We start from the raw sequence: 144,179 nt of genomic DNA, 5'->3' as shown, positions 1-144,179 counted from the left end.
GGAAACTGAGAACTCAAATATATACCCCAAACCACTGGTGGTTGCAGATGAAGCATCACTGAAATCATAATGCTGATCAGTGGGAAAATACAACTCGATTTGAAATGTTTGATCTACACCCAGCTTTTAGCAAGCTCATTTATACCATAAATTAAAATAGATCAGCAACAAGGGCAGAGAAGCAGGGGGGTGTATTGAAAAGAGGAGGGGTTTTGGAGTCAGACCATCCTGGACCCCAAATCTGAATGCCCTCTGCTACTTCTAAGCTGTGTGACCTTAGGCAAACTGCTTAAGCTCTCTGAGTTTCAGTGTCCTCATTTATGCACTGAAGGTAATAACACTCACTTCAGCAGGGTTATGGTGAAGTTTAAGTAGGAAAAAGTATACAAAGCACCCATCCCACTGGGGATAATCAATAAATATTCATTTCCTTCTCTTCTCCATTCACTAGATATAAAATTGTAACAAGTGTCTGAGGCGATTTCTAAGGCTAGATTGAGAATAGTATTAATAGACTATTAAGGAATTAGGAAATAATTATAGTGGGAAATTTATTTGAGGCAGAAAAAATTGCTATCTATCTTTAGGATCCAAATGTATGCATCTATGGCCCACATACATGTACTTGTGACACAAATGTGGAGATGTGTCCATTTCTGGGTTGGTGCCACAAAGATGCTAACACACATAGTCCTGCTTGCCAAGTCAGAGAATTTGTTCAACACAATCCTTCCCAAAGCATGTTCCTTAAAGCTCCAGTCTCATAAATATTTCCTAAATGGAAAACCAAAATGAGCATTCAACCTCTAAGTTTGGAAATCACAACATACTGTATCTCTCCCTCAGAAATTTTAATACACTTTAATGGCAAACCTATTTGACCACAGAACCCTTTTTCACTTAACATCTATTATTCATCTTATGAAACTCGTGTCCCAATAACACATGCTGGAAAATGCTGTTTTTAGACTAGTTGAAACCTACTTCATTTCAACAGTATTAAAAGAATTTCTAGTCACTTCTGACTTGACCTCTGTTCCCACTGGCTTTCTCTTTCAAAGTCATTTCTGCTTTCACATGGGCTCACTGTGGTTTATTTACTTAATACAATAAGAGGCAATTTTTTCCCGTTTCAGAATGTGAGAGGTAGACTCTCATACAGGGGAGGGAAGTGACATTGCTGAGGATGAGGAGCGTTTCCTAAATCTAATGTCCACCTTAATAAACATAAAGTGGTACTTGCATCAATATGGGCCAATACTAATTTTTTGGGCTTAAAATTCCTTAAAAGTTCAACTGTCCATATTTGGCACATCAAAGAGGATTTTATTGGGCACATCAGAAGGGTATTCCTTTCAAAAGAGCCACAGAATCAAACAAGGACATAAAAGTGCGATTTATCACTTTCTCAAGGTTCAGCAAGGTCCCAGTCCACATGTTAAGAGTCCCTGAAGCCAACAGGAGCCATCAATTCAACAACAAGCCATCAGTAATCAACAACAAGAGTCAGTAGAGACAATATCAACGAATTTGCAGAATACTGTCATACTTTAAACGGTTGTTGGCCAATATCCGCTGTAAAGCTGGAACTTCTTGCATGGCTGGTGCATTAAAACATTTCGAAGCTGTGGTCAACAAAAGACCTATTTTAGTGTTTGTGTCAAAAGCCTGTGGGAAGCAGAATTCTAAAGTGGCCCCCAAGATGCCCAGCTCTTGCTGTATATACACCTTTCCCAGTTCTTCAAACACTAATCTAGGTACTGCTAAGAAGGAATTCTGCAGAAGTAATTAAGGTTGCAAATCAGTTGACCTTAAGAGACAGAGATTTTCCAGGTGGGCCTCACCTACTCACATGAGCCCTATAAAGCTGAATCTAAATGTCAGAGATTTGAAGAATGAGGATTCTATATGCCATTGTTGGCTTAATGATGGAGGGGGCCACGTGCCAAGGAATGTGGAGAGCCTCTAGGAACTGAGAGTGGCTCCCAGTTGACAGTCAGCAAATTCTAGAGTCATGAGAAACTGAATTCCACCACCAACCAGAACAATCTTGGAAACTGAATTTTCCCCAGAGCCTCCAGTTGAGAACTCAGCCCAGATGACACCTGATTTCAGCCTGGTGATACCCTGAGCAGAGACCCCAGCTCCCCCATGCTGGACCTCCACCCTTACAGAACTGTGAGATGGTAACACTTTGGGTGTTATTTTAAGCCACTGAGCTTGTGGTAACTTGTTAGACAGCAACAGAAAAACTAATACAAGATTCAATCAACTCAGGGGTAGTCTGTAGAGCATGAGGAGATGATTCTAAGTAAGGGCAGAATGCAATTGCTGTTAGGATCCCCTATTGCTTTTCTCGGTCCGGTTTCTCAGCTAGAAGTCAGCCATCAGAATTAAAACAAAAAAGAGAAGTGGTGGAAATCAAAACCACCAAGTCAAAACCACAATGAGATATCACTTCACACTCAATAGGATGGCTATTAAAAAAAGAAAAAGGACAATAACAAGTGTTGGTGACGATGTGGGGAAACTGGAGCCCTCATACACTGCTGGTGGGAATGTCAAATGGTGCAGTGCTTTGGAAGACAATCTGGCAGGTCCTAGAAGGTAAAATATAGAGTTATCATATGACCCAGCAATTATGCTCCTAGGTATATATCCAAGAGAATTAAAGACGTATGTCCACACAAAAACTTGAACATGAACATTCATAGCAGCATCACTCATAATGGCCAAAAAGTAGAATCGACCCCAATTTCCATCAATGGATGAATGGGTAAATAAAATGTTATATATCCATACAATGGAATATTATCCAGACACAAAAAGGTGGATGAAACTTGGAAACATTATGCTAAGTGAAAGAAGCCAGACACAAAGGGCCATATACTGTATCAACACATTTATATGAAATGTCCAGAATAGGCAAATCAGTTGAGACAGAAAGTAGTATATTAGTGGTTGCCAGGGGATAGGGGAGGGGCAAATAGAGACTAATTGCTCGTAAGTACGGGGTTCCTCTTTGGAGTGATGGAAATGTTCTGGAATTAGATCGTGGTAATTATTGTATAACATAGCGAATACACAGAAAAAACCCACTGAAATATATACTTTAAAGGGGTGAATTTTATGTTATGTGTTAATTATATTTCAATAAAAATTAAAAAAATAAAAACAGAAGTGACAAAAAGCTCATAAATGAAGAGGGTTTTTTTTTCCAAATACATCTTTCTCTGTATTTTATTCCATCCCCAACTTTTCTTTTTTTTTTTTTTTTTTTTTTTTTTTTTGTGGTACGCGGGCCTCTCACTGTTGTGGCCTCTCCCATTGCGGAGCACAGGCTCCGGACACGCAGACTCAGCGGCCATGGCTCACGGGCCCAGCCGCTCCGCGGTATATGGGATCCTCCCAGACCGGGGCACGAACCCGTATCCCCTGCATCGGCAGGCGGACTCTCAACCACTGCGCCACCAGGGAGGCCCCATCCCCAACTTTTTATTGTGAAAAGTTCCAAACATAAAGTTGAAAGAATGAATTCCTGAATATCTTCCACCCACATTCAACAACTGCCAACATCTTGTCATATTTGCTTCAATGCCCTCTCACTTTCTTTCCACACATGCACACATGGTTTGGTTTTTGATTTTCCTTAACTGGATCACACCATAAGTTTTTTGAGGGTAAACAACACCTTTTGCATTCCCAAAGCCATCTGACAATAAACACTGGAGAATAAATGCAGAGCAATGTCTCACTCATCTCCAGAAACACTACTCTCTAGAGCAGTAATCTTCAGATACTGTGTGAGCAACAGAACCCTTCCTTTGATTGATCTCATATTCAGATGAGCTTTGGTTACCTAGAAAACACTTGTAAGGATTAAATGTAGCATGCTTGGTACACAGTGAGTGATGAGTAGCTGGTATTATTGGGTCGCAAGGAAACCAGGTTTTACTAAAATAGTAAACGAGCAGCTTAAGCTTGGGTATAACAACAGGTTAAAGACTTCTGAATTAGGGAAGTTAAAGCAGTAAAATTTGTGTCGTAGGCTTATCATCTAGTACAGAGGTAAAAGCTAGGGTTCATTGACTGGTAGGGGCCTTCTGGAATGCTGGTTTGCTGTGATTGATTAGCATGGTCTGCCATGGCACTGGACGTGCTCTATCTATTCTAAGGGGACATGTTTTCCACATCTGATCTAGATTTATACATACAGCATGGATGCAGAGTAGAGGTCTGACCAGTCAAAGATCAATTTTGATAAAGACGTCTAGGTTCTTACTAAATGTTCTTCACCGTGCCTGACTTTTTCTTGCGGGTGTCATTTTACTGCTTACCTATGCAACCTCCCACCCACACTTTCCTCCCACCATCCTTTCTCTATTACCCAGATGACAGAACCACAGAGAGTTAACAGAAAAAAACAGCATGTGGTACGATTGCAACCAAATCCTAACACACTGGTTTATGAATGCCTGGAAGCATGAAGAGACAAATAAGCGTCAGAAGGAGTAAAACTTCCCTTCCCTTCCCCCCTCAACTTGAAATAATTCAGCATTTCTTCCTGTCCTTCTCCAGGTATAATTCCTCAAACAGGGAAGTTTTGGGTTTTTTTTTTTGCAGTATGCGGGACTCTCACTGTTGTGGCCTCTCCCATTGTGGAGCACAGGCTCCGGACGCTCAGGCTCAGCAGCCATGGCTCACGGGCCCAGCCACTCCGTGGCATGTGGGATCTTCCCGGACCGGGGCACGAACCCATGTCCCCTGCATCGGCAGGCGGACTCTCAACCACTGCGCCACCAGGGAAGCCCAGGAAGATTTTTAAATGTATCTACATCAGAACCTTATTCACTATCTTAAGTGAAGACTCAGCACTCCAAGCCAGGGTGATGACAACTATGAATGTTTTGGCATTTCATTCATGGTACTCAGTTAAGTCATCTCTTTTCTCTTATATGAAGACTTTCTTTTGACCCACTCTAGATAATAATAACCCCTTGCATCTAAATAACATAATATTTTTCAAAGAATTTTCCCCCCCAAATTATCTAATTGATTCTCATTTTACCGATGAAAATTCAGATACTGAAGTATCTAAGAAACTAAGTGAACTCCCTGAAGTCACATAGGATGGTATAGCATGATCCAGTATCTCTCCCATGAACATTCTTTGGGGGTAGCGGGAAGAGGCTGGCCCACTTACCAGCTGCATGACAAATACTGGTAAGATAGTAAACCTCACTGAGCCTTGATTTCCTCATCTGTAAAACTTCAAAAGTTATAGCTACCTTTTAGGCTTGATATGAGAGGTAAAGATGTATAAAGTGCCTATCCCCTTGTGGTACGCTGAAAAATGGCCCTCCAAAGATACATATTTACTTCCTAATTCCCAGAACCTGTGAATATTAAGTCATATGGCAAAAGATGTGATTAAGTTGAGGATATTGAGATGGGAAGATCATCCTGGATTAACCTGGACAAGCCCTAAATACAATCACATGTATCTAGAAGAGACAGGCAGGGGGAGGTTTGACACTGAAACAGAGGAGAGAACTCAAAATGAAGGCAGAGGCAGAGATTGGAGTGATGTGGACACAAGCCAAGGAAAGCCAGCAGCCACTAGAAGCCGGAAGAGGCTTAGTGGATTCCCCTTAGAACCTCCGGAGGGAATGTGGTCCTGCCGACACCTTGATTCTGGGCCCACACTTATGCACACATATATACTGTATAAATATGCAGGCGCACGTATGTGCATACACACACAATCACACACACACACACACAAAATAAGGTAATGATGGTGCCTGTCTAGTAGTGTCACTGGGACGATGAAAGGGGATGACATCTGTTCCAAGTCTGGCACAGTTCCTGGCACATCACTCACACAGCAGTTGTGAGATATTATCTCAATAAGGAAAAGCCGTCGTCTCAAAGTAAAACCCAAACTGAAGGTAGAAATCTAGATGAGTTTCCTATTGCTGCTGTAGCAAATTACCACACACTGAGTGGCTTAAAACACCAATTATCGTCTCACCATCCTGGAGGTCAGAAGTCTGAAATGCGTCGTGAGGGCTGCCTTCCTTCTGGAGAAACTGCTTCCTCGCCTTTTCCGGCTTCTAGAGGCCACTTGTGTTCCATGACTCTCGGCCCTGCCTCACTCCCACCTCCACTTCCATGGCCACATCATCTGTCACTCTGACCCTCCTGCCTCCCTCTGATAAGAACCCTTATGATGACACTGAGCCCACCTGGATAATCCACGCTAACCCCGCCATCTCCAGGTTCTTAACCACATCTGTGAAGTCCCCTTGGCCACACGAGGCAGCATATTCACAGGGTCCTGGCATTAGGCTGTAGACGTTTGCGGGGGGCATTAGTCTGCCTCCCAAGGAAACCCTCAGTACTCTGCTTCACCCATTAGAGCGGGAAGAAGTCCTCTAAACTGACATGTTAGTTTCTTTTTCTTTTTTACTGAACATAGTGGGAAAAAATGGAAATTTGCATTTCAATACAATATTTATACTCAGACATGTTTACATGTTCAGGAGCCTATTAAATGAGGAGATTTAGAATCCAAAAGGCAGATCACTTACCTCATACACATAACAATGGGGGATGGAAAGAGGATCTTGGATAATGTTCGTCACTTTCTTTTAAAATGTTGCACACGGATCACACAGCAGCATTTCTGCTGCAGCTCCTCAGCAGCTCATGTAATCAGTGGGAACATTCATCCCAACAATATTCCCAGCCACCTAATTTCCATGACATCACTGTTTCTTTCGATAGAAAAGAACTCTGCCCTTTCCCAAAGGAATAAGATTTGGCTCTCTCTCTATTTACTTCTCTGCATCTTCTATTGGGTTGGCCAAAAAGTTCATTCGGTTCTAAGTAAAAATAAATGACATTTTTCATTTTCACTAAGAACTTTATTGAACAACATATTCACTAACAGAACGAACTTTTTGGCCAACCCAATACTTTCTTTCCTACGAATCTTCTAAGCCAGATGGTCCCAGTTTCATATATATCTGCTGCCTCTGTGCCCCAGAGTGTCTGTCCCCTCCTTCCTTCTTCTCTCTGACAACCCTTCCTCTCTCTCAGCCTCCGACTAGAAAGATTTTCTCACTAACTCGGACGTTCAAACCTGACATACAAAGGGGAGGGAGGGTGTCTAACGCTCAGAGTATTTAAGACAGTCTGAGAAAGGAGAGAAGCGGCTGCCTAGGGCGGGGTGGGGGACGAGGGGCACGGGAAGAGACTGCCAATGGATATGCAATTCTTATCGTGAGAGTTGCGCAACTTCGTGAATATATTAAAAACCACGGATCTGCACGCTTTACATGGGTAAATTATATCTCAATAAAGCTATTTTTTTAAAAAATAGATTCAATCTAACTGGCTCAATAAATAAGAGTAGGTCTTCTTTCCTTAGGAAGTGTGCCTATTTTCAGTACAGGTAGTAGGCTATGTGTCCACTAGAGGAGACCGTCAGATTAACAGACTGTGACACAATGACAAGATGAGAGCTGTGACAGAGAGAAGCAGAGAGAGCTTCAGGAACACAACAGGAACCAGCAGACCTGGGATGCATTTAGCCCATCCGTCCCATCGAAGCCAGAAAACCACCCCTAGTAAAACTGTCCCTGACACCCCAACACCTTTCACAATGCCCCCTTGCCTCACTGCACCATACCCTCCACCGCCCTACTAGTTCACCAGTGCCTGCGTTCCTGGGTCCATTCCTGGTCTCTGCCTCGCTACTCTGCCTAAGCCGGCAAGGTATGCTGGGCTAGGGAACTCTTCCCAGCAAAGGTGACACTTCATCCCAGCCTTGAAGGACGCTTAAGAGAGAGGTACCCAGGTGGAGAAGGTACAGGAGATGCGTTCCAAGCCAAGGATGTGCCTGTACAAAGACACAGGAGTTGGAAGCATATTTAGCCAAACTCCAGGAATCGTAAGTAGTTCGTGTGGCCAGGCCATAAGGAGGGTGCACGCCAGGAAAGGGGAATAAAAGGGGCCTCACGATGGGTGTCATGCTGAGGAGTTAGGACATTATGCTAAGGGTTATGGGCACTCTTCAAATGCCTGTGAGAGACATGACTATTCACAGCAGCACTATGCACAACAGCCAAAAGGGAAAGCAACACAAATGTCCATCAACAGCTGAATGGATAAACAAAATGTGGTGTGTCCTTGCAATGGGGTATTTATCCAGCCACAAAAAGGAATAAAGCGCTAACACATGCTACAATGTGGATGAACTTTGAAGACATTATGCTAAGTGAAAGAAGCCAGAAGCAACAAACAAATATTGCATTATTCCATTTGTATGAATTATCTTGACTAGGCAAATTCACAGAGATGGAAAGTACATTAGTGATTACCAGAGGCTAGGGTTGAGGTGGGGGGTTAGGGAGTTACTGCTTCCTGGGTAAGGGGTCTCCTTCAGTGGTGATGGAAAAGATCGGGAAGCAGACTATGGTGATGGTTGCACAACATTATGAACATAATTAGTATCACTGGACTGTACACTTTAAAATGGTTAAAACGGCATATTTTATGTATGTATATTTTACCACAATTTCAAAAAAAATTTGGGACTTCCCTGGTGGCGCAGTGGTTAAGAATCTGCCTGCCAATGCAAGGGACACAGGTTCGAGCCCTGGTTGGGGAAGATCCCATATGCCGTGGAGCAACTAAGCCCGTGAGCCACAACTACTGAGCCCGCGTGCCACAAGTACTGAAGGCTGCGCACCTAGAGCCCATGATCCGCAACAAGAGAAGCCACCGCAATGAGAAGCCCTAGCACCGCAACGAAGAGTAGCCCCCACTCACCACAACTAGAGAAAGCCTGGGTGCAGCAAAGACCCAACACAGCCAAAAGTAAATAAAATTTAAAAATAAAAATAAAATTTTTTTTAAATTTAAGTATGAAAATGTTTGTATAGCATTATTCACAATAGCCAAAATGTGGAAGCAACCCAAATGTCCATCAGTAGATGGGTAGATAAACAAAATGTGGCATATCTATACAATGGAATATTATTCAGCCCTTAAAAGGAATGAAGGGCTGACACCTGCTACAACATGGATGAACCTCCAAAACATACGTTAGGTGTAAGAAGCCAGATACAAAAAGTCACATGCTGTATGATTTCATTTATATGGAATGTCCAGAATAGGTAAATCCATAGAGACAGAAAGTAGATTCATAGCTGTAAGGCTGGGGAAGGAGGAATGGGGAGTTACTGCCTAATGGGTATGAGGTGTCCTTTGGGGGTGATGAAAATATTTTGGACCTAGATAGAGGTGATGGTTGTACAACACTGTGAATGTACTAAATATAAGTGAAATATAATATACTCTAAAAAAAATGGTTAATTTTATGTGACGTGAATTTTACCTCATTTTTTTTTTTTTTAAAGCATGAGTGGAACAGCTTTCTCGTTCAGTAAAAATCTGTCCCACAATTTGAAGGGTTTATATTACTGAGCAGAGCCCCACACCCAAGGCGGGGTCTCCACTCTGATGAAACATTCTCCTAATTCCTCGGGAACACCTGCCAGCCAGTCAAAAGAGGGGGGCCTTTGCACCCCACCCTGCAATGCAGCAGCTTCCAAACTGAAACCAAAGTGTTGAGAAAAGTGGGCAGATTCAAGGTCATTTCCGAACAGTAAGCCCTGCCCTCTCCCTCTGAACCACAAAACAGAAATTACACTTAAAAGGGTCACGATCTGGCCTGCCTGGGAATGAGGGCGGCCAGGTCGGTGTTTGGAAACCGCTGCAGGAAATACCTCTAGTTCTGGACAGCTCGGGGCCACTGACAGAATTCTTTTCCCAGTCCTCCTGTCCACGTATACACTATTTTTAAAAATTTCCTCCAGATGATTTCCATCCCTGGTTTTTGGTCTTTCTTCTAAAACCACAATCTTACTCCTTCTAGTTCAATAAGTTGAGGAGGAACTCAGCGAGTGCTTTAGAAGATTCTGAGGTGAGAGGGAAGTTAACAGGTTTGGCGCACTGACTTGGTTACTTATGTTCCTTGAGTCCTTGAGTCTTTATGATAAGCAGGGGCATTAATTTTTCCCTCTGTGTGAATGAGGCCACCCACGGGCCCCAGATGTACAGAGGCAGCAGCAAGGAAAAGCCGAGCCATGCAATTTACTCACAACGCCAGTGGCCTCAGTGCAGAGCAGCTTTACAGGCCGAGGAGAGTATTAACAGGAAAGCAGAATGATGAGAAATTTGCCTTATGATTCTCTACAGTGGCTCTCAACTGGGGGATTCTTGGCTATGTGACATTTGTGGTTGTCACAACTAGGAAAGAAGGTGCTACTGGCATCTATTAGATAGAGGTTGGGATGCTGCTCAATATCCTACAATGCACAGGACAGCCCCTTACAATAAAGAATAATCCAACCCAGAATATCGATAGTGCCAAGGTTGAGAAACTCAGTTATATTGCATTTACATTACAAGACTATTTTTATTTTATATTTTGAACATACAGTAGTCAATAAGAAAAGGGAATTTTACATATGAAGACATATAAATAGGACCTCAAATGTTTATCCAGAGTATTTCCCAATGATAAAATTCCTAAAATAAAAAATTAAATAACACAGAATCTTGAAAGCCTCCTCATTTTTCTTCCTTAATCTACAAATCTACAGACTAGGGATTGTTTGAATATGCACCTGAAATGCCCACATTAGGAACAGCTACGCCATAGAGGAAGTCTAAACGGGATTCTGGGACTTCGAGCTCTATTTCCAGATGAATAAGACGGTTTCTGTTCCCAGGTGGCACACAATGTGAGAAATTTTCTAATAGTCATTCAGAAATGCTTATAAAGATAGGCAAAGAGGCGATTCACTTCTCCTGGGGTATTCAGGAAAAATAACCAAGAAGGTGGATTTTGAACTAGGTCCTCTAGTAATTCTTCAAGAGAAAAAATGAGGAAGAACATTTGAGACAAAAAGAGCTAAGACATTGTTGTGTATTGAACTGTATTCCCTCAAAGGAGATGTTAAAGTCCTAATCTCCATATCTAAGGATGTAACCTTATTTGGAAATAGGGTCATTACAGATGTAATGATTAGGTCGTACTGGAGTATGCAGACCCTTAATCCAATATGACTGGTGTCTTTATAAGAAGAGAAGAAGAAACACAGTCACACACAGGGAGAATGCCATGTGAAGATGGAAGTGGAAATTGAGGTATGCAGGTGCAAGCCAGGTAATGCCAAGGACTGCTGAGAACCACCAGAAGCTGGAAGAGGCAAGAAAGGATTCTCCCCTACAGATGTCAGAGGGAGTATAGCCCTGCCAACTCCTTGATTTTAGACTGCAGCCTCCAGAACGGCGAGAAAATAAATTTCTATTGGTTTAAGCCACTCAGTTTGTGGTACCTTGTTACAGCACCCCAAAGAAACTAACACAGGCATACAAGAGTTAAATAACATAAAATTCCTTCATTTTGAACAACTGGATAATTGTTTCAATCAATGTGGTGGTGAGTAACGGAAGATTCAATGTTGAAAAGATACCAGAGAACCTGTCACATTTTTCTTGAAGGCTATATGGAGGAGGTGTGACTGTGGGAGCTGTGAAAAAGAATGAAAGTGATAAAAGGGAGATGGTTTGATAAGCTGAGAATTATGCTAAGAAAAGCTGTAAATTCTAAGATGTAGGGTGGCATCAATGCCAATTTTTAACTAAACCATCAACTGGGAAATTTTCGAACCCTGGATATCAGTAGTGTCAATGATAAGAAGATATATTTAAGGCTTTAATGTCAGGTTAGAATCAAAAAGGAAGAGATAACTGAAAAAGAAGAAGGAAGGAGAGGAGGAGGAGGTAATGAACAAATGGAAACAAAGAAATACAACTCCATATTTGTAACACCAAAAATATGAAATAAATGTAAAAAAGTATGTACACAACCTGTACAATGAAAACTACAAAACATTGCTGAAAGAAATTTTAAAAGACTAAAATAAATGGGATGATATACCATGTTCATGGATGGGTAGAGTCAAATTGTTAAGATGCTGATTCTCCCCAAATAGATTCAACATGACTCCGACCAAAATTCCAGCAGTGTTTAATAGAAACAAGCTGATCCTAAAATTTATGTGGAAATGCAAATAACCTAGAATAGACAAAGCAACTTTTTAAAAAGCGAAACAACGTTGGAGTACTAACCTAACTAACTATGTGGTATTGGTTGAAAAGATAAGACATATAGATCAATGGAACAGAACAGAGAGTTCAGAAATATACCCACAGGTATACGGCCAATTGATTTTTGATACAGACATCAAGGTAATTCAGTGAGAAAAAAAAAGTTTTACAACAAATGGTGAAGGGACAACTGAATATCTGCATGGAAAAAATAAAATTCAAATCCTACTACATATGGATCATAAATGTAAGTGTTAAAGCTAAAACTATAAAACTTCTAGAAGAAAACACAGGAGAAAAACTATGTGATCTTGGGATGGGTAGAGGTTTCTAAGATAAGACACAAAAAACAAAGACCATAAAAAAATTGATGAATTAAACTTTGTCAAAATTTAAAACTTGGCTCTGCGAAAGACAGTTAAGAAAATGAAAGAAAAAAAAATGCCAGGCAACAGACTGGGAGAAAATATATATATTTGACAAAGGACTTGTAGAGAGAATCTAAAAAGAATGCTTACAATTTATTCATAATTCAAACAATCTCATTTTTTTATGTTTAATTAATTAATTAATTATTTATTTATTTTTGGCTGCATCGGGTCTTAGTTGCGGCACGTGAGCTCTTCACTGTAGCGCACAGGCTTCTCTCTAGTTGTGGCACGTGGGTTTTCTCTCTCTAGTTGCAGTGCACAGGCTCCAGAGCACATGGGCTCTGTAGTTTGTGGCATGCGGGCTCTCTATTTGAGGCGCTTGGGCTCAGTAGTTGTGGCATGCAGGCTTAGTTGCCCTGCGGCATGTAGGATCTTAGTTCCCTGACCAGGGATCAAACCCACGTCCTCTGAATTGGAAGGCAGATTCTCTACCACTGGACCACCAGGGAAGTCCCAATCTCATTTTTTTTAATGAACAAAAGATTTAAAAAGAGAGTACTAAAAGAAGGTATATAATGTCCAATAAACACATAAAAAAGTGCCCGACACTAGTCATCAAGGAAACGCAAATAATAACCACAGTGAGACACCACCACACCCATTAGAATGGATAACATTAAAAAGACTGACAATATCAATTGTTGGTGAGGATGTGGAGCACCTGGAACTCAGATATTGTTGGTGAGAATGTGAAAATGGCACATTTACTTTGGATAAAAGGTCTGGCAGTTTCTTAAGAAATAAATATATACCTACTATACAACCCAGCTACTCTTAGGTAATTTATCTTATCCAAGAGAAATGAAAACACATGTCCACACAATCTTATACACAAATGTTTATAAGACCTTTATTCATAATATCCCAAACCTGGAAACAACCCAAATGCCCATCAACCAGGTAAATCTACAAACAGTGAAATGCTACTCAACAGTAAAAGGAAATGAACTACTGATATATGTAACAATGTGGCTGAATCTCATAAACCAGTAAAAGAAGCCAGACACAAGAGTACATACTGTCTGATTCCATTACATGAAATTATACAAATTGTAAAAGTGGAGTGACAGAGAGCAGATCAGTAGTTGCCTGAGGGCAGAGGTGGAAGGGGGACTGACTTCTTCTAAGAGGCTGGAAGGAATCTGCAGGGATGGGGGGTGTTGGAAATATTCTATACTTCGACTGAAGTGATCGTTATCCGGGTGTAGACATTTGTCAAAACATCAACCCATACACTTAAAACGGGTTTAGTGTGTGTAAATTATACCTCAATAAAGTTGATTAAAAGAATAATGAAGGCAGCTCGAAGATCTCTTTGATACTTTGGGAACCTAAGGAGGCTTGGCTGGGTCGTGGTTTGATTCTGCTTTGTGTTGCAGCAGGCGATGTTATTCAGGCGTTCTGTTGACATGCAGCTAGAGACCAGGACTCTTGAGTTTTTCTCTGCTGACTTATGTGTGTGTCTTTCCAGTACTCAGTAAATGATGACAGTAAAAGTTTTGAGTCAATTCTCATCTTGTGTGCTCTGTGGCAGGGAACTCTGATTGTGATTTGCAACGTTCCCTCTCTGTCAGCTTCTCTTTGAAAACGCAGAGAGAGTGAAAACTGTGTCCTTTACTTGAAAGATGGAGGCCAGTTTGGGTAAGCACCAGCCTGAATCAAAAGTCACTTAGCACAGGCTCTGATTGGGAAGAGTTGTGACCCTCGGCTCCTTCTTGCCCATCGGCAAACCAGGAGCCCTGGTGGTGTCTCCTGGACCCCTATGAGGAGCCTGACCTATTGGAGGTGGCAGTCTCATTGATGCCCTACCACCTAAGCTCATGTCACAGACTTGTAGGGCCCGTCAGCACAGAGAGAATGCCTGAAAGGTTCACCCTGTTCTCAGGCCTGATGTTACCTAAGCCATCCTGGACAGGTGAGAGGGTAGTTTGCCCTATACCTTGGATAACCAACTGCTGTGTTGACAGCGAGAGACTGTGTGAGACGTTAAAGGAGAAAGGGACGATCTGAGGCCCAAGATGTGGACAATCCAAGGGTCAGTGTCAATCCACCTGTCATTCTGGGGTCCAGGCGGCCACCACATGAGGGCCTAGATGACCAGGGAGAATTCAGGAGGTGCCACAGGACCGGTTAATAAGGTAAGGAGTTAGTCTACCCGGTGCTGCTGGCAGGGAAGCAAAGGACGAGGAAGCAGTGTGGACTTCTGCCTCGGCTGCCCAGGTGTTCTGTCCACCTCCCCACCCCCACAATCCCACTCCACTCAATACCTACCCAAGAGGCAGAACAACATCTTTAAGATGAACTGCATCATTTTTCTTTTCCAAACCCTTCAGTGGCCTCCCTTTTCATTTGGGATAAAATCCAGAAAGCCTTCCTGTGGACCATGAACCCCTGTGCATAGAACAATGTCCCAGTGCACTTGCTTATAAAGCAGATTCCAGATTCCTTGTCCAGAGATGCTGATTCCAGAAGTCTGAGATGGGCCCAAGCATCTCAACTGGCAGCAAGCCCCTGAGGAAATCCTGATGTGGGTGACCCATGGATTCCCCTTCAGAAATTCTGTTCTCCAGATCTGGCTTCCCCAACCTCTCCTCTCATTCCGTGTTGCTCACTCTCCCCGGCTAATGATCCCCAAGTGCACGAGTCCCCTTCCTTTCCTCTGAAGGCAGCGAGTCCTTTCCCAATGGCGGGGTCCAGGAGGGCCCTCGCCTAGGCTTTAGCCATGGGCACCAGTCTCCATCAGCTCTTCCCACATGCATTCTTTGATTTAGACAATTCTCATTGCCTCAAAGGCATGTAAAGTGCTATTTCTTTGAGTTAAATGTCTAGCTCCCTACAAGTCTGAAAGCCCTCTGAGGGCAAGAGCTTTCTCTCTCTTCTTTGCTGTACACCAGAGCTGAGCACACTGCCTGGTATATAATCAATACTCAGTGGCCTGCCCTCCACCATATTCCCTGCTGGGGGGCAGTGCCAAGTCCTCCCCATGCTATTTGGGGAAGCAAGCACCTTGGGTACCAGCAGCAGAGAAGGGCTCAGTCCTTAATAGCAATTAACACTTGCAAATGGCCCCAGGACTCTTCCCAACCTTTTAAATCCTATGCCAGCTGTCATAGCTCAGTTCTGACTCAGGAACCACCTGCATCCGTGGGACCCTGGGCACCCTTGCTCACCCCACTCCCCAGGGACAGCAGTGACACAACCTCAGAGTCCCATGACCTCCACCACCCTCACTCCACCTCCGAGCCCTCGGAGAGCAGATTCAACTCACCTGAAATCAAAGTTTCCTTACATGTCTTTGCGGGGGTAAGGCAGAATCCTAAAGGAGATGCTCTAATGAAATTATTTTCCTTCATTTAAGGGTAGGGAGGCTTTAGGTCATTCTAAAGATTCCTTCTCCATTTTACTAAAGCTTTGTTTATTTGTTTGTCTGTTTTCCCAGCAGGTCTACTATGATATTAAGCAAGATCCCTAGACTCCTCATGGGAGGGGCATGGTTTTAGTAGGTCATATACCCCTTGTGGATATTCATGGCTTTTGATCCTTTTTTAAAAGATTGAAAACCATTGATACAGAAGCAGCAGCCGCATCTTTGTAAGCAAAATGCTTGTGTTCAAATCCCAGCTCCACACCTTCAAAATGAAGTAACTCTAGGCAGACCATTGTCATGTATAAGTTCTGCAGAGGGCTGTCAAGGGGTCTTTCTACATGGAAGCCCTCCTGGGCTACCAGGTCAGTGTGCACGCGTGTTCTCTGAGAACCCCAGCCAGGCACCCTTAGGCAATGACATCAGCTTTCTTCACCCACACCGTGCAGGTGATTCCCGTCCTACAGACGAGGAAACAGGCCAAGGGAGGTTACTGAAGGTCCCTGATAATGACTGAAAGGAGCTGAATCTTGCAAGCAGAAGGGAAGAGAAAAAGAAAAAAGAAAAAAACCCAAACCCAAAACCAAAATCATGCTTCTTTGTTCGCCTTCTGGAACTCAGACTCCCGACTTGCCAGAACGAGCATTACGTTGAGTCCTGGAATGTTTTTCAAGACGAAGATAGCTTTCCCATCCTGTCGTGTTTTTCGCTCTCCCCTGATTCCCACCTGCTTGTTGCTGTCTGCTGGTGTCACACCTTCTGCACACTCGGAGCTCAGAGCAGAGTCGGGCTGGGTGAAACCGGGGCTCCATCTGCCCGCGTGCCTGCTGGGGGGTGTCTGAAGGTAACTTTGTGCCGGCACCCTTTGCCAGGAGGCTGAGAAGCCTTCTGCAGTGCCACCCGGCTCCCATCCACTCTCGGCAGAAGAAGCCGGTACCAAATCCAGCCGCTGGTGCCACTCAGCCAGATGGCAGGGGAAGCAAAACAAAAGTGACCTTGTTAGCAGACTGTGTCTTCCCCAGGAGAAGCTATTTTTGTTGTGGTTCTGAACTGAAGTTGTCTCGGCTGAGTTCTCCTTCCCTGCGAGGGCTGTGGAATGTTAATTTGTTCCAAAGTTCAGTATTTTGATTAGAACCAGGAGTGCCAGATTCTGTTAGAAGCATTTTGGAATCGGGTAGGCTCATGCGCACTTACTCTTGCTGGCTCGCCTGCTCGCTCTCTCTCTCTCTCTCTCTCTCACTCACTCAATCTTGGCCGCTGTACAAAGTAAATGTTGCTGCAGCAGCTGCTCTGGGGGAACAGCCCATCACAAATCGAAGCTGAGGGGTAAACCGGTTCCTCCCTGTATATGGCCATGACCTCATCGCCACAGAGGCATCCAGACTGGGGACGGACGTGAGACAGTACCACCAGGACACACCCTGGGTTTGCGTGGAAAGAGCTGAGAGCCCAACCCAGAGCCTGGAATATAGGGGTCCTCAGTAAATAAAGGTGTGCTGAGAAAAGCACAAGCTCCCCCAAGGCTCAAAGCCATCAGAGTTTCTGCAGCCAAGAGGTCACATTCAAAGGCAGTTCTAGATTCTGAAAACCCTCCATCTATCTTTGGCTCTCGTCTCCTGACCATCCTCACTTTTCTCTCTCTCTCTCTCTCTCTCTCTCTCTCTCTCTCTCTCTCTCTCTAATGAGTTATGAACCCAAGCCATGTGCAACTATATTCTGCATTGCAAAATAAACACAGATAAGATGAAAGTGCCCACCAACCTCAAGCCCCAATCCTAGCCCTCCAGGCCTTCCTGGACGTAATTAGGTGCAGGCCCTTCACCACTGCCTCATCGCGACTGATTGTATCAAACCTATTATTTGTCGTCAGTCTGGTGGGTGAAAAATGGCTTTTGGTCTTTGGTTTGTTTTTGTTTGTTTGTTTTGTAGCATAGAACAGTGGTTAAAAACATGGACTTTACACCCAGCTTCCCTGAAATCTGACGCTGGCCCAGTAGTAGTAGTAGTAGCAGCAGCTGTGTGGACGGGTTAATCCTGGCTGAGAGTCCGTTTCCTCATGTGTGGAATAGGAAAGGTCTCGGGGGTTAGTTCCACGGTGATTGGGGGCATTGAATGAACTTACACGTGCAGAGTGTTCAGATCAGGCTGGCCCGTGCAGGCGCGCTGAGTGGGGCTTTTATCATCTCCCTGGTCGCTCATAATGCTGGACACACATACCCCTGCCTCATCCCTTCCCTTTCAATTTAGTGTAGATGATTTCCCACATTTCCCAGGTTCCACACCACACAGAACTCGGGAGCAGGGATTTCTGGGCTTCTGTTCCAGCCGCCGTGCAAAGAGAACAAATACTTGGGGTGGAGTAACTTTCCTGTTTCTTCCAGCTGGGACAATTAAGGTCTCCCGGGTGTAGGGACTCCTCCAGAGGCACAGAGGCCACTGAGGCAGAACCAGGATCAGTAGCCTACAAGACAGGTCTCCCTCTCCCTCTCCAGGGCCAATGCCAACTGGCCAGTGGTAGCTTCCTGAAGAGTTGTGTTGAGGAGGATTCTGAAGACAGTAGAGATGCTGATGGGGAAGCTATGCTTTCCCGTGAACACAGAGTGGTGGTGCCTGCTTTTCCCTGCTGCCCCCACTCATCTCCTGCCCATTCCTCCTCCCACCCACCACTGGGTTGCCTGCCAGAGAATAATGCCTTCACTGAGAGTAAGGGATATAAGCTCTGCTGCACCCAGGCTGCTCAGGCTTTGTTTCTGGACTTCTTTCTTCCTCCGCCTGATCTAGAGTTACAGGGTTCTGAAGGGCTGAGCAGCCTGTGAATGGCCTTCTCCAGCAGGAAAAGCTGGATGCCCTGGGCCGCTCCCTCATCCACTTAGTGGCCAAAGTGGAGGTGTTCAGAAATGCAGCAGCACAGCCACTGGGCTACAATCGTTTAGAAGCACTAGTAAGCCTACAGCTAAGACTTGGCTCTCTGAGATGCCTGTGTACTCCTGGCCTTGGATCGATACTCAGAGGGGGGAAGCAGATGTACATGCTATATCCACTGAGGTGGGCGTTGCCGCTCCAGGCTGCAGCTCGAGAAGAGCCTGGCTGGCCTCCCCTCCCTCTCATTTCCCCTTGCGGGGACAGGGGCTCCAAGGAGGGCTCTGCTGCAGGCTGCCATCTGCTGCTGCAAACACCTGTGCTCGCTGCCTTCCATGCAGACGAACTGTCTGTCCTTCTTCCCCTCTTCCCTCCAGCTGCTCCTCCTTCCCTTTCTCCCAAGGAGACCTTTCAAATGCATGTGCAGACTGCAGGCAGATGCTCGGGATGCTTCCCGGACTGTCCAGGTACAGGGCAGCCAGCACTTCTTCCTCAGTACCTGGGCAGCCAGATCCACAAGCCTCTGGAGAGCTCATAGGTGCACCTTGCTTTGAGAAAACCCAGCAGGAACAAAGTCCACATTTGCAAAGCAGACTCCTATGGGGCAAAGTGCCTCTACCCTGCACAGAGACCCTTCTAGCCAATTTAATGATTTCTTTCCTCTGTTGGTTCTAGGCTCTTAACCAGAAGAAGAGGGGCACATGTACTGGATCACCTGGAGCTTTTTCAACATTCACCTGGCCAGTCCCCATGCTTCCCACTCCCAGGCAAATTGGGGAGGGGAGTTAGTTGAAAGACGTCCCTAGGGCCCAGGTAATGCTAATAGACCCTCCTCTACCACTACCACTGCTATCCTGGTCCATTTAAGCTCTGATTTAAAAATCAGCAGTTACTGACACAGTGGGCAAAAGGACAGTCTCTTCAACAAATGGTGTTGGGAAAACAGGATATCCACATGCAAAAGAACGAAGCTGTACCCTTAGCTTACACCAGACACAAAAGCTAACTCAAAATGGATTAAAGACCTAAATGTAAGACCTTAAACTATAGAACTTCTAGAAGAAAACATAGGGGAAGAGCTCCAGGACACTGCAGTTGGCGATGATTTCATGGATATGACAGCAAAAGCATAGACGACAAGTGCAAATATAGACAAATGAGACTATATCAAACGTAAAAACTTCTGTGCTTCAAGGGAAACAATCAACAGAGTGAAAAGGAAATCTATAGAATGAGAGAAAATATTTACAAACCATATATCTGATAAGGGTTTAATATCTGGTGTATGTAAGGAACTTCTACAACTCAACAACAAAAAGACACATAACCTAATTAAAAAATGGGCAAAGGACTTGAATAGACAATTCCTCAAAGAAGATATACAGATGGGCAACAAGCATATGTAAAGATGCTCAACATCACGAGAAATGCAAATAAAAACCACAATGAAATATCACCTCACACCTGTCAGGATGCTACTATCAAAAGAACAGAAAGTAACAAGTGTTGGTGAGGATGGAGGAGCTGGACCCCTTGTGTGCTGTCGGTGGAAACGTAAAATGGTGCAGCCATTATGGCAAACGGTATGGAAGTTCCTCAAAAATTTAAAAATGGAACTACCATATGATCTGGCAATCCCACTTCTGGGCCTATATCCAAAAGAATTCAAAGCAGGATCTTGAAGAGATATTTGCACATCCATGTTCATTGCAGCATTATTCACCATAGCCAAGAGGTGGAAGCAACCCAAGTATCCATCAACACATGAATGGATAAAGGAAATGTGCTATATCCATACAAAGGAATATTATGCAGCCTTAAAAAAGAAGGAAATCCTGTCACATGCTTCGACATGGATGAGCCTGGATGACATTATGCTTAGTGAAATAAGCCAGACACAAAAGGGCAAATAATGTATGACTTCACTCATATGAAGTACCTATCTAAAATAGTCAAAATCAAAGAAAGAGAAAGGAGAAAGGTGGTTATCAAGGGCTGGGGGGAAGGGGGCAAGAGGAATAAGTGTTTAGTGAGTACAGAGTTTCCATTTTGCAGAGTCAAAAATTCTAGAGAGTTGTTGCACACAATGTAAATATAGTAAACACTACGTACATTTTAAAATGGTTAAGATGGTAAATTTAATGTTATGTGCTTTTGTTTTACCACAATAAAAAAATTAGCAATTACCTATGGTGGAGGAGGGTAGACTTCAATACTGAACTGTTCCCGTATCACTGTGATCATTAGCTCAATTAGAAATGAGGTTTAAACATCTCAGAAAGAATATGTACATTTATTAGATAATGGGATTATACTTTTAACAAATTTTTATTTATACAAATTAAATCCAGAACACATTGTTTATATAAAATGGGCATCTGAGGCACACTCCTGCCTTCACAGAACTCATCGTATTCTACAGAACAATCTATTTGTGAGCAGGAAGGGATCTTTAAAGATTCCAACAGTCTCCTTTAATTGAAGGATAAGGACTCTCGGGGGGAAGGCCTGCTTCTCCCAATACCTGTTGGGAGGCACAGTTTCATCAGTTCATTTCTTTATATCCACATCCGCTGCTCAGGGACTATGTCTGCTTTGCTCACTATTACATCCCCAGCGGCCAGAGTAGTGCCTGTCCCCAAATGGGCTTTCATTAAGTGTCTGTTGAATGAATAAGCGAGCATGGGAACGGATATACCAGTGAATGTTGCGTCATGGGGATCCATGAGAATGCATCACTACGTACATATGTGTCATTTCAATACGTTCACTTCTGTGCATGTCTGCATTGCTAATGCGTGTTTCTGTGGACTGACCATTTATTCTTAGAAATGACCTAAACAGACAATCAGGGGCTGCCAGTGAAGATAATTCTATTGAGGCATCAGGCATTGTATTATTGTATTCTATAAATAAGAATACCAGGTGTACAAATTAACCTCTTAACTTATGGAAGACTAGTTGTGGGAGATTCTCTGAGAACAAGAGATCCAGGGTCAAATTACTTTGGGAAATTTGGGATTAAACAGAGCTAAGGAGGTGTCTAAATGTGGGATGTCTCTGAGGCTTTAAATGCCAAAGTGCAAGGTCAGTCTTGAAATCTGGAAAGAGGAGGTAGCAGCGCTCAAATTCATTTGATGCTGGGCCCCTTCTGGATCCCTCCTTTGAGGAGGATTTTGCAGTATGTGCTGGTAGACTCTGAATCAGAAGATTTTGCTTGGAGTCAGAAGAATTCCTCCTGGCTGGGATTAGAGCGAGCTGGAGGCAGGCAGAGGCGTGCAGAGTCAAAGAGGTTCCTCCTTTTCATTCATTCATTCATTCACTCATGCACTCAGCACACACTGTTAAATGTGCACTAAGAGCTGGGCTTTGTGACAGACAATGAAGATATGAAGATGGATGAGAGATGGGCCCCCTTCACCCTCACACAGTCCAGGAAAATCTGAATATCCGGGCTCCCTGCTGTCCCACCAAACAGACTTAGGCCAAAAAGTGGAAGTTATAGGCTCAAATATTTGAACCATCCAGAGAATGGGGCAGAGCAGGGAGGTGAAACAAGAAATTATTATAAAAGCCCAAGAAACAGAGGTGGCAGAGGGAGGGTGGGATCCAAGAAAGAGTCCACCTGTGGAATATTAGACTTGTCCCGCCAACCAATAGGTGACCCTAGAAGGCTGTTTTATTCCAGGCAATGCAGGGATACAGGAAAATAAACACAAGACATGATCCTGAGCCTGCAGGAGTTTATATCTAATTGATCCACTAACTAGCCATTAACTATTCTCAACAAGGCTAAATATCCACTAACTATCCATTAACTATTCTCAACAAGGCTAAATATTTCTTCTTTGTCAGAAGAAAACACATCCCAGGACTAAAGGGACAGAAATGAAAACGGCACTCGGACCCAGGCATACAGAACGCAGAAAGGGAACAGAAAGACTGGCCAGCTCCTTCAGCGCCAGTTGTCACAGATGTGCTGCCTTTGAGGACCCAGACAACCACTGGGTGACAGATGGAAACGCTGTACCTTTTTCCTTCCATGAGAACCAGAATAATTCCAGAGTAAGAGAGGAAGGAAATCGAACAGAACAAGAACAAGGGTGGGGTGCAAGTGAACAAGCTAAATGAGACAACAAATGACAAGGCGCAGTAGCAGCAGCCAAGTCGTGCTGTGCCGGAAGCAGAGAACTGGCCGCAGCGTCAGGTGTGACTGCAGACACTCAGAAGGGCCGATGACTTCTGCACCACGTTTTGGGAGCTGCGGCTCCTCACGCGGCCTCTGCTCCCTCCCAATCACTTCCTGACCCCTAAATCAAACAGCAGCCGACAGTGATGTGAACTATGAGTGCAGGTTGAGGGGCACACGCACCTGTAGAGGAAAGAGGCCGAGACGGGGTGAAATTCAAGGTTGATGTTCTGTTAGTTTCTTCTTGCTATCTGTGGGTCTTAGGGTCACTAACCCAGACCAAATCCTCCCTCAGAGCCTTCTGGGCTGTGTACTGGTTATCTGCGCTCACTTGTGTGGGGCTGGGGAGAGGAGGCTGCCGGAGAGACTGTGTCCTTTCATCTGTAAGCGGAGGCCTCCTGCAGGCAGCTTTGGAAACCCAGTCCCACGGACTGCAGCCTATGTTAGGACACTCACAAGGGCTGCTAACGCACAGGAGTGTGAAAGGGTGAGAAGTGAAGGTAGGGGAGGGAGGGGGGTGGTGAGAGTGGATTGCTGATCCCTCCAGAAAGTGAAACAGGAAAGGAAATCGTCTGGTTTGGGTTTGGGCCCCAAGTGACTTTCACGCTGGGAAAAACTCCCCCAAATCCTCAACCAGCCATGACTCTGTTTCCCTCTTGTACACTTTTAGGATGTCACCAGGTTCCTTATCAGACATACTCACCTTCTTTAGACTCATGCATGGCTCGGGCCTGAGGGGCGGTACTGATGGCAAAATGCACCCACGGTACTTAATATTCTGAATGTGATTCACGACTGCTTTAACAGAATCTGCTCCCGCCCCCAGCCCCACTCGACCACAATCTCGGGAGCTTGGGTTTCAGAGTTACTCCTATTTTACTGACAGGAAAGCTGAAGGTAGAAGGGAAAAGTCCCCTGTCAACCAGCCTACAGATGACAACTCAAACACCAAAGATTCCAACTCCTGTATCTCCTAAATCCCTCTAGGCCAGGGGTTGTCAAACTACAGCCCGCAGGCCAAACCTGGTCCAAGGCCTGCAAGCTAAGAATGGTTTTTACACTTTTAAATGGTTGGGGAAAAAAGCAAAAGAAGAATATTTTGTGAGACATGAAAATCATATGAAATTTAAATTTTCTGTCCATAAAAAGTTTTATTGGCCAACAGCCATGCCAACTCATGACGTAGCGTCTACGGCTGCTTTTGTGCCTTAACCGCAGAGCTGAGTAGTTGCAACAGAGATTGTATGGCCCAAAAAGCTGAAAATATTTACTATCAGGCCCTTTATAGAAAAAGTGCATTCCCCAGGGACCAGTGGTGTTGGCTGCTGGACACTGAGACCCTCCACGGGAACTGCCCTCAGAGCTGCTCGCCCGAGATTCTCCGCTGCCCCTGTGGCAGCCCTCATCCGGCAGCTGCAAAGGCCCTGCTCCCTGGCCTCCGTTGGTGATGTTTCTCCAGGGAGCCCCATGGGAATGCCTGACACATCTGCTCGGTCCTGCCCTCACTTCCTTACAGATGCTTTTCCCCAGAGCACACCCCCATAAATCTACACGCAATCTCTGTCTCAGAATCTATTTCCTGAGGACCCGATCCAGGATGGGGGAGCATAACAAAGTTTGGGGGCAAATATTGTCTTTTCTTCTCCACTAACCACAGACCAGCAGCCATGTCTCAATTTCTTCTTAATATGAGTATCATTGATGCCTGACCAATTCCAGACTGGTTCTCATTCTGTTGATTAGATTTAATAGAGGGGGGGGGGCTTCCCTGGTGGCACAGTGGTTGAGGGTCCGCCTGCCGATGCAGGGGACACGGGTTCGTGCCCCGGTCCGGGAGGATCCCGCATGCCGCGGAGCGGCTGGGCCCGTGAGCCATGGCCGCTGAGCCTGCGCGTCCGGAGCCTGTGCTCCGCAACGGGAGAGGCCACAATAGTGGGAGGCCTGCGTACCACAAAAAAAAAAAAATAGAGAGAATTTGGGGGTGGGGAGCATTACGGTTTCCTAGTCAGCTTTTCCTATTGATATCTTCAGAAGTCATTCAAACCCCCCTGCTTGAAAGTTTTTTTTTTAAATATTTATTTGGCTGCACCAGGTCTTAGTTGCAGCATGTGGGATCTTCCTTGAGGCACGCAAGATCTTCGTTGCGGCATACGGGATCTTTAGTTGCGGCATGTGAGATCTTTTTTTAGTTGTGGCATGAGGGATCTTTTTTCAGTTGTGGCATGCCAGGGATCGAACCCGGGCCCCCTGCATTGGGAGTTCGGAGTCTTAACCACTGGACCACCAGGGAAGTTCCCCCCTGCTTGAAACTTATCGATGATTTCCCACTGTCCTGGGGTAAAGATCACAATGACATTCATGGCCCACATGGTCCTGCCTTCTCTCTAGCTTCACTTTATCCCTGCGTCCCCTTGTTCTCTGCACTACACATCACTGACACTCTCCAAGGGTTAGTTCCTCAGCCACAGGGCCTTTGCATATGCTGTCTCCATTGCCTGGTTCACTGAATTAACTCCTGTTTATTCCTCGGATCTCAATTCAGTTGTCTCTTCCTCAGGGCAGCTTTTCCTGGGCTAATTTCTCCATCAGACACACTGAGGACCCACAATACCATTAGGGGCCCGTGAGAAAAATGCTTAATTTCTTTTAAAATCAGAAGAACAAAGTGATTATAAATAACAACTATATATTGATGAATCTAGCCTGGGTTTATACTAACTCCATTGTAAAATGTAATTTTTTAAATGAGAATGGGGTCCACCAAGGCCTGAATAATGCAGCGTGGGCCTTTTCTGACCTCCTCAACCTCCCAGTACCACTAGGTCAGGTCTCCCCATTAAATGCTTGCAAGGTGCCCTGAACTCTTCCATCAGAGCTCTTACTGCAGTTCTCATCTTGCCTCTGTCCCGGTAAACTGCAAGCTTGACGAGGGCAGGAACCACATCAGACATGCTCCGACAGCATCGTGTCTGACACGGCACCTGGCTCATCTTATAAGTTCAAGAGATACACGCTGCAGGTGTGAGGGAAGGCAATCCACCTGCACAACTCAGACTACTTTTTAAGCAAGAACACTCACTCGATCTGCTTTTAACTGCCCGCCTTGCTGGCGGGTCCGAGGGGAGGGGACAGGACGGAAACCAAGAGGAAAGACTCACAATGGACCTGGGGGAATGGGCCTTGCCAAACTTCTCCCCTTGCGGGGGCTGCGGGGAGGGATGACAGAGATGGAGTGTAAACAAACATTTCCTTGTCTGGTAGGTCATTCTGTAATTATGTGCAGGTCAAGCACTTTAGACTCCCGGAAGTCAGACAATATCTGCTTCCAGAGGCCATTAATGCTTAAGGGCCCCCCGGAGTGAAGGGGGACTTTCATTAGCAGGTCTTGGCCTATTCGGGCAGGAAGCGTGCTAAGTGACAGTCCGGAGTGGAACACCGGAGCAAGCAAAAAAGCAATAGGAAGGGGCACTGACCTCAGAGTTCAGAGAAGAGGAGGGGGAACAACACAAATATATTATGAACTCGGGGAACTGGCCAAGCCAGCTTGAATCACTGGGCAAGGTGCTCTGGGGGAAAGTGGTGAGACTTGGCAAGAGGACTGGAGAGTGGTGCCTGGACCCCCGGGACAGTCTGCATGGCCACTGGTGCTCTCTGCTGATGGGAAATGCGTGGAGCTGGTTGGAGGACAACAGGAGACCGTTAAGAGAAAGCAGATGAGGCTGTTGCCAGGCGTGGCACTTGGTTCTCGCCACCTGGCTGCCCTCATTCATTTCCACTCAGCAAGGGTGGAGGGGACTGCCCAGTTCACCTTCACTGGTGGGGTTACATGGATGGGGTTGGAGGGTGAAGAGGATAAAGGGGAGGCCTGACTGGCAGCCAAAAGGAAAACACAACCACAGCCCCCCCCACACACAACCCCCAAGTGGTAGCAAACGGGATGGACCGGTGGCCACGAGCCAAGACCTCTGGGTTCACACTTGACTCTGGGTTGGTGGCAAAGCAGTCAGGCTTCCCTTTGCCGGAACGAGGCAGATCATGGGAAGAGGCACCAGCATTCTTAAAATTCCCCTGTCCTCACAGACCTAAAATTAGCAAGACTATTTACACTGCTGGATATGGATTCTGAACTTCATATTAGTAAATAATATAATAATGATCCAGTGCTCCAATATCTGAACTGCAGTTATCTTTGCCTATGGCAACTGACTGCCAATGCATTTAATAGGCTGTAATTATCACTAATTATGTCACTGTCCTTTGTATTCAGGGATGACTGATATTGTACCTGTACCTGGCAAAGAGCACCAAAGAATGAATCATATAATCTTTTTCTTTAAACAACGTTTTGAGATATCATTCGCATACCATACAACTCAGTGGTTTTTGGTACATTCACAGGGTTGTGCAACCATCACCACGATCTAATATTAGAACATTTTTGTCTCCCCTAAAAGAAACCCTGTACCAAGAGCAGTTAGTCCCGAGTTCCCCTTCCCTCCACCCCCTGGAAACCACGAATCTCCTTTCTGTTTCTACAGCTTGCTTATTCTATACCTTTCATATAAATAGAATCATACAATGTTGTCTTTGGGGACTGGCTTTCACTTGGCATCATATTTTCAAGGTTCATCCATGTTGGAGCATCTACCTGTGCCACGTCATTCATTTTCATTGCCAAATATTATTCCAGTGATGGATATGTCGCATTTTGTTTATTGATTCATCAGCTGACATTTGAGCTGTTTCCACCTTTGAGCTATTATGAATAATGCTGCTGTGAATGTTGGCATGCTCAACCAAGTAACATCTAAAATTGCAATTGCACTGATTATCCCACAACTCCAAACCCTGCATATCTTTCTTCTAACCTAACAGTGTATGAAAACACACTATGCTTTCCATCTTATCTTTTCCTAAAAGGCAGTTTTGTGTGAAGGGATCGTGGCAGCCTATGAGTTGGAATAGTGGAATTTGTGAAGAGACAACGCCTGAATGATTTGGGAAAACAAAATTGCTTAGCTAGGCAATGCTTCTTATGTGACAACTTTGCGATGTGCGTGAATTTGCACATCTGTACGCTTATGAGACAGGCCATATGCAAAAGGTGCAAACCTGGGGCCCACAGGCCAAATTCATCCCCACAGGCATGCTGTGTTGGATAAAATTATTGTATCCAACATTTAAAAAATATGATAAAAATCTTGATTTCTGCTTTCTCTTGAAAATGTAGGACCTCTAGCCTCACAAGTACTTGCCCTTTCAGATGGGGTCACCCTATTGCAGTTTGCCAAGACCCCACGGTTCCCTTTCATCTCCCTGGCTCTGAGGCCAGGCTCAGATGTCATGGATCATTTACATGCACTGTTGTTTTTATGATGCTAGAGAACCATCTCTTTGCAGCCAGGCCTCCACCAAACATGAGAAAATCTAGCTGAGCAAACTTCATGACAAATGGAGAAAGCATATTTCTTTTCTTTTTTTTTTTTTTGTGGTATGCAGGCCTCTCACCATTGTGGCCTCTCCCGTTGCAGAGCACAGGCTCCAGACGTGCAGGCCCAGCGGCCATGGCTCATGGGCCCAGCCGCTCCGCGGCACGTGGGATCCTCCCGGACCGGGGCACGAGCCCACGCCCCCTGCATCGGCAGGCGGACTCTCAACCACTGTGCCACCAGGGAAGCCCAAAAGCATATTTCTTTTTTTTTTTTTTTTTGCGGTACGCGGGCCTCTCACTGCTGTGGCCCCTCCCCCCGCGGAGCACAGGCTCCGGACGCGCAGGCTCAGCTGCCGTGGCTCACGGGCCCAGCCGCTCCGCGGCATGTGGGATCCTCCCAGACCGGGGCACGAACCCGTGTCCCCTGCATCGGCAGGCGGACTCTAAACCACTGCGCCACCAGGGAAGCCCAAAAGCATATTTCTTTATGGAGAAAAAGATTATTCCTTTGTGATTTAATGTGCACAATCATATATGTATGATTTATATAAGTAGTATGTATCACTCCTGTCTGATGCCTGGCTGTCCTCTATAGGCGCTAGAGTCTGCAACCCTAAGCCTGCACTTTTCTTTTTTTTTTTTTTTTTCAATTTATTTTTCGCTGTGCTGGGTCTTCATTGCTGCACACGGGCTTTCTCTAGTTGCGGTGAGCAGGGGCTACTCATCGTTGCAGTGTGCAGGCTTCTCATTGTGGTGGCTTCTCTTGTTGCAGAGCACGGGCTCTAGGCACGTGGGCTTCAGTAGTTGTAGCACACGGGCTCAGTAGTTGTGGCTCACGGGCTCTAGAGCGCAGGCTCAGTAGTTGTGGCGCACGGGCTTAGCTGCTCCGTGGCATGTGGGATCTTCCCGGACCAGGGCTTGAACCCTTGTCTCCTGCATTGGCCAGCGGATTCTTAACCACTGCGCCACCAGGGAAGTCCCAAGCCTACAGTCTTTTCATATGTGTTTGTGGCATCTGAGCGTATCTCCTAGGTTCTCTGAGGACCATCCCTCTAATTTCTTTTTGTATCCACCGCCCCTGAGACTATCAACCTCCTATGGGACTATCAACCAAAGATGACTTGATATATAACAGGCTGCCAATTCCAATGAAATCTTTGAAGATGACAATAGGTGCATTCATTAAGCACTTCCTGTATGCCTGGCTCTGTTCTAAGCTCCTTAGGTACTCAGGTACTCAGGTTTTCACCTACCCCATGACAAACAAGGTAAGTGAGTTGTCCAAAGTCACCCAGTAAATGGTGGAGCTGGGATTTGAAGTTAGGCAGTCAGATTCTGGAACCTACCCTCTTGACTACTAGTCTAGATGGCTATTCTAGATTGATTTTTCTTGGGTGTGAGGTCTCTTTTTTAACCAAGTGAGAGAAACTGAAGCACGGAAGTGGCCCAAGTCTCACCCGGGATCAAATCAAGCCTGAGTGCCCAGGACTTTCTTCCATGTGAACCATAAGTGAATTCCCTGGTCAGTTCCTTGTAGGTACCTGATTCTGCTTTATACAGACCTTCCCATTCTGAGCCCATCATTACTTTCTCAAATGCCAGAGGTTTGGGGATAGTGGTAGACAACTTTTTGGCAGGTGTAAGAACGCATTCAGAAAAAATAAGTTTAGAAGCTGCCTTTTCTCATTAAGAGTTAAAAAATAAAAAAGCCAGGGCTTCCCTGGTGGCGCAGTGGTTGAGAGTCTGCCTGCCGATGCAGGGGATTCGGGTTCGTGCCCCGGTCCGGGAAGATCGCGGCTGGGCCCGTGAGCCATGGCCGTTGAGCCTGCGCGTCCGGAGCCTGTGCTCCGCAACGGGAGAGACCACAACAGGAGAGGCCCGGGTACCGGAAAATAAATAAATAAATAAATAAATAAATAATAAAAATAAAGAAGCCATGTCCCACAGGAGATGAATTGTAATTTTTACAACTTCAACTGATTACAGGCTAAGACATATGAATAGCAGCAGAGAGTGGCTAAGAGTTTCAACTTTCCATCCACAGAGCTCGTTGGGGTTCATCAAGTGCAATCATACCCATTTCTCCCTTTACTCTAGAAACCTCTTGAAATAGCTCCTGGGTTAAGTATTGTGATCACCCATCTTCTCTTCACAGATGGGGACAGTGTGGCTCAGAGACGTGGAGGGATGCACTCAACAACCCAAGGTCACAATGCACCAAACGAGCAGCAGCTTGGGGGTCAGAATTAGTTGATTCCATACAACGTGGCAATTACCAAGCTTGTGCCAGGGCCTGAGAACAGCACTGAGAATATACGGAGACAGATAAGATGCACTTCTCTCCCTATGACGATAAGGCCTCTGTGTTTGGTTCAGATATGCACCCCAAAGGAGTCCCTGTTCCTCCAGGTGCCCAGAGGGCTGGCCACTCTGAGTTTCCGGAAGCCCCTGGGGGCTGAGGCCCCAGCGTGCTGTGGTGCTGGCCCGCCCTTTGGAAATTCTCCCACCCGTTCCAGCCTTCTGCTAGTGGTCCCCCCCAATCTGGTGAAGCCTTGTCACCAAGGAGTCCAAACAGGTTCCCCTCAAAGCCAAAAACTGAGCCAGACCCCTATATCACTCCTTACACCAAAATAAATTCCAAACACACTAGCGTTCAATTTAAAAATTAAAGCCATAAAAAGGCTAAGGAGAAAAAAATTGGTCATTAAAGAAATATATAATTGTGGAGAGGAAAAGGCAAACATAAAACCCAAAAGCCATAAAGAAAAGATTAATATATCTAACTACATAAAAATTAAAATCTCCTCCATGGTGGAAAAATAATACGAATGCAAACAATAAACTAGAAAAATATTCGTAACACATTTCTTTAGTATTCAAAGAGCTCTTATATATCTCTATTATAAAAGACAAAGCCAAAACACAAAATGTGCAAAGGACACGGAAAACCAGTTCATAAAAGAAATATAAATGGCCAAATAAACACATGAAAAAATGCACTCATAATGTATGCACGTTACAATGAGCCAATTTTTCAGCAGGAAGATTGTCAAAGATGAAACAGGTTGATAATGCCCAGGGAGGGTGAGGATGTGGGGCTGGTACTTTCACACATTCTTGGGGAGGGTAAACTGGTGCAGACATTTGGAGCACAATTTAACAGTATCTCTGAAATGTAAAGTGTGCATGCCTGGTGACTAGCAAGCCCACTTTAGTAATTTGTTCTACAGTACATTGGCTCTAGCACTGCAAGGCGTACATACAAGGAAGTTCCAGCAGCAGCACTATTTGTAGGCGAACATTAGACAAAACCCAAACATCTATCAACAGGCAGATGATGAAGTAACTGAAGTTAAGTATCCAGCCATGTAAAATAATTAAGTCTATGTGTGTTGATCTGGAAAGATCTCCAAGGTATGCTGATATCTCCAAAAAAGCAAGACTCGAACACCTTCAGACTGGCCCTGACTACCAGTGGTATCTCCTCTCTTGCATTATTTCAATTCCAGCCCAACAGTCAGGGCTAATTTACTAACTAAATGACCCTGGGTGAGTCACTCAATCTCTCTGTGCCCCAGTTTCCTCCAAGTGAATGGGGACTGTAAGCACTTGCCCCTGTCAAAGGATTCAGTGGGATAATACAAGAAGCACTTAGATGAATTTGGGGCAGTTGGTAAGCACTATCTACATATTGGAATTTTTTAAATTACCATGAAGCGAAAGAGCAAGAGATAGAACGGTGTAGACAGCGCTCTTCGCAGCTTTTGTACTTAAGGGAAAAGTAGACATCACATGTGCAAAGTATGAGCTTGCACGTGCATAAACACAAGAAGATGGTGACATTGGAAGAAAACAGAGAAACTGGGGACAGCAGTGGGAGAGGGACTTTTCGCAGTAAAACCCTTTTTAATGTTGAACCATGTACACGTATTAGCTGTTCAGAAATAGACAAAATTAAAAATTAAAAAAGGTTACACGTAAATACATATCCTTGTACCTGAATAGAAAATTTCAGGAAAGCTATACAAGAAATTGTTAACAGTGCTTACATCTGGGGAATGAAATGAGCTGGAAGACAACTTTTACTTTCATTTCTCTTTTTATACCACATTATTATATTTTTTAATCTCAGATGCCTATGTAAGCTTTATAGCAAAGAACAAAAAGGCATACCCAAGCCAAAAAAGATAAAGAACAGAAGAAGGCTTTCTTTTCACATCATTTATGAGACTCGTCCTCCCTAATGGTCTAGTTCTTTCAGCTGAGCAGCCAGCCATCCCGGAGGCTGGGCAAGAAGCTGGATGGGCAGGACTTGAATCTGATGGCCGGTCAAGGTTCTGGGCACAGTCTGGTATAGGGTATTTCTCCCATCCCATCTCCCATTGGTAACGGAATCAATATCTACTTAAAAACCCGTGCTGGCTTCCCACTGCCTACAGGAAAAAGTCCAAACTCTAAAGCACAGCATGAAAAGTCCTTTGCAATCTGTCCCCCTAACCTCTCCAGCTTCGTCCTCCACGTTCGAGTCATACCACGCAGTGCGGCACTGGGGGAAAGCATGGCGGGCATGAGGGACAGGCAGGGCTGGGGAGTAATCTTAGTTCTCCACACATTAGCCTTAACCTCTGCTGAGCAATACAGTCTCCCCCCAGCATCATCTGAAAAACAGGGATAATACCACCTACTCCGTGCAGGATGTTGGAGGATTTAACGAGAAAGCAGTTAGCATACTGTTCGGTATATAATCGAATGATGCTATTTGATGGCTTTAGCACTTTTTTTGTTACCGCTTCTGGTTTTGGTAGAAGCTCTTCCTTCTATCCCCTGATCTCCCTCCTCCTCTTCTGCCTGGCAAACTTCTCATGAAGCCTTTCCTGACTCCCTCTCTGACTTCCCTTGGTATTAATTCACTTGCCCATGGTGATACTCACCACTTTGTATTATAATTATGTTACCTAAGGCATGAGCGGTGTCTTATGTATCACTTAGTAGAGATCCGGGCAGAGTAGGTGCTCAGTAAATATTTTCTGAACGAATACATTTCATCACCTACCCTCAGTGAACCTCTGGACACCACCTTTACCATGTTCATCTTAAGAAGGGGATTAACTGAGAAAAGGAAAATAGGCTTCCAATTCAAGAAAGCAGACAAGGGCTGCAGTCATCTCCCCATGGCCGGTCTTTTGTCTCAAAGAAAGTTGCACAGACCTTTGCCATGGGTTTCTTAAAGCTTCGCCATTTCTCACTTCTCAGACTTCTTTAATGTTTACCTGTTTGCATACAATGTGACCCCTGGGCACCATAATACTGCCTTCTCTTTCAAATGAAATGCTTATGACAAATGGAGAAGCAACCCAACCATTTTGCTTTCCAATTACAGATGCACTAGGGCACCAGCACCTGAGAAATATCAACCTTGTTCTCTTCCTGTCTTCGACCCCGGAAAATGTCAGAACAGATGTTTCTAAACTGTGTATAAAAATAAACAAAGCCACAATGAAGGGGGTCCCTGGCTGGCTCCCACATGCCCAGCGTCAGCCTGGAGTGCGGCTCAATGGCTGTGGTAGAAATGCAAGAAAGGAAAAGAGAGCTGGGTGGAGAGAGAGGGGTCTCAGCGACCTGAGCTGAGGGGTGGGCACTCTCTGATGGGGGGGCGGGGGCATGGGGGGAGGCTTGGCAGGATTTGGATCCTTGCATGACTCTGGGATCTGAGTTCCCTCTGTCAAATCGAGCACTTTGTAGCATAGATTCTAGGGCTGGTGAAAGGAATGAGAGAATGGGGGAGTGGAGGAAGGAGGGTGCAGGTGAGGACAAAGAAGCTGCATTTATCCAGCAGCTCCTATGTGCCTAGTGCCGTGCTGGGGACGTTTGTATATACGATCTCATCTCATCCTGCTGTCCCTTCTGGGAGATGGGCATTCCCATTCTTCAGATAAGGAAAGTGAGTCCAGAGAGGGGGCACTCAGTCAGAATTCCACCCAGCTCCATGGGGCTCCAATCCCAGCCCTTGCACTACCCCCAGCAACAGACTGGGGCAGGCCCTCGCCCTCTACAGGGAGGGAGCACTTGCCCTTTGGGCGCCCAAGTGCTTCAGTTGGTGGAAGCCAGTGACTCCCTCTTTCTCTCCTCTGCCCAGGCAGCCCTGGCCTTCCTTCAGGCAAGAGGAAAGCCGCCTAGAGAAGCCACATCCTAGGGTAGGGGAGAAGCTTGTACTGCCCTCTAGCATTCGACGGACCACACACACCTCCGCATCTCTTATGGCAGCTCTTTCCCTGTAAAGCTGCCCCAGATATCCATTTTAATCAGATTTTGACTTAATAATAGAGAAGCACCCTTGTCATTCACCCTGTCACCCATGCAGAATTGTAGGGGTGGCCCTGGCCCAGCAGTGATAATGCACATAAGAGGTCACATGTGGAGGTACCCAGGGAAGTCCTTAACGGCCCTGGGCACTCAGAGTTACTGGAATTAGATTCCAGGGCTCTCTTTCTTTTAAAAGGCACATCCATCAGCTTTAGTACAGCAGAGGCTCTGATCCCAAGCACATCTTTGCTGAAACACAGTGTTCTGAGCAGGTGAGCACTGCCCCTAACCTTTAAAGACACAATGACTCACCCACAACACATGGGCAGTAATTCCACGTTTGCTTGGTGGGGGGGGGTGGGGGGGTGGGGGGGGGGTGGAGGAAGGGGAGTCCTCTGATGGGGCAAAACCAAGGTTTATGCATAATTGATGCACGATGTCAGTTTTTGGATCAGATGAAAGGTTTTCTGGTCTTTATCCTGCTTAAGAGAATTTATAACTTGCTTTTTATCGAGTACGTCCTCAGCACTCAGAAAAGAATCCACTCCCAGATAAGCTCATATGCTGTAAAACAGAGTCCTAGGCCCCCCCTCCCCCCACCCCAACAAGGGATGGAGCCCAGTTCCAGAACACTCATATTGGCTCTGCAACTTTCCGGAAATTTCCCTGACCCTTGTTTTCCTCGGTTTCTCCTACTGTAAAATGGAGCCATGTGAGCTCCTGTTAGTGAAGAGGTTTGAGATTTAAGGCTCTTAAAGGTTTCAAGAATCCTGGGCTTAGATTTCTCATTACAAAAGCTCGTTCCACCTCAAAGCACTAGAGCATTAACTAGATCTGCCTAATTACATTGCAGAGAAATGCCTTGCATGTATTTCGCCTGGATGTGACAGAAATTGGGGTGGTCACCTGTCAAAAATGTTCCTGTGACCGAGAGATAGATACATAAACTTTCAATCTTATCTGATTATCAATGAAGGTTTTGTGTGGGTTTTTTTTTTTAAGGTCTAAATACTGGGTGCATGATAAAAGAACAGTTCCTTTTTGCAATATGCCAGCTGTCAAGGGTTTCCAGGAAAGATATTATTTCTTATAAATAGATATGGACAATAGATAATGTCTCTATTAATATCACTGAAATGTGGTCCTCTCCTGCAGCTCACCCGAGACGGGACAACAGTGTATTAAGAGGCAGATGCCAGACGAGAGACTTTTTTCTTGTGACAGTTTGAGCTCCCGTGCCGCAATTAACTTTTTCTCCCCCTCCTTCCTTCATCTCATGCAATGCGGTTCAGTAAAAGAGGGCCTGTATTCTCCTCTTGCTGATGGAAGTTGATTAGCAGTCAGGTGGAGTGATGCTCAGGGGACAACACAGCGGATTAATTAAATCACTTCTACTGGCTAAGTGGTGACACTTTGATTTATAGCAGAGCTCACTCAACCAGACAGCAGCTTTTCTTGCATGCCGAAGGAGAGAAGGGCCACACTGGCCACTGGTTGGAGGCCGAGGGCTTTGCAAACTTTAAAGACAAGCATCCTAGTCATCAAAGCAGAGGCCCCCCGCTGGGCTCTTTTCTCCAGGGCAGGGGGACCTGCAGGCTCAGGAGAGGAGCTGGAAAGAATGGAGCTGCCGAGGCAGGCCAGCAATCTAACAAAAAGCCAGGGGATCCGTTTTAGAACACGAAGAACTCTATCACACCCCTGCAGAAAGCAGGTTTGAAATGGCTCAGTGCAGTCTTCTCTAGGTCTGTCTCTACCAGAAGGGTTCGTTAGCATCACACCTCAGTTTGCCCTAAAGACACAGCCCTACGACAGTCCTGTCAAACTGATTCGGGGCGTTTGTGACTATTTTCCATCACAGCACGGGGTCTTCTCAGTGAGGAGCCCTCAGACCAAATGCACACAATAGCTGTGCTCCTGGTGGTATGTTTTGTGTTATGAGCTGGATACATCTTGTGGCTAATCTTGTTTCACCCCTTGCTTGGGCTGCTAGGAAGCTCAGAGGTGACCAAGCAGCCCAAACCGCAGCCCCTCACACATGCCCCTGTGTATGAACGCCTTATGGACTGCATGCAGAAGTCTCTCCCAACTCTCCCTTCACGCAGAACACTTCTGTTTATCTTAAAATGTCTGGGGGAAAGCTGCCTCCAATTCCCTTAGGAACAAGGTCATATAGGATAGTTGTCAAAACCCTAGACTTCACACATATTAAGCAGACTCTGGTTCTCTGATAACCTGTATTGGAGAAGGGTGCTTGTTAAGACACAAATTCCTGGGTCCTACTGCAGACTTTCTGAACCGGAATAGGTCAAGACAGGGCCCAGGAACCTCCTAAGCAACCCTGGAATGTTTGAGAACTATAGTTTTAGAGTGAGACATTCCCAAAACCAAATCTCAGCCCCACCAATTAACAGCAAGTCACCTCAAGCAAGCCCCTTCATCTCGCCAGGCTCCCTTTCCTCAACTATAAAATGGCATTGGTGAGAATTAAATTCGATGTCTGTAGGTAGGCAAACACCTCACGTGGCCGGCTGGAAACTGTAAGATTCAATAAATGGGAGGCGACCCAAGTGGCCATCAACTGATGAATGGATAAGCAAATGTAGTATGTACAGAAATGAAATATTATTCAGTTATGGAAAGAAAGTTCTGACACCTGCCACAACAGGGATGAATCTTGAGGACATTATGCTCAGTGAAAGAAATCAGACACTAAGGAATAAATATTGCATGATTCCACTTACATGAGGTACCCAGAGAAGTCAAAGCCATAGAGACAGGAAGTAGAAAGGTGGTTGCCAAGGGCTGGGGGGGAGGGGAGTGTTTAATGGGTACAGTTTCAGTTCGGGAAAATGAAAAGAGTTCAGGAGCTGGATGGTGGTGAAAACTGCACAACGATATGAATGTACTTCATGGCACTGAACTGTGCACTGAGAAATGGTTAAAATGGTAAATTCTATATTAGGTATATTTTATCACAATAGAAAAATAAAATAAATGATAGATATTGTTACCACTCCCACCACCAACAAACCAAATTTATCTTGGAACCCCCCCATTTCCTGCCTTGCTCCCTCGGATCCTCTACAGTCAATTTAGCAACAAAGCATCTGGTTGAGGGGTAGGAGGAAGGACAGCCAATGAGGAATGGGAAAGAAATGACAGTATCCAGCCTCTCATTGCTTTTTCTTTAACCCAGGAGTCCCAAAAGTCTCCAAGATGCCAGAGAACGCTTATCTCAACTGTGAAGGAAGCTGATGCAACATCAAATATTAAAAGGGTAGAGGAACTGGCATAGCTTTCCATATAAATGAATCTACTAACATATATGAAGATTGCTTTTAAAATTCAAATATAATTATTTTTTAAAAGGCATCCTGTGAGCTCTGTCTCTCTCCCAACACTGACACTTCTGGGCCCCTGTCATGCTTCAGTGAGGCGCCTGTTGGCAGCCATCCCAAAGCACTTTGTAACATGCCCTCCAGATCCTAAGTGAAAACTGATCAAAGAATTGGCACCGGCAAAGACAAGACTGAAATCAGCTCTCAAAGGGGTGGGGCTGAGCTATTGTCCCTCTTTGTGGGAACAGCTGCTTAACGGGGAATTGGAGCGGCGTGATTATAATATGCAGACGGGCCCCTCTGTTAACAGAAGCCGGCTTAAAGTACTCCGGGGGCCTCCACCTTGCGTTTTGGCAAAGGGCTCTGCGAGGATGCTGTGTCAAACCTTTTTGAAAATGTCTCCTTGACACGGAGAGTGAGTGAGGGCGCCGGTGAATCTCATTACAGCCCCACGCCTCCCTCTGCTGTTCCCCTGCTCCCTTTTCTTGGCTGCTGCCGAGGGGGAGCTGCACGGCGGGGGCGGGGGGAGTCATCCTGGCCCCAGTTTTAATCAGCACAGAGGAAATGCGGGAAAGGAGAGGACCTAGGAGCCCAGCTCCTGAGCCCTATGAGGGAGGGTGTTTGTCAGTCTGTGGATTTGCAGATTCCCCGGGGCAGGGGGCAGGAAGATGGAGTGAGTTTCACCCAAGTTCTCATAAATAATAATAAGTCACTGAGAAATTCATCTTCATCGTGCTCAGCACCATCCCAAGACTGGGGACCTCAAGGAGCCCCGTGGACACCCCTGACCTCTGGTTTCGCAGGCCAGGGGAGGGGAGGGAAGCGATCCTTGTAGGCTCTTCCACATTCCTCATCTGACATAATCCTCCCCTTCACCAGAGGAGGAAACTGCACTTCAGAAAGGTTAAACCAATTTTACAGAGGTCGCCTAGGAGAAAGTGGCAAGGCTAGGACACACCCCCAGTCTGTTTCACTCTAAGGCCTTTTGTTTGTGGGTTGGTTTTGTTTTTAATTGCACCCACCCTAAAAAAACGAATGCATTTCTTTTCTAGGGGGAAAAGTTGGCTGCTCCCAAAATCCTGCCAGCCCCAGTTCGGAAGGATTTCACTGCCTCCTCCACCCATTGGCAGCTAAAAGGCCCCCTGGCCTCCGTCTCTGCAGTGACTGAGGAGATGTGGAGGGAGGGGGTGGAGCCGGCGAACAGTTTTAAAATGAATATATGCATGTGTCTCTCCTGCTAATCACTGGAATGCATTTTCAGGAGAGGTGAGCAGAGGGATTAGCTGCAGGACTCCCATTAATGTTAACTTTATTTCAGTAATGAGGTGCCAAGGCATGGAACAATCACGGTGGCTAATACGGTGTAATCACAGTGATGAGATACGCATGCTGGGAAGGGAGGGAGAGGGGCTGAGAGTCAGGAGGGGGAAGCTGCTTGCTAGTGGGGACGATGACACCAAAGAGGCAACAGGAGCCAAATTCGAGAGGAAAAGGGAAGAGGCAGGTGAACCCTGCTGAGGGCTGAGCTGGCTGAAGGAAGGCGCCGCTGGTAGGCAGGAAATAACAACAGCAACTCCTCAGTGAGGACTTACATTGGCCAGGCCAGGTGAGGAACCCTGCTCATTTCATGGCATCCTCAGGAGGAAACGGAGAGCTGGGTGTTATCCCCATTGTAGAGATGGGCAAACCGAGTTTTTAAAACGTTAAGTCATTTGCCAAAGTCACGTGGCCAGTGGAAGAGTCTCAGTTTGAAGTCAGATTTCTCATAATTGCTACACTTTACAGTATGTCCTCTCCACTATGAATAGAGGGTGGGAGAAATAACATGCAAACACCAGAAGCTAGAAGAGTAGCACCAGAAGGAGGAAGAAGTGGCTTTGCACATGGCCAACCCCCGCATGACGCTGATGCATGGCTGTGTTCGTAGGGCTCACCACACCCAACCAGAGCCATCCATCTGGATGTCTTGGTGATGCTGAGAGAGGGGGGGTGAAGAAAAGGAGGAGAATCGCCCTCATCAGCCAAGTTCCAGGTACCACCTGTAGCCAGGAATGAACTCCTCAACGCACCCACGAACAGAAGCTAGAATGTTCGCTGGCTCTCCAGACCACACAAACCCTTCAGTTCAAGAAAGGTCTGCTGGCCCGAGACCATTTACTCTCAACAGAGCCTAGTGTCTCTTGAGGTGTGGTCTGCAGGCTCATCTGGGCGCCCCTGGAAAATGCACCTTAGCCCCGGAATAAGCGCTTCCAGGGAGGGGCTCTGTAGCTGCCCTTCCACCAGAGCCCTGGCTTAGGGTTCCCAAAGATTTCTCTGTGCTTTAAAGAGCTTGCAGGTGTCCAAGGCACAGCATTTCGATGTCTATAACCAGTAAGACACACTCTGCCGGTCAGTCCTGCCCCTATCCATGACCCCATCACCTCACGGGTTGCTTAGAAGCATGAAGTTCATAACATTCAACACAACAATTACGGAGCACCTACTATGTCCCCAGCTCTATTCTATGCCCTGAGAATATAGCAGGGGAAAAATCTAAGTCCTGCCTTCCTAAAGCTTGCATTCCAGTGAAGAAGACAAACAGGATGTCCTGTCGGAGAGTACCGTGAAGAAAAACACTTGCAGGACAGCAGTGATTCTCAACCAGGGCGATGCTGCCTCTCAGGGGACAGTGGGCAATGTCTGGAGACATTGTTGGTTGTCACAATTGGGTGGGGGGGGTCCATTGTCATCTGGTGGGGAAGGGAGAGGGATGCTGTTCAACATCTTATAATGCCCATGACAGCCCCCACTGCCAAGAATCGTCTGGCCCCAAATGTCACTAGTGCCGAGGCTGAGGACCCCTGGCACAGAGAAGGCAGAGATGTGCTCTTCAGGATAGGGGTGCAGGAAGGCCCCTGGAGAGGGACATTTGAGCAGAGACCCAGGGGAGTGAAGGACGTCTATGGGCAGAGGGGAGGCGCACACAGGGCACAGCACCTGGTTGGACTGGGGATTTCAGTGCAAGTGCGAGGGAGCCTGGGGGTTCCTGGCAAGATGGTGAGATGTTCTCGCTTACCTTTCCGGAGAGTCCCTCTGCCTATGGGGAGCAAAGGGGAGCAGGAGGACCAGCTGGGAGGCTGCTAGCATCATCTAGACCAGAAACGTAGGGGCTTGAACAAGAGCAGGAGAGGTAAGGTGGCAAGAAGTGGTCTGATACAGAACATGCTGTCAAGGTAGAGCCTTTGGGACTTGCTCATGGAGTGGATGAGGGTGTGACAGAGGAGTCAAGAGTGATGCTTGGAGCCCACTTTCCACTAGGTCCCTGGTCCAAGTGCATCCCTGAAAAACGTGACTCCGTGCCCCCCTCCTCCCCTTAACCCAGTGTTTCTCAACTAGGACGACTGTCCCCTCCAGGGAACATTAGGCCGTGTCTGGAGACATTGTGGGTTGTCACCACTGGGAATGAGGGCTGCTACTGGCACCTAGTGGGTAGAGACCAGGGATGCTACTCAACATCCTACAGTGCACAGCAAAGCCTCCACCTCTCCCACCTCAAAGAATCGTCTGGCCCCAAATGTCAACAGTGGTGAGGCTGAGGAATCCCTCCCCACCCCTGCCCCCTGCCACATCCTCTCACACAGGGCCCGGCCCCACCAATTTAGCAGGACTTCATCAGAGCCTGGAGAATCTGAATCAATGCATGTCAGTGGCTAAGGTCCATATTAACTACATCTCACTTGCTTCTGATGGTGACACAGATCAGATGCTGCTGCCGTCACCGCTGCCACCACATGAAACAAGAGTGTTGGAGAGCAAATTCATTATCCAGCTGTTAAGAGCGACAGCATATACACGTCTCTCTCAGACTGGGGGACCTGGGAGCCAGCCCTGCTGTATGACTAAGTGGCTGCCAGCCTCCTCCTCCCTGTAACCTTGACATGCCGGGCAGGGCCTCCAACGCACAAGCTAAAAATCCAAAAGGCAACATCGGCGGCAACAAATGGATGGGTTAATTTGTTTCATGCCCCTGTCGCTAGCAGACTTTCATGGTTTAATATCCCAGCTGCTAGGAAGCAGATTCGGCAGAAGGAAGAAAATGTGACGACGATGTAGAGATCCGATTGTATTCAGTTGTGTTTGCTTAAAAACCGGTTTGGGGTCTGCAGGTTATTCTTGCTGGCTTGGACCTCTAGCAACAAGCTATCACACTTCCAGGTGGTATCTTTAAGGAAAGCTAATTAGGATTCTTGGCACTTGTAGCACGAACGTTTTACAATCTTCTTCAAAGCAATTTGCCAACATTAGCTAATTAAAACACCCAGCCTTCCGTTGAGGGACAATGGGAAGAAAGTAGAATCTTCATTTCTGAGCGTCTGCTGGAGGGTAAAAGCTCCGAATTCCTGTTGCTTTCACTTGGTGGAGGTCTTTCTCTGAAGGTGGCCTTTCATGGTTGTTAGCAACCTTCTAGGGATAACTGAAAAGACTCCATCTTTTCTAGCACTTTGTCTCTAAAATAAAGGACAACACTAAGAAGGGAGTTTGACCAATTAACATTGGTTCGCTAAGCCAGAGGTCAGTACACTATAGCCTGCAGACTGAATCTGGCCCCCAACCTGTGTAAATAAAGTTTTATTGCAACACAGCCAAGCCCATTTGTGTACATAGTGTCTTTGGTCGCACTCAAGCTATGACAGCAAAGGTAAACATTTAAAACAGAGCCTGTATAACTTCAAAACTGGAAATACTTACCTTCAGGCCCTTTACAGAGAAAGTCTGTTGACTCCTGCACTTCACATCTGCCTTGACCGTGATCTTCCACCTGGGAGGGTCAAACTGCCCCTGGCCCTGACCAGGCTTATCTCATGCATCCATCTCCAGGTGTCTATGTCATCAATAGGGCTTCTGAGATTCTGCACTCTAGGCCCAAACAAGAACCAGCACACCCACGTGGGGAGAAAACCTTCTTCGTACAGGACAAGGGGCTCAGCCTGGACATGTGCATGCTGTTGGCAGAAGGGCAGAGAGGGCCCGGGCAAGGGCACAGATGGCCTTCATTTTAAGTCACTTCTTGCCTAAGGCCCTTGCATCGCATCAAAATGCAGGGCTGGGTCTGAGCCCCACTTCCTGGCTCCTCGTGCCTGGTAAACTGCATCCCCTCTCATGGATCGTTTCCTCCTGTGTAAAGTGGGAAACATTACCTGCTTTGCAGGGATGCTGTGCTGTTTCACTACGTCTTTCGAGACCCCGTTGTCAGTGCTGCCACACAACGCTCCCTCTACTGAGGGCCAGAAGGGAGGACCAACCCCCGTTAACCAGTGTTCCCCCTATTCAAACCCCCCCATTCCGGTCCTGGCCCCACAGCTCTCCTCTCAGAGTCTCATTACGGTTATTAGCACAAGACCCCAAATGAAGGCCTCTGAATAAGTGTCCTTGGACAGGAGAAGGGTTATGTAATTTTAAAAAGAGGGCAATTTGAATTTACTCCCCCAGTGTAAAAGTGACAATTAGGAAATGTCAAAACCCAATAGACTCTTTCTCCCTTTTATTTCATTTTCATAAGAATCGCAGGACCAGCCTTCCCCTGCAATTCATCCCCCACATCCCTCCCTCCCCAGGCCCCACCACCCAATCTGAAAATTCCGTGTTCAGAATTCACTCCCCTGTGTTGCGCACCGCCCACCGGGTGAGACCTCTAGTTCAAGGAAGAGCACAGGGATGGAGCTCGCCAGGTCCCGGGGTTGCCTAGGATTGTTGGGAGGGGTCAGGGGTCACCATTGGGGTCAATTCCTCTGGTCCAGAGGTGTCCGACAGCAGGACTGATGTGACTTGTCGGCTTGGGGGTGGCAGAGACATTCTAGACACCCCCTTCCATTTTTCCCCCAGCCTCACTGGTACATGCTTATCTGCCTTTGTGTGGAGTAGCTTGAAGGGTCCTTATTCATCCAGGACAAAACTGCTTTACGAGGGTAAAGAAAAACTCTGCTGTTGGAAACACTCCCAGCATCCCCCTTATAACAAGGCCCCTCTGCCAATCGGCCCCTTGAAGAAGGAACTGGGGAGGCAGAGCTGGGAGTGACCGGCAGACAGGAGAAGGGCCCTGCCTACAGATGCCGCACAGGCCTTTCAGAATCAGAGAACAATGTGTGTGTGTCCCACAGACTCGCAAACCGCCATGGGCAGGACTGGGGTCCTGCAGTGTAGACCACAGAGGGCTCAAGCAGACCGCTAACTTAGGGCATCTAAACAAGGAAACCACAGACTCCTGCAAATGGCCAGGCTTTTAGCTTAGTCCAAACCCCTCATTTCACATTTTGGATCCACTCAGCTGCACTGCCCACTAGAAGCTTCTGAAGGCAAAGGGGCTTAACAGCCCGTTCACCAGCCTGAAAGTCACAGAATCATAGCAACTCAGGGTTGGAAGATGGAAATGAATATTTGCTGAACGTGGCATGTGCAAGAAACATTACATACATAATCTATTTAAGCCAAAAAGAGCCTGTGAGGAGGGTACTGTCATGCCTGTCTTACAAATAAGAAAACCAAACTCCAGAGCAACTAAGTATTAGGGTAAAATGACACTACGTGTCAGGGGCACAATTGGAGTTTAAGCTCAGGTCCTTCTGGCTGAGCCTGGCTCTCCACTCTGGGTTCCACTTCCTCTGTGGGGGTCCCAAGCACAACACCTCTCCCCAACACACACACCAGCCCTTTGCAAAGCTTCTTGTACACATTTTAAAAACAGCTTTATTGGGACATAATATAAATATAAAATGCACACCTATTTCAAGTGTATTCTTGGTATATTCAGAGTTGTGCAGCCACCCCAACATGTGTTGTAATGGAATTATACAACATGTCGTCTTTGGGGACTGGCTTCTTTCACTCAGCGTCATGTTTTCAAGGGTCGTCCATGCTGTAGCTTGTGTCAGTACCTCATTCCTTTCTATGGCTGAATCATATTCCATCTTTTGGATAGTCCACATTTTTGTTTACCCATTCATCTTTTGACAGGCATTTGGATTGTTTCCACTTTTTGGCTGTTGTGAACAACACTGGTATGAACATCTGTGTGTTTTTCTGCACATTTTTTTAAAAATCACATTTTTACTCCTTTTATTAAAGGTTGAAAGTTATAAACACCTGTTCTCTCACTGAACAACACTGAAAGTATTTGTTGAAATGACGAGGCATTTATGACAGGAGAAGCAGCTGGATGTGGTGAAAAGAAAGTAGGTCAGGAGTCAGGTCACAGAATTTATTTTTTTCATTCATTCAATAAAGACCTATTAAAATAAAGTATAAGGCATTATACTGGATACTAATGATTTCACATCCTGACCGTTCTATCATTCATTAAAAGAAAAGTTTTTGCCCATTCTGTCCTAGAAAACAAAGGTCATCTATCTTTCCAAGGCCTCACTCTCATCAGCAAAGTAGGGACAATACATACACCTGGGTATACCTGGGAGGGCTGGGAGAACGTATAATGATACACCTGAGAGTCCTAGACTATCAGGGACTCAACAAATATGATAATATGACCCATATGACAAGAGAAATGACTTGCATTCATTTTCCTTTCCTCACCTAAGGTAAAGTATTGCTTTCTACTCAATGATGAAATGTTTCACATACCAGGAACTGCCTGTAGAATGAGAAACACAAGCTTCCCTGCCTTACAGAAAACAGATTTGGTTTTCATAAGTGGTTGAACCTTTAAACGCTACCTCCAAAGGTGGAAGAACCTTTTAAAGCAACAGAAGTAGGTCAGAATGAAAACAATTAGTTGGTACCTGACAATCTACCACAGAGAAGGGAAAAAAGGAAAAGACCTTCCACAGAACGTTCAAGTTCCTGGCATTGCACTTTCCCATCTTTGCCAGAAGATGGCGACGTGGTCCCACAAGGTTGCATTAGTGCAATGTTGGCAATGGAATCACAGGGACAAAGGGCACCTGAAGTTGTGCTGCTTGGAGACTTGTGCACTTTGTCAATTGCACTGCAGAGGTCTGGGCATCGCTAAGCACATTCCAGGGGAGAAAAAGAGACAGGAGGAACAATGATGTGTTTACAAAGGCTACAGGGATCTGACGAAATCTGCAAATGGCTTGAGGTCTAACTCCAGATATCACCAGAATAAAGTTATTGGGGATGGAGGTAGGGATAAGGGCACTAAAACATTATGCAAGCTAGTATCAAATAATTATCCCTTTATGTTACATCTATTCCAAGGAATATTATCATTCATTAAAAATCAAGTGGTATTAGACATGACACCAAAAGCACAAGCAACCAAAGAAAAATCAGTTAAATTGAACTTCATCAAAATTACAACTTTTATGCTTTAAAGAACACCATCAAGAAAGTGAAATGTCAACCCACAGAATGGGAGAAATGTTTGCAAATCATGAACCCGATAAGGGGCTCATACCCAAAGAACTCAAACAATTCAAGAATAAAAAGACAACCCAGTTTTAAAATGGGCAAAGAATTAGGATAGACATCTCTCTAAAGAAGATGTCCACGTGGCCACTAAGTACACGAAGAGATGTTCAACATCATTAGCCATCAGGGATATGCTAAGTCAAAAGCCACAATGAGATACCACTTCATCATCACTAGGATGGCTGCAATCAAAAGGACAGACAATGACAAGTCTTAGCAAGGACATGGAGTAACTGGAATCCTCATACACTGCTGGTGGGAATGTGAAATGGTACAACTGCTTTGGAAAACAGTTTGGCAGTTCCTCAAAAGATGAAACATAGAGTTACCATATAACCCAGTAGTGCCACTTCTAGGTATATGCCTAGAACAGAAAGTGTATGTCCGCACAAAACTTACACACAAATGTTCACAGCAACGTTATCCACAATAACCAAAAAGTGGAAACAACCCAAATGCCCATCCACTGATGAATGGATAAGCAAATGTGGTCTATTCATATGATGGTATACTATTTAGCCATAAAAAGGAATGAAGTACTGAGACATGCTATAACATGAGTGAACTTTGAAAACATGCTAAGTGAAAGAAGTTAGTAACAAGAGACTACATACTGTATGATTCTACTTATATGAGATATCCATAACAGGTCAATCCGTAGAGACAGAAGGTAAATTAATTGTTGCCACAGGCTGGCAGGGAGGAAGAGTGAGGAGTGACTGCCAACAGGTATGGGGTTTCTTTTGGGAGATGAAAATGTTCTGGAATTAGTGGTAGTGTCTGCATAACTTTGTGAATAGGAAAAATTACTGAACTGTATACTTAAAAAGGGTGAACTGTATGGTGTATGAATATCTCAAAAAATAAATTTTTAAAAAAGAACCAAGTACTGATACATGCTATAATTGGACAAACCATGAAAACATGGTGCTTTCATGTTTGTGAAAGGAGCCAGTCCCAAAAGATCACATATTGTATGATTATATTTATATGAAATGTCCAGAATAGGCAAACCTACAGACAGAAAGTAGATTAGTGGTCATCTAGGGCTGGAAGGATTGGGGGGGAAATGGGAAGGCGATAGCTAACGGGTATGGGACTTCCTTCTGGGGTGATGAAAATGTTCTAAAGTTGATTGTGGTGATGGTTGCACAATTCTGTGAATATACTAAAATCACTGAATTGTACACTTTAAATGGGTGAACTAAATGGTAAGTGAATTGTATTCTCCACAAAGCTGCTACAAAACATAGAGTTCTAGGGCTGCTGGGTCACACGACGGGAGAGGGGCAAGGGGTGGCGTGGAACGCACCAGTCTCTTCGTTACCAAATGAACGATGCCCCCTGAAGTTGTGAAATGAAATGTGGGCCTCCACCCACCTCCCTGCATCAATGCATTCTTGGTGGGCAGTGACCTTGGTTCTGTAACTCCACAGCCAGCCTGGCATGCAGGCCACTTTCTCTGCCTTGTGATCACCAAATCAGATGTCAAAGCCCCATTCGAGGGTCATTCATTGGGTTACAAAATGGTAAAATAGGATCACAATTTTCTTTTTTGTTAAATATATTAATATATGTGCATGTGTATGAAAAGAGATACACACCAAATAGTGGTTATCTACAAATGGAAAGATTATGAAAGCTTTTATTCTCTTCTCTAATTTTCTATAATGCAACATGTCACTTTATAATTCAGAAAAATTAGAAAAATGCATGTATGTGTACATGCATCAACTGTGTTGCTGTCTCACAACTGAATGTTGGCATTCTCTTTTAAACTGGTTCTAATTTAATTTGTTTTATTAATCAGCACTACATACAAATACATAGTTTCCTCAAATCCTTTTTGAAAAGAAACAAGCTATACTAGTGTAGGTCTATGAATGAGGTGGGACTAAATAAATGGTTCCTGGATGTCCAAGCATAAAAGACTTTCTCTGGAAACCCAAAGTGACAGTTTATCCTAAGGGGGACGGTAGCATCGACACCTAAGAATGTTTAGGTACTATGTTCCCAAAACCAGAGGCTCAGGATCAACTCGATTTTAAATTCCAGAAGACTGTCTTCCAGCTCTCTGTACTCCCTAGCACAGAGCTAAGCACACAGTAAATGCCAAGTAAATACGTGCGGAATGAATGATGGGCTGGCAATTCCACGTCATCACCATTCAAGGGGCAAAAAAGTTTAACCCAGGGTTTCTCCACCTCAACACCGTGGACAGTGGGGGCTGTGCCTCAATTAGAGGCCCACAGTACTTCTATACACACACTTCGTGACAATCAAAACTGTCTTCACACATTGGCTTATGTCCCCTGGGGGGCAAAATCTCCCTGCAGTTAAACACCACAGGTTCAAAGCAGCACTCTCCAGGTCTTGAAGCTACCAACTAGAATCCTGGAATGCCAGGGCTGGAAGGACCCTCATACGTGCTCCCATGTACACTTTCACAGATGGGCAAACAGGCCCAGAAAAGAAGAGACACACTGGAGCCAAGATGACTCCGGCAAGGCAGCTCAGTGCTGCTCCCTACCCCGTGCTGTCCTTCGGGTTTGCGTAGTAACTCAGCATCATTTCCTTCAAGGATTTTATCAGTCAGTGAGGGCTGTCATAACAAAATACCACAGACTGAGGAGCTTAAACGGCAGGAATTTATTCTCTCACAGTTCTGGAGGCTGGAAGTCCGAGATCAAGGTGTCAGTAGGTTTGTTTCTCCTGAGGCCCTCCTTGGCTTGCAGTCGGCTGCCTTCTTGAAGCCCTGGTGTCTCTCCCTCTTCTTAGAAGGACACAGTCCTATTAGATTAGAAGCCACCCTCACAGCTTCACTTTAACTTAATCACCTCTTCAAAGGCCTTTTCTCTAAATAGGTTACATTCTGATGCACTGGGGTTGGGAATTCAGCATACGGATTTTGGAAGGAGACAATTCAGCCCATTATAAGGACTCTGCTCAGTGGGAAAAAGAATGTTAAGATAGAGCCCTCTCACCTGGGTTGTGCTGAAAGGCTAAGATCCCCTTTCAATGCATTATTCAAAAACCCTTCCTGGCAGGACTAGCAGCGAGGTGAAACATTCTGCTTAAATCAAGGATGATCCAAACCCAAGGTCAAACAGCAAGCTTCAGAGCAAATAACCCCTCCTTCATCTAGGACCTCCTGCTCAGCGCTCAGAGCCCAGTATGGCACTTACTGGGCTAAAAGTTCAGGGGCTAAAAGTCCAGGTCCAAGAGCAAAAAAAAGATCTGGGTTCCGTCACTATCCTGGTTTAAACCACTAAGACAGTGTTCCCCTACGCGAAGAAATTAATCTGAGTTCGTTTCTTTAGAATGAGGATAAAAAGACCTACTATCTCATAGGCGTGGTTGTTAGGATTAAATAAGAGGCCTTTAGCGCCAGAAATGACAGGAAGACAGTCGCTGCTATCACAGTGTTCCTAGGCTGGGCCCGCATGCACCTTCCAGGGCTCTGAAGTTGGCATCTAACAGTATAACCTGAGGCAAAATTTAACCTGAGCATCGGAGCCTTGTTCTTAAAATGAAGATGAGAAAGAATACCGGCCTCAGAAGACAGTGCCGTGTGAAAGTGATGGTGCAAATGTTTTTTGTCTGGGTAGGAATGGTCAAGAGACTATTGTACATTTTGCCTCGGTGAACGGGAGAGGAGGAAGAAGGGGGCAGTCACGGGCACTGAGTTAAGCCTGGGGGCTTCGAGGGCACCAGCAGCAGATCAATTTCGTTCTCCTTGCAATGGATACTCCCCTGAATCCCGGTGCACAAAATCGACAGGCCCCGGGAAAGAGTCTTGGTTTGTTGTCACTACCAGATGGTCCTTCATTGTCTTAGGGAGAGGGAATCCACTCAGGCACAGGTCCCACAGTCTCCCGACAAGGACTATGCTGAGGACAGAAAACCTAAGGAATTGGTGCCACCAAGTGGCACAGAAAGCAACTGCTCTTTGTGCCCCTGGCACCTCCTTCTTCTCTCCTCTCCCCTTCCTCTTCCTCCTATCTCTCTCTCTTCCTCCTTCTTTCCTTGAAAGAGTGCCCACGACCATGGTTTAATTCAGTGGCCATCCTTGAAGGTCTGAAAAGGCTGCGGTGAAAAGACAGGGCTTTAAGATCATATTGGACTTGACTCCGTAGTTCCTCCCTGCACTAAATCAGGTCAATGAGCTTATTTGTGTCAGATAAATGAGCCCGGCTGACAGCTAAGCAGCTGCAAGACTATTTATCTCAGGCCTCCAAGCTGGCACTCAGCAGGCTGCAGGAAAAGCTCAGGAGGGGCACGGGTGTCAGGGCCTGAGCTCTCGGAGCACGCCCTGGATTGCTGCCCAGACAAAAACCTCCCGAGAGAAACTGAGTCCAGCACGTGCCGGAGGGTGGGGGGGGACTCTAGGCCTCTGAGACTATGGAGATGAGCAGAGAAGATTCCAGCTCCAAATAGCAGCCCACGGAGCATCTGGGAACATCTTTAGAAAATGACATCTTCCTGCCCTCAAAAACCATCATATGGGCCACAAACTTGACAAAGCAGAGTTGGCTTTTGGGGAAACTTGGCTGCTTTGAGCTCAGCTCATCCTTTCCCCAAACTAGACATCCAGAAAGACGGTCCCCATGTGTCCTTCCCGGCCATTTTATATATTTTTTAATTTTTTAAATTCTGCAGTTAGTGATTCACTGAAATGAATGACATACTTCAGAGATTCGGAGTGGGCCCCCCCCATCTTATTCTCTTAGCTCTCTCAGGAAAGTGGGATTCTGCCGTGACAGGCTTTGACCTCAGCACATTTCCTGCAAGTCAACTCTGGCTGAAATAGAATGTCTGTAACTTATTTGTGAAGAACACAAAGACTTGTCTCCCCACTACGTAAAAATCAGACAGAAAAGGGATGCAGAAATGCAATGACAAACTTGTATGCATTTTTAAAGGGGCTTTCAATCCTACCCTGGCTTTATTTTAGAGGCCAGATGACTCAATTAAAATGTGTACTTTAAAAAAAATAAATTAATTAAAATTAAAAAGTAAATAAAAATTTAAAAAATAAAATAAAATGTGTACCCTTCCTGCTCTGTAAATTAATTAGCTATAGTTGGGTTAAGCCAACACAACAAGAATTGTTTTAAAATATTATGTACAGCAGGATCCTACCTTTATTTATGTACTAACACAAAATACACAGTCATGTACGAAAAAAAGGTAACTTTACATAAAAACTTTAATTAGTGGTTATCTTTGGGGGCTGGGGATCTGACTATTGTGGCACAATTTAGTATCTTTGTAATTTTCTATATTTTAAAATGTAATTCCCTACATTTTCAGGTTTCTGCCTAGTAATCACGAAAGAAATGAAAGGGAAACCTTTTACTGAGCGATGACTACAGAAGCCCTTAATAGGAATTCCAAGATGCTCTGAGCATCTCAGGTTAAGCATGCCTAAATAATTTAGCACTGTATTAAGGTATAGCTACATAGCACATTCTGGGCTTCCCTGCCAAAAGGCAGCTGCTTTTGTGATGGAAAACACAGCAGCTGTCTTCACAGGTGCAGAGCAGCAATACATAATAAGTTGGTCCCAGCAGAGAAGAATATGGTCTCTATTTAAAATCTGAGGAGAAAAAGGCAAAAAATGGTGAGCCCCAGTTGAAATCTTCAAGAGAGAAGGGGAAGCCCTGATTTGAAGAAAACGCTCCAGATGACTGGTCTCCACTTACCCAGTGAAAATCAAAGCCAAGGACCAAGTTGCTGGGCTCTGGTCTTACTTTAACACGTGGCAGGATCTTTGGCACAAAAATCAGAATTTTGGATCTGCAAGACACCTTAGCAATCACCCTCCTTTGACAAATGAGGAAACCAAAGCCAGAAGAGGTTAATTTACTCAAGGTCATTAATGCCTGTGCTCTCATCAGTAAAATTAGGATGCTACTCACAGACTTCTGCTGTTACACTTATAAACACACACACACTCCTCCCAATAGTGATATGTGACCAACAGTCTGAAATCTTGAATTTAACTGATAGCCAACTCCACTTTTTCTGATTTAGCAAACACTTCTGATTTTGATAACCGGATGTAAGCTGACCAGAGCTTGCCTACTCTATGCTGCATAAAAAAAACGTACGAATTTAGAAAGTCCAAAGACCTGAGGGACTACTGACCCTACCAAAAACTTGGAAAGTACCCACTTAGAAATAAAATGCATTTCTAGCAGTGATATGTTTTGGTTCCTCCGAGCCCACAGACTGTGCAGTCCTGAGAAACAATACAGCTGGACCCCTGTCCAAACATCTGACTGACTGCAGGGCCCGCTGGTTGTAACTGGCCAGTTGTTTTGTTTATTATAATATTAAAGGCTGTACTTCTATTTTTAAAAAGTCCAGCAGTTCAGCTCTAACAGCAAACATGAATCGAGTTGTACAACTGAAGGTACGTGGCGAGGGGCTGCCGGGACACGGAGTCGGCCGCACAAACACAACCCCTGTTGTTCCCCACTCAGGCCCTCGGGGGCCACCTGTTCCTCTTCGTGTCTGTGTAAGCTGACTGGACGCTGAATGTTGCAGACATGTGACTGAGCGAAAACGGGGATCTCGGTACCCAAAACTGTCCTCACACCATGACAACACACTACGCAACAAGAGTCCACACAGGCAAAGGGCCCGGAAGGCAATACACTGATGCCACAGAGTCCGGAAAAGTGCTGTGTAGGAAAGAACTCACAATCCCACTGGATTCTTTTTTAATTATTACTACTTACTTATGTGGTACCTTTTTAGAGTAGAATGACCAGTTTTCCGAATGGAATCTGTAGTGACTCATTTCCCCTTGCCCCACCCCCAAAGGCCCTCCTTGCAAAGAGCTACTGTAGGGGGATGGGGAGGGCAGATCTGCCAGGAGGGGAGGGGGCTCTGTAAACCTGGTCATTCTGCCCACGGGAGGTGTCTGCACTTGGATTGTGTCAGCGCGCGAGGGATGCCACCGCAGAGTAACAATGCCATTCCTGGAGGCAGCACTGGGCTGGTAGAGACCAGGGAGGAAGCAGCACGTCCTATGGGATTCCACGGTAATTTAATCAGCAGCACTTGCGCACGGCAGAAGGCAAGGGCAGCGAAATAATCAAGTCCGCTCTCAGCTCCTGGTAGTTTTTCTGTTTAACCGAAGGGGGTAAAATGTGACCCGAGAGTAGGACCTCTCTGCCTCGGCCGGCACTGCTGAAGCGTGGAGCTGGATGACTCTGTGTCGTGGGGGCAGTGGTGGGCTCCACCCACTACACATACCGCCTGCCCTCAGTTGTGATAAGAATGTCTCAGACGTTGCCAACTGTTCCCTGGGGGCAAAACTGCCCCCATTTGCTGGCCTAGATCAACTGGAAAAGTTAGTTAACAAGTGAGCCACTTGATTCTGAGTAATGCAGGGTCCAGAAAAACAAGAAAGGGGTTTAAGGCCTCCTTCAGTGAAGAACGCTCTGTAAGAAAAAGACCAACAAAAGAAAAACTGGCCAAGGTCAAGAAGAGCAGTTTACCACATGTGAAAGATAAACACCCAATCAAAATATGGGAAGAAATTAAATATCAATTAGAACATAGAGGTCCATTAGCAAAAAGAGTTAAAAAATGATACCAAGGGGTTCTTAGGTATATGACGAAAGACACTCCCCGCATACTTTATTTATTTTATTTATTTTTGGCTGTGTCAGGTCTTAGTTGTGGCACATGGGATCTTTCGTTGTGGTGCGTGGGCTTCTCTCTAGTAGTGGCGTGCAGGTTTTCACTTCTCTAGTTGTGGCACATGGGATCTTTTGTTGTGGTGCGCAGGCTTCTCTCTAGTAGTGGCGTGTGGGTTTTCTCTTCTCTAGTTGTGGTGTCAGGCTCCAGGGCGTGTGGGCTCTGTAGTTTGTGGCACGCAGGCTCTTTAGTTGAGGCTTGCGAGCTCAGTAGTTGTGGCACGCAGGCTTAGGTGCCCCACAGCATGTGGGATCTTAGTTCCCTGACCAGGGATCAAGCCTGCGTCCCCTGCATTGTAAGGCGGATGCTTTACCACTGACCACTGGGGAAATCCCACTCCCCACATAGTTTAGGTGGGAGTATAAATTGGTAAAAATCATTCTCAAATAAACATACAAACATGTATGTGAAAGCATATCATCAGTGCATTATTTGTAGCAGCCAAAAAAGAAAAAAAAAAAACAGTAATAAGCTAAATGACCTCAGCAGGGATTAATAACATTACGGTATATCCATGAAACTGACACCAGGTGGTCACTAAAAATTATTAGATAGGCCTATATGTCACATAGAAGGATGTCCATCAGAGGATTGCTTTCAAGAAGAAAAAGTATTCTCATATCTGCCTAGAAAGTCATGAGGGAAAGAGAAAAAAAATGGGCTGATCTCTAGGTTGCATGATTTTAGGTCATTATTACTTTCATCTTGACATTACCTGCATTTTAAAAATTATCTTTAGCAAGAGTTCTTCTAAAAGTAGTAGTAAAAATAATACCTAGAACTCTGTAGTTGTCACCCTTCCACCCAAGCGGCCCACCCATCCCCGCCTTGCCAACTACGTGATGTCAGACCCCCACTGGACTGCAGATGTGGACGTCATGCCCAGCACTGGGCCTTTACTCACTCCAACACCTCACAACAACCCCACGAGGAGCAGATGCAATCCCATATCACAGAGCAGGGCCTGGGACTCAAGAGGAAAGACTACCCAAGGCCATGCCTTAATAAGAAGGAGTTACTGACTGTGAGGCCGAATTCTCTCCAGCCTGTGAAGAGTAGACTAAATAACAGTAGAAACTAACACAACAGAGTAAAGCAACTACACTCCAATAACCATTAAAAAAAAAAAAAAAGAGTAGACTAAATAAGCAACATCTCTGTTCATTTACAATCTACCTGCAAATCCCAACGATGGGAACAGCTTGCTCGGAACCTTGCACACAGCTCCCACAGCGCCTTTGCAGCCTCACCAACTGAGGCACTCCCTGGACAGCCTCCAAGTCAGCTCCGGGAGCAGGCCAAAAACTGCAAACCCTGCTCTAAAATCTTATCCCCCGCTTTTCCAAGAGCTGCTGAGCTCGCCCTTCGATGCCAGCCCCAGCGTCGCCAGATCCAGGGCCACCCCAAGTCCCAGGCCCTATGGAGGCAGTGCCTTTTTCTACAGAATGCTTCTTTCCCTGTTAGAATGTATCTTATCTTTATTGCTCCAGCAAGCAGCATGGCAATTAAGATTCAGAACTGAGGGAAATGCTTTGAATTACCCAATTACCTTTCACCCCAAACATAACAAAAAAATTTTCTTCTAAACTAAAGGTGTTTTCATTCCTTCTCTGATCTTCTCTTAAAATCCGATGTGTATCATGCACTTTGCTAAGCTCTGGGCATACAAAACTACGACAAGGTCCCTAATTCTGAAAACCTTCAGTCGAAGGAACCAGAAACAAACCAGAGAGGGGAGCAGGGAGGGGTCCAGGCTAGAAGCCTGGGGAGGCCCATGATGTTCCACATCCTTGGGTGGCTTCATTACAGAGTCTGCAGTACCGTGACTTTCCAAAACAGCGAACATGCCTCTTAGGAGTACAGAAAAACATACTCCAGGGCTGAATGAAAATGACCTTTGGATTATTGACCCAATTTGGTTACTTATACCACCTCTCCCCTCTGCTGGCCTGGACAACCGAGATCTGTATGCTCTCAGAGCAGTGTTTACAGATGAGTCAGCGTTGGAGATGGCGAGGGGTGGTGGGAAGGACAGTGGACCCGGCGCCGGAGATGAAGGTCCTGTTTTGGTTCCGTCATGGGGCCCAGGGAAGTCACTTCACTCCATTTCCTCATCTACGAGGTGGGAACAAACGAGCTTAATTCTCTACCTAAGTTGCAGAGGCTGTGAAAGCTGTGAAAATGCAAAACGTGCTCGCCAATATTCAAATACAGAATAAACAGGTATGGCTGACCTTTGATATAAACTGTTTTCACAGTAAATCTACGTTATTGCCCAAGGGTTCAAATAAGCTCAAAGGAGACGCTGGTCAGTGACAACTACCAGGAGACAGACTGAGTTACCACAAGTAATGAGCTGGTGAAACAGGCAGACGTGTCCATTACTTTCACACACAGTCTGATTTAGCACCAGTGAACACACACAGAATCTGAAAAACCTGACGCAAAATGAATAATTTCCTGGGATCTAACATTAAAAACAACTGCCAGACAGTTCACCCTCTAAGAAAGTTGACTTAGGGGGACAAACTACTTTGGAAAGGTAAGTGTAAGTAACAGGAGGGAGTTAAGGGAAATTATTCCATTGAATAGACTGCAGAAACATACAGGAGGGCAAACATGGCCCAAGGAAAAAGCTCCACTGAAATAAAAATGCTGAAAGCGGGCTGTAAAGCTCATGCTCTGCTCTGAGGGCAACCGCTGAACAACCGAAAAAGAACAAGGAAGACCTTGCCCAATACCAGGGTTAGTGAGGGGCTCTGGGAAAGAACAGTGTGCGGTAATGTGACTCCAGAGAGCAAAGAGGGGCACGACGTCTTGATCTGAGGACCAAATACTCTCAGCCTTGACCAGAGAGGGTTAGTGTCATATTAGAAACACAGGACGCCTCCAGCATGTGGACCAGCAGCCTGCACATCCAATGTCCACGGAGGGTAGATGTGAGTCTCTTAGGGCACCCTGACAGAAACTTGAGTTTTGTTCTTCTTTGTAAATCACAGGGAAACCAAATGTCTGTACCTATTACATCTCCCGAAGCCGAAAGCGATAAAGAACGACCACTTACAGTCAGTTGCGAGATGTATCTCCACTGAGGAATCGCCTTAAGATGGGGTTTTCATGACAGAAGAGGAGGCGGCCGCCCAGCAGATGACTTTCCTGAGGCTCCCACTGTCCCACGGCTGAGCAGACCAGTCATTTCAACAGGGGCAGTGGAAACAAGAACAGAACCCTCCAGGACAACAAGGCAGAATTTCTGGTTAAAACGGTGCATGCACATAGTTAAACAAGCATATCCAAATACCACTAGGAAAAAACCTGAGAGCACATGGTGCCAGCTGCTAGAAAGTTGGCACAGGATGAGAAGGGAACAGCATCTGAGTTTCTAGACAATTTTAGATGTCAGGACATGGTGTTCAGGGCCCACTCTTGAAGATGCTGTTAAAACAAAACCAAGAACAAACCACCTCGAGAGAACATGCATGTTCTAAGAGACCAAACATTTTATCTGGGTGAAGGGTTGATCTCACTCTTGAAACTCAAGAACACAAGAAAACAACAAGAACAATCTCCTTGAATATACTCAACTATCAAGGAATTTTCCTATAGGAAACATGAGAATTTTCCCACTACTCTGAAGAAGTCCAATAAATAACTTTACAGTGAAGGGCCCGGGGAGAACACACACAGATGCCCACAGGTCCCTGAGCAGCCGCAGAGCAGAGGCGCTCAGAGTGCTGATGCCTTCACCAGGTCGCCCACAGTCTTGTCTTTCTTGAATGTAACCCGCTGGCTGGCATTTCCAACTGCTTTACGGAACAAGTCCATCTGGTAAGCCCGGGGGCGAGTGAGGCCAAAGAGCACAACACAAGAAGTGGTCAAGGTCAAGTCTTCTCCTGAAGACCAGAGAAGGGCTTCAGGCTACAAGTTCTTCAGCAGCACATCCTCCCAGTGGGTTGAGTCTCCCTCACCGTCACGCGGGGAAGAGCTCGGGAGGGCTCTCTCCGTAGCAGTACTTTGCTATGGGATCCCTATAGGTGTTCTCATGCTGCACGCTCTGTTGGCAAAAGGGAAGAGAAGAGCGCTGTGAGAGAGAGCAGGACGGCGTCCGGCAGACGCTCCCTGCAGGAGCCCGGGTGAGTCCATCTCCAAATGTCACCAAAAGGGTCCAGGGCACTTTCTGGAGCAAAGGCAGATGCTCAGCACAGAATGCCAATGAAGGGCATGAAAATGGACATAGTGTCACCACAGGACTGTTTCTTTTATGCACACTAGTGAGTTTTTTTTTTTTTTTTAACAACCTAGCTGTGACTAGGATAACTTGAGACAAAAAATTTTCCTCAAAGTATTTTAAGTCAGATTAAGATCCGATGGGTGTTTTGCACCCCGTGCTTCAAAGGAATTCAGTCCCCGGCACTGAACCCTGCAGAGATGAAGGAGATGCACTTCAAATTGCTTTCATCAAGTTTTATGTACCTAAGGGCTGGTACACAAGCCGAATCCCACAGTACCACACAAGCTTCATCTGGCCAAGCAAAGTGTGATTTAACATAGACAATCATCCTTGGTGGCTAATTTTTCATCAATTTGTTTTCACACAAGCAACTTGAGTTTTTGGCTAGTCTAGAATTCATTAATTAGCCTAAAACCAAGGCTAAACATCTAAATTGTAAGTATTAATCCAATTTACAGACATGCAGCCAAATCTTTTCTTTCTTGGGACACTTATAAAGGCAAATCGCCAACTGGTAAATGTCTCTTTACAATGAAAATGCAAAGTCTGAAACTTTAGCATCTTCACTCAAGTTTGGAAATAACTCCTGGGTTTTATCAGTTAAAGAAAGAAAATACTTGGCCTTTTCTAACATTTCTCAGAACGAGAGTATGAATCAAAGTAAGTCATGGGTTCAGCCGTCCTCCACATTTCCTTTAAAGCCCACTCAAATGGAAAGCTCTTCCAGCAAAACAAGGACATCAGGAATTTCTTCATGTTTCAAATGCTCATTATAATCCCTGAAACACTTACCCAGTGATGCTGAATGCTCTAAGAGCAGACCAGAGACATAAAGAGTGGCGTAAAACCCAAAGGCAGACTACAGAAATCTGGCAAAGGGTACAAGAGTTCCAGAGAATGACAAATGAGTCATTTATCTCAGACGGAGCTAGGACAGTCTTGCAGACACCATGAATGGAAGCCAGAGGAAGAGCGCCTGTATGACAAACACGTCTGGTGATTTTACAAAGAGAGCTCCAACAACCACCCGATCACAAAGGCTGAGAGCAGAGGATGCGGAATGATGGAAAGGCAAAGACGTTCAGACGCTTTCAGCAGCTGGTGCCGTGTTTAGTGCCCAAGAGCAAAGCATTTAATGACAACATGCTGAAAAGTACTGAGAGCTTGGCAACCTACAGATTTACCTGTGTATTTTTCAACACCCACCTGCCCCATCCCCTTGAATCCTAAAATAAACCACAACTTTGTCCCAGAATAAATTAGTACCCACTCTAAACGAGTGGTTGCTGGAAAGCCTTAAAGTTCAGTCAAAGACGGAGGAGAGAACTTCTCTCAGGAATTGGACTATTAGGACTCCACCCAGACTTAAAAATAATTTTAAGCTTCCACTTAAAATACAGACAAGCTAATCAGATAGGGAAGATGCAAGTTAGTCAGACCTTGATTTGATATAAATATTTTAGATCCCTAACTTGTATAAATCTCATGTTCACATTCTAAATACAGTTAGCCCTCCATACCACGGGTTCCGCATCCGTGGATTCGACCAACCATGGGTCAGAAGTATTTGAAAAAACTCCAAGAAGTTCCAAAAAGCAAAACATGGTATTTACATTGTATTAGTTATTGTAAGTAATCTAGAGATGATTTAAAGCATACGGGAGGATGTAAGTAGGTAATAGGCAAATATTATGCCATTTTATATGAACATTTAGGGATTTGGGGTCCTGGAACCAATCACCCTCGGATACCAAGGGATGATGTACTATCAATCCACCAAAGCTCCACACAACTTTGTTTAAATCTCTTATCCATTATAACCCGACCAAAAGCCCCCAGTGCATATTTTCGAGTTTTCCTGCAGACCCTGACTCCCACCAGCAAATACCCCAGCTAGAGGCATCACAGTTTCTGACCTGGGATGAGGTCCTGCATTTAGCCAAACACAATTCAAAGTGATCTTCGACTGCCATGAAGAGGTTCTGGAATGCCACAGCTGCCCGGTTGAGGAAGCGCTCCAGGAGAAGTTGCTATGGAAACAAAAGTCAGTACCTGTAATAAATTCCAAACTCAGAAGCACAAGGTAACCTTGGAAATTTCTCCTAAACTAACAGACTGCTGATACGGGGAAGAGGAGGGCAAGGAGAGAGAGAGGGGAGCTCAAGTGAGCAGGAGGGCTGATGTTTTATTCTTTAGATATCTGATTAGGAATACAATGGCCCATTCTGCCAAAGAACCACTGGAGGAACTGGGAACCACCTCCTTTCCTTGTAGACAAAGGCTACCTCACAACAGCCATTTCTGACACTGACAAGGTTCCCTTCTAAGTTCTATTTCCAGAAGAATCTCAAAAGAAGATTCTAATGCTCCTCGTGAAATGCAGGCGGAAAGAATAAAGGAGATGCAGCACAAGGAGCAACTCTCCATACCTTGTTGGGCTGCAGGCAGCAGGAGACACAGTACTCATAGGCGCTACAGCAGCCATTGGACAAGCAGCCATCACAGCAGTACTGCTTTGCGCCAGGGACGTTGACATTACAGCAGCCATTTACCAGCAAATCTTTCCTCTCACAAACGTAACCTGAAAGTCAGAGACTAACCTGAGTATAAACCCAGCAGTCCCCCCACCTGCCCACCAGGGGCGATCACGAGGCAGCAATGAAAGTCCTGCATGCAAAGAACATAAAGATGGAGTCTGGAGTCAGGGGCATCCTAAGGACCACAGAACCTGGAATCAGAGTGTCTAATCAGAGCGTGCTTCCTGCATGCGGCAGTTTACAAGAAACACGGACTCCCATTTTATAAGTAGGCTATATATATCCTAATCTACCTAAAATTACCTTTTAGTCTGCTGTCACGTATTTGATGCAATCATCACATCACCTATGCTTTCCTGTGCTAACCTATGCAAGCCAATTTTTCATCTATGCCTGGGGGAAAATGTCATTATTTTTCAAAGAAAAATCTGAAAAGAGGAAAAAACCAAGGTTTTCACTCCTGAAAGTGAGATCCTTTTAGATTTAATACAAACAAAAAACCTCTACATATACTTTTTACATTTAAATACTTACCATTTATTTAGTAGTTTGAAGGATTTTTTAAAAATAGTAGTCACACCTAACCTTTATAAACTGATTTAGGCTCCTTTTAAGTATACATTGCAGGGATTCAACTACCCCTCAGAATTAGGGAATGAGAGTACTCTAATAGCCAAGGAAGAAAAATCCTCCCAATTCCCTCCATTCATCACCTAAACACACCCCCTCCAACCTAGTTCATTCATTCATACTCAACTTTAAGAAAAGAATCTCCTCACAAAAGCTAATTTATTGTTCATAGCTGCTAAATACACATTTCTTTATATCCTTCTGGGAGTGGGACAGAAAAATGTAAGAATAAGTCCATTAGGGACACCATGTGGCCCATGGGAAACTCCCAGGTGCAGGCCCAGGCCCATAGGTACGCACACGGGCCCACAGGTGCACACAGGTGCAAAGCAGCTGTTCCTCACATCATTCCATTCTAAATGCCCCAGCTTCTTAATCCTCAGAGAATGAGACGTCGTGAAGCATGAGGTTGTTTTCAGAAACTACTCCAGAAAACAAAGTCTGTGCAAAAGCAGGAGGCACCATTAAAATAAGAGTGGAAGGGACCAGAAGGGCCCTCACGTCACACTGGGGAAAGTGAGGCCTATGAGAACCAGATCGCTGCTGTTGTGGTTTTAACTATGCCTTTTGTCTTCTAAATTAAGACAGGATGATTTTAATGCCACATTAAATGTTTCTGGGATTCTTCCTAACTATTCTTACTTTCTTCAGAAGGGTTATAAATTAAAAATCTGAATAAGCCAGCATGTTCCTCAAAATTCTGCCCCAAATGATAAATACAGAGCATCTTATCACATGATCTGTGTCAGAAAGATGTAAAACATTACACTTGTTGAAATGATCTTTCTGCCCTTTTCTCTTTTCCATGTTATACGTGTTAGCATCTCAGGCCTTCTGCTTTTCCCCAGTACAAACTGCAAGTATTTAGCTTTGAAACCAGGCAGGTCTTTCTAACTTCTGGTGAAAGTCCATCAAGATTTTTCCTTTTGGGCTTCCCTGGTGGCGCAGTGGTTGAGAGTCCGCCTGCCGATGCAGGGGACACGGGTTCGTGCCCCGGTCCGGGAAGATCCCACATGCCGCGGAGCGGCTGGGCCCGTGAGTCATGGCCGCTGAGCCTGCGCATCCGGAGCCTGTGCTCCGCAACGGGAGAGGCCACAACAGTGAGAAGCCCGCGTACCACAAAAAAAAAAAAAAAAAAAAAAAAGAAGATTTTTCCTTTTGCATCAGAAATGTACTCCTGCAAACATTATTTCCAATGAGGAGTCCTGTGAGATCACAACCTCAGTGTGCTGCTACTGACTGGGAAACCAACTTCTAACCTTTGAAAAGTTTGTAACTCTGCTGGTTGTCTTACTGAATAAGGTGTCACCCTGGCAACACTCGTGGGGGTGGCATCTGCTTGCTAAAAGGCAAAAATTCCTGCAAGTTTTATTTATTACACTGCTTATCTCCTCTCCTGCATTCATGGAGGTAAAATAAAACCTATGGTTCTTGGATTTTTTTTGATTGGTTCTTGGAACTTAAGAAATCTGAGAGTCTTTGTCTCACTTGAATTAAGCAGAGGGAAATCATTCTTTTGCTAGCTATGACAAAAGAAAAGGACAAACTGTCATTCATAACTAATATTAAATATTAAAGTCAAGTCATAAGATTTCACACTTTCTCACTGAGTATCATACAAACAAAAGCCTATAAGAAAAAAGCACTGAACTCCAAGTTCAGTCCTGGTCTTAGTCCTAGGTCTGCCCCTGACTGACTAACTGGGTCATCTTATGGAAGTAACTTTCCTTCGCTAAACTTTACTCTGTTAAAACAAAGCAAAACAAATGTTACTTCCAATTTAATCTGCTTTTTCAATGTGATCTTAAAAACAGAGCTGGGCACTGTTGAGTCATCAGTGCATTTTTGTGCAAAATTTTCCAGCTCCTCTAATCTAGGTGGGAGGTTTTCCTGATTCCTTCCTTCAATCCCAAATAATCTCATCTGCTCTGATTCCTTTGAGATCTTTTTGGAAAAGTTTTTTCTTTTTTAATTATTTTGCTGGGGTTGCCAACTTTAAATATAGATATATAAAAAGCACTACAGTTTCATTTTGAAGATAGCACGTGTCTTCCTTTTGTTGGGCTTCATCAGGTATCGATGAAAATTCTAATTCAAGGTTACCTGTATCAATTTCAGTACTGTGACATTCATAACCCATTTGTTCTGAGACTCTCTAAGAGAGAGCCAATTTTAGTCTTGCAGACTAACCAGATTATTGCAAACCACCAGGTGAAAAGGGACTAAACAATCTGTAAATCAATTGGGGAACTCCGACCACTGTTTGGCTAGCTGACATTAGGGAAAAGTGGTACTCTCTTGGCGTGATAATGGTATCCTGTTTATGGTTTGTAAAAGAGCCCCTGCCACCTTGGGCAGGTTCCTGAACCGCTTGGTGCCTCTATCTTCAACTACAAAGTGAAGACAGAAACACCTACACCTCACAGGACTGCTACAACAATCAAATGAGATGTTATTCAAGGAGAGCTTTTAGCGCAGTGCCCAGCATGTAGTAAGGGCTAAATTAATGCAGGCAGAGCATTACCAGGAGTCTCTCCTTGGGGGACCGGGCCAGTCTTAGAGTGGTTAGAGCTCTAGCAGCTGTCTAATCCAAACGCCTCGCCAGCACAGGAGTCGCCTTTCTTATACACTAAAACTCTGGGAGAAGGCACCAAAACAGACAGATTGTTTTTTTTAATTGAGATATCATTGATTTACAATATTACATAAGTTTCAGGTGATAACTTAGTGATTCACAATTTTTAAAAGTTATACTCCGTTTATAGTTATTATAAAATATTGGCTATATTCCCTGTGCTGTTTGATATACCTCGGTAGCTTATATTTTATACACAGTAGTTTGCACCTCTTAATCCCCTAGCTCTATCTTGCCGCTATAAAACGAATGAAATTTTGCCATTCGCAACAACGTGGATGGATTTGGAGGGTATTACACTTAGTGCAGTAAGTCAGACAGAGGAAGACAAATACTTTGATATTGTATGATTATCACTTATACGTGGAACCTAAAAATAAAACTAGTGAATATAACAAAAAAGAAACAAACTGATGTTTTAATAGTAACAGCAAAACATTTTGGAAGTGTTTATAATTCATTTGAGATTATGCAGTCAACAAGTGCATTCATTCTCTTCCTAAATGCCAACACTATGTATATACGATTCACGTCACCAAGAGGGAAAACTGTTTATCTTGTAGGGTTCACCATCAAAATGAGAAAAAAAAAGACTGTTAAAATCTGAAAGTACTGGGGCTGGGAAGAGACTGGCAGGAAGTAGTCAAGGGGCTGACACATGATAAAATGCTAAAACCGTAATTCTAACTCTGGAGAGTGTCTCTTATCAAACCAAGCTTCTCTGATGTTGAGGGGAACCTTGAATGATGAGTCAGATATAAAAGACAAAGACATGAGAAGTGTTGGAAATGGGCAAGAGAGGGGGAAAGACAGCATATAAAATCCCTATTTAAAAACCTAGAATGGCCCAGGGACTGCAGGAGAGGAAGGGAGCCAGACTAACCAAGTTCATCCGTGATGAGGTGCTTCCCTTGAATGGAGTTCCGGCACTGGTTGCTGGGCCGACTGCTGTTGCCCAAGTTAAACTGCACTTTCCATGGGATGGGCTGATCGTGGTCTTGAACCTGGAGGAGATTCCGATCTCTCACTGCCCTCTCCTCCTACAAAGACACCATAAATGAGAAGGTTAAAGTATCACTTCTTGCATTTTCACCAATTTTTTCATAGAAACTACAGTAATAGGAAAGAAACAATATAAAACAGCTTGCACAACAGGAATCTGAACTCCCCTGGTACGAGCAAAGTCTGAGCCAAAGTCATGAAAAAAAATGCAGGGCTTCCCTGGTGGCACAGTGGTTAAGAATCCACCCACCGGGACTTCCCTGGTGGCACAGTGGTTAAGAATCCACCCACCAGGACTTCCCTGGTGGCACAGTGGTTGAGAATCTGCCTGCCAATGCAGGGGACACGGGTTCGAGCCCTGGTCCGGGAAGACCCCATATGCTGCGGAGCAACTAAGCCCATGTGCTACAACTACTGAGCCTGCACTCTAGAGCCTGTGAGCCACGACTACTGAGCCTGCGTGCCATAACTACTGAAGTCCGCACGCCTAGAGCCCGTGCTCAGCAACAAGAGAAGCCACTGCAATGAGAAGCCTGCGCACAGCAACGAAGACCCAACGCAGCCAAGAATAAATAAATAAATAAATAAAATTTTTTAAATGCAAAATAAACCTGTAGGAAGAAGTAATAAATTAGGGCTATGCTTCAAAACTGGCAGACTTACATAAATGCCCCTGGACTACGTGCGCGTTATAAATGTGTACAAAAGCATTAATTTTGTCAAAAAAATTTGGAGGGAAAAAGTTTTGAACTTTTTCTGATGGCAAATCATTTAAAATATTTTTTATATTAAAACAAATACATGGGCTTCCCTGGTGGTGCAGTGGTTGAGAGTCCGCCTACCGATGCAGGGGACACGGGTTCGTGCCCCGGTCCGGGAAGATCCCACGTGCCGCGGAGGGGCTGGGCCCGTGAGCCATGTCCGCTGAGCCTGCGCGTCCGGAGCCTGTGCTCCGCAACGGGAGAGGCCACAGAGGTGAGAGGCCCGCGTACCGCAAAAAAAAAAACAAAAAAAACAAATACATTGTGGAATAGAATGTAAAATCTGAATACACTTTTAAAATAGAAGAGGAAACTTCAAAGAAACTTTCCAACTGTCATTTCAGACAATACCTGGACAGGTCTAGGGCACAAGGTTACTTTCATTTGCAGTGAGGAGTTTAGTGGTAAACTAAGGGGAACGCTGAATTGGGAGGTTGATTTCAGGGGCAAGAAGAAGCATGTCAACTTGCAAATTTCTTCTATGAAAAAATACTAAGTATGTGACCCTTAGAACATACCTTTCTTTATAAAAGACACCCATGCCGGCCAGCCCTTTACCTAGACATGCAAAGTGAGGAGTTGCTCTACAGGCAAGAGCTTAGATCTTTTCTCCTAGCCCCCAAGGCACCGTTGGGCTTTCCAAATTGCCTTTGTTATACTATTAAACTAAGTAAGGTGCCTGAGTGCCAAAAAAACAAGCCATCCAAGAAACAGCCATCTTCTTGATTCTTCAACCTATCTATCACTGGAAAACAAAACAATGATAAGACTCCCTCCAAGAGGATTTTTATACATAATAGTTTAACCATTCTACCATTTTAATAGAGCTCTGTGGCTTTTGCCATTAAGAATGATCTGTCATGTGTCACTGTTTGAGAAAAAGGGACTAACCTTGAAAGTTGATGGCAAAGGTTACACTTTAAGACAATGGGAAAGAGCTATACAGTTACTAAGATATCTCTAGGAAAGCTATGTTGGAAGAGCTATTAATATTTAAAACATGCATATCCACATCTACTTTGGCACAGCAAACACGTTTGAGGCCTAGCCTCTGGAAAGTACAGATGTGTAAGGGTGCACTAGGATGTCTACTACAGCACCGTTTATGTGGTAGAAAAAACCTGGAACCCCAACCACAGAGAAATGAGTGAATAAACACTGGATAGCCATAGCTATTACCTAAAAATTACGTATGACTGGTGTGTATTTATCTAGAGCAGGAGTCCTTAAACCTGACTTGCACATCAGATTATGTAAGGACTTCAAATTCTGATTCCTGAGCCCAACTCCAGACTGAGTAAAAAGCTCTGTGGATGGGACCTGGGAATCAGTATTTTTAAAGCACTCGGATGATTTTAATACAGAGGGCTGCAGATCCCTGGTGGATGTCCATAGTATATTAAGGAAAAAAACAAGTTACAAAATAATGTGCATATTATCACACATTGTATTATGATAATTGTATTAATACATACATATGGGTTTGCAAGAGCTGAGATAAAGGCATGCAAAGATACTACAGACCATTAACATGGAAAGGACATAGGTGATTAACATTTTTCATCATCATTGGAACAGTTTCATTTTTAATTTAAAATAAAATGATAAAAAATTATTAAAAACATGATGATCATTAACAACAGGAGACACTAAATGAGGAATCTACAGGAACTCTGTACTATCCTTGAAACTTTTCTGTAAATCCATACTTAGTCCAAAATTAAAAGTTTATTTTAAAAAAATGACTGCCAGGGCTTCCCTGGTGGTGCAGTGGTTGAGAGTCCACCTGCCCATGAAGGGGACACGGGTTCGTGCCCCGGTCCGGGAAGATCCCACATGCCGCGGAGCGGCTGGGCCCGTGAGCCATGGCCGCTGAGCCTGCGCGTCCGGAGCCTGTGCTCCGCAACGGGAGAGGCCACAACAGTGAGAGGCCCGCGTACCGGGAAAAAAAAAAAAAAAGACTGCCAACATGAAAGACATAAATTGCCCACAATCCCATCACTTGAATAAAGCTGTATCTATTTCTGCATATTAACTTCTAGCCTTTGACCCCAGCATTTATACTACAAATTAGGATGCTTCACATTCAGCTCCTCTTGACACTAATTGGATGGTAAACCATTCAAGTACCTACATTATCTTGATAATCACATTTTCAAGGCTATATAATAATCCATCACCTTGATGTGCTGTAATCTAGTAAAAACATCCTCTACAGATCAACGTTTAAGCCCACCCCAGGTGTTTGTTTTCATAAATAGCACTGCAATAAAAATGTAGACCCGGGCTTCCCTGGTGGCGCAGTGGTTGGGAGTCCGCCTGCCGATGCAGGGGACACGGGTTCATGCGCCGATCCGGGAGGATCCCACATGCCGTGGAGCGGCTGGGCCGTGGGCCATGGCCGCTGGGCCTGCGCGTCCGGAGCCTGTGCTCCGCAGCGGGAGAGGCCACAGCGGTGAGAGGCCCGCGTACTGCAAAAAAAAAAAAAAAGTAGACCTTTTGCTTATTCTCTTGAGTAATTTGTGATAAGAATTATTACTAGTAGAGTCAATGCTAAATAGTGCCAAATATTGATAATTTCCCAAAAGTTATATATGCCATTTGTAACATTACCAGCATTTAAATAACAGTGTGCCACTCCACTATTGAATTTTGTTCCTTAATTTACTAAAGGTAAAACAGTCCTTCAAGGTGGCTTTCATTTCTATCCTGCGCCCTCTCTTTTGTTTCTTTCATAGGAAAGAACTGGCACTAGCAGGAACAGGATGGGTTATATCAATACAAAAACAACATCTGTATTCCTTGGTTGGGGCAAGAAGAGGACTTAAATGCAGAAATCTTAAGAATATGGGAAAAATCACTTAGGTGCACAATGCTTAACCACCTGTAAATTCATGAGTTCTGCTGGGACCGTGTCAGTTAACGGCATAATCAACCTATGTGCAAACTAAAGTGCACTTCAAATGCTACCCTAGATAAATTAATAGCCATAAAGACTTAAGAAGCTGGTCAAAGTACAGTAAACTGGATCTCACAACAAGGTTGAAAGTGCTCTTGACATCACTCTCAAACTTTCCTGTTATTCCTTCTGAAAGAAAATGAGAGTTCATGGACAAGGGCATCCCAGAAGGACCTCTTTCACATTACTGTGTTCCTGGTAAATAGGATGGCAATTCTCCCAGCACTTGCACTTGTTTTCAAACATGAATATTCAAGACCTTTCCAAAAGAACTGGTAAGAGTTGTACAACCAGAAAAGACCGTACAAGAGATTGTGTAAGACATAATGGCAAATGTAATGAATTAGCACATGGTCACTTTCCTGAAGGTCCAGTCTTGCAAGGGTGTGGTGAAGGGGCACTGAGGGGATTCCTTCATTGGACAGGTGGCTGTAAACCTTTCCCAAACTACCCTGCTAGGCTGTCTCAATTTTAAGCACGTGTGTGTGTGTGTGTGTGTGTGTGTGTGTGTGTGTGTGTGTGTGTGTGTGTGTGTGTGTGTGTGTGTGTGTGTGTGTGTGTGTGTATTTTTAAATTCAAGATTCATTCAAAGGTATCAAGTTCTTACAATGTGTTAAAGATACAGAGACAAAGATAGGCAGGTTCTCTATTCTCATAGAGCCTCCAGGGCCTTCCCTGGTGGCGCAGTGGTTAAGAATCCACCTGCCAATGCAGGACACACGGGTTCGAGCCCTGGTCTGGGAAGATCCCACATGCTGGCGGAGCAACTAAGCTCATGCACCACAACTACTGAGCCTGCACTCTAGAGTCCGCAAGCCACAACTACTGAGCCCGCGTGCCACAACTACTGAAGTCCATGCGCCTAGAGGCCGTGCTCTGCAGCAAAAGAAGTCACCGCACTGAGAAGCCGGCGCACCACAACAAAGAGTAGCCTCCGCTCACGGCAACTAGAAGAAGCCTGCACGCAGCAACGAAGACCCAATGCAGCCATAAATAAATAGATAAATTTATTTTTAAAAAAAAGGAGCCTCAGAATTTTCTTCATAAACTACAAGGCGCTAGAGAAATGTTTTTATTACTAATGTATATTACTTAACCTCTGGTTTAAAAAGGGGTATTTTAATAACTGTCCTGTCTCTTTTTCGGGGGTTATCATAAGGGTCAAATGAGATGTGTTCCATGTAAGCAGTAAAGCACTTAAACATAAGGCACTGTCATTAAAAGCATCGCTTACGATTCTCAAAAGTAAAAGAAAAAAGAGGATAAAGGCCAGAGGGAATCCCAATGTCTAATATTTGGGGAATAGCTAATAAATATAGCCTGATCATGGAAATTTTTGGTTATAAAAACTTACACCTAGAAAGAGCTTTTAAAGATGGGGAAAATGCATATATGTTAAGTGAAGAAACAGTAGGCCCTAATTATATTTTTAAAATATGAAGAAAGAAAATATGCCCAAATATCATCAGTGAATCCCTCTGGTTGGTGAGATTAAAGATAATTGCTTTCCTCCTCTACCCTGTGCAGCACTTTACAGACTCTGAAAGGTATATGTACCTTGGTGATACGGTGAAAAACAGAGCAGAAAAACAGATTAGCAACTCTCTCTTATGATTTATTGCACTTTATACAGTGTCTAACTTGAAACCAATTTACATACTTAATTACATTAAAGCTAAAGATGTTCATATATTTTCAAGGAGTTATGCAAATAGCCCTGACACTTTCTGGAACTGCACCACTTGAACAACTATGAGAACAGTTATTTCCATGAGAAGACCTCTAAGGACCCTTCTGACTCCAAGACTGGGATTTCTCTAATCTCAGCTCAAATGCCCCATAAGAGTTAGGCCCACCTTGCCACTCTATCACAGTACCTTGTTTTGTATTCTTCGTATCACATATTATTATCTGAAATAATTTTGCTCATTTGCCATTTCTACCCCTCACCCCCTACAGAATATAGGCTCTGGGAGAGTAAGACTGTATCTGCTTTGCCCCCCACTGTATCTCCATCATCTAGCAGACAGTGCCTGGTGCAGCTGGTGTTCACTAAACATTTCTTAAATCAATGTGCCCAAGTCACCTAGCACCCAGTCCTCACCCCCAACGGCATCCCCACCAAGGTCACTCATTTCTCCTGTGCTCCCATCCCTACAATTTAAACTATCCCCCAAAGCATTAATTAACATGAAAATCAAAACAGGACTTCAAAGCTGTAGAGAATCATCAACTATTCTCTAGGCAAAACGTGGCCACATCTGCTCCACGAGTTCACAGTCTCACTGAAGCAGAGCTAAGGATCAATATGAAAAACTCCAAAGCTTTGGAGTTTTTCCGCAGCCTCTTCTCAATTAATTCTAACCACACCCACCCCGCCTTCCTGTCCAATAGACGGAGCCTGAGCTAGGCAAAATGGAGCAGGCTCCCTCAAGCCACACAGCTCAGGAGTGCTGGAAGACCGGAACTGCAGCAGAGAATAGAGAAGACGAGCAAACCCACAGGCGTGCAGGAGGGGCATCGGTCAGAACAGGCTCCAAGGATCCTTTACAGTTTTAAAAAGTATTGAGGACTTCAGTATGTGAGTTAATGAGGGTTATGGCTATTGACACTTATCATACTGGAAATTAAAACAAATTCTTAAAACATTTATTTTAAATAAGTTATTTATTCGTTTAAAAATAACAATTATGGGGCTTCCCTGGTGGCGCAGTGGTTGAGAGTCCGCCTGCCGATGCAGAGGACACGGGTTCGTGCCCCGGTCCGGGAAGATCCCGCATGCCGCGGAGCGGCTGGGCCCGTCAGCCACGGCCGCTGAGCCTGCGCGTCCGGAGCCTATGCTCCGCAACGGGAGAGGCCACAACCCGCAAAAAAAAAAAAAAGAAAGAAAGAAAGAAAGAAAATAACAATAACGAGCCCATTACATGTCAACAGTTCTTCATGTGTGTGTGTGTGTAAAAATGTTTTTCAAAACAAAAAAATATATTTGGTGAGATGAGAAAATGTTTTTACATTTCTGAAAATGTTTTTAATGTCTGGCTTGATGGAAAACAGCTGGATTCTCACAACTCCCTCTACATCCAATTTATCGCAATACATTGTTCAGGTTGAAGCTTATGAAGAAAATCTACCTCACACAAATGTGCAGTTGGAAATAGGAGCATTTTAATGGCTCTTCCAGATAATTATGGATAACCTCCTTTGATACTACTTCAAAACTTGACAAGTATAGTTTCTTAAAAGTTCACTGCAAATGGTGCAGCCTCTTTGGAAAACAGCCTGGCAGTTTCTCAAAAAGTTAAACACAGAGGTACCAAGTGACCCATCAATTCCACTCCTAGGACCATACTCAAGAAAACTGAAAACATATTTCCAAACAAAACCTTGTACACCAATGTCCATGGCAGCCCTAGTCATAACAGCCAAAAGGCAGATACAAGCCAAGTCTCCATCAAATGATGATGGCTAAACAAAATGTGTTAGACGCCTACAACGGCATATTATTCAGACATAAAAATGAAGTACTAATACATGCTACAACATGGATGAGACTTGAAAACTGGCTTTTAACTGAAAGAAGACAGACACAGAAGACCACATAGTGTATATCTCCATTTATATGAAATGTCCAGAATACATAAATCCATGGAGACAGAAAGTTGACTAGTGGTTGCCAGGGGCTTGATGGGCAGGGATAGAGAGTAGTTATAGCTAACGCGTTTCTTAGGCAGTGGGGGAATCAGATCCAGAAAAATCTGCAAAACAAAACTGTTGCCGAAAGTTTCAGGGGATTCACGATCACCCACACACACACGCACATACACACACCCCTAGGACTGTAGTCACAGATCACAAGTTTAAAAAAAAAAAAAAAAGACACATGGGGAAAAAAAAAAAAGAACAAGGTACACCAGAGTACTTAAAAGGCATTTGTAGGAGGAATTCCCTGGTGGTCCAGTGGTTAGGACTATGCACTTTCACTGCTGAGGGTCCGGGTTCGATCCCTGGTCAGGGAACTAAGATCGCACAAGCCCCGCGGTGCAGCCAAAAAAAAAAAAAGTGGTTGTAGGGAAAGTCACAGTGTAGACAGCATCTGAGTCAGACAGAAAAAATTAGTAGGAGTGTGCCAGGCTGGGAAGAAAGGAAAAGTCACCCCAATTAAAAAGATGTGATTGTTTGTTCAACCAATATCTGAATACCCATGAAGTGCCTGGCAGTATTCTAGGGACTGGGATTCTACGAACAACACAGACAAGGTCCTTGGTCTCCAAAAAATTACGTTCTAGAAGGGAGAGTGAGGGGAGACAGATAAACAAGTAAATGATCCAGAAATGCTCAGTAAGTGATGCTTACCGCAAAGAAAATAAAGCAGGACTATTGGCAAGGAACTGAAGTCACTGAGATTGTGTCACCTGGTGTGACCTGGAGCAGTAATAGTTAGCCTCACCTGAACTGACAAAAAAAAAAAAAAAAAACCACTCACAATGCAGAGATCCTGGAACGGGTGTCTGGAGTTTTATCTGAGTGCAACAGGAACCCAAAGAAGAACTATACACAAGAGAGTGCTGGGATTTTTTTTTTTTCTTTTCAGATTATCACTCCTCCTGCTGAGTAGAGAACAGACTGTAGGATAAGAAAGGAAGCAGGGCTTCCCTGGTGGCGCAGTGGTTGGGAGTCCGCCTGCCATTGCAGGGGACACGGGTTCGTGCCCCGGTCCGGGAGGATCCCACATGCTGCAGAGCGGCTGGGCCCGTGAGCCATGGCCGCTGAGCCTGCGCGTCCAGAGCCTGTGCTCCGCAACGGGAGAGGCCACAACAGTGAGAGGCCCGCGTACCGCAAAAAAAAAAAAAGCAGAGACCTGTTGGTGGGCTACTACAGCGGTCCAGACAGGGAAAAGCATAAGGTATCTGTGGCTGGGGAATGGTAGTGCCACTCACTGAGGCTGGGAAGACTGGAGAGGAAGTGGTGGTGGAGAATCAGGAGTTCTGTTCTGGCCAAGTATGAGGAGCCGACAACGCACTCAAAAAGGGACGTCAAGCAAGCAACGGGATATAAGAACCTTGTGGTTTCTGGATAGGTCTAGGCTGGCGTTAGAAATCAGGACAGCAACAGCATACAGCTAGTATTTAAACCAATGGTGCTAGAGGTGAGCTGGCTCAGCTGGGAGGAAGGTAGAGGGCTGAGTCCGGGGTCACTACGGCACCCACCTGACAGGGAAGGAACAACACGTGGCCATGAGCAGGTGTCTGCAAGTTGTGAAAACACAAGTGCAAGCACTTAGTCTGCATGAATGTCACCAACGCATCCCAGTCACCAGAAGAGGCTTACAACACTCAGCCTCTCTGTTAGCCTGAGGTGAGAGGTGGGATATGGTCCCCTAAGTTTCCACTTTACAATCTCCTAAAACTAAGGTGACCATATCATTTAGTATTTCTTTTCTATTCATTGACAAATTTTATACGAATATGACCCCTGAGAATGAAAAGGGGAGCTTTTCTAACTCCATCAGCGCAAGAGCATAAACCAGGGTTGTCCCGGGTACACCCTGGCATATGCTCACCCTTTCTAAAAACCTAAACGCCTGAACTGGACTTCTAAACGAAGAGACAATGCTCTGGGTAACATTTCCCACCAAAGCATCCTGCCTTTTTTCTCCCACAAATTCGCACAGAGAAAAAAAACTAAGCGAATGGGGAGGTGAAAAGAAAATTCTACCAACCACGTTATGCACAGAAAGAGCACCTCGTGGGTCCTGAGGCGTCTCCCTGCCGGACAACCGAGCCCCTAAATTAAATGAAAACCAGGCACACCAGCGCTGGCTTCGTAGCTCAGCTGGGCATCTTACTGGCCCAGGCATCTCCACCTTTCCCAGTCTCGAGTTCCCCCGCTGGAACCCGGCGACACCGCCCCCCAGAACGGCCGCGAGGAGAAGGCAGAAATGCTCGCCCCCGCTCAGCACTCGGCCTGGCAGGTAGGAGGCAAGGAGACGGCCCTCAGGGTGATAACAAGCACAGCGTTAAGGGCCCACAGCACCGGGTTCGAGTCCCAGCTCTGCCCCTGGCCTACCAACGAAATGGGCGGGTCCCTTCGCCCGTCCTCAGACCCGGGACACGAACGCCCACCTCTCCGGACCAGGCGGCCCGGCGCACCGGACACTCGGGCGGCGCGGCTGCAGAGGCAGTTTCCCTCACCCGGGGAAGGAGAGCGGCCACTGACCTGCTTGAAGGTGCTGGTGAGGAAGTAGACGAGCGAGAGCCCGAAGACCAGGGCGAGCACCCACCTCTTCCGCAGGAGCCGCCGCCACACCATGGCCGCCAGGTTCACCATCCCGGCACGGAGCGGGACAGGCCCGGGGCCCGGGCGGCATGGCCCCTACGCGGCCGGCAGCCCCATGGCTCGCGGCGGGCGCCGGCCCCGCGGCCCTCAGCCCATCCAGCTCCGGTCAGCCACCCCGCGCCTCCCCACGTGACCTCGCCCCACGCACCACCTCCACACCTCGCGCGTCACCCGCCGGCCTCCCTCGGCCTCCTCTTCATTGGTCCCTGCAGAGCGGCGGCTTCCTATTGGCTGAATTCCGCGAAGGGGGCGGGCGATCGTGTGCGTGCGGCCGGTGGAGTTGTTGCCCGGGTCTCAGCGCCGGGCGCAGCGACCTGAGAAAGAACCTGGGGAGAGGCCGGAAGCACTCGGAAGTCAGGTGCTCCCCGGGCCGCGCGAGTGATTGGCTTGGGAGCACGAGAATGATGCCGCTGTGATTGCCGAATCGTCTGGGCAGGTAAAAAGAGAACATTATTTTTTCCCCCCGGTATGGTCAGCGTAATCTCCTGCCCTTGCAGTCCTGGGGCGTTTTGCGGTAAACTTTGGTTGCAGGAATGAAAAACGCTTGCAGCATTGTATACGGAGCGCACCTGCCTGCTTCCAGTGCAAGTGATGCAGGAGATGCTCTCTTGCGTGCATTTCGGTGCAGTCATATAACGGCTCGGGGGTGCAACTTAAAACCTCTCATACATTGAAAACTCTGGTGAAATCCTCCTTTGGGATGGAGCGCGATGTATGGAGCAGAGGGTAAAAAGGCATTTCATTCAATCATTCAGATGCATCCCACGTGCAAACGTTTTATTACAGAATTCGATATTGGAATAATTATGTACGGCCTGCTGCCAACACAGGACCTGAAGCCCCTTCGAAAGCAAGCATCTGAAAGTGGAATCTTGGGTATTTTATTTAGGGGGCTGTGTCAAATTTATGGATGGAAACTTGAGATTCTGTATTTCATTTTCCCCAAGGATTTGCAGGCGCTGGGGAATCATTGCGGGGGGAGGGGACATTAAGGCGAGATTGCAAGTTCTTGAAACATATTTAGGGGATGAGCTTTCTTTCATATATGAAGATGGTGCTACTGACCCATTTTTTGGCTGATTTTCCAAATGAGAAAGAAGGCTTAGCTGGTGGGTTGTCTCGCTAATCAGTGGCCCTGGTAACACCAATGCTGTCCCATGAAGAAGGCTGGTCAGGATCAGGAAGTCACTCAACAACACGTTATGGCACCCTGAACTAAGAGCGCCATCTTTGGTCCTGGTACAAAAAAATATATTCAAGGAAGCGAAACCAACTCATGAAAAGTCTCTGGCCTTTATTTCCTCTCTAGAGTGAGAGGTCAGGGAGGGAACAAGGGATGTAGAAAAAGGTAAGTGAGACCCATTGATGTTTTGCTCATTGAATAAATACTTGTTGAGTGCTACTTTATGCCAGGCAGAGTTCTAGATGTGGAAGCAGAAGGGCAAACCAGGCAGACCGATCGTGTCTTTTGTGGCATTCGCATTCTAATGGAGGACAGGCCATAAATAAATATGCAAACATGTAAATAAGTGATAAGTGCTATGAAGAAGGTAAAACGGGGCAATGTATGTTGGGTCAGGAGGCTGAGAGGAGAAGGCCTCTGGGAGGAGGTGACATTTGTCCTGAGGGAGCTAGCCAGAAGGAAAAGCATTCTAGGGAGAGGGAACAGCAAGTAAAAAGGCCCGGAGGCAGGGACAAGCTGGCACGTTTGAAAAATGAAAAGGCCAGTGTGGTTGGAGGAGAGTGGAGACAAATGAGATTGGGAACAGGTGAGGCCTGCTGGCCAGGAACAGAACTTGAATTTTATTCTGATTGCAGTGGGTAGCCTGCGGAGGGCCTTAAACATATTTTCTGTATTCCCCAATCACGACTCAGAGTTTGACAATAGGACAAGATATTAATACATTCAGATCATAACGGTCCTCAGGAGTCCCAACAAGGTATCAGTGGAAGGCCAACAAGGGACAAGGAGGCAACAGAACCACCTGCTTATAAGTACCCATGAAGCCCTAAGACTTATTCTCAGGTTCAAGGCATCCCGTGGACTATTCACTTAAGTGTTCTATTCCATCCAGGGTTTGGAGCCTCTGGTAAGCTCCTGTGACCCGTGCATCCCTTTGCAGAGGAAGAAGAGGGAGAGGCCTGCTTTCTCTGGAATCCAGTGGTCACATCCCCACCTGAATGCCCACCTCAGGTGTCGTCAACATGGAGTTCTGAAGTCCCTGTGGTTCCTCACAGTGAACCAGGTGACGTGTCTCCATGAGCATTCAGATCTTCATTACCACTGTGTTAAATGTGAGGGCTGGAAGGAAGCTTTGGGTTCGGACACTTCACCCCTCTCCCATTTAACCTATGGGGAGTCTGAGGCCACAGAGAGGTTACCGATTTGTCCAGGGTCACACAGCAAATTAGGGGTGGCATCAGTCCAGGATCCATGTTTCCTAACTGTCAGTCTGCTGCTCACTTGACCTCCTGCAGCACCTCTTTGCTTTACAGTTCACTTCTTTCTCCTCTGACATGAGAACTTCCTCCACCTCCGGTCTCATCCTTCTCATCCATGAAATGGGCTGATGACACTTTCTTCATGGGACGGGATGTTGATTTGAGGGTTGAATGGCATAACAGACTGAAACACAGTTTGCAAAATGTCAGAGAGCTCTAGGGAAGTAAGATACAAGTAGTACTTGTTTATGGTTACCATGGTGATCTGACAGGCACTGAGAATATTGGGAGACTCTGGCTCATGCATGTGTTGACTTTTAGGTCTTAAGGAAAATGCAGAGGCGCCACAGCAGCAACACGGATAACGTTCCACCTGAAAGGTAGGCATCCCCTCATTCCATCTGAGGCTCTGAGCTTCAGGTGGTGAAGGGCAACCCTAAACTGGATGGAGTAATACCTGCCCCTCAGGGCTACTTGTTAGAAGAGCAGAGGAGATCTGATTGGAAACTGCTTTGCACGGCAATGGCCTCATATTCTCAACACGTGACAGCTTGCTGTTGCTCTTATGGTAATTCTCAAAGCCTGTGCAAACAGTGATCCACTTGACTCATTGTATCAATGATTATACCCAGGGGATTTTAATTTATAGAGGTGTCTGAGTGGCAACATGGAGAGGCGGATGACATTGAAAGAAGATTTTTATTACTTGCATCTTCCAAGAGAAGGGGGTGTGTCGCCCTAGGCAGGGCCACATGGGGAAGCACCGGGGTCAGCCAGGAGGCAGAAGGGAGCAAAGGGAAAGCATAGGTCATAGCTTTTATTGTATTTTCCACACAGAGTAAGGCAGGGGAGGGGAAACAGCTTAGGATTGACTAGTTTGAATAATGTTGGTGGGCTGTAGGCTGTAGGAGTGGTCTCTAGTTGTCTGTACCTGGCCCTGAGTGATTTCGGGCAAAGGAAATATTGGCTGAGAATGTGAATTAGATAAAGGAGGTGGTTGGGGATGTGAGCTCTGGATCACAGGGGAGTTGTAAACAACTTTGGCCATTAGTTTGACCCTATAATGTGTAGATGCCAAATAGACAAGTACAGAATCTAAGAAAACGCAGTTAAAACACTAATAAGCTAGAACTTCCACCTACTTAAGTCAAAGAGAGTACAGACCATGGGGACCTGTTCTCAGGTTGTGACGGTCTCCCAGCCACAACCCCCTCACCATGCTGCACCGTACATCCAAGGAACAGGCAGCCAAGCTTTTCCTCCTGTGCAGCCCATTTCAAGTCCCCTGCAATTCTTGAGATTGGCCGCACAATCACAGAGTACCCACCAGTCCAGTATTGAGTTTTCCATCAAGCCTGCCTGTTCTGCAGGGAAGGACACTGGCCTTAAGTCATACAACCCTTGGCCAAAATCCCAGCTCAGCCACTTCCCCCTTTGCTGCTTTTGGCAAGCACCTTCGCCTCTAGGCCTCAGTTTCCCCATCCATAAATGGCAGATAACAAAACTCAGGTTTGCTTATGAATGAGTGAATGAGTGAAGATGCACAAACACGGAACCCGGCATCTAATAAGCATGGCTGTTGGAGCTTTTCCAGCCTCTGAAGACAGAATTACTCTTTTCTCTCAAATGAACGGTGAGGTCTTTGAGGACAGAGGCCATGCTGGAGAAATAATGGCCACTGTGTATTGTGTGCTTATTTGTGTCACCCTCACATTAGCCTGTGGAAGTGAGGACTGTTTTTATCACCATTTTATCGATGAGGAAACTGGGGCTCAGAGAGGGTAAGTAACCTGAAGTCACAAAGCCAGGAAGTGGCAGGACTGAGATTCAGGCCCTGGTCCATTTGACCCCTGCAAAGTCTGTGCTTTGAGATACCACATTTCATCTGCCTCCTATCTGGGTGGATTCACTCTTCTCCCGGGCTACCTCATGTTCTAGCCTTTAAGTAGTTAAGTTGGAAGCTCAGCCTCTGCCCCTCAAGGAATATTCTTTCCCGTTTAGGCCCAGAGAAGGGAGGCCAGCTATAAAAAGGTCCTTGGTGGGTTGAGTCTTCCCTGGTTGTTGTACTGGAGGCCCCCTGAGCCCAGTGGACTCAGAGTGCTGGCAAGCTCAAGGCAGACAGGAGGCTTTCCAGGTCCCTGTGGGACGGTGGGGGGGAGAGGGCGGCCACTGTGGGCACCTGCCAGGACTCCTGCTTTCTGAGCTCAGCTTCTTGAAGTGCAGAAAAAGCTCCAGTCCCCTTGATGATCGTAGCCATGGTGTTAGTTGTTGTTGTCATTATTAATACTATCTTTATTATTATCCCAAACCCAAGAGAATAGGACCACACATTTCCTGGGCTTTTGGAGCCAGGAGGGATGGGCCATGGGAGGTAGGGGGGTGGGTAACCATCTTCAAGTTCCCTCCCTTGCTGGGGTGTAAACCTGGTGGTTTATGATAACTTACCCCCAGCCCAAGTTTGTAAGGCCAGCGAAGCCAACCCCAAGATTTCTCCAGACCGGCATCTCCCCTGCTGGGTTTCAGAGGTATTCTACAAGATTGAATAGGTTTTCCGTGGAAGAAAATAATCCCATGGTCAAATAAGTTTGGGAAACACTAGGTTTAACAAAGTTAATTGTTTCAGTTGCAGGCCTTCTCAGAGCCTTTAGTATGCTTATTCATTCATTCTTTCAAATAATATTGAGCATGTTCTGTTGAGAGGTGCATTGTGCTGGGTAGTGGTAATCCAATGGGGAGCAAACAGTCATGGTCTTTGACCTTACGGAGCAGGGCCCAGTCTCAAGTTCCGTTCTCTGTGCTGACTGCATGTTAGAATCACCCGGAAGGCTCTGAAGAAATAGGGGTGCTGAGGCCCAACCCGCAAGATTTTGATTCAGTTGGTCAACAGTGGGTCCAGGGCACCTGTATTTTTCAAAAGCTCCCTCGAGTTATTATAATGTACACCCAGGGTTGAGAGTCACAGGTAAGGAGTAAAACGATAAATATGATCAGTCCTGTGCAGTGAGGACAAAGGGCAAGGGGACTGTCACTGTCCAGGAGGCAGGCAAGGCTCCACCAAGCAAGAGAGATTTTTAGCCAAAATCTGAGGGATGAGCATAAGTTACCTAGGTGGGACAGGGTGGGGCTGGGGGACAGCCCATGAAGGGGATGGCCTGGGCAAAGGCCCTGCCGTAGGAAGCCCCTGGGCAGTGAGAAAAGGCCACATGGTGAGATTAGAGTTCAGGGCAAGATAATCCAAGATATCTGGCAAGTTCATCTCTCTAAGCCTCAGTTTCTTTATCTGTAAAATGGAAATGATATTAGTCCCTATCTATAGGGTTTATCTGAGACTGCAGGAAGGAGTTTAGAATGGGAAGCCCTTTTAGTGGGTTAGTGAAATAATCAAATACATGGTTTTTTTGGGGTTTTTTTTAATGCACCCTTGTCTCTGAGTGAAGAATAGATTACATAAGATCAAGTGTGAAAGCAGTGTAAAACCTCCCCTGCAGCCTCCCTCTGGGGCCATTTTGTGCCTGGATGGTAACTAGCATACTTTTTTTTAATTATGATTAATGTATTTATTTATGGCTGCGTTGCGTCTTTGTTGCTGCGTGCAGGGTTTCTTTAGGTGTGGAGAGCAGGGGCTACTGTTCGTTGCGGTGCGGGGGCTACTCTGTTGCGGTGCGGGGGCTTCTCATTGCGATGGCTTCTCTTGTTGCAGAGCACGGGCTCTAGGCACACAGGCTTCAGTAATTGTGGCACGCAGGCTTCAGTAGTTGTGGCTCACGGGCTCTAGAGCGCAGGCTCAGTAGTTGTGGCACGTGGGCTTTGTTGCTCTGCGGCATGTGGGATCTTCCTGGACCAGGGCTTGAACCCCTGTCCCCTTCATTGGCAGGCGGATTCTAAACCACTGCACCACCAGAGAAGCCCGATAACTAGCATACTTTTATTAAGCACCTGGGTTGTATGCCCTGGGTTGTGGGGTCCACAGGATGCGTGGAACTCAGCACTCACTTTCAGTAAACTCAGGATGTATTTAGAGTACCATAGGGGTCTGTGGAGTTTCCTTGGGAACCCTACTCTGGGGTGAGATAAGGAAGGGAGGGTGGCTCTTTGCCCCTCCCACTGACACAGCACATTGAGCTAATCAGCTCCACCTGTTGTGTAGACTGATTCCATTTGAAAAGGACAAGCCCAAGAGAAGACACATGACATCCAGACTCTGGGGCATGGTGTTCATGGGAAAGTGCACCCAGCTTGGGGCTCACCATTCTCGAAAGGGTAACTCTAGGCTCTCTGCTCCTCCAGCAGTGGCTCTGAAAGAGCATCAGCATCCTTTACCTGATTCCAGTACAACAGGCCTGTGCTTGGAACTAGAAATGGCAGTTAGCCCTGGAGGTTTTCCATAGGGATTAGAGATAATAGTTCCCATTTACTAAGTGCCAGGTACACTGAAAGGGGTATTCTAAATTTGATCCCCAGGAATTCTATGCATGAATGGTGTTCATACCCATTTTCCAGGTGAGAAAACTGAGTGTAGGATTGTTAAGACCCCTGGGAAGGGTGGAGCTAGGGTTCAAATGTGGGCTTCTCCAATTAAATCTTCTTCCCATTACTTTCTGCTGCCCTCCAAATACCAGTTGTGACCAAGGTGGATCCTCTTGGGAACTGGGAATCATTGAACTTGGAGATTACAGAACCAGGGGTACCTGAGTTTCTGAGGTTATTCTAGAATCAGAGGACTCTGCGCTCCCTTTTCAGTAAAGTATAGTGGTTGAGAAAGCAGGCTCCAGAGGTAGCCTTGCTGGGTTTGACTCTTCCCTGTTCCATACCTTACCAGCTGTGTGATCCTGGACAAGTTACTTTGTTCTGTGCCTCAGTTTCTTGATCTGTAAGATGGTATTATTAGTACCTAGTTCACAGGGTTGATAGGAAGATTTAATGAGTTAATTAACGGAAAGCACTTAGAAAAGTATCTGGCACATAGTAAAATTTCAGTAAAGATTATGACCCTATTGCTATTATTACCTATATTAGTTTGCTAGGGCTGCAGGGTGACAAGGTATCACAGTCTAGGTGGCTTAAACTACAGAAATTTATTTTCTACAATTCGGGAGGCTGGAGGTCCAAGATCAAGGCATCGGCAGGGTTGGTTTCCTCTGAGGCCTCTCTTCTTGGCTCACAGATGGGCACCTTCTCTCTGTGTCTTCACATCGTCTTCCCTCCCGCGTGTCTGTGTCCAAATTTCCTCCTCTTATAAGGACACCAGTCATATTGGATTAAGGCTGGCCCTAATGATCTCATTTTCACTTAGCTCTGCAAAGCCCTGTCTTCAAACACTGTCACAGGCTGAGGTACTGGGGGTTAGGGTCTCAACATATGATTTTCCTGGGGCAGGGGCCCCAATTCGGCCCATAACATCATTGATAGGGTCATTTGCCCCCCATCCTCCACTGCCTGACATGGTGGGGGCTTTCTCCTCCCTTCTGGCCCAGAAATCGCAGCCAAGCGCTCAGCTCTGAGGCGAGTGTGGACGAAGGCGGAGTCTTTGAGAGTCTGAAGGCAGAAGCAGCCTCCCCGCCAGCGCTCTTCTCCGGCTTATCGGGCCTCCCGACAGGCAGCCTCCCCGCCACCCCTTTCCCGTCCAGCCTGGTGTTGGGGGCCGCGGCGGGCGGCGGGGACGTGTTCCTCCAGATGCCCACATCCAGGGAGGAAGGTGGGGGCCGCGGAGAGGGGGGCGCCTACCACCACCGCCAGCCCCACCACCACTTCCACCACGGCGGCCACCGCGGGGGCTCCCTGCTGCAGCACGTGGGCGGGGACCACCGCGCGCACTCCGACGAGGCGGGCGACGAGCAGCCGGGGACGCCTGCCCCGGCCCTGTCCGAGCTGAAGGCCGTGATCTGCTGGCTCCAGAAAGGGCTGCCTTTCATCCTCATCCTCCTGGCCAAAGTGTGCTTCCAGCATAAGCTTGGTGAGTGTGGAGGGGTGCAGGGCTCAAAGACTGCCGCCTCACCCGTTGGGTAGGGGGACGGGCCCTCCATCCCAAGTGCCAGGGGAAGGCAGTAGAGGTCCTTATGGTGCAAAGTCCTTAAGAGTCCAGGATTCTGAGTCAGACCTGGGTTCAAATCCTGGCCGACTAGCTGTGTGACTTGGGGCAAGCCACTCGTATTCTTTGAGTCTCAGATTCATCATCTCTCCAGCGGGGTTGTGGTAGAAACTTCCACAGCTGGTTGGGTGATGTGAAGGAATAGAGTGTACTACCCCGGAGTTCAGACTGCTTGGGTCTGAACCTGGGCTCTGCCCGCTTCCTAGCTGTGTGACGCTGGGTGCATTATTTAACCTCTCTGTGCCTCAGTCCAATCATCCATAAAATGGGGGTTAAAATAGCATGTGTACTATTACAAATACTATTACGTATGTATTATAGCTATACATAGACTCTAATAGTATGTTACAGATACTATCATAGTATATGAACAGCATCTGCCTTCGCGAGATTGAGTGAGGTTAAATGAGTGAGCATACGTAAAGCACTTAGGACAGTGCCTGGCAGAGAGTAAGTGCTATGCAAGTGTAGATTATTATTTTTATTATATTCATTACTAATACATGTAAGATACTTAACATAGAACCCTGCACACAGCAAGTGCTCAGTAAATACTACCTATTATTATTATTATTATTAGGAAGCAAGATAATGATTCATAAAGTGCTTAGCCTAGTACCTGACACACACTTAACATTCAATAAATGTGGTTTCTGGTCCACTGTTGTTATTACCTGTTACATACTGTTATTAGATCATGATGTTGCTGTGCCCTGGAGAGTTTAGGCTATTGTTTTTATCTTATGGTAGAAGTTACAGTACTAGTTACTATCTCATGGCTTATCATATCCCACAAGAGATATCTAGAGGAGTTTAGGCCATCGTTTGTGTCTCATTTGCCCCTTTCTGGTGGGTTCCAGCTGACTCAGATCACTCCTTCCTTTTTGGGGTGCTACCATGTCAGTCCCTCCCTTTTTATTCCTAGAAATGGAACCTGGCGTGTTCTCCCTTACCCTGAATTCCAGCAAACTCACCACTAATTTTCATTCTCAAGTTTGGTCATTTTAGTTGTCAGTTGGCAGGTTTTTTTGTTTGATCAAAGAGAAGAGTACAAGAAGAGACTGTGGGGTTACTGGTTTTGATTTTATATGTTTTTAATGAAGAAACACATCTTTTACAAAGAAGACCTGGAAGAATGCCTGGAATACACGTACTATTTAAAAAGTAAAAGTGAACTCCAAGCGTGGGAACTCTGCATGTCATGTGAAAGCAGAATCCTTTCCACAGGGAACAAAAAGTAGGATTCGAAAATCCCTATTTAGGGAGAATTCCAAAATGGTAGCTTGCTAAATTGTGGAATAAAATTCAGTTCTTTTTCCCTACTCTGCAAGGGTCATGTTTTCCTGTCAGCTAGGAATTCTTTCCCCTTTAACATGAAACTTCAATTTCTTATGGTGTTGTGGTCTTTTTCTACATATGCTTTTATTACAAATAACATGCCTCAAGATTCTTTTTGAAAGTAGAAATAATAATAGGCACCACTTACTAACTTCTAGAGATTGTACACTGTAAGCAGTATCCCTCCTTGAGTTAAGTACTGTTATTATTCTGTCTGTTTTACAGAGGAGGAAACTGGGGCTCAGAGAGGTGCAGTGATTAGTCCAAGCCGAGATTTGAACACAGGTCTTACCAGACTGCACAGCCCATGCTTCTAACTGGTTCTATAAAATACGCCCACAGTGGCCTCAATCCCATCCCTAAGTCAGAGGCCTCTTCTCAGAGTGGCTTGGGGTTTCCAGTGATATACATGGCAGCCCAAATGCCCCAGAAATGGGATTTTTGTCTCTCCTCTGTGGTTAGCGTGTCAACCCCGAGGGGACCAGGGATGTGTCCCTAGTAAGCCCGGGCCAGGCCTGACAAGTCTAAGTGGATGGTCTCGGCCCCTCCTCTGTCCTGCAGGCATTGCCGTGTGCATCGGGATGGCCAGCACCTTCGCCTATGCCAACTCCACGCTCCGGGAACAGGTCTCTCTAAAGGTGAGTCACCTGGTAAATTACTCTCCTGGGGCTGCTGTAACAAATGACCACAAACTCACTGGCTTAAAACAACACAAAGGGATTACTCACAGTTCTGTAGAGCAGAAGCCTGAAGTGGGTCCCTCTAGCCTAAGAGCAAAGTGTCAACAGGACGGTGTTCCTTCTGAAGGGTTCAGAGGACAGTCTCTTTCCTTGCCTTTCCCAGGTTCTAGAAGTCACCCACATTCGTTGGCTCATGGCCCCTTCCTCCTTCTTTGAGCCAGCAACGTTGCATCTCTGTGACCATCCCTCCATAGACACATCTCCCTCTGACTCTTCTCTTCTGTCTCCCTCTTGCACTTTTACGGCCCCTTGTGATTACATTGGACCCCCCTGGATAATCCAGGAGACTGTCCCCCACACAGGGTCAGCTGATTAGCAAACTTAATTCTACCTGCAACCTTTATTGCCCCTTGCCATGTAACCTAACATATCCACAGGTTGCAGGGATTAGGACAGGAACACCTTTGGGAGGCCATTCTTCTGCCTCCCACCCTGGGCAGATCCCCGGATGTGCCGTCTTTCTCCCTTCCAACAGCAGCCTCTCCCCATGTGCCCCTGGCCCATTCCCCTTATCCTCCCGTCATTCAATCAGTTAGCTCACTTCCAACCCACGCTCATGGTTAAGTCCACCCCACGGGCACTGCTGGGTGGCCCTATGGCTTCACCACCGTCATCCCAAATGCCCTCTGGTATCTGCCGAGCACTAACCGTGTCCAGCACAGTGCTGGACCCGTTACACAGCTCCTCTTGCAGTTTCATCCCAGCAATCTGGGAGGGAGGCAAAATCATTCTGAACTCATTTTCCCAATGAGGAGATAGTGGCCCAGAATTTCTTGGCTAAGACATAAGTTTCTTGCCTAAGACCACACAGCCAGCGTGAAGGGTGGCATCAGGATATGAACCCAGGCATTGAGCCCAGAGCCTGTACTCCCCCCCAGATTCAAATTCCAGCTCCTCCACCCTACTGCAAGCCCTTGGATGTGTTACCTCACTGATCTCAGCCTCAGGTGCCACCTCTGGAAAAGGAACTGCCACACCAACTTCATACACCCATCGACAGGATTAAATGAGATGGTGCATGGAAGATGTTTAATGCAGTGCCTGGCTCATAGGAACAACTTAATTGAGTTATTTTTAACAAGCCTATGTTTTCTGCTGCACATGTGATCCTATAATAGCCACCATCCTCTCTGACCTTGCTTTGGGGTCATCTGCTTTCTCAGAAGCACCTAGGCGTCCATGAGGCACAGATGCCAGCTCAGTCTTTATTTGATACATGAGCACATTGAGGTCTGGAGTTGGGCATGGAGTCAGAGGTTCTTCTTGACCCTTATTCTCATCTTCTTCACGCAGACCCCTTTCTTCTGCTATTAGAACAGCAGGTTGCTCAGTGTCATAGTGGAGGCTATTGGGGCTGGCTCTTTCTCAGATGCAGTAATATCTGCGTGGTGCCTTGACTTGAATTTTGGGGGCAAGGGGATGCCTGTATCCATGGACAGGCTTCTAGGGGTCTTTGAACCCTATGAAGACACAGGTGATGATTTGCCTGTCTGTGTATATTTCAGTGGAAGGGAGTCTGCCTGACTCTTAGGAAGTTTAGGAATCTCAACTTACTACTGGAGATAGTACCCCATTTTTCCTTCAGAGTCTGGCTTCTCGGGGCATTGCTAATTCCCTTTCTCTTCCACTTTTGGTTTGGATTTACAGGGGATTAAACCGGAATCTATTATTTATTGGCATAAAAAGGGCTGCCGAGTGGATTAATCACATTGATAAGAGCAGTTGGTTGGTTGGAGGTGGTTTCTCAGGCCGTTAACCTTGACCCCTCCTGGAATAATGGGTGGATGGAGATGCATTTATTTTGTCTACACTATGGAAATGTGTGTTGTAACAGTGTGTCGAGCACTGAGCTGTGTCTGGAGACAGTGGAGCATTTACCGAAGCCACAGGGAAGGTTACACTGGGAAAGTTATGACCTCATCTTATTCCAGCAATGCAGCCGCCCTGGTCCAGGAAAAGACAAGCTTTTCAGCTTGTCAGCAGCACGGGGGTCTGATTATGTATCCCAGGGTACACAGGCAGGAATGCCCTGCTCTACGCCTCCTCTAGAAATTTCCTTAGGTTGCTGTCAGGCTGAGAGTCTACTGAGAAACAGCCAACTGAGAAGGTTTCCCAGCTTGTCTTCCTGGGGACTAATCAGAAGCAAGGCTGGAGAAAGAGAAACGGGGCTAGATTGCAAAGGGCTTTGACATCCATGTGTACGAGTTTGAATTTAATCCTATAAATGTGTCCCTATGTTGAATGGTCAGTCCAGGGCAGTAGCCCAAAGGTCCATGCCGGAAGAAGTTAGAACAGAAGTTTCCGACCTGTCAATCCGAATCTACTGCTGGGTTGTAAAGTCAGAGCAACAAGTCCTACCACTTAGTGAGCCTGAAATGTGAGCCTGTACCAGACTGAATGTTTACATTTATCAAGTTTACTTAATCCTTAACAAAACCTCATTTTAAAAAAATATTTATTTATTTTTGGCTGCATTGGGTCTTTGTTGCTGCGCGTGGGATTTCTCTAGTTGTGGCGAGTGGGAGCTACTCTTCGTTGCGGTGCGTGGGCTTCTCATTGCGGTGGCTTCTCTTGTTGTGGAGCATGGGCTCTGGCACATGGGCTTCAGTAGTTGTGGCACACAGGCTTAGCTGCTCCACAGCATGTGGGGTCTTCCCGGACCAGGGCTCAAACCCATGTCCCCTGCATTGGCGGGCGGATTCTTAACCACTGCGCCACCAGGGAAGTCCCCAAACCTCATTTTTTAATGAGGGCACCGGAGCTTAAAACATGTGCCCTTGAGCCAGAGCTACTTAATTTCTCTGTGCCTCAGTTCCTAACAGTAAATGTAAACTAACATTTCTTACATGCCAGGCACTGTTCTAAGCAGTTCATGTACATTAATTCTCAGACTCTAGAAGAGAGATACAATGTATACCCATTTTACAGACGAGTAAAGAGAAATGTAGACAGTTTAAGTAATTGCCCAGGGTTGGACACCCTCCAGATAATAGACCAAGGATTTGAACCCAGGCCACCCAGCTCCAGAATCTGTTTTGCTAACCATGGTGCCTTCCTGACTCTCTGGATAGTTCTCCAAGCAGGTTCACACATTTCTGTTACCTTCTCTGTAACCATCCCTTAGGTTCCAGTGGGATGGAAAGATGCCAACGCCCTTCGTTTCACCATTAGCCCCGCTTCCTCCAAACCTTTGAGAAAGGGAAAAGTTGCCCTTTGTTGGGGAACATAGTGGAATATCCTGCCAGGTGCACCTTTGGCGTTTCGGCATCTCCACAGATCTCTTGCTTTGTCTCTAGGAGAAGAGGTCGGTGCTGGTCATTTTGTGGATCTTAGCCTTTCTGGCGGGGAACACCCTGTATGTGCTCTACACGTTCAGTTCCCAGCAGCTGTATAACAGGTGAGCAGGGGAGTCTGACCCCCAGTGAGAAAGTGGGGGGCTTTGTTGGACTCGGGACCCACAGCCCCTTCATTTGAGAACAACACAGTAGCTCTAGGTCTTGTTGTAACTTTCAAATCCCACCCTGTTGTCATATACACGTGCCTAGAGCATAATTCTTTATAGAAATATAATGCAAGCCACATGTGTAATTTTGCATTTTCTAGTAGCCACATAGTGCGTGGTGGGGGAGGACTGGCCAGTAATGGTCTCTAGCACAGGGTTGAAACTCAAGCCAAGCTTTCAGATCATGTCCATCTGTTTTAAAAATGGACTTTGAGGAGTGACCCGTTTCACCACTTTCTGGGGCCACCCGAAGTTGCATGAAAGCAATTTGGGAAGTTAGTTCCAAGGCATCAACATGCATCCCGCACACTGCATTAGTTGCCTGGCCCAGAAGATCAAGGTCCTGGTGGAGGGTAAAGGAGATGGAGTTTCCCAGAACCTTGGAGGAATTTCCAGCTCATGCCATTCTCTGGGCATGATCACATTCACAGGCTCAGACCTCTGTGCCCTCATCAAACCAGTGCTGAGTCAAACTGGCAGCACACAAAGACAAAGAGAGTGACCTAGGAGAAAGGCAACAGAGCTGAGCCTCCTTCCTTATTGATGTCAGTGGTCTAGAGTGTGTTTGTAAATGATACCAATAGCCATTATCTTATTTTGCCCTCCCACTCAGCAGGGTATTGCTGTCCCTATTTTACAGGTGAGGAAACTTTGGCTTAATGAAACCCTTTCTAATAAGCCTTAGTCCCAGTAGGTAACAGAGAGTTTGAATCATCCCAGGATTTGAAGTCTGATGACCAGTGTGTCAGAGGTTCTTAGTCTTGCCACGTACCAGCTTTGTGCCCTTTGGCAAATAGTGGAACCTCTTCGAACCTCGCCTAGTTTCTGCATTTGTGAAACCGAGAGCAAGTTAATTTCTGCCTTACCCACCTGAAGGTCATTACCCACCCACAGGCTAATTATTAGAGAGGCCAAATGTTAATAATATGTGAAAAGTACTGGGCAAACTGAAACATTTAATGTGTCATAATCATATCATAATATTATTCTTTTATGATAAATTACTTTATCTATTGGGGATGATGGCTAATGGGGCAGAAAACTGACAATAAAATGTATCCATCCATTAAAGTTCATAGTGTACGTTAGAAATAAGTGGACTTGGGCTTCCCTGGTGGCGCAGTGGTTGAGAGTCCGCCTGCCGATGCAGGGGACACGGGTTCGTGCCCCGGTCCGGGAAGATCCCACATGCCGCGGAGCGGCTAGGCCCGTGAGCCATGGCTGCTGGGCCTGCGCGTCCAGAGCCTGTGCTCCACAACGGGAGAGGCCACAGCAGTGAGAAGCCCACGTAATGCCAAAAAAATAAAAAATAAAAAAAAATAAGTGGACTTAGTGATCAATCTGTGGAAAAACACTTGGGCATCTTTCTGGCTCCAAAAGCCAAAACAGAAAAAACTCTAAGACAATGAACTAAAACCTATCTGGGTGAATTTAACAGATTGGTGTCTCTGAGATAAAATGGAAAGTGGAGGGCAGATCTTCATTTCTTTTGCGATCAGAGATGCATAATAGAGAAGCAGGGCATGGAAGTCAACCAACCAGCCTGGGTTATGCCCAGGGAGGGACAAGAGCAGAGACAAAAGGGAGCTCAGGGCTGCCAGCCTCTCCCCATATCGTAACTTGGATGCCACTCAGACTTGGAGACGAGGCGTCCCACAGAGACAGGGCTCAGATGTGGAAGGACACCAAAGGTATCATGAGAGATTGCAAAAATAGATTATTTTCATTGATTTAACCCTACTCTCGCTCTTCAAACATTTTTTATTCTAAATAGAAATTGACTTTTAAAAATGAAAGTACAAAAAGAGACCAGTTCATTCCTAGGATGCTTTCCTCAGGGGGCCTCAGTTTGCACCGTTTTCCACCAGCCCAGTAGAGTATGTGGGAAGCGTTTAGAAAGCATTCTCTCTGGGCTGTGTGCACCGTCCCCTGCTTTTTTGGTGGACAGGCAGGACTCGGAGTGGCCTTTGCTTGCAGCCTCTAATCTGGCGGGAAGAAAAGCCAGGGGACCAGCACGGTTTGGGTGCTGGTTCCAATCCTAGCTCCACATTCTAGCTGAGATGCCGTGGGCAGTGACTCCACATCGAAGCGCTCCAGATTCCTCAGCTCAAGATGTGATAATCGTAGTGCCTACCACACAGAGCCTTTGGGAAGATGAAATGACCTGAGACATGTAAAGCATGTAGACTAGGGCCAGCATGATGTAGAGAGCCAAGATATTATTAATACGAATAGCATCATCATCCACAGAGGTGAGGGAGAGCAGTGCTACTCAGCATGTGGTCTGTGGATCAGTGCCAGTTCGAGAATGACTTGTTGTCTGTCCCCAGTGAGGGAAGTACAGAAATTGAGTGTGAGGTTGACTTACCTGGTCACGGATGGGTAAAATGGGTTTACACACTCCGAGTAGTACTGCTGTGGAATAAGGATTGAGAGCAGTAACTGTAGCCGGGACACCTGGGTTCGAATCCACCACCGTTCCATCATATTTGTAGGACCTTGTGCATGTTCATTTACCTTTCTGTGCCTCTTTTTTCTCATCTGCAAAATGGGTAGATAACAGTGCCTGCCTCGTAGAGATGTTGTTATCATTGTCACTGCTGCATGACAGAGTCTGTAGTATACCTGTTATCTCATTGAATCCCACCAGTAACACTGAGGGAGGGAACGATTCCCATTTTATTGATGAGAACACTGAGGCTTACAGAGAGAACATTATCTGCCTAGGGTCCAGAAATGGAGAGGCCTGGATTCAAATTCAAGTCTATCTGATACTGATGCCCATATGCTTATCATGCAGTGTGACCTTGGGCAACTTAACTTCACGTCTCCAAGCTTCAGTGCCTCATTTAGAAAGTGGGGATGAGCAGTGCTCACTCTGCAGGACAATGAGATACAGTGACTAAATTGCTTAGCACAGCGTCTACACATCAAATCCCTCCTCCCTCCTTCTCTCTCTCTCCCTCCTTCATGTTATTGGTCGGCCTTCCTTCCTTCCTTTTGTTTCCTCTTGTGAAGCCTGTTGTGGCCCATAAAACTGGACGGGACCTTAACTAGTGATGCTCTAGGCCAATCTCATCATTTAACTCTCAGGGGAACTGAGGCTCAGAGAGGTTAAGATACCCATCTGAGGTCACACAGCAAGTTAATAGCAGATTCAGGAAGGGGACACAGATATCTGACTCACAGGACACAGATATCTGACTCCCAGCTTAGTACTCTGTCTACAGGTAATATTTACAAGGCTCCTAGAATGAGTAGAAGGGCCCCTAAAGGCCAGTGGCCTTAAGTGAGCATCGTGACTCTCTGACTCCTCCCCCAGCCTCATATTCCTGAAGCCCAACCTGGAGACGCTGGACTTCTTTGACCTGCTGTGGATCGTGGGCATCGCAGACTTTGTGCTCAAGTACATCACCATCGCCCTCAAGTGCCTTGTCGTGGCCCTGCCCAAGATCATCCTGGCCGTCAAGTCCAAGGTAGGCCCATCACGCCAATCATGCAGGGGTTTCAGGATGCCTTCTGGAGAAGGAAAGGTTGGACTTGGGCAGAGCAAATGTCAGTGCATCAGATGAACAGAGCCTGAGCTAGTAGATCCTGTCTCCCACCTCTTGTCATCCCTTGAAGCTGAGCATCATTCTTTATTGTCACCACCTTCTTGTCATGCCTCTGCTCTCTAAGTGCATTTACTAAGTTTTGTTGTTCAAAGCTGGCCTTGATGCAATTTTCATCTAAATTTCACCCAAGAAAGGAAAAAAAGCACATTGACATGCCCTGGGTCCTGCTTCTCCCAGGGAACGATGGCTCTCAAAGGTTTTTCACTCTTTGTGGCTTCTCAGGCACGTTATATAGAGGGTACCGAGGCTCAGAAGAAAAGGACTCTGTGATCCATGAGTGATGCCTGCCATAGACACAGGAAGCAGACTGGTGGCAATGATTCTTTGGAGTGTTCCTTAGGGAGAGGCCTGCAGGAGGTGTTGGGATGAAGAGGTCTTGGGGGATAATCATTGTAATTCAGAGGACTGAGCAGTGTGAGGAAAAGACATCACGGTTAGGTCAGAAAGCTCAGAATTTGTCCCAGGCATTGGTTGGCAGAAGAGCAGGTTGGAATTGACCATCTGTCTTGAGTGACAACTGATCAAATCACTGGCCAGGTGTATAGGAAAAACACACTCCTGTGTTTCTTCTGTACCCACACACACTCCATACCTCTGACACCAGATGTGTGGGTTTTCCACACATCATGTAATTCTCTGACACCGGCTGGGTATCCTTCAGTTTAACACAGTTCTGACACTATCCACCTCGAGATAGTGTCAGATCCCACAGGATAAGGGCTCAGTCCTGCAAGACTGTCCCTGTCACTTCAGATGCCAGTCACCAGCCCCAAGTTGGCACCTGTACTTCTGACCAACCAGCTACAAATCGGGGTTCCCATGACCCCCTCCTTGGGTTCAATGCCCCTTGGGTTCTAGATGCCCCGAACCTTTTCCTTCATAGCAGTTGTGGCACTTTGTTGAAGGCAGGAGACGTGAATCCAGGCATGTGAGGAAGCTGGCTCCGCACTGACTGCCTGGAATAATAATGGCTCGCAATTATTGAGTACCGACTGTGTGCCTGAGACTGTACTAAGAGCACTTCATGTATGAATTACCTTCGTAGCCTCTTGCTATTCCTCTCAGGGAGGTACAGTTCCTGTCATTGATGAGGAGATGGAAGGTTGAGCAGGCAGACAGCTATTAAGTGGTAGAGTTCGGACTCCAGCCCAGGGCTTCAGCTTCGGGGCCCAAGCTGTACCTCAAAGTGGATATGGGAGAAAGATAAGGAAAACAGACAGAGAATGATTACTCATTGCCTAGTGCATTCTGGTTCTTGCTAGATTCTTTCCCATGTCTTGACTCATATAAGGCTCTCAATACCCCTCTGAGTGAGAGAGAGATTATTATCACCTCTTTCTAGATAAAAAGCTGAGTACAGTCATCCCTCAGTATCTGCGAGGGATTGCTTCCAAGATCTTCCTCGGATACCAAAATCCGTGGACACTCAAGTCCCTTACATTTGGTCCTCCATATCTGCGGCTCCTCATCCTCGGATTTTCTATGTGACATTGGTTGAATCCACAGACGAGGAACCTGCGGATACAGAGGGCCCACTGTATTCATTTCCTGTAGCTGCTATTCATTTCCTGTGGCTGCTATAATAAATAACCACATGCCTGGGGCTGAAAACAATAGAAATTTGTTCTCTCTCAGTCCTGGAGGTCAGAAGTCCAAAATCAGTGTCACTGAAATGAAATCTAGGTGTCAGAGGTGTGGGGGGGTGGAGGTGCTGGATGCTAGGGGAGGATCCTTCCTTGCGTCTTCCAGCTTCTGGTAGCTGGCAGCGTTCCTTAGCTCATGGCAGCATCACTCCAGTCTCTGCCTCTGCGGTCACCTGGCCTCTGCTGTGTATGATGTCTCCTTCTATCTGTCTCATACAGATACATGTGACTGCATTTGGGCCCCACCCAGACAATCCAGGATACTCTCCCCGTGCCAAGAGCCTTAACTTAATTGTGTCTTCAAATACCCTTTTTCCAGATGAGGTCACACTCACAGCTTCCAGGGTTTGGGACCTGGTATCTTTGGGTGGCCATTTTTTCACTTACCCTGTACTGTGGCTGAAAGAGGGGTGAGATATTTTGTCCAAAAAACACCCAGCTGGTCAGTTATAGAATCAGAATTCACATCTTCCAACTCCCAAGGCCATGGCCACGTCAGGAGATCATCTGCCCAGCACTGAATGGATGTTGGAATTCCTGGGCCATTCCTGACCCTGCCACTTTCCGGCCACGGGGCCTTGGGTGAGTCACTACATGTGCCTGAACATGTTTCTTCCCTTAGAAAATTGAGATGTTTACAAAACCCTGTTTGAAATGCTGCAAACATAAAAAGACTTTTTGTATGTGGGTGAAATGAGGGGTGGATTGTCATTGCCTGGAGAGGAAGCCGGTGAGGCTTTGCAGCCCACCTGCCTATCCAGCATCCTTACTCTTCCTCTCACTCTCTCCTTCCCCTCTTCCTTCTGTTCCCTGTGCTTCAGCCAGACCCTTCTTCTTTCATTTCCTTCCATACACCAACTAGTCCCAGTCTGACATGTGGTAGATGTTCTAACCCCATTTTCCAGATGAGAAAACTGAGGCACTGAGACTGAGTAACTAACCCTTACAGCTTCCAGAGTCAGCTGTGTGCTGCCCTTCTACCTCAAAGACCCTTTTCCTTTCTTGTGTCTTGACCACCTCCTGCTCCTCCTGCAGATCACAGCCTTTTAGAAACCTCCCCTGCCCCTTCAGGTGAGGTATGGTGCCCCTGCTGGGGACTCTCACAGCACCCTGTACTTCCCCTGTTCCAGCACTCACCACCGTGACTGTAATTGCTTGTTTAATTGTCTGCCTGCTCTGCTCGACTGTAACCTCTGTGACAGCAGGAAATGAATGCATCTGGTTTCTTTGTTGATGGATCACCAGCATCTGATGATATGCACTTGGAAGCATTCATTGTATGTATGTATATATGTTTGGATGGGTAGATGGATGGGTGAATGGATGTATAGGTAGATGGATGAATTGGATGGCTAGATGGGAAAGTTGGTGGATATGTGGACAGATGGATAGTCCAGTGATTGTGTGGATAGATGGATGGGTAGATGGATGGATGGATATTTAGATAGATGATGGATGGGTACTTGGATGGATGGATGGATGGATGAATGGATGGATAGATATTTAGATGGGTAGATGGATATTCAGATGGATATTTAGAAGGATGGACAGACAGGTTGGTGGATGGATGGGTGAGTGGATGAGTTGATAGTCTAGACAGCTACACTAACTCTCATCACCTCCTCTTGTAACCTCAGTGAGAGCTTAGACTCCATTGTCAGCTCAGCTCAAACCTCTCATGTATGGTAGGTGTCCAGACACCTCTGTCATGAAGACACCAAAGTCTACAAGGCAAAGTAGTACTCACTTCCCTGTGCTAGAAAGGAACATGCAGCAAACCTTCAAAGAAATGCAGCAACCAGACCAATAGTAATAAATGCAAGTAAACATTGCTGAACAATTACCAGGAGTCAGGCAGTGTGTTAAGCACTGCCATTTGTTCAAGAAATAGTTGCTAAATGCCAGCGGTGTGCCAGGCACTGTTGTAGGCAAAGGGATACATCAGTATCAAAGTACAAAGTAGACAAAAATCTACATACTCGTGGAGTTTATAGTCTACTGAAGACATCATCTTGTTTAATCTTAGCAATCCTGGCAGGTAGATACTGTTGATATCTCTCTGCACAGAGCAGAAACTGAGTGAAATAACCTGCCAGAGATTGCAAACATCAGAGTAAGAACGCTGATGGCAATAGGAACAGCTAATGTGGAATAAGCCCTTCATGTGGGCCAGGCCCTGCTCTAACCCTTTTCCCTCTGACATCTGTCTCACAAGGCAAGTGCCATTGTTTTGTGGGTTTTTTAAAAATTGAGGTAAAATTCACATAGCATAAAATTAACCAGCAATCATTTTATTTTATTTTATTTTTATAAATTAGAGAGAACTGACATTTATTTATTTGTTTGTTTATTTTGGCTTTGGTGGGTCTTCAAGAACTGACATTTATTTATTTATTTGTCTGTTTATTTATTTAGGCTGTGCTGGGTCTTCATTGTGGCCTGTGGGCTTCTCTAGTTGTGGCGCATGGGCTTAGTTGCGGTATGTGGGATCTTAGTTCCCTGACCAGGGGTCGAACCCGGGCCTCCGGCATTGGGAGCGCAGAGTCTTCCACCAGACCACCAGGGAAGTCCCAGCAATCATTTGAAAGTATACAATACAGTGCCATTCAGTACACTTACGGTGTTGTGCAACCATCACCTCTATCTAGTCCTGAGAGATTTTCATCACCCCAAAAGGAAACCCCGTACCCATTCAGTCACTCCCCCTTCCCTCTGGCCACCACCAATCTGCTTTTTACCTCTATGGATTTACCTATTCTGGGCATTTCATATAAATGGAATCATACATTATGTGACCTTTTGTGTCTGGCTTATTTCACTTAGCATCATATTTTCAAGATTTATCCACATTGCAGCAGAAATCAGCACTTCACTCCAGTTTAATGGCCGAATAATATTCCATTGTGTGGATAGACCACCCTTTGTTTATCCATTCATCCATTGGTGGACATTTGGATTGCTTCCACTTTTTAGCTATTGGGAATAGCAGTGCTTTGAACATTGTGTAGAAGTATGTGTTTGAACACAGTTTTTCTGGGTAAATACTTAGGAGTGGAATGGCTGGGTCATATGGTAATTCTATGTTTAACTTTTTGAGGAACCACCAAACTGTTTCCCACAGCAGCTACACCATTTTACACTCCCAGCAGTTGCTGGTTTTATCCCTGTTTTCCAGAGGAAAACACAAATGCAGTGAGAGGTTAAGAAGTAGCCCAAGGGCTTCCCTGGTGGTGCAGTGGTTGAGAATCTGCCTGCTAATGCAGGGGACATGGGTTCAAGCCCTGGTCTGGGAGGATCCCACATGCCGCGGAGCAACTAGGCCCGTGAGCCACAACTACTGAGCCTGCGCGTCTGGAGCCTGTGCTCCAAAACGAGAGGCCGCGATAGTGAGAGGCCCGCGCACCGTGATGAAGAGTGGCCCCCACTTGCCATAACTAGAGAAAGCCCTCGCACAGAAACGAAGACCCAACACAGCATAAATAAATAAATTAATAAACTCCTTACCCCCCCCAAAAAAAAAAGTAGCCCAAGGTCACACAGTGTATATATAAGTGGCTGAGTGGGGATTTGAACTCAGGCAGTCTGATTCCAGAACCCCTGCTCTGGGAGGGAGTTACTAGACCACACTCCCTCCCATGGAAGTTCTCTGGATTTGCTCGGAAAATTCCTCAGAGTTGACTGAGGAGCAATGTCCCCGTACACCATCTCTATAAAATTCCCCCAAGTTCAGGCAATGGCTACCTCACTTCTTTCCCCTTCGACGGGCACCGCTGGGGGCCAGGGGGCGGGGATGGGAGGTGGCACCCCTTCCCTGCACCTCCGAGGTGTGGGCGACAGTTATTAATGCCTACCTGGCAACTGTCCAGCTCCCTTTTTCTGATTATTATTATTTTATTCGGCGAGATTAATGTGCCAGGTCAGAGCATAATCCAGCCTGTAAAAAGTGATGTGAATAGTCTCCTCAAGATAAATTGCAGCCTTGGAAAAGGTTCACAGCCTTTCCTTGCCTGTCTGAGCGCTCTCCCGAATCCTCATCAATCCTTGTCTGGGCAGAAGAAAAGGACGGGTCTTCATTTGCAGCTGGTGGGGGAGGGGGGAGAGGAGCACATCTGTCAGGGACCCCTAATGGCTCACAGCACAGATGCTCGTTCCTGCGCCTCCACGCCGTCCACTGAGAGGGTGGGTTGGTTTTTAATATTATAATTATATTGGAAGGGCTTCTGGTATTTGGGTTTGCTTGATGGCCCCACGGTCCCTGATGTGTGAGGCTGGGTGAACCACTGATTCCCACGTGCCTCCGGACACCAGAGGGTCTGTCCGGGATCTTCTCATACCTGGGCCTCTCAGGACAGCCATGCTTATTGGCCGGCCAAGAAGGGGGTGGGTTAACAATGACGGCCACCGATCTGTAACCTCAGCCCCAAACCATCACACTGGCCGGGTGTCTAGAGCAGCCACTTGTCATCATAAATCCAGATAACTTATACAGTTCATACATCTTGGCGCTGCCTGGTCAGGCTCCTGCCCACTTCTCCGACCTCATCACCCGGGACCTGGTCCTCTCCCTTGGCTCACCCTGGACCAGCCAGCAGCTTCCTTCTCAGGCCCTTCGCACTTATGCTCCCTCCGCGTGGGGAGGTTTTTCTCTATGTTCCCACGGCTGTCCCCTTCCCATCATTCAAGTGTCACGTCCTCTGAGACTCTGTCGCCTCCCTGACCACCCTGTTCAGAGAGGTGGTCCCCAGGTTGCATTACCCCATCACCATCTTATTTCCCTCTTCACGTGTGCCAGTATCTGAAATGATTGGATTGTCTTGTGTTTATTTTCTGTCCCCACTATTCAAGTATAGACTCATGAGAACAAGGACCATTAGGTCTGTCTTGACACATGGATATTACGGGCTGAATGAAGAGCCTCGTGTTAATTTCCTGTTAGGGGGTTAAAACTAGGCCTGCTGCTACCCCACCATGTAGAGTTCTTCTCAGCCACATCCCCTTTCTCTCCTCAATCCAGTGGACATTATTTGGGACTTATTTGCTTACAAAGGCAATGCTAGGCCCTGAGAATATAAAAACGAGTAAGACGCCCTCCTCACCTTCGTGTACTCCCTGAGTCTCTGCGAGTGAAACTTTTGTTTTAACCTAACCCGAACCTAGTTAAGAAAGCAAATTTTCTTGCCCTGGAAAATTTTCTTGACACTCCAACTTCTAGCCTTAATAGTAGTAATAATTTAAAACTTGACTTGTCCACATTGCTCCTTCCTTTTGTTAAAATGAAATCCTCTTGGCTTAAGATTCTAGAAATGCACTGTCCAGTATGACAGCCACAAGCCACAGGTGACTATTTACATTTAAATTAATTAAATTTAAAATTCAGTCTCTCCGTTGCACTGCTGGATAGCCACAGTGTTGAGCAAAGCAGATGTAGAACATTCCAGTGGACAGCATTGTTCTAGAACATTCTCAGGGCAGGGTTCATTCAACCTCTCACTAGCATAGGTAGCAGGCAGCTGCCATTCTGCCCATTTTTCAGATGGAGAAATATAAAAGCAGGTACTTCTCTAAAAACTCTCAGTAGCGGGTGTGTCATGAGCAAACACTGCACAGCAGGAAGAAAACTGGCCTTGAGTCAGCAAAACTGGGTTCAAATCCTGGTTCTTGGACTTACTACCTATGTGACCTTGGACAGGTGACCTCACTCTTTGGAGCCCTCGGCTTCCTCATCTCTTAAATGGTTGTTTTTATCCCATTAAGGTTATCAGAAGGTAGAAGGCCGGGTATCCAGTTGCTGGGTAGATACTAGGACTAGCTGTATCAGAAACAAGGAAACGTTTAGCTGACCTGTTTCTCCAAAAAACACAGCATGTGACCAACTTCCTGTCTTTTCCCATAAGAACGGGAAGGAGGAAGCCCTTCCCATGTCTGAAATCATCTTAACTGACCCCAAGTGCAGCCTGCCCAGCCAGCCCCTGGATGAGAGGTTTCCACAGGACGCAATTCCACGAGCTTTCAGCCCCGGTGGTTCGTCTCTTAAGTACAGGGGAAGGCAGACAAGAGCAAGAAAGGTGGTTTTCTTGGATGTGAGAGCCAAGAGGATTCATGAGGCTTTTTGTGCCATTAAAATCCCTCTCTTGGGCCTCCCTGGTGGCGCAGTGGTTGAGAGTCCGCCTGCCGATGCAGGGGATACGGGTTCGTGCCCCGGTCTGGGAGGATCCCATATGCCGCGGAGCGGCTGGGCCCGTGAGCCATGGCTGCTGAGCCTGCGCATCCGGAGCCTGTGCTCCGCAACGGGAGAGGCCACAACAGTGAGAGGCCCGCGTACCACAAAAAAAAAAAAAAAAAAAAAAAAAAATCCCTCTCTTTTCTGGGCCCTGTACCCAGCACTTTTGCTCTCAAAGTGGTTTCCCATTGATTGAGTCATGTTCTCTCCTGGGGGGTCAGTCATTCCTCTCTCTCTCCCCTCCCCTCCTGTGCAGATGCAGGTCTCCACCAGGGCAGGTCTGAGTTTGCTAGGTCTCAGCTGTGGTTCTCACAGTACATCATTCTGTGTATAAAAGTGCAGAACTTCTGGAAGAGCCAGTTTTACTTGCTGCAGCTTCCCACACATCAGGGCTAGAAAAGGGGTTAAAGCAGTGGTTCCCAACTAGGGGGACATTTGGCCATTTCTAGAGACAGATTTGATTGTCATAATGGGATGGGGGGTGGTACTGGTATTTAGTGGGTAGAGACCAGTGATGCTGCTAAACATCCTACAGTGCACAGGACAGCCCCCTGAGACCAAGAATTACCCAGTCCCAAATGTCAGTAGTGCCAAGGTTGAGAAACCCTGGATTAAATGTTCGTTTTCTGGGCTGAATTGTGTCCCCCGCAAAAATTCATATGTTGAAGGCCTAACCCCATAGCGCATCAGAGTGTGGCTGTATTTGGAGAAAGAGTCTTTAAACAGGTAATTAAGTCAAAGTGAAGTCATTAGGGTGGGACCTAATCTAATATGACTGGTGTCCTTATAAAAAGAAAATTAGGACACAGTCACACCACACAGGGAAGACCACGTAAAGACACAGGGAGATAACAGTCATCTGTAAGCCAAGGAGTGAGGCGTGGAGCAGATATTTCCCTTACAGCTCCCAGAAGGGACTTACACCCTGTTCTCAGACTGCTAGTCTCCAGAACTGTAAGAAAATTAATTTCTATTGTATAAGCCCCCCAGTCTGCGGTACTTTGTTATGACAGCCCTAGCAAATTAATATACCTACAAACCAGTTTACCTACAGTACTGGGCCCTTTTGAGAGTGTTTTGTCACCTATTCATATGTCTCCCAAGTATCCCCCATTCCTCTCATTATTGAGGATACTTCATTTTTTTAACGCGTTATACAATCACAGGGTTCAGAAGTCAAAACACCAAAAACAATATATGGTGAAAAGTCTCCTTCCCTGTCCTGCCCCCAGACACCCATTTCCCCCCCGGGAAAGAATCATATCATCTTTGAATCTTTTCATAGCTACCATGCACATATACAAGCAGACCCATGTATATGTTCTTCCTGCTCATCTTCATATAATCAAACAGTAATATTCTATACACAGCTCCCACCTTGCTTTTTCTATACACAGCTCCCACCTTGCTTTTTCTTTTAACTTAACCATCTATGTTGGAGATTGTTGCAGACAAATACATATGTAAAACACAGCCTAACAGTAAAAAGCCAGACTGCCTGGGTTCAACTCCTGTTTGAGAAACCCTTTGCCATTTACCAGCTGTGTCACCCTGAAGGTTCCTTCACCTCTGCGGGCTTTCACTTCCTCATCTATAAAATGAGATCACAGTAGTACGGACCCGTGTTAGCTTTCAATTGCTGCCTATCAAATTACCACCAACTCAGTGGCTGAAAAAATACCCGTTTATTAGTTCACAGTTCTGTAGGTCAAAAGCCAGGTGGGCTTGCCCGTGTTGTCTGTGTAGGGTCACATAAGGTAAAAATCAAAGTGTCAGCTAGGCTGGGCTCCTACTGGAAGTTCTTGAGGAGAACTGACTTTCAGTCTTATTCAGGTTGTTGGCAGAATTCAGTTCTGTGTGGTTGTAGGACTGAGATCCCCATTTCCTTGCTGGCTGTTGGCCAAGGGTCACTGCCACCTCCCAGAAACCACATTCTGGTCTGTTCACGTGGCATCCTCTATCTTCAAGCCAGGATGTGCTTCACATCTCCCTGACTTCCCCTTCTGCTTTTAAAGGGCTCATGTGATTCGATTAGACCCATAAGATATTCACCCTCTGGGACCCTGATTAACCTCACTGAGCCTCAGTATCCCCATCTTTAAAATGGGAATATTAGGACTTACAACATTGTTGTGAGGATTAAGATAACACAAGTCAAATGATGGCTGGTTAGTTATTCTTTTTTTTTTTTTTTTTAGTATAATTGATTTACAGTGTTGTGCTAGTTTCAGGTGTACAGCAAAGTGATTTGGTTATACATATATATGTATATATCCATTTCTCATTCTTTTCCATTATAGTTTATTACAAGATATTGAATATAGTTCCCTGTGCTATACAGTAAATCCTTGTTGTTTATTAGTTACTGTTCTGAAGAAAGTAGAGAGCATTTGCAGTTAGCCATTTATAGTTCAAGGCGAGCAAGAAAGTCATAATCTAACCAAAATCAGATGGAAGAAAATACCATTTACTAAACTATGATTCTGGGGCCTTGGGGAGATGTTGATAGGCATTTTGTTAAAAGGTGTTCCATGGTCAGAGGACTTTGGGAAATGCTTTAAACTTTATCCTCCACTTGCACACAGTAAAGGCTCTGAGAAGTCCTGCAGCCAAGAAAGTTGTTTCACTTTGTTTTCCCTGACATTTTCTCAACTTATTAACCATGGAACCTTGTGTTAAGGAGCACAATATGCTGCTGAACCTAGTTCAGAGATAGAATACAACTTATGGACCCAGTGCTTGTTTTTATAAATAAAGATTTATTGGAGCATAGTCATGCTCATTCATGTATTGTCTGTGGCTGCTTTCATGCTACAATGGCAGGGTTGAGTAGTGGTGACAATCTCTGTGGCCCACAAAGCCTAATATATTTACTATCTGGCCCTTTAAGAAAAATTTTGCTAACCCTGGTCAGGAGTTTGAATTCATTTGCATTCCTAATCCCTTCTAGTTTGGCCTTTGCAGGAAAGTTTTGTCTGAGTGGGTGACTCAGTATTCTGCAGCACACAGATACTTTGGGAAATAGAAGACCCCAAGGAGTGAAATGTGGCCAGGAGTCTGTGCTGGAAGCCATCAGAAGTGAATTTGGCCAACTTAACTCTTTGAGATCACGAGGCTAATTTTAGTTTTACCCCAAGGCATCGGATGTTCACACACAACCCTAGGATTTGTTCTTTCTTTGCTCTGCTTGACGTTTGTAGCCCAGGAGCAGCGCTGAACCCAGAGATGGCAAACACCCTAGGAGCTACTATTTGCCAACCTGTGCTGTCAGGAATCACTAAACAATCATGACCCTGCTTTACCCAGATTCAGCTTTCTCAGTGCAGCAATCCAGACAGCCTCTACCAATCAATGTCAGCACAAAAGATGAAGCCTAAGCCTTTACCTTCAGTTCTTCCTTGTTAAAGAAAGTGAAACATTCTGACCTCTGCAGAGCTCTGTGGCTTCTCAGCTGTTTGGATGAGGCCCACCAAGATTATTGAGGAGAATCTTCTTTACTTAAAGTCAGCTGATTGTAGATGTTTCTCAGACTTACAAAATACCTCACAGCAACATCTAGATCGGTGTTTGATTGCATAACTAGATACCATAGCCTAAACTGAAATATAAAACTAACCATCACAGTCCCCCATAAAACAAGATATAGACTTTGGGACTGAGGCCAATGCTTTATTGTGTCAAGGAATTATCCATAAAGTCCGGTTTATTAAAATTTTGAAAGTAAAAATGATTGTTGAATTTGATCAAAAATCATTTGATTTTTCTCCTTAGATCTGTTAATATGAAGAACGGCATTAGTAGATTTCCTATTAAGCCCTGTACTCTTAGAACAAACCCCACATGGTCATAATATATTATCTTTTTTATATGCTTCTGGATTCTGCATGCTACCATTTTACATGGGGTTTTTGCATCAGCTGTCATTAGTGTTCCTCTCCCTTCATTGGTGAGCATTTCCAGTTCCTGGAAATTGCTCCTGTCACTTTCACTTACATCTCATTGGCCACCACTCAGGCACAATCACTGCATGGGAGCTGGGGAGCATCTTCTTGCAGCTGGGTGCCAGTAGACTTAAGCAAAAATCAGGATTCTTATTTTGAAGGAGGAAGGGAAGAATGGACCTTGGGAGGCACCAGCACCCTCTGTCCCAGGATGATTATCCCTGGTTTGTAGATGAGGAACCCGAGACTCAGCAAGGTGTGTTCACTTAACCCAGGGTCATACAGCAAGTCTGTGGGGCAGAGCTATGGCTTATGGCTAGGTCTTCAGATGCCAAGGGAGATGCCCCCAGGGACCAACAGAAATAACAGAATCAATATTCTATGATGATAAGATATAGCAGTAACAAATAGCCAGTGTGCTCAGTGCTGTTCTAAATGCTTCATAGACATGAACTAATTTAATCATCACAACAACCCTATGAGGTAGATATTTATTACTCCCAATTTGCAGATGTGGAAACGGAGGCACAGAGAGGGTAAGTGACTTGCCAAGGGCACACAGCTGGTAAGTGGCAGGGCTAGGATTTGAACTCAGGCAGTCTAGTTCCAGGACCCCCACTCTTTTTTTTTTTTTTTTTTTTTTTTTGCTGTACGCGGGCCTCTCACTGTTGTGGCCTCTCCCGTTGCGGAGCACAGGCTCCGGACACACAGGCTCCGCGGCCATGGCTCGCGGGCCCAGCCGCTCCGCGGCATGTGGGATCTTCCCGGACCGGGACACGAACCCGTGTCCCCTGCATCGGCAGGTGGACTCTCAACCACTGTGCCACCAGGGAAGCCCCCTCGACCCCCACTCTTAACCGCTCCCCAGTCCTCTCCTCTCTGCCCGTCTTTCCCCACCCCTGCCCTCCCGACTCACCCCAGCACGGATGGCCGCAGCAGCCTTGCTTCGTGCAGCTGAGGGACAGCCAGAATCACTCCCCACCATCCAGGTGCCAGAGTCCCCCCACTCCCAGCCCCGCTGGTCCATAATCTCCTCCCTCAGCCAGCCTGACCCCCCTTCTGTCTCAGAGGCCTGCGTATCATTTTTTGTTCTTGTCTTGTTTGTTTCCCTTCCCTCCGTTCCCTAGGAGACTCTCAAAGGCTGCATTCTGCCTCCAAGGGACACAGCAGGGACAAGGCCCAAGCGGGCACCCAGGATTTCCCGCACCCCAGCCTCCGCCCCTAGGAGGGAGGGGGGGTCTTTTGCGTTATTTATTTATCTGTCTAGCCCTGCTTGGCTCCACACCCCCCAAGCTGGTGCTCCCCACTGGAGAAGATGAAAAACGGCTTCAGACAGTGGGGGACAAGGCTTGTCGCAGGGCCCCCGCCGTTTAATTTCCTTTAATTCATTTTCTATTGAACCAAATGATACTGTCTGTTTTTAATGGCAAACACTCAGCATGGAGGAGGGGCGGCCAGGCCTCCTCCTGGGGAAATTAGGAACACAGCTGCTATTTAAACTCTCCTCCACCTGCCCCCACCCAGCACTGGGCCTTTGGAAATCACTTTCCAGGTTGAAAGATGATACCTTTCACCAGCTCAGATGGTCCCTGTGTACGCAGGGAGCTGGTGTGGCTCCCCAAGCTGTAGTCAACCTGTCTTAGGGTGGCTGGCCCATCCCTAGGCCCACGCTTCTCTGGGAATAACTGGATACTTGGGAACAGGGCTGGGCTGTGGCTGTTGTTGGCGCCTCTACTGCCCGTCCCGCCACTGGAAATTTGGGGCAGCCACCTGGCCCGAGCAGGACCCATCCAGTGCCCTCTTCCAGGGAAAGAGGAACACAGAGGTTGGGTACATTCATTCATTCAACACTTGGGAGCAGTGTCATGCGTCAGTCTGTGTTTTAACCAGATCCCCAGGTAATTCGTGTGCATGGGAAAGTTGGAAAAACACCGGTCAAGAGGAGAGGTTTTTCCACTTCAGCTGTGAGGTGGCCTGGTGATCCCGCACTCCCTTGAAGCCTGAGAGAACCCAGAATCCTTCCAGAGTCCCTTTTGGCTTTGGTGGGTCAGAGTCAGTTTCAGTTCCTTGCAGTCAGAGAGAACTTTAACACATACCCCAGTACCCTTGGCAGAGGCTGGAGGAATTCAGAGGTTTTGGCCTGCTTGTGACTTTGGCAGGGGCCAAACCACCATGATTAATGCCCAGTTTGGACATTCCAGAGGCCCCCCCCCAATCCCTCAGAGGCTGGGCTATACTCCTGACCTCTTGTTCACAGACTGTTAGACCCAGAAAGACCTTCTTATTCTACACGTGAGGAAACCAAGGCCCAAAAGTTACTGCTTCCAGATCACATGATTTATCCTCTCATATATTCATTCTACAAATATTTATTAGACATCAACAGAGTGCCAGGCACCCTGCTAGGCACGAGAGCTACCCAGACCTAGCACTTTCAACCTCAAAGCTCACAGTCTGATGGGGTGATAGGCAGGGAAGCAGAGCCCTCTTGGAAAACAGACATGGTACCTAAACCAGCTCCCAGCAAAGTCTTTTTTGATAAGGTGACCTTGGAACTGAGTTTTAAAGGATGGGTAGTAGTTAGCCAGGCAAAACCAAACCAAAAGGGCAGGCCAGGGAGAGGGGACAGCCAGAGCCACAGTACCAAAATGGAAAGCAGTTTGGCGTATGCATTCTCCCAGGTAACTGTTGAATATCTCCTCCCTACCAGACCCTAAGCTCCAGGAGGGCAGGGGTGACGTCTGCCATGCTCGTGATTAGGCGACGTGTGGTAGGTGTGCAGTGGCTCTCAAATGAACAGATGAGTGATGCAAATGGCTGGTGTGAATTTGCATTCAGGGCGAGCAGGGAGGCCCTGATCCCTGGCTCTCAGGCCCACCCTGTACCTTTCTACACCACATTATGGCTGTGCAGTAGCAACCCCTACTCTGGGGTGCTGCGGGGATTAATTAGCCAGCTAAGTGGTGATTATTTTGCTCTTCTCCAGCTAAATGATTAGGGAGGCAGCCAGACTCCCTGAGGTGGCCTCGGAGGCATCCCCTTCACCTCCTCCCTCCCTCCGGGTGGGGGCCTGGAGTTGCGCTGGGTGGCCGCCACTCTGCTGGTTTTCTGGGGTTGGCTTCCACTGCTGTGGGTAGGGCTGCCCTGCTCTCACATCTCCTCCAGGTACCCCAGGGGCAAGAAAGGGGGTTAGAGCTGAGATTTGGTCCGAGGAGCCCACCACTTACACTTCTCAGCTTTCAGCTTGTCCAAAAATATTCCAGTCATTTGGAAAGACCCTGGGCTCTGGAGGGAGGTGGATCCCAGTTTGAAGGGAGGTGGATCCCAGGTGAACCCTAGTTCTGCCATTTCTATCAGTATCACCTCTGGCCAGTCACCTCCCCGCTCCGTGCCCGAGTTTCCCCATCTGTAAAAGAGATAATGCTGTTTCCCTCAAGGTTTTAGGGGAGATTTGAGATAAGCTAAAAAATAAATTGAGACAACGCAGGTGGAGGTGCCTTCAGCAACTCCTGACACGTAGTAGGTTCTCAATACCTGTGTATATGTTTCTCTTTTTGTGCGTTCTCCCCCGTGGCACCCACGGGTCAGGACTCTGCTGGAGCTTAGAGATTGGAGGTAAACACCAGGCCTACTGCTCAGCGGCTGAGAGCCCACTAAGGCTTGACGGACCCCTGCCTCTTCTCCTCGGGGCTTAGGAGTGCCAAGGTCAGACCTTGAATGGGCCAAAGAAGGAAAGAAATGTTACACTTCCTACCCTGGCTGGGTCTTGGAACAGCCTGGCTTTGAATCTGGCTTTGCCACTAGCTGTGTACCTGAGGGCTTTGAGCTTCCACTGCCTCCTCTGTGTATGGGGCTAATAGACGATATTCCCCATGTCAGAGAGGAGCCCAGTGAGGAGAGAATGAGCTCATGGATTTAGAAGGCTTAGCACAGAGTTTTCAGTGCCTGCAAAATCTTTGCTGTGAGGATAAGAGCTGGCCCTGCCTTCAAGGGGCTGACAGAGACGGGGAGGGAGATACACACAAAAGAACAAGGACAGGGCAGAGGGAGAGGAACCCGGATCACAGAGACTTATTCTCTGCTGTGTCCTTGTGCAAGGTCCCTGGCACGTTTCGTCCCCACATAAGTACGTGCTGAGTGATGGCAGCAGGGGCAGCGGGACGGCTGAGGAGGGGAGGGGCGAGAGCTCTGTTCCTGGATGAACTTGACCGGGTTGCTGCAGGCCCCTGGGGCTTGGTATTACCCAGAGCAGACTTGTCCCCATGCTAGGTGAGGCGGAGGCTTCCCTGCAGCCAGCTTCTGTGTCCAGGGCTGTTCTTATTTTAAGAGGGGGAACCACCATCATGCCCACGGTTTCAGCGCACTGTCAGTAACCTGGAAGCCGACCGAGGAGTCCTTTCCAACACCTGCCTGTTCCTTGCCTCTCTCTCCAGCCTGACATCCCATCCGTCACTTGCCAGATGTTTTGAACTTCTCTTGGTCCCTCCTCCCACCCCCATCATTGCTCCTGTTCTCTCACCTCCAGGCCTTTGCAGTGGCTGTTCCCTCTGCTGGGAAAACTGTCTCCCTGGCCCCAGGTGGGGCTGGACCACTCACCTTTGTGCTCCCACGTACTCATCGTGTGCCGTTGTGACTGCTGGCTTGTCTCCCCAACTAGACTGCAAGCTTCGTGAGACTGGGGACCAGGTCTCCCATATGTTTCACTTTTTCCCTAGCATGGTGTCTGGCATGTAGTAGGCACTCAGAAACACAGACATGGGCTTCCCTGGTGGCGCAGTGGTTGAGAGTCCGCCTGCCGATGCAGGGGACGGGGGTTCGTGCCCCGGTCCGGGAAGAGCCCACGTGCCGTGGAGCGGCTGGGCCCGTGAGCCGTGGCCGCTGAGCCTGCGCGTCCAGAGCCTGTGCTCCGCAACGGGAGAGGCCACAGCGGTGAGAGGCCCGCGTACCGCAAAAAAAAAAAAAAAAAAAAAAAAACACAGACATTGACTAATTAATTAGTTAATGAGAATGTTGCAAAGGCAAACTGAGTGCGCAGTGAGTTGAGTGGGTCTCCTGGACTTGGAATCAAACAAGCAGGCTCCATCTCAGCTGCTCCACTTATTGCCATGGGACCTTGGGTGAGTCAGTAGACATCTCTAAGCCTCAGTTTCCTCATCTGTAAAATGAGGATGGTAATCATACTGATGTGAAGAGTAGACAAGATTATGCTTATGAATGAAGCCGTCTAATCACTGCAACTCAGTAATTTACTATTTATTATCACTGTAGCCACAATATACTATTTACTGAAAATACAAGGTAAGCAGAGGAAAAGGGGCCCTGGAAGGCATGACACCACCCCCTACCCCTGTTATTACCTAGGAATAAATGAGGATAAGAATTGTCATCGCAAAAGCCAATCACAGCACACGTACTACGTGCCAAGCACCATCCTAGTCTCTTTACACCCATCCATCCACCCATCCATTCATTGAACCAGTATTTTTTTGAGCACCTACTCTGTGCCAGGCCCTATACCAGGTCCTAGGTATATAGCAGTGAATAAACACAGTATCTGCTTTCAAGGGACTTACGTAAACAAAAGGCTGAAATAAATAAGCAATATATCGGGTAGGGAAAAGTAAAACCAGGAGTGTCGTGGTGGTGGATGCTCTTTTAGATAGGGTAGCTAGGGAGGCCTCACTGGGAAGGTGACCTTCGTGCAAAGACTTGGAAGAAGCAAGAGAATATGCCATGCAGATATCTGGGGAAGGGTATTCTAGGCAAGGGAAATAGCATGTGCAAAAGCCCTGAGGTGGAAGAATGCTTAGCAAGTTCAAGGAGCAGCGAGTCAGTACGGGTGGAGCAGAATGCAGGGCAGGACCAGATTCATGGGTGCAACCTGTGCAGAAGGGCCCCACACTTGTTTTAATGATCTGCTGCCACCGTCTTGAAATTCTAAACTTTTTTTTAAACAAGAGGCCCAGCATTTTCATTTTCCACCGAGCATTGCAAATTAGGTAGCCAGTCCTGGTCATAGGAGATACAGTCAGAGAGGCGGTAGGGGACCACAGCACCAGACGCCACTCCTAGCCCCAAGCGTGATTTCTGGCCTCCTCCCATCCTGCCCTAGAGCCAGCCCTTCAGGGAGAGGCCTCTGACCATTTGGTCCTGACACTATCCTCATGACAGTGGGAACTAATACAGGGTGTATTAGTTTCCTCTTGCTACTGTAACAATTACCACAAACTTAGTGGCTTAAAACAACACAATTTATTCTCTTACAGTTCTGGAGGTTAGAAGTCCAAACTCAGTCTCATGGGGCTAAAGTCAAAGTGTCAGTAGGGCTGGTTATGTCTGAAGGCTCTAGGGGAGAATCTGTTCCTTTGCCTCTTCCAGCTTCTGGAAGCTGCCTGTGATCCTTGGCTTGTGGCCCCTTCCTCTGTCTTCAAAGCACATCTCTCCAACCTCTGCTTCCTTCACTCTGACCCTCCATCCTCCCAGATAAGGACCTTTGTAATGGCATTGCCCCCACCCCACCCCTGATAATCCAGGATAACCTCCCCTTCTCAAGATCCTTAAAACTTAATCACATCTGCACATGCACAAAATTTCTTTTGCCATGCGATGTAACATTCACAGGTTCTAGGGATTAGGATGTGGGCGTATCAGGGGCACCATTACTCAGCTTGTACCACCTCCCGCACTTTGCAGAAAACTGAGGCCTAGAGAGGTGCTGTAACTTGGGCAAGATCACCCTCCCAGAAAAGGGACAGACCTGCAGTTGGGGCCCATGTCTGTCTACTTCCTGTCATGGTGTCTAGACCACCAGGAAGGAGGCACCTTCTGCCCATCGTGGCCTCCCTCTCCCCATGCACCCAACCCCCAGTGCTTTAGGAGGTAGACAGGCTTGGGAAGTTGTGGCCCAGAGCATTTGTGTCTAAGATTATAGCTGACATGGGGACAGAGAAGCACATCCATCCACCTGGGACTGGGACAGAGGGAAGCGGCCGCCTTTCTGCAGCTAACAGGGTCCCAGGCCACTTCGGGCTTAATCATCAACACCTTATAATTAGGCCTCTCCTGGGTCCCAGGGAGCAGGGCCCTGTTTGTAAGGAAGCTCCTGATATGCATGTTGCTGGGGCACATGGCCTGGGCCCTTCCTGTTCATGGGGCGGAGGCTTTTAAATCAGGCGAACCAGAGCCAATGAAGTTGGGCTCCTGACTGCTGTTGTTGAGGGGCAGATTTCTCCTCACAGCCTAGAGACTCCTGTGCGGCCTCAGCCCAGCCCCAAGGGCTCTCTGTCAGCTGGCCCCTGGGGCCACAGCACAGAGGCCAATCCCAGCCATTGGCATGGAAGCCAGAAGAGCAGAGAGAGGACTGATGTAGGAAATTGGAGGTCGGAGGGAGAAGGTAGCAGGTGTTTTCACCGGCTCTGGTCTTTAATAACAAGTCTCTGGTTATCAGAAGGTAGGATGTAGTGGTGGGTAAGAGCATCCATGCCGACATCAGACAGACCTGGATTCAAATCCCACCCCTGCCACTTATTAGCTCTGTGACCTTAGGCAAAATGAGGACCTTCTCTGACACCGAGCCTCAGCTTCTCCCAAGATTTGGTGGTTCAGGCTAGTGGGCAAACCCAGGTTCATTTGAGCATAAAGCTGGGGTTTATTTTGTACCTTCTAGGAAATTGGGGGTACTAATTTGTCCCCTGCCTTATGGGGTTGTTATAGTCAGTTTAAAAAGCAAGCAAGCAAATGTTCTGCTTGTGCTTTTTTTTAAGATAACCTGTAAGGTGTACACACACACACACACACACACACACACACACACACAACTTCTTTCATCTAGCTTATGAGAGACACATACATTTACTAAATGGGAAACAGGCCTTTCCGTGCAGTCTGAAAGGCTTTCACTCTTATTTGGGCTTAGAACACAGTTTCATACAGCTTTCAGTTAAACTTTGGAAAAAGTAGGTTTGCAGGTTTTTCAAACATTTCACTGGCTACTCCAAATCCTGTGTACAAGTTCCATACATTGAAAGAACAATCTGTACAAAACTTCACTCATCTAGCTTGTAAGAAACATATACATTTTCTGTATGGGAAACAGGCTTCCTTCCTACTTTGTGAATGGCCTTCATCTTACTTGCCTTTAGAACACAGAGATTCATGCAGCTTAAAGTACCTTAGATTCTAAGGCTTAGAAGAGCAGTATTACAGATCTCTTAAACAACATACTACATGCATCACACTTCAAATATATCTTCCATTCTATGAAAGAACACAGTGCATAGTATTTCTTTCTTATAACAAGAAACAATGTGTTCTGTATGTCTGTAAACAATAAGTACTCATGTATCCAGCGTAAAAAGCAGAAAATTAATTGTGGCTTAGAAACTCCCTGTGCCTACCCCCTGGGGTCCATCCATCTCCTTTCCTCCCTTTGCACATAAGAAACCACAGAGTTTTGTGGTTACCACTCCCTCATTTTCCTTGTGTCTGCTTTTCTGTAGTTTTTATGTCTCCTTCCTTGCTGAGCTATTAGTAAAGATCCGAGCAGGCATAAGCATGTGTAACTTCGTCCCTTCCACACCTAGTTTCCTACCAACTTCCTCCTCCTGCCCTCTCCTCTCTGTTACCAAGCAAGGACACTGCTGGTTGGGAAACCAGAACATCAAGCTTGTCAGTACTGTGAGTAAACTTAGAATTAATAGGCTGTGAGTGAGCACCAAAGGGATTTTGCTGTGAATAAAGCACATGTACAAAGAGGCCTGGACTTCCTAGAAAGTACAAAATGAGCCCAAGCTTTATGCTCAAATGAGCCTTGGTTTGAATATCAGCACTACCCACCAGTCTGAGCTAACAATTCTTTGCACCCACTCTAAAAACATTTCTTGAGTGTCTTTTGTATGACAGGCACTACATAGGTGTGGGGATGCAGTGGTGGATGAAACAGACAGGGTCCCTGCTTTCATTGAGTTGGGGAGATCACCATTAAACAAACACACAAACATAAAGCTACAAATTGTAATAAGCACTAAGAATAAACAGAATTCATGGAGGACTCATTTAGGAAGATGGGAAGGCCTTTCTCTGTGGAAATGATATTGGAGCTGAAACTTGTACTTCCTTGCCATCTGCCTTTAGTTACAATAAATTCGGGGGAATTCCATGGCAGTCCAGTGGTTAGGACTTTGCGCTTCCACTGCAGGAGCCACAGGTTCGATCCCTGGCTGGGGAACTAAGATCCTGCAAGCAGTGCGGCACGGCCAAAAAATAATGGTAAAATAAAACTTCATTCAAAAAACAAATAAGGGCTTCCCTGGTGGCGCAGTGGTTGAGGGTCCGCCTGCCGGTGCAGGGGACACGGGTTCGTGCCCTGGTCCGGGAGGATCCCACGTGCCGCGAAGCGGCTGGCCCGTGAGCCATGGCCGCTGAGCCTGCGCTTCCGGAGCCTGCGCTCCGCAACGGGAGAGGCCGCAACGGTGAGAGGCCCGTGTACTGCAAAAATAAATAAATAAATAAATTCAGTTTTCTCATCTGCAGAATGAAGCTGGAAATGACCCTCTCACAGCTCTGCTCTTGGTAATGGCCGTGACTCAGTGCCTGGCTCAGCCACTCAGTAAATGTCATCCCCCTCCCTCCCTGTTGGCCTGGGCAGTGAATATTGCTGGAGATTGAGGAGCTGTGTTAGTGAGCAGTAAGTGATGGAAAACCTGCTGCTGGCAAGGGAGTTGGGACGCCCTCTAAGAGGGTCTCACTGGCCCCTCTTTGCCTTCCTTTGATGGCTGACCCCAGGGGGGAGGGAGAGAGGTGAGAGGGTATATTGTCCACTGTCAACAGGAAAGCTCCATCTTTTGCTGGGGAAGGTGGTATACAGTAATACAAAGACTGTGCTGTAGAATCAAACCCTAGCTCTGCCACAAGTCATTTCACCCCTCTGACTGGGCCTTCTGGTTCTCATCCACAAACTAGTCCATAATAACCTCTCCTGTGGGTTTGGCATGTGGAACAGTGACTTTTAATATAAAGTGCCCAGCACATCATGGACACCCAGCAAGCGTGGCCATGATCACTGTTCCCACCAGAGCAAAGAGAAACTGGGACAAAGGAGCAGAGGTTTGGGGTGCAGCTAGGGAGAAGAAAGGGAGAGCCACCCTTTCCTAGCTGGGTAACCTGGGGCAGGGCCTTTACCGCTCTGAGCCTTCAGTTCCCTAGACTGTCAGACAGCTAAGAATAGAACTTCTTTCACTGGGCGGCTGTGAAATCATGCGTGCAAGTCGCCTCGCACTGCGCCTGACCTCAAGTCCTGGAGAGCTGGTGCAGTCACTCCCTGATAGACACGTGGCCTGAGGGGTGAAATGTTCAAATAAAGTGGGCGGGGAAAGATGCAGCAAAAGAGTGGAGAGGGCAGCTTTGCCCTTCGCAAACAGCCACCTCCTTTGTCCCTGAAGGCTGAAGAGCCGGGGGCTGGGGGCTTGCTTGGTACTGATGCTGGGCGCCCAGAGGTCCCGGTCCGGAGCCGGTACGCAGACCCGGGCGGCCCGGGTCGCGGGGCTGTGACCTCATCGCCCGGCGCCGTCCCACGGGACCATGAGATCATGAGATGCTGGCACTCGCCGAGGAGTCGATTTGTTGGTAGCGCGGGGACAGCCTGCCGCCCCGTTGCGGTGATCTCATCCGGGCCTGGGGGAGGAGGAGGCAGGAGGCCCGGCCCGCCCGCGCCACCCGGAGGGGGACTGACGGCCGCCGCCGGTGACGTCACCTGCAGCGCCCGTTGCCAGGTAACGTGCGGCCGCCTGCCTCTTGCCCCGCCCCCTCCGACCCCGCCCCCCACCTCCCGCGCTCTCAGCCTGTACCCAACCTGGCTCACTCTTCTCTTTCCTTTTTTATTTATTGAGGCATAAATTGCATATTGTAAAGTGATCTAATTATAAGTATACAAGCTCGATGAGTTTTTACATATGTATGTATCCATATGTAAAATATGTACATGTATATCCGTATGTGTCAAGATATCACCAGCGCTCTCCAATAGAAATATAATACGAGCCACATAAGCAATTTACAGTTTTCAAGTAGTCACATTAAGCAAGCAAAAAGGAACAAGTAACATTAATTCTAATAATATATTTTATTTATCCCAGAATGTCCAAACTATTATCACTTAAACATGTAATCAATATAAAAAATTTTAATGAGCTATTTTACCTTTTTGTTGTTTTTCTAAGACTTTGAAATTTCCTGTGTATTTCATACTTTCAGTACATCTCAGTGCAGATTTAACCACATTTAAAGTGCTCAATAGACACATGTGACTACTACAGTACTATCTGTACTGTATTGGGCAGCACAGATATAAAACTTTTCCAGCACCCGAAAGGCTCCTTCATTTCCCCTCTGGTCAGTACCCCTGCCAAGGTGCCCATTATCCTGAATCTTATCCTCCCTCTTCAGTTCTCCACCCTCCCACACACCTTGTATCTTTTCTTTCTCTCTCCCCACATCTCACTTTAACTCCTACTAGAGTCTCCCTTTCTTCACTCCTCATAGCACTGAAAGCATGAAATGGCACGAGATAGGAAGTCAGACTGGCTCTACCCCTGTCTAGCACTTGGACAACCTCTTAGAGCCTCTGTTTTCTCACCTATTAACTGGCCCTAGCTCTTCTCTTTTGTGCTAGCTTCTTGTCTCTTTCCCCTTGTACTTATCTCATTAGCTCAGTCTCCCACGATTTATCCCTGCCTCCCGTGCCTATGTTGAGCTTTCTCATCTGAGAAATGGGACTGGGTCATAACTACCCCACCAGGGGAGCATTTGATGCACAATTCCTGGCCCATGGTAGGTGCTTAATAATGAGATTACTTTCTCCTCCTTGGCCCCCTCTTTGCTTGGTCTCTCACTCCTGGGTGCCCTTTTTCTACTGTCCTCTAGCTCTGTCATTTCTCCCCTCTCTTCTTTTGCCCACATCCCCTAGTTCCTCTCCGGTGTCCCTCTCCTCCCCCATCCCCTGCATTTCTCTCTAGCCTTTCTTCTAGTCCCAGTGCCCTCAACACCTCCTGCCCCCAGCACTCCTGGCCAGGTTGTTCTGAAGTCAGTTACCGAGCTCTTCCCCACCCGCCAAGCCTTCTCAAGTCTGAGAAGTCCTAGATGGGCCCGCCTGCTCCTCAGCGGGTCGATGTTGCGGCTGTTCTGTTCTGAGGGGCTCTTTCAGCCGCAGTCCCCCGTGCAGCCTGCAGTCATAACAGACCTGCAGGCCGCCTTCCCAAGAAAACAAGTCTTTGTTTTCAGCTCTTTGCGCGGGCCCAGCCCGCCCATTTCGGAAGCGTGGCCCTGTCCCCTGTGGCGGCCGGGAGCTAACCAGCGGTCCAGGGCAAGAAAAGCAAATGAGGGAAAGCACCCGGCAGGCTGGACGCAGTTCCTGCATATTTTCCCCACATTAGGGGAGGGCTCTGCAATGAGCAGTCCCTTTGGCCCAGTGCTAGCCTTAACTCAGAGAAGCTTTCCGGCCTCTTCCTGACACCCCCTCTCTGTGGGGAACCGCCTCTCCCTCTCCCTGTGGTCCTGATGCGGCTGTCAGTCACGGCGCCCCGCCCACCCCCTGCCCCTTCTGACCAATCCATCCAAGGCTCGCTGTCCGGGTTGGCAAATGCCCCCCACCTCCCGACGCCGCCCCGGGAGAAACTAGGCCCCTCTCTCTCTGTTGGAGTTAAGCTGTGAGAGTGTTGGCTTGGGGCTACTAGTGGCCATCTTTCCTACCAGGTAGAGGTGTCCAGAACTTTCTATTAGCTGTGTCCCCTGGGGCTATCCTCTCCTTCTCACTTTCCTTATCTGTGAAATGGGAGCATTAATAGCACCTACCTCACACTGTTGTGCAGAGAGTAGGTGCCCAGCACGTAGTAAGAGCCAAGTCATCGCCCTTTCTTCTACACTGCATGCCTTTCTCATGGTGCTCTGTGCTGAACCCAGCAGTCACTGGACAGCCCCCTTTCCTCTCTCCTAGCCTCATCTTTTTTATAAACCCTTCCTTATACACCAACCCTTGCTTCATAGCACCTTTGGCATCAGGGTTCTCTATGAGCCACACCTGTGGAAAACCTAGCTCTTTGAACTACAAGGTCATTTAGCCCACCTGTTCATTTGTTCATTCATTCACTCAAAAAACATTTTTTGATCACCTACTCAGTGCCAAATCCTTTGTATTAGTTAGAATTGGGATAAGCCAGTAACAGCAAAAATAATAATAATAGCTTAAACTTAAGACGGGTTTATTTCTTCCCATGTAAAGTCCAAAGGTAAGCAGTCCAAACCTGGTAGTGTGACACCTTCCAGGTTACTACTTCACCAATCCTAGGGTGTTGGACTCCTCCTCATGGTCCAAGATGGCAGCTAGAGCACTAGCCATCACATCCAAGTTCCAGATAGCAGGAAGGAGGACAGGGGGGAAGAATAAGGTGAAAGTTTCTCTGAAGTTGTCACATGACACTTCCACTATAGCTTAGTGCCACTGAAGCGCCACTAAAATGGCACCTGGTTGCAAGAGAAGCTGGGAGATGTAGTCTTTGTTTAAGATATCATCCAGCTAAAATATTGAGGACTCTAGTGCTAAGGAAGAAGGAGAGAAAGAATGTAAGGTGACAGCAACTAGGGACACACCCTGACTAAGCATAGGGAAAAGGTGGTGAACAGGATATGGTTCTCTGCATTCATGAAGCTCACATCCTATCAAAGAAATAGATAATAATATAAAATAGATAACCAACAAGAACCTACTGAGTAGCACAGGCACACTGCTCGATATTCTGTAATAACCTAAATGGGAATAGAATTTGAAAAAAAATAGATACATATATATGTATAACTGAATCACTTTACTATACACCTGAAACTATACACCTGAAACTAACACAACATTGTTAATCAACTATGCTTCAACACAAAATAAAAATTTTTTTAAATAAAAATAAAATTTTTAAAATAACATGCTTTCTTAAAAAAAACATAATAGTCAAAGTTATTGAATACTTACTCTATTCCACATGCTTCTCAGGGATTCGCAAACATTTTAGACTTAGGGCCTCTTTACACTTTTAGAAAGTATTGAAGACCCTAAAGAGCTTGCTTACATGGGTTATTGCTATGACCCATGTAACCATAATAGAAATTAAAATCAATTCACCACAATTGAAATTAAAACCAAGAACTTTTTACAGTACTTACTAATTAACTTAAAATAATAATCAACCGATTATGTGTTAAAATAAATATTTTAAAGAGACATAACTATTTTTTTTTTTTTTTCGGTACGTGGGCCTCTCACTGCTGTGGCCTCTTCCGTTGCGGAGCACAGGCTCCGGACGCGCAGGCTCAGCGGCCATGGCTCACGGGCCCAGCCGCTCTGCGGCATGTGGGATCTTTCCGGACCAGGGCACGAACCCGTGTCCCCTGCATCGGCAGGCGGACTCTCAACCACTGCGCCACCAGGGAAGCCCTTTCTTTTTTTTTTTTTTTATTTTTATTTTTTTATATATATATATATATTTTTTTTTTTTTTAATTAATGAGAAAAGGGACTTGTTTTTACATTTTTATAAATTAATATCTGGCTTGATAGAAGACACTTGCATTCTCATTTGTTGCAAATCATGTCATATAGCCTCAGGAAAAACTCAACTGTATACTTGTTAGAGAATAAAAATGTCAGTTAATGTCTGAGAATTATGATGAAAATAGTTTTGACTTCACAGACCTTCTGGAAGGGTTTTGGGGACCCTCAGGGTCCTGGACCACACTTTGAGAAATGCTGATTTAGTTGGATGCTTACAGTATCCCTGTGTAGTAGTCACGATCAAGGTCACAAGTTTTCCCCAGAATGTGGCACATGCATGGAGCCTCCATAGTGCCCTATGGCTCCACTGTAGACGGCCAGGTCGAGAGGGCTTGGTAAGTAGTTTAGCCTTTGTCCTGGGGGTAGTGGGGAGCCAGGGAGGGTTATAAGCAGGGGTCCGCAATGATCAGATTTGTATTCTTCAAAGAACATTCTAGAAAGAAGCACAGGTATTGCTCTCCTCGTGGAGTGTGGCTGGCTTTTTGGCACAGGGTCTTGGAGTGCTAACCCAACAAGCCAGCCTTAAGAAGCACTGGCAAACATCACCAGCCATCCACACATCAGACCCACCCAAGAGACTTGCCTTATGGGACAGTCAGCACCCAGAATGGCTATGACTTATCTCTCCTTAGCCCTTAGTCCAAAATGAGCTTCCTTTAACAGGCAGCAAGTAGTAGTGATAATAATAATAGCTAACATTTAATATTATGGTATGTCACACCTTGGTTTTTTTCTTTTTTTTTCTCCTTTTATTTATTTTTCATTTATTTATTTTTTAACGTCTTTATTGGAGTATAATTGCTTTACATTGTTGTGTTCGTTTCTGCTGTATAACAGAGTGAATCAGCTATATGTATACATATATCCCCATATCCCCTCCCTATTGCGTCTCCCTCCCACCCTCCTTATCCCACCCCTCTAGGTGGTCACAAAGCACTGAGCTGATCTCCCTGTGCTATGCGGCTGCTTCCCACTAGCTATCTATTTTACATTTGGTAGTGTATATATGTCAATGCCACTCTCTCACTTCGTCCCAGCTTACCCTTCCCCCTCCCCCGTCCTCAAGTCCGTTCTCTACATCTGCGTCTTTATTCCTGTCCTGCCCCTAGGTTTTTCAGAACCATTTTTTTGTTTTGTTTCGTTTTTTTAGATTCCATATATATGTGTTAGCATATGGTATTTGTTTTTCTCTTTCTGACTTATTTCACTCTGTATGACAGACTCTAGATCCATCCACCTCACTACAAATAACTCAATTTCGTTTCTTTTTATGGCTGAGTGATATTCCATTGTATATATGTGCCACATCTTCTTTATCCATTCATCTGTCGACAGACACTTAGGTTGCTTCCATGTCCTGGCTATTGTAAATAGTGCTGCAATGAACATTGTCACACCTTGTTTTAAGATCTTTACACGTTATTTCTCTGATGAGAGAGGATTTATAAAGTGGCCTCTGGAACCAGCCTGCCTGGATTCAAATTCTTTCTCTGCCACCTACCAGCTGTGTGACTTTGAGCAAGTGACTTAACCTCCCTGTGCCTCAGTTTACTCTTCTGTAAAATGGGGATGATGATAGCTCCTATCTCATAGGTTGTTGTGAGGGTTAAATTAATACAAAGTGCTTAGAACAGCACTTGGCAAGTAATAAGCCTTCAGAAGTGTATGTATTTGCTGTTATTAACATCAAAACTCTTTGAGGGACATACTATTATTACCTGCAGTCTATAGATGAAGACGCTGAGGCCTACTTATTCATTCGGCTGAGCACCCTGTTTGGTTTCAAGCGCGCTCCTCTAGACTCTGCAAACAGAAATGGTAATGCCAAAAAAGACACAGAGCCCCTGTATTTCAGGAGCATAACAAAGAAATATAGTCCATGTTGGGGGTGAGTGCAAAAAAGAAAAATGAAAGCTGAATACAGAGGATGAGGAGGATGGGGGGAAGTAGGAAGTGCAGGGGTGCTATCTTATGTACATTGTTCAGTGATCCTTCCTGATGAGATGACATGTGTGCCAAGACCCAAGGGAAGTGAGGGAGCCAGCTGGCAGACATCAGGAGGAAGAGTGCTCCAGGAAGAGGGAAGAGCAAGTGCAAAGACCCTGAGGTAGAATTGTGCTTGTTTTGTTTTTTGGGGATTTTTGGTTTGTTTTTTTTTTTTCTGTTTTTTGGGGGTTTTTTGAGAATCAGGCACACCAGACATGTGGGCAGGAGGCAGATCTCATAGGATCTGGAAGATAGGGTGAGAGTTTCAGATGTCACTCTGAGGGAGATAGAAGACATTGGCAGGTCTGAGCCCTGGGATGATTTGTTCTGCCTTGTATTTTGAGAAGCTCATTTTGGATACCGTGTGAGGAATAAATCATAGGGGGACAGCGACAGAAGTTGTTAGGGAGCCGTTTCCAGCAGAATTTGTAGATGAATTGGATGTTGGTTCTGAGAGAAAGGAGTGTCAAGAATGATTGCAGGGGGCTTCCCTGGTGGCGCAGTGGTTGAGAGCCCGCCTGCTGATGCAGGGGACACAGGTTCGTGCCCCAGTCCAGGAAGATCCCACATGCCGTGAAGCGTCTGGGCCCGTGAGCCATGGCCGCTGAGCCTGCGCGTCCGGAGCCTGCGCTCCGCAATGGGAGAGGCCACAACAGTGAGAGGCCCACGTACTGCAAAAAAAAAAAAAAAAAAAGAATGATTGCAGGGGTTTGGGAGAGACAGACAGACAGACAGACATGGAAGGAGGGAGAATGCTCTCATGTCTCTTCTTATAAGGGCAGTAATCCCATTCATGAGGGCTCCACCCTCATAACCTGATTACCTCCCAAAGGCCCCCGGCCTAGGGTTATAAGCAGGGGTCCACAATGATCAGATTTGTGTTCTTCAAAGAACATTCTAGAAAGAAGCACAGGTATCGCTCTCCTCATGGCAGTGTGGCTGGCTTTTTGGCACAGGATCTTGGAGTGCTAACCCAACAAGCCAGCCTTAAGAAGCACCGGCAAACGTCACCATCACCTCCTTAGATGAGCACTTTAGTTCATTTTTCTCCTTTTTTCTTTCTTTTGGCTTAAAACAACCACCATTTTATTATTTCCCATGATTCTGTGGGTCAGGAGGTCAGCCAGGGTACACTAGGGACAGCTGGTCTCCATGTGATGTCCGCTGAGGCTGGACCATCCACAACAGCTTTTTTACTCACGGGTCTAATGCCTCAGCTGCCATGGGTGGGATGACTTGCTCAGGTCCTATATCTGGGGCCTCGGTTCTCCCTGTTGGCTGGGTTCCTTGCTCCTCCCCACCCCGTGTAGTGTCGCTCAGAACCCCTCCCTCTGCACCTGGCCTCTGCACGTGGTCTCCCCTTGTCCCTTGGGTTTCTCACAACGTGAGAGGGGAGGAAGGGCAAGCAAGAGGGAGGCAGTGACAGATGCCGGGTCTCATGCAGCCTGGGCCTGGGCGTCCCAGATAGCACCTCTGCCTCATTCTCGTTCATTCCTTAGTTCTTTTGAACCTGAGGTGTCCTGTCTCTAAAAGAACGTGTGACAGTAATAATGCCTACATCCCCAGATCATCATGAGGTTCTTTACTAGCTCTTATCATGCACTGGGCCCTTCCTGGGTACCTATGTTTTAGGTGCATTTGCTCATTCAATCCTCACAATCACCTTGGCCTGTTGGAGCAAGTTTGCTTGGGCTTGTGAAAGCCAATGGTTACATTTTCAGGAAATTTGCAAGCAGCGTTAAACCCTAGGAAGCTTGAAATTGGCCCTGTGGGAGTACTTACACCACAGAAATTGGAAGCACACATATCAGGCCCATTTTTTTTTGGTTGTTTTCTGGAGAACTGATTTGCCAGCATACCACTGTGTGTGTCTGTGTGTGTGTCTGTGTGTATGTGTTTTCAACCCCATTTACAGATGAGGAAACTGAGGCTCAGAGAAATTAAATTATTGTCCAAAATCAACCAATTTAGTAGGTAACAGATTTGACTTTGGAGGCCCAATTGCCATGCCCTTAACTGCTGTGCTGTCCTACTTCTGTAGGTGAGAAAATGTGTATGAAAGAGATTAATAAACAGGTAAAGCCGTATACATATTCATATTAATTTTGATGCAGAAAAAAACTTTTATCCGTGTTTATCCATTCTTTACATCTTTGTACATTTACGCTGCTAACAACTCTGATTATGTCTCCCTCCCCTTCCTCTTCATCCCCATGATCCTTCACATCACCTTTCCCAGGTAGGTGCGTTCTCCGAAAGTCTCCTAACCTGTTCCTCTCTTCGGCTTCTCAGCATCCTGCTCGCCTTCATTTCCCACTCCCTTCCCGTCAGCCCTCTGTCGTTTCCTTGCTTCCCACTTCACTTTTGGTCCCTCCGCCATCCTCACAGTAAAAGTCAGAACAGAACCTGCCTTCCCCTCCTTGACTGCTCCCGCCCCCTTTATCAGAATCCCAGCAGCGAGCTCTCTGCCTAAGTTCTGCAGCAACTGCTACTGTTCCCCCTTCACGGGTGGCAGGGAGGGCAGACGGGTCATAATCTGATCGCTTTCCTTATTGTCTGACACCCCGGAGAAGCCACATGTTCCATTCGGTGGTCGTCAGAAATAACATGCTTAAGCAACCTGGAATTATAAAACTGCTTAATTAGAGAGAGATGGTTTCACTGGGATATGCCCGGTTTTCCCCGGTGGTTTTACCTCCTCTCCAAGTGGCTGGCCCCCCAGCAGCTAATTGCTGCCTTTAGCACTCTCTCCCTTTATTTTATTTTCTGTGACATCAGGGCTTGCCTATGAAGAGAAATACTCTGTTCCATGTTCCAACTCTCCTTCTGCATCAGCAAACTCTAGATGTTGACCTGAGTAACAAGGGTGGAAAATCTTACGCTTCAGAGGTCTCTAGCTCTTAAATAAGCACCTGCTGTGTGCTGCGTGCTGGGAATATGACCAGGAGCCAAATTATCTTCATGCTAATGGGGCTTACGGTCCAGTGGGAGAGAGAGCTACTGAAGTAATGTTTTTAATATTGTGAGAAGTGCTCTAAAGTGATTTAAAGGGTGTAACAGGAGCACTTAATTTAATTAAGGAGTTGGGGAAGGCTTCTGATAGGAGGTGACAGTTAGCTGAGACCCAGAAGATGAACAGGTGTTAGCTCGGCAAAGAGTAGGGGACTACTAGTCCATCTACAGAGGAAGAGCTTGGTCTACATAGCAGAGCACCTGGAAGAGGGGCCAAGGAGCTGGTCCCTGAGCCTTCTCTGAAATTCTGGGGATGTATTGGAGTCCCCATCATGACTTGACTTATCTAGGTTCTGATGTTATAGACCAAGGTTGTTAAACCACAAGCTGCAGATCAAGTATGCCTCGCAACATCTGTGTTTGTAAGTAAAGTTTTATTGGAACACAGCCACGCCTATTTGTTTACCTATTGTCGATAGCTGAGGGGAATAGTGGTGACAGAGGCTGTATGACCTCAAAGCCAAAGTATTCACTATCTGGCCCTTTGCAGAAAAAGATTGCTGACCTCTGTTCCAGACCCACACGTTAGGTGAGTGGGAAGCTTGGGGTCTGGACCAGAAGGCCAGCCTGCAGCTAGTGGAGCCTGAAAACTGGGGGATCCAAAGACAGTGACCAAGGATCAGTAATAGCAAGGTGGTTGGCAACAGGATCTGACACCAGCCTGTCTGGTTCCCGAGCTACACTCTTAACCACCAAGCCAGGCTGGTTGTGCAAGATTAGCCTGAGAGGGGACAGCAGGGTCTGTCTCCAGAGTCAACCAGATGCCAGCATGCAGGGGTTTCAAGAGACACAGGGACATAAGACCTTTCATGAGGTGGTCATGTCCTCAACCACCATGAGTCCAGGAGGACAAAGCAGGAGGCTGCCCAGCACGATGGCCAAAGACTGACCATCCTTTCCGTCACCTCTGGGCTTCTGGAATACCTTTCTTTCCTCATCCTGCCCATATCACTGCACTGCCCTCGTTCCACTTATCCATTGAAATAGTGCTTCTCAAACTTGAACGTGCACACACAGCACCTGGGAACCTTGTTAAATGGCAGATTCTGATTCAGCAGGTCTGGGGTGACGTTCCAATTCTGCAAGGTCAGACATTGGGGTGAGTGGATGACTGGATGCCTTTCCTTGGTCCTTAGCAGATGTGGGTACATCTGCCTCAATGAGTCCTCTTCCAAGCGACCTGTGCTCAGCCCATCAAGACAGAATATAATGGGGTAGATAGAAAGTCTCTGTCCACATTCTGTACATCATCCATTTGATGGATACACAACACTTCTTTTTTTAAATAAATGTATTTATTTGTTTTTTGTTTTTTTTTTTTTTTTGGCTGGGTTGGGTCTTTGTTGCTGCACGTGGGCTCTCTCCGGTTGCGGCGAGCGGGGGCTACTCTTCACTGCGGTGCGCAGGCTGCTCACTGCAGCCGCCTCTCCTGCTGCGGAGCACAGGCTCCAGGCACGCAGGCCTCAGTAGCTGTGGCACGTGGACTCAGTAGTTGTGGCTTGTGGGCTCTTGAGCGCAGGCTCAGTAGTTGTGGCGCACGGGCCCAGTTGCTCCATGGCACGTGGGACCTTCCCGGGCCAGGGCTCGAACCCACGTCCCCTGCATTGGCAGGCCAACTCCCAACCACTGCGCCACCAGGGAAGCCCCACAATGCATTTTTATAACTTTTTTCTCCCTCTAGTTTAAGCACTATGCTCAGTACAAAAAAAAAAAAAAAAAAAGGAAAAGGCAGAAAACCACAACGAAAATGAGTAGTTTCTTCATTCTGTATCTTTTCCACTTGGAACTATAATATGAGCGTTTCCCTGAATCAATAGATATCCTTTGCCAGGATGATTTCTTTTCTAACTTTTTCTTTTGAAATAATTTTAGACTTAGAGAAAATTTGCAAAAATAATACAGAGAGTTCCCATATATCCATCACCCAGCTTCCCCTAATATTAACATCTAATATAACCATAGTACAATTAGCAAAGCCAGGAAATTCACATTGGTACCGTTATTATTTACTAAACTACAGACCTTATCACATTTTGCCAGTTGTTCCACAAACGTCTTTTTCCTGGTCTAGGATCGAATCTAAGATCCCACGTTGCATTTATTTGTCATGTCTCCTTAGTCCTCTCTAATCTAACAATTCCTTGGTCTTTTCTTTGTCTTTCATGACCTTCACACTTTTGAAGAATGCTGAACAGTTATTTTGTAGAATGTTCCTTAGTTTGGCTTTGTCTCATTTTCTTATGATTCAATTGAGCTTGTAAGTTTTTGACCAGAATACACAGGATGATGCTGTATTTTTCTCAGGGCATCTTATCAGGGGTTTAGGCTTCAATATGACATATTACTGGGGATGTTAACCTTGATCACTTGGTTAAGGCAGTATGTAGTGGATTTCTTCACTGCAAAGTCACTCCTTTTCAGGATGATATTTGATCGGCTGTATGGCTCTGCATTATCGATCCCTACCATAACCAGACCCTCTTTTTGCACATTTAGTTTGTTACCTGTTTTTGTTTGTACTGTTTCAAAGAATGCTGCAGTGGCCATTCCTACTGGCATATCTATTAGCACATATCCCTGATTATTAGGATAAATTCCTAGAAGTAGAATTGCTGGAGCCAAGATTATTCACATCTTTAAGGCTATGTATGCTTGGGGCGGGACTATTTGTTTCTATGTTTGTTTATTTGTTTCAATCAACTTTACTGAGGTGTATAACATTGTATATCTGTACAAGAAAATGCATAGATTTGAAGCACACGTTTCAGTGAGTTTTGGCAAATGTATACCCACGTGTAAGCACCACCCCCATCACTATATAAAATATAAAATTTACATATACAATCTATAATTTCTTTCATTCCCCAAAATTCCTTGACGCCCCCTTGCAGTCATTCCTCCCCCAGCTCACCCCAGGCAACCACTGATCTTATTTCCATCAGTGCAGTTTATTCTTTTTAACTTTATTTTTTATTTTTGGCTGCGTTGGGTCTTCATTGCTGCACGCAGGCTTTCTCTAGTTGTGGCGAGCGGGGGCTACTCTTCGTTGCGGTGCGCAGGTTTCTCATTGCCGTGGCTTCTCTTGTTGTGGAGCACGGGCTCTAGGCGCGCGGGCTTCAGTAGTTGTGGCATGCAGGCCCAGTAGTTGTGGCTCGTGGGCTCTAGAGCGCAGGCTCAGTAGTTGTGGCACACGGCTTAGTTGCTCCGCGGCATGTGGGACCTTCCCGGGCCAGGGCTCGAACCCGTGTCCCCTGCATTGGCAGGCAGATTCTTAACGACTGCACCACCAGGGAAGTCTTCAGTGCAGTTTTATGTTAGCTATTCTAGGACTTCATATTAATCAGAATTACACACTATGTACTCTTTTGTATCTGTCTCCTTTGATAGGAGAGAATGTTTGAGATTCATTCATGTTGCTGTGCATTGCAAACATTTGTTCCTTTTCTATTGCTGAGTAATGTCCTATTATATAAATATACCACAATTTGTTTATCCATTCTTCCATTGATGGACATTTGGGCTGTTTCCAGTTTGAAGATATTATGAATAAAGCTGCTGTGAACATTCACCTACAGATGGACATATGTTTTCATTTCTCTCAGGTGCACACCTGGGAGTGGAATTACTGAGTCCTAAGCGGGTGTCTGTTTAACTTTATTAGACACGACAGGGTGGGTTATTTTCTTGTCCATTTTATAGCACAGGCCCCAGAAAGCTTGAGGGACTTGAATAAAAGCCAAAAGAGGAAGAGAAAGAAAACGCTAGATGCTTTTCCTGTTTATTTCCTTTAATCTTCAGAGCCATCCTAGAAGGTAGCCGTTGTGATTCCCATTCTGTAGATGAGCACAGTGAGGCTCACGAACATGCAGCAAAATAAGGTTCTGAGTCCCCCAGGTCTGAGAACCCAAGTCCATGTTCTTTCACCGGATGTGATCCTGCCTCCTTGGAGACAGTAGGTGGGGCAGCTGGGAACGAGAACACGTCCTCCCCCTTCTCCTCTTCTCTGCCTGTCCTTCCTGCATCCTGTGGTCCGCCCCGCCCACGCCGCTGAGGGCAGTCACCCTCGATGCCTGGGTCAGCCCCCTAGAGATAAGAGTGATCTGAGTGCAGGGCCAGGGACTGTGCCCCCATGATTGGCTTTGAGCCCTCAAAGCCACAGCAGGCACCAGGGAGTGACCCACACTCCAACCCTCGGCCAGAGGTGTCCAGTTTCTCCCTCCCTGAGACGCGATCCCCAGAGTGTTGATCTACTGGGCTGGTGGGCAGCAGGCGAGGGCAGCGAGCAGGGGCCGTGTCTCCCTGGCCACATTGCAGGCCCATTAGGAGCAGGCCTGAGTGCTTTACAAAGCCGATTAATGGGCTGCCTGTGACCTGGAATGTCATTACTCCCTGGGCTGGGGGGCCCCCCAGCTGGGTCCTTTGGGTGTTTACTGCTAATAACAATTGATGCTTTCTGTGTGATTGCAGGGAAAGTTCTATCTGGTCATCGAGGAGTTGAGCCAGCTGTTCCGATCACTCGTTCCCATCCAGCTGTGGTATAAATACATCATGGGTGACGATGCCTCCAACAGCTACTTCCTCGGAGGGGTCCTGATCGTTCTCTACAGCCTCTGCAAGGTGAGGTGGCCTGGGGGAGGCTGGAGGGCTGGCCTGAGGAAGACCCATTCAGTAGCTGGGCCTAGCAGCGAGGGCAAGTGGGGAGCCTGGAATAACACCCTAATCTCTTTGTTTAATTGAAAAATTAAATTCACACAACACAAAATTAACCACTAACCATTTTATAGTGAATAATTCAGTGGCATTTAGCAGATTCTCAGTGTTGTGCCACTACCACCTCTGTCTAGTTCCAAGACATGTTCATCACCCCAAAAAGAAACCCTGCACCCATGAAGCAATCACTCTTCATTCCTCCACCAGTGCCTGGCCACCACTAGTCTTCTTTCTGAAGACTCTATGGATTTACCCTTTCTGGACATTTCATATAAATGGAATCATACACTATGTAACCTTTGGAGTCTGGCTTCTTTTACTTAGCTTCATTTCCGAGGTTCCTCCGCGTTATAGCATACATCAGTACTTCACTCCTTTTTACGGTTACAGCCATCCTAATTTCTTGCCCATAAACCTCACCATATGCCATCATTTCATGTTGTCCTCTTCACAGCAACCCTTCAAAATACATACCATTATCACTCCTAGATTATGGCCGAGGGTACTGAGGCTCAGAGAGAAGTAACTTGCCCAGCATCACTCAGCTAGTGATCACAGAGCAAGCGTCTAAGTCTGGAGCTCTCAACCCACCGACAACGCTGCTACAGAATTTGTTTTTGGTTCCTCTTAACTTGCATACCCTCAGCTCTGCAAATCAGTGTGCAGTGCTTCTCTTTTCATCATTAGTACAAATCAGGCTTCCCCCCCTAACAATAAACACATCCTCCTCTTTCTTTTCCCTGATCTATTTAAGGCTTTAGAGAATTCTGGAGGAATGCAAGTGTTCCCTTTCCTTCCTCCAAGCAGGGCTAGCCAGGCAACCCATGCACTGTCAACCACTGGGGCTTATTTTGCCTACTGATTCTGATCTACTGGCAGTGGCTGACTGGAGTGCTGGACAGAGAAGAATGATTATGCCCTGACTCAGAAGAAGAGTGCTGTGATCAATTAGCAATGCCTGCCCAGGGCTTGGGAGGGGGAAAAGACAGTAGGCATGCCATATGTTTGCTGTCCTGGCCCCACTGGCAGGGGAGACTGCTGATGGAAGGCAGCAAGACAAAAGCCCAGCAAAACTGATGGGAGTGAGGAGTTTCAAATGGGAGGATGTGCCCTGAAAATGTCTGGAGTCAAAGATGAGGAGGGTCCATGGTGGTTGTTCAGGAATGGTGAAAGAGATCCCGAACAATCCTTGAATACTTTTCAGCCATCACCTCGCTCTCCTTTCAGTCTTTCGACATTTGTGGCCGCGTGGGTGGAGTTAGGAAAGCCCTGAAGCTTCTCTGCACCTCTCAGGTGAGTTGGCTTCTGATGGTCCTGACCAAGATCACAGGAACCAGGAGCCAGAAACAGACCTTGCTGTGCTTCTGAGGGTGTCTCTCCAGCGAGGGACCACAGCTGTGTCTGTGTCTCTCTCCCTTCCATCAAACAGAATTATGGAGTCCGGGCCACTGGGCAGCAGTGCACAGAAGCTGGTGATATCTGTGCTATCTGCCAGGCTGAGTTCCGAGAGCCTCTGATCCTTATGTGCCAGGTGAGCAGGACTGGGTGGGGCCATTGGAGACGGAGGTTGGGGGACCGCAGGGCCCTGCCCCATGCAGAAGTCCCAAGTGCCTGCATGGGACACTTGACCAAAACCAAATGACCAAACCTTGGGGCTCTGGGATGGGTCTTTGGGAACAGTGTAGTCAAGCCTGGAGTCCCTCAGACCCAAGGTCAAATCTCAGTTCTGCCTTTTACTAGCTGGCTGCCCTTGGGCAGGTTTACTTCACCTCTCTGAGCTTTGATTTCAGTGGTAAAATGTAGAAAATGAAAATTTCAGTAGGGTATAGTGTCAGAATAACCTGAGTTTGAATCTCAGCAGCAGTGTGGACCCCGAGCGGGTCAGCCCATCTCCCTGAGCCTTGGTCGTTTTCATTTATAAAATGGGTATCATAATAATGCCTACTTTATAGAGTTATTATTATGATTAAATGAGATCATCTCTGGAAAGAACTAAACTTTAATTATTCAGCCCTAAAACTTACGATTATTACAGTTATTAGTATCATTATAATTATTATTACCATTTGTTTTCGTTATTAGTTGTGGGTCACCAACCCATAGTAGTCAGTACTGGTCGGTTACCTTTAACTGCCTAAATGTATCCCTTTGCCTCCTCCCCGCGCTCCTCTTCCTTCTCCCCCTCCCCCTCCCCCCGACATCAGGGGCTAAGATGTCAATTCAGCAAATGTGTATGAGTCAAAGCATCCTATCAGATACCGGGGAGGGGAGGCAGAGGGCACATAGACCCTGTCCCCTTCTCTAGAACACACGGTCTCCTTGGGGAAACAGACGCATACATAAATAACTATGAAACAAGGCAGGCAGTGATAAGTGCTGTGTAAGAGAGAGTCATGCAGTGTCCCAGGGGACCAGGCCGGAGAGCGATGAGTTGGAGGCTGAGAAGACTTTGGGGGAGGCATAGCCTGCAGACTAGAAGGAATGGGAGAGCACAGGGCTCCCCCCCACCTTCCAGGGCTAGGAGGACAGGAGGTGGGGTCCTCTTTTGACATCAGCAAAATTTTTTTGGTTTTGCTGTTTGGGGATGTCTAGGAGGTTCATTTTTAATCTTTAACTGTACTTATTTTTAAATTGAGAATAAATTTGCATGACTCAAAAATTCAAAAAGGGGATGAAGAAGTCATGATGACTAAATGCAGTGTGGGACCTGGAACAGAGAGAGAACAGGAGAGAAAAACTAGCCTCATGAAATCTGAAGAAAGTCTGGAGTTTAGTCCATGGTCATGCATCTATGTGGATTTCTTAGCTTTGACAAATGTACCACGGTGATGCAAGAGGGTAATACTAGGGGAGACTGAAACTGGATGAGGGGTAATACAAGAACTGTTTATACTACCTTTGCAACTTTTCTGTAAGTGTAAAATTATTCCAAAATAAAAAGTTCATTAAAAAAATATTTTAAAGATACAAAAAGGGAAGTGGTGACAGGGTTCCTACCCTTATCCCCAGCTCCCTAGGCCCCTAAATACCCACACGGTCAACTGGGCCAGTTTCCTTTATATCTTCCCAGAGATGCTTTGTAGAATTTAAATATATATACGCACATATATACACAAACATATATTTTCCAAAAAGACATAAGCTGCGGCACATTCTACCCAAACTTCATTCTGCATCTTTTCTTTTTGACTTGAAACTCTGCCTGAAGAGATTGTTCCTTATTTGTGTAACATCCCATTTTATGGATAGACCATAATTTGCTTAACCATTCTCCTATTGATGGGCATTTAGCAGTTCATAATCTTTTGTTAAGACAAATATGGCTGTTATGAGAGATCAGCAATAGGGAGATCTATAGCACCTACCTGGACTCATCGTGTTGATGAAATGAGTGAATTCAGGTGAAGCATTTAGAACCATGCCTGGTGCGTGGTCAGAGTTCCATAAATGTTAGCTCTCATTGGCACGTATTCCATTTCACATGTGTGCAAGCTCTTAGTAGGGTAGATTCCTAGTGGTGGAATTACTGGGTCAGAGGGTATGCAGTTCTGACAGATGTTGCTAAATCGCCCTCCATAAAGAGTGTATCCGTTTGCAACCCCAGTGCGGAGCGTGACGCGCCCTCTTGCTCTCCTCCCTCACCAACATACCGTGTTATCAAGCCTGTTTTGAGCGTCGCCAATCTGACAGGTGACCAACACTGTCTTGGTGCAGTTTTCATTTTCATTTGCCTAATTATGAGAGCAGATGAACATCTTCTCATATGCTTCAGAGCATCTGTATTTCCTTCTTGGTAGCAGCAATTCTTTGAACAGGATGTCAAGGTGAAAGTTTTTCTTCTTCCTTGCTGGCAGTCTCTCCACCCTTAGTCTGTTTGCCTCTCTCGCCCGTTCTTCTCCCGGTACCATTACGTCTTCCCGCAGCTGGATTAGAATTAGTGGGGGGGGGGTTGGACAAGACACCGTCACCCCAGATCCAGGAGCAGGGGCCACATCCAGTGGTGGTTGAAGCCCACATACGTGGCCAGGCCTAGCACACGTCTCAGTCTTCCTCTGCTGCTGTGAGCCGGGCTTAGAAGGGCAGCGATGACTTCCACAGGTGAAAGGGCCTTGTTAATTCCTAAATGCACTGAATGAATGAACGAATGAATGAATGAGTCAGTAATGAGCCTTTACATCCTCAATAAAGGCTTCTCTGATTCTGTTTCTCCAGTCTCGTCAGTGCCCCCAGCTACATGTCCTCGCAGATCCTGTGTTTTTCCTTCATAGCACTTATCTCAGTTGTCAGCTAGATGATTAATTGGGCAACGGGTTGTGTAAGGTCTGTCTCCTCTTTGCCACATTATAAGCCACTTGAGAGTGGTGGCCATGTCTGTCTTTCTTAGTAGTGGAATCACAGTACTGACTCAGTAAACATTGGATGGATGGATCGATGGAATGGGATGAGATGGATGGAGGAGGGATGGAATGGGATGGATGGATAGAATGGCACGGATATATGGATGGATGGTTGGATGGATGGGTTAGAGGAGATGGATGGATGGTTGGGATGGAGGTGGATGGTAGTCAAGTGGAGGGGTGGGTGGGTGAGTGCAAAGGTGGGTGGATAAAGATAAATGTGTGGGTGACTGGGTGGATGGGCAAATGGATTGACAGATGGGTGGGTGAATAGATGGGTAGATGGGGGAATGGATGGGTGGATGAATGGATAGTTGGATCGATGAATAGAAGGGCAGATGCATGCATGGATAGATGAAGAGCCCACTGGGCTAAAGGAACATCCTATCTCGCCTTCAAAGGGCCATCAAATTAAGCTCAGTGGGTCACTCACACCCACCACCTACCACCGCCTCCCAGAGCTGGGGCCTGAGAAGCAGATTGTCAGTTGGAGCTAGTCAGGCAGACACTGAGCATTAGTGTCCAGAGGTTAGAACTCTCCGCTCAGACAGCGCACACTCGCCTGATCGGTCACTCCACAGTATTTATGGCATGCCTCCTGCCAGCCTACAGGGGGTCAGGGAAAGGGCATCTTGAACACAAAGTCAGAAATCTGCCGTATTTAAAGCCCTCCTTGCCAAAGAGAAGAGTCAGAGTATGTTACAGAACAAACTGCCCTCCGCTTCTTGGTCACTACCAGGAGTTTGGTTCAGAGGGCTGGTGATACAAAGGAAAGAGGGCAAGAGTGTAACAACCCCCGTTGATTTTTTACTTACACGTGCCTCACACTTGATGCTTTATGATAGGCTTTACCTGTTTGCATCCTTACAGATACCTTGTGGGGGAAATAGTAGCCCTGTTTTACAGAGAAGGAGACAGGCTCAGAGAGCCTGCTCTTAATCTTTGAGCAAGACATGGGGAGTCTGGATAGAACTTGGGATCAGGATGGGGTAGCCGGTCCCACCCTAGGGACACCTCTCCCAACTCCGTGCTCCAGGAGACACAGCCAGGGAACTGTTAACAATGCAGCACCACCTGCATTCCCCACTGACCACAAACCCACCCAACCCTACACTTCCCAGCTTGGAAAGACCCCTTCTCCCCTTCCCTCTGTAGGGGCTCGTTCCTTTCTCCAAATACTAGAGGCAGTCCTGGGTCATGAACTCCTCCAGCCCAGCCCCTGGGTGGTCCTGTGTTCTTTGAATCTCTTAATTTGGCACCAGATTTGGTCCTGCCTGATTATCTGAGAAGGAAACTGTGAGCTCCTGGAGGCCAGGGACCAGGTCTTCATCATCCTAGTATCTCCAGAATCTCCCACCTAACCTGCCTGGAAAGGCATTGTTTGTCAGAACCCCTACTCTGTGCAGGCTCAGGGCTGGGCAGTGGGAAGACAACAGCAGCAGTCACCGCCCTCATGGGGCCCGCTGGGTCTGCTGACCCCTAGGTCCTGCCCTTCAGCCCATGGTGAGAATTTGGGCATGGGCGTCCAGACTCTGTGTGGCCTGCTCACCTCCTCTCCCCCACTCCCCTACACCCACCTCACTGTAGCCACATTGGCCATCCTTGAGAGCCTTAAACGCTTTCCCATCTCGGGAGCTTTGCACATCTGTTCCCTTCAGCCTGGAATTCTCTAGCCCCCGCCCCCTCTCGTCACCTAGTTAACTCCCGAACATCCTTCAGGCTTCAACACAAGTGTCACCACCTTCAAGAAGTCTTCCTCGACTACCCCCTAGATCAGACTAGTCCCCCTGTAACATACTCCTATAACATCATGGAGTGCTTCTTTAGAACACTTTCTACAATTAGGCACCTACTGCATACTGTGCCAGAATGGGTTTATAAGAAGCTTACAGTCTGCCATGGAGAGACAGATAATAAACAATAAACAGATATAATGTAATAATAACTATTACTGTATAATAGCCAAGCCAACACTTACAGAAAACTTATTATTTGCCAGGCATTCATTGGTCTAAGTGCCTTTTTTTAAACTTTTTTAAAAAACATTTTGTTTGGGTCTTCCCTGGTGGCGCAGTGGTTGAGAGTCTGCCTGACGATGCAGGGGACATGGGTTCGTGCCCCGGTCCAGGAAGATCCCACATGCCGTGGAGCAGCTGGGCCCGTGAGCCATGGCCGCTGAGCCTGTGTGTCCGGAGCCTGTGCTCCACAACGGGAGAGGCCACAGTGAAAGGCCTGCGTACCGCAAAAAAAAACAAAAAAAACACATTTGGTTTGGATTTTTATATTATCAATTTTATTTTAAAAAATCTCAAACCTACAGAAAAGTTGAAGGATAGTAGAACGAACACCCTTTTATCCTTTACCTAGATTCACTAATCGTGAATGTTTTACCACATTGCCTTTTCTTAGTATAGATTTTTCCCCCTAAACCTGTTGAGAATAAGTGGCTGACATTTTGATTCTATCATCCCTAAATATTTCAGCAGACATTTCCCAAGAACAAGGACATTCTCTCCCATAGCCACAATTCTACTATCACGGTATCAAATTTTTAATTGATATAAAATACTAATATTCAAATATATATTCAAATTTCTCTAATCGTCTTCAACATCCTTCACAGCTAGGGTTTTTCCCCACATCCAGGATCCAGTCAAGAATCATATAGTGTGTTTGATTGTCCTGTGAAAGTACTTTAATGTTAGTTAATCTTCCTATGAGGGCAGTAGTAGTATCCCCATTTTACAGGTGAGGAAAAAGAGGCACAGGGAGGTTAAATCACTTGTCCAAGTTATACAGCCAGAGGGTGGTGGAACCCGTTAATGTTTCCAGTCTCCCCGTGTTTCTCTTGACCCCTGTGGTCTGTTCTCAACCCAGCTGCCAAAGGGATCTTTTTAAAATACAAATCATATCAAGTCAGCCCTCTGCTCAAAACCCTGCCATGGCTCCCTGCTTCTCTCAGAATAAAAGCCAAAGCCCTCCCAAGGCCCTACACAACTCTCTGACCTCATCCCGCCCTCTACCCCCAGGCTCAGCCCCAGTCTCCTTGCTGTTCCTCTAGCACACCAGGCACACTCCTGCCTCGGGGCCTTTGCACATGCTATTCCCTCTGCCTGGAGCACTCTTTTTCCAGATATCACCAGGGCTCACTCCTCACCCTCCTTCAAGTTTTACCTAAATATCAGTATCTCAGGAACATCCTTCCAGGCCACCCCATTCACCATCACAGGCCTCCCAAGCCCTCTTATCCCCCCTTCCCTGCTTTTCCATCTTAGCACTTACCACTGGCAGAGTCTGCCTCTCAGAGATTCCTCTTGCTAGTTGTCTCCCCAGCTAGAATACAAGTTCTGTGAGGGCGGGAATTGTCTGTTTTGTTCCTACTGGGTTCCAGCTCCTAGGACCAAGGCGGGCACAGGGTGGATGCTTGGGAAAGTGACACCAGTGGCCCTGGTCGCTGTCCCCGCAGCACGTGTTCTGTGAGGAGTGCCTCTGCCTCTGGCTGGACCGTGAGCGCACCTGCCCGCTCTGCCGCTCAGTTGCCGTGGATACCCTGCGCTGCTGGAAGGACGGGGCCACTTCGGCACACTTCCAGGTGTACTAGGGCTGAAGACTGCGGCATCGATGCTCCCAGGCACACCAGGGAGATGATGGAGGGTCAGCGGTGTGGGGTCCAACTCCAGGGGCTTCCTGGGAAAAAGGCCTCAAGCACTGACTATCCTCCTTCCTGCCTCTCTCCATCTCTTCCTCTAAAGCCAGGCCCCTGTCCCCTTCCCCACCTTCACCTTCCTCTCTTGTTCTGATCATGGTGTGTGCATCCTACCCCTACACATGGGGACGCCTTCTCACTCAGACTTGGTCTCCACCTATGTAGGTCTCCCACTTCCCTCCAAGTCAAGGAACTGGTAATGGACCCAAGTCCCACCTGTGGATTATTTTAACTCATGGTGACCTAATACCTGATGCTGCAAACTAGAGAGAGACCTGGAGATACTGTCTCCCCCTAAGTGGCCCAAGTCCGCAGATGAGAATCACTGTGAAGTTATTTTCCAAATACAAATGCTGGGCCCCACCTTATACCTACAGTAACTACGTGTACCAAACACTTAGTGTGAGCCGGGCACAGCATTGAGCCTCCTGCCCGGACGACCCCCTATAATCCTCACAATAGCCCTATGGCGGAGGTACTGTTGTTTCCTTCGTTTCACAGATGAGGAAACTGAGGCATAGAGCTCCATGTGGAAACTTTCCCAGGGTCACCCAGTGAGCAATGATGGACCAAGTTTCCAACCCGGGTCTGTCTGGCTTCAGAGCCTGACTGTTAGCCACATGCTGACCAACTGCTCAGACACTTCAGGTGTGGGCCCTCCCAGACATGTTTCTTTAAAAGCACAAGAGGTGATTCTGAAGCCCATCAGTGGCTCAGGTGCATAGCACGTTCGATTTGGACTGTACTGAGAATGCTAATAGTGGACACTAGCTCCTGAAATCTAGTCGTGGTTGGGTCCATGGAAAGACTTGGTCCTTAAAATTGCTGTTTAGCTGGACTCTGGCGGGGATGCTCAATCGTGATTAGCTATCAAGAAAGGCCAGCTCTGGTGCAGATGCAGATGTCATGGGGTGTCCACTCCCATCTTTATTTCTCTCCTCCTCCTTTTGTCCTGTCCCTCACTTAAGACTCAGGCTTGTCAACAGCTCCTGTGGCCATTGCCTTCTCCCCTGGTAGCCTTCAGAGCAAAAGGCATGATCCATGTTATGGACTTTTCCACAAGCCAGGGTGGTGGTATAGAGCACAGCTGTGATCAGTGTTTCTGGAATCTCTATACCAGAGCTACTAATCTCTGTAACACAAGTTCTCCACCCATGAGACCCTCCCTGCTCTGAAATCTGGGAGGAGAAGGCACAGGTGGATCCCTTAGAAGCCACTGGAATCTTGTCTGCCCTACCTGCCTCCCAACTCTATTCTCTCATTGTCAGCCTCAGCACAATAGGCTAGCGCCAATGGCATTACAGAGAAAGCAATCTGTGTGGCTACTGAGCAGATTAGCGAGAAAGCCCCAGGAGAAATGGTGGGAGCCTTGCTGCCACCTCACTCTCAGCCAGTATTCACATGCCCATCCTGTCCCCAAGAGATTCAGAACATTCACCCCTGTGTGCTGTCAAGCCAGGACCTTTTCCTTTGCCTGACATCCCTGGCTATTTCCTGATACCCAGCAAGACATCCCTTCCAGGGCAGCGTGGCATCTTTCAAGCTCTGTTACTATGGCAATGGCCGCGATGTTACAATGCCACTTGCCTGGATAATCAGCTCGGAAGGGGAAGTGGAGGGAAATGGGGCCAAGGCAGATTCGGCTGCTCTGTACCCCCTGCCTTGAGGAAGAACTGAAGGGAAGCAACAGGAGCTTCTGCAACTGGTTTTTATCAGAAAGATCGCCCGCCTGCAGATGCCATCAAAGAAGCATGAGAAATTGCAGCTGGAGAAGACTTACTTAGTAAAGTGCCAGCATGTGACAGAGCAGATAGATCAGTCTGTTGGGAGTCAGGCATGGAATTCTGATTCCAAACTCTGCATGGCTTTGAGAAGTCACTTCACCTCCCTGTAGCCATCTCCAGGGTGACAAAGCCTATTGTATTATCTACTGGAACCAGGGAAACTAACAATGTAGATTACTGGTGAATACTCCAACGGTTTTGTCAATTACACTCATGCCACCGAAAAAACCCTCTACCATTCCACAAATAATGAGCCATGTCTCTGACACTCTACAGAGTGTCACGTGTGGGGAACACTCGGGGGCAGGTGGGATGATTTAGTTTAGGATTTTATTTATTCATTCCCTACCCTCTGGGGGGAAAGTCATGTCTGGAGGTTTTCTTTTGGGTGGGAGGATTTAACTTCTGCTTTAGGGAGGAACAGTGGCCAGGGCAGAGGTTTCCAAACATAAAGCAGCATGTTTTCCCTAGCACGAGTTTTTAGTAGAAGCAGCCAAGAGCCACCATTGGAAAGGAAGAACAATGCCACTCTCTTTTACCTGTCTCAGCTCTGCAACTCATTTGTTAGAAGGAGGATTAATCGAGTGTCAGGTCGGAGAATCCTGTTCTTAATATTTTATGACTCACTGACTCAAGTTCCACGAAGTCTTTGGAAATGGCCCTCCTAACGAAAAAGGTCTTGACCATAATAAATATGAGATGAAAAAAGCAAGCTCTGGACCTGGATGTAATAGGTTCATTACCTTCCTTAGGGGAGCGTGTGAGAGGCATTGGGAGACTTCCAGGCTGCCAAGACTTGGGGTTGGAAAGAGAAAATGTAAAAAGCGAGTCCTGGAATCTTTTAGTACTTTTGCTCTGGGCCAAACAGAGCTGCCTTTGGTGTTTTTAATGTCCCCTTAAGTTCCATTCTGCCAATAAATATGATCTGTTGTTGAAAGTTACATCCACCGTCTTGAGTCTCCGTTTGCCCTTTAGAGCCAGGTGGACCTGTTTTAGGACAAATTCGAAGACACATTTCCTGAAGGGGGTGGTCGTCTGATGGCAGTTTTTCCCCAAAGTAGATCCCATTGAGTTGGCGCTTGATTTATTAAGGAAGTGCTCCCAGGAGAAACTAGTAAGGGAATGAGTGAAACAGAAGAGGGAGGGGATGAAGCCCAACAAGAGGGCGACTCTCAGAGAAGTCCCAGCTCAGCTTGGTCCTGCCAGGAGTTCCGGAGCATCAGCTGCATCTCAGAGTTTGTCCCACCCTGAGGTTTCTGTGCTCCCAGCTGTGGGCCAATGTGGGGGGTGGGAGACCTCTCAGCCACTCCATTGAGGAGGCCCAGGCCTCTGAAGGTGTCGGGTGCTACAAAGCACACAAAGGTGCAGGATGGCACCCAGAACTGGTAGAAGGGATCTTGGGGTGGCAGCTACAGAGCCCACTATGGCCATTAACTATAGGTTAATTGGACCCCAGATGCATGGGCTGATTCAAGAAGGGTTTTCTCAGATGCCAGATGACGATGGATATTTAAAATGTAAACAGCATTAGGTGACAATTGGTGCCTCTCAGGTCAACATTATGAAGCCAGCCACAAAAGCATCATCAAGCAGAACTTTTTGGTTGAAATTATTTGTGAACCAAGCCAAATACAGCTTAAGTAAAAGAAGGACTTTATTTGGTTCATGTAACAGTATGGGCTTTAGGTACAGCTGGATTCAAGGGCTCCAGGGCTGATAGTAGGATCATGTCTTTCCATCCCTCAATTGTTTTCCTTTGAGATGGTTTAGTCTTCAGGCAGTCGGATCCCACGTGGCGGGAAGAGAGCCTCCAGAAGTTCCTTATGTTCTACCAGCTTCACAACCCCAGCAAAGAGAGCCCCTGCTTCCCCAAAGCTCCAGCAGGAGTTTTGAGGTTGATTCTCATTAGTTTGCCCCCAAACCAATCACTTTAGCCTTGGGGACTCAGAGCGCTGGACAAGCTTCGGTTGGCTGTTGAGCTCTGGACGTGGGAACAGAGGTGGGTGGGAAATGAAGTCCATCCCTCCAAGTCACATGGACTGAGAGTGGGGTGGGTCCCCAAAGAAGGAAAAAGGATCTATTATCTAGAAAAACCACCTGTCCTCAACCTGCCATTCTTAGGAATAAACTAGAACTTGGTCTCTTGGTACAACTCAGACCAGGTAAATGCAGGTGAAAGTACTCCACCCTGAGCGGTCCGTTCACCCATAGTTGGAGACATCAGTCTGCAGGCTCACTTGCTTATCTGCGTCATGTCATGCATAAACGATGCTTTTGTGCACTGACCTGGAACTGTTGGACCAGTTCCCCCAACCTGTTGCTCAACCCAAGGGTACTGCTTAGGCCAACCCTCCCTTTGGGGTGTTCCCAGGAACACAACAGGGACAGGAGATGAGCGTGTGGCCTTCTGTCCTAGGGAAGGTTGGCGTGTGCAGCCAGATCCTCCCGTAGTCTTTGGAGACCAACCTTCCAAAAGGAAATGAAAACGCAGAGGCCTTTGGTTGGAAGCACACAACCAGTTTTGTTTTGTTTTGTTTTTTAATAAAGTCATTACAAATATGTACAAAGCGTCTCCAAGGTATGAAATTCCTCTTACAAAAGAGCACAGCGAACCAGCAAGGGTAGAAACCAGAACGGAATGTCCCCAAGCGTATCGCCTCTCCAGCTGAGTCAGAGGGCTCACGGAGGTTCCAGACAGCCCCACAGCCATCTCCACCACGCACAGGCGATCCTGGGCGCTTGGAGTGCAGAAGACCTTGAGGGGAGGAAATGGGGGTTCGAGTGGGGGAGGGGACAGGAAGGAGATGAGAAAGACTCCCCATGTCCTAGGAAGTAGGTCAAACAGGCCCTGTTTGCAAATGAGATGCTTGTCCCAGGGACCTTACAGAAGACAGGAACACAAAGGGCAGGGAACAAATACATAAAATCTCCAACTGAACCATCCAGGCTGTCCTGGAGTGTCCCCGAATGCAACCTAAGTTAGGCCCCAGGCACGTGCTTGCCCTTGAACTAGCAATGCCAGTGGGACCAGCTCAGGAAGGAACCCGGTGGAGCAGGAAGCTTAGCTGGGGGGCTTGGAGGGAAGTGGGGCCGGGGTGGGGGTGGGGTCCACGCACACCTGAGTCCACGTCTCGGCTCAGCCACCTCACTCTTCACGTGCAACTTTGGCCAAGTTGCATAACCTCGCTGAGCCTCAGCTTCCTCAACCGTAAAATGGGAATAAGAACAGCACTGTCTTCCAGAGTGGGCGTGAGGAATAGCTAAGGGGGAAACATGTAAAGCTCTCAGCACAGTGCTTCTTTACTGTGTGAAGCAGCAAGAACCAGCCTTTTCGTGCTGGGGATGAGTTGAGGTCGTCGGCTTTTGAATTGCCTTCATGACAGTGTAGATCTCAGTAAATATAAATTCTATAGAACAATCTGCCAGCAAGGCTTGAGGTCACAGTGATGACCTGACAAATCTGTGAACCGTAATGGAAAGGGACATTGAGCATCATCTGGTTCCAAGCAGGTCTACCCTCCATGATCAATACGTAAGTCTCTTCCCAGAGGAGATTCTACAACCTGGAACATTGTAGGTGCTCAATAAGTAGGTGCTGAATGAATTAATTAAACTTTTAAAAATAAGCTTTTGATTTATACTTCAAAATGATACTTTGGATATCAACTTCCTCCATCAGCTCCCGTGGGACTAGGCCTGCCCTCTCACCCCCCCAAACCAGCTTCTGACCCTGTGATGGGCCCAGGTGGACTTAAGGGGACATTCAGAAAAGGAAATGGTATCCACATGGAAGAACAAAACCTGTATTCTGGTCACTGCAACCTCTAATACCAGGTGGACACTCAACAAGTCTGCAATGACAAGCCAGTGTCCCCAGAAGACACTTGTGTAGCATCAGAGGAGGACTCCCTCAATTTCCCAAGCAAGGGGAAGTGATATTTTGTCACTTTCAGAAACATGATAATAAAGCTAGGAGTACATGAGATCAGATATATAAGTTGTGAAACCAAAGTCACAGCTCCATTGTACTGTGACCGTATTGTTTAAATCACCCTTTTCCCCTCATCAAAATAGAAAAGAATTTAAAAATGAGATCACTGGAAGAAGTGGGAAAAAAGTCTCCAGGATCCCAATGAAAGAGGAACAAAATGGGAATTGGGTTCTAGGAGACGTACAGCCTAGGACCATGGACAGCAGCCAGAGAGGTGCAGGGCTCCTCCAAAGAAACTGTTAATCAAGCTATGCTCAAGGGAATATGAAATGGAACCCAAAATTGAAAAGGGGAAAAGAGGTCTTATTTGCTCATGGGCATTGGGGTAAGGGAGAGAAGCTTCCAGAAGGGAATGGATCTAATTTGGAATGTTGAGGTCCCAAGAGCTTCCAATCCCTGTGGCTCCTGGACCCTCACCCTCTGAGAGCAACCAGAAAGAAGGAGGCCCTTCTGTTTGCTTCTCACCTCATTATGCAGCAAGCTACCTAAACGATGATCTCAGAGGCCTCCCTCTGCTTTGCACACACACACACACACACACACACACTGCTGTCTGCTGAAACCTGATATGAGGTCTTTTTTAAAATTTATTTCAAAGCCTCCCTCCCTCTCTCTCTCTTCACAGACGCTCTGCAGTGAAGCTAATCAAAATCAATGACTCCTTGGCAGCCAGAGAAAAGCCGGTGGGGGGGGGATGGTGCCAGCACTTTGCACACTGTGGAAATTTTTTTTTTTTAAAAAAACACCACCCCACTATCTCATGCAATCCAAGTAATGCAACAGGAGAGACGGTGGAGACAATATATACATATATATCATGCTTCAATTTCCTAATACAAATGTCCATCAAGAAGTCAAATCTCATATAAAAACAAGCATTAAAAACAACCCCTTGTCAAAAATCGGGGCATTTGAGAAATGCACTCAATGATGTGCAAGAAAAAGCCGGGGTTAGATAAATACACAGTTTCTAATAATATAAGAGAATATGTACAAGGGACTTGGCTGTAAAGCTCCATGAGGAGGGTCCTGGGTGCCCAGTTCTCTCAAGCGATGTGGCTTCATTGAAATCAAAATTTCCTGAAACCCCAGCATTTGGAGTTTGGATCCTCCAGCGGGAATGTCAGGGTCGAAAAAAAGG

General features: G+C 46.5%; 2 protein-coding genes across 4 annotated transcripts; one reads left to right on the top strand and one right to left on the bottom strand.

Moving 5' to 3' along the window:
* Window positions 1–45,324: 45,324 nt before the first annotated feature.
* On the bottom strand, window positions 45,325–75,438 carry SPRING1 (SREBF pathway regulator in golgi 1). 3 transcript variants are annotated; one of them, XM_079717886.1, is made up of 5 exons: window positions 75,213–75,438; window positions 65,158–65,314; window positions 60,902–61,053; window positions 60,389–60,502; window positions 45,325–45,366 (listed from the first exon to the last, which is right to left on the bottom strand). In XM_079717886.1, the coding sequence occupies exons 1-5, from the start codon at window positions 75,321–75,323 to the stop codon at window positions 45,352–45,354; spliced, it is 549 nt and encodes a 182-aa protein (XP_079574012.1). In that variant the 5' UTR covers window positions 75,324–75,438; the 3' UTR covers window positions 45,325–45,351. The 3 variants fall into 3 exon arrangements, with proteins under 3 accessions (XP_079574012.1, XP_079574011.1, XP_079574013.1); XM_079717885.1 differs by lacking the exon at window positions 45,325–45,366 and adding an exon at window positions 57,722–58,295; XM_079717887.1 differs by lacking the exons at window positions 45,325–45,366; window positions 65,158–65,314 and adding an exon at window positions 57,722–58,295.
* Window positions 75,362–137,158, top strand: RNFT2 (ring finger protein, transmembrane 2; the record flags this gene model as incomplete). The annotated part of the gene is made up of 12 exons (XM_079718134.1): window positions 75,362–75,710; window positions 75,830–75,846; window positions 77,408–77,578; window positions 78,096–78,154; window positions 83,249–83,727; window positions 85,762–85,838; window positions 89,237–89,337; window positions 92,765–92,918; window positions 128,918–129,067; window positions 130,388–130,453; window positions 130,590–130,691; window positions 137,024–137,158. The coding sequence occupies 12 exons, from the start codon at window positions 75,362–75,364 to the stop codon at window positions 137,156–137,158; spliced, it is 1,860 nt and encodes a 619-aa protein (XP_079574260.1).
* Window positions 137,159–144,179: the final 7,021 nt, after the last annotated feature.

This window comes from Hyperoodon ampullatus (assembly GCF_949752795.1).
Source record: "Hyperoodon ampullatus genome assembly, chromosome: 13".
NCBI lineage: Eukaryota > Metazoa > Chordata > Mammalia > Artiodactyla > Ziphiidae > Hyperoodon > Hyperoodon ampullatus.
Note: the sequence above shows the minus strand (reverse complement) of the source record. Positions and strands in the feature narration are given on the sequence as shown.

Coding starts and splice junctions, on each gene's coding strand:
- SPRING1 (XM_079717885.1), bottom strand. CDS start 75,323: ATGGTGAACCTGGCGGCCATGGTGTGGCGGCGGCTCCTGCGGAAGAGG. Junction 60,503..60,901: donor GCTGCCTGCAGCCCAACAAG/GTATGGAGAGTT, acceptor TTGTTTCCATAG/CAACTTCTCCTGGAGCGCTT. Junction 58,296..60,388: donor AATGCAGGACCTCATCCCAG/GTCAGAAACTGT, acceptor TTTTGCCAACAG/AGCGTGCAGCATGAGAACAC.